Genomic DNA, 121896 nt, shown 5'->3' with positions numbered 1-121896 from the left:
TCCCCCTAAATAGCAACTGCATCAAGAACACTCATGTGTGAGTGTATTTACAAATGCAGCCCCAAAAATGTCAGACAGGATCTACACTGCATCCTCTTCTCCCCTTGCCAATCTCTTTCATTTCCCTTGGCTCCTCATCTTATCATATGACATCGAAAGGCACTTCCATATTGTTTTTGGAAATCACTAATAGGGCCAGCATCTATGAAATAGGGCCCCAGGACATGCAAACTTAATGTGACTTTGCAGGAGAGAACAGATGGCCATTAAACCATAAAAGAGGCTGAAGCTCCTCAGCTTATACAATTCTGATCCCAAGACAGGAAAGAAAACCTTTGAACAGTGTCAGAAACAAAACATCGCTGCCTTCCTTGATCTTCCATGAGATTTGGCTGAGTAGGTCTGAATGAGAACTCTGGGTCTCTAAGATAAAGACTTTAAAAGAGTCTTCTTGACCATTCTCAGCTCTTCCTAATAAGTTGTAGAGACCCAGACAGTGCTGGTTAGAAACTGAAGGATCACAGCACAAAAGGTTAAGATGGAAGAAGTACAGAAGTTTATTATGAATCAGTTTTAACCCTTTTGTGCCTCTGACAAAGTAACTTTAAAAAATTGGATTGATCAAAGGACCTCCAGGGTTTAATATTTCAAAAACACTGATAAATAGTTTACTACAGATAAATAGCTTCACCCTTTGGGTGTCTCCCAAAAGCATCTGAAAAATTTCCAGGGGTGTCTGTTTAAGCAGATGTGTAACCAGTACATCCCACCCCGCTACCTCACTGTGAAGCAATGCCCAGGAATTGGGCTACTAGAAGGGCAAAATGGACCCATTCAAATTTCCTTCCAGGTACCAGGCCCTCTTAGCCCTGGGGAACGTCCTTAGCTGATGGGGGAAATGTTGGGGATCAGGACTATGTATGTGTGGCTTGTGTTAGAAGCCATCCATAGCACACCCAAGAAATGAAAGGCCTCCATGAGGGAACTGGAACGGTCAAATTCTTGCTAATTATTAATTGGACCCTAATTTCAGAAAGCAATGCTGTTTTCAAAAATCGGACCTGACTTTAAAGAACAAAACACAAAAAAACAATAAGGAGTAGAAAATTTTATGCTAAAAAAAAAAAAAAAAAAAAAAAAAATTCCCAATGAAACAATCAGTAGCACATTGCATCTGTTAAGTGTCCCAGCTCCTTATAATGGTTATGTTTCCAATGGTTGTTTCTTTCCAAGATAATGGCATAGGTGTTACACCCCAATCTTCATGTCCACGTTCTGCAGGTTCCTCGTCTCATCAGCTGTCATAAACTGGTCTGGAGTTTCTGAGGACTCCTTGTTCACCAAATGCACCATTTCCTGAGACTTGCTGGCCTCTCCGTTGAGTCCACTTGACTTTCTGTCCTCCACAGCTCCATTGCCACTGTTGATCACTAGCTTTTTCTTCTGCCCACACCTAATAATGTAAAAAAAAAAATGTATCATATGAGGAAGAGTGCATCAGATTATCATCATTATTGAGCACCATGGTGATGATCACTGTGGTTTATGATGGTCTTAGTGTGTGTCAAGTACTGTGCTGGGTGTCTTCTCTACTTTATCTTACTAACTCTTAGCCAGCACTTCTCAAAGTGAAGTCCCTGGACCAGCAGCAAGAGCATCATCTTGGAACCTGCTAGAAATACAAATTATCAGCCCCGCCCCAAACCTACTGAATCAGAAACTTTAGGGTTACAGCCTAGGATCTGTGGTTTCACAGAGAAGCCCCGGGGGCTTCTCTGCATAGTCAAGTTTGCAAATCAGCAGGTACAACTCCAGGAAGTTTGTGTTATTATTATCCCCCACTACAACTGAAGAAACCTTTGGGGGTCAGAAAATTCACTAACTTCCCCCAAGTAACTCAACAAGTAAGAAAAGAAGATTCAAACCCTGGTCTGTCTGACTCTCAAGTTGTGATTCTCCTTCCATCATACTTTATAATGGAAATGTTTGTCTCTTTTAAGCATTTTAACAGTTTCTGCAGATTTAGATAAACCATCAACATGATGATTATTAATCATTCTGATTTGTATATTCCAGAAAGTCCCATAACTTCCTCTCCCAGTCAAGACTTTGTCAGCCTTGTCAGTGTTATTACTGAATGTACCGAGCAGAATAAAACAACATTTTTCTAGAAGTGTAAGGCCATGGTGATGTTTTCCTAACATTGGTTAACTCCCATATAACCCTGATATAGGAAGTTTAATAGCATAGGACAAATTATTCTTGTTACTTTAAGGTGTCTTAAACATTACTTAAGACTCAAATGCAAAAGAAAGTTGCTATGGAAGAGCATGACCTTGACCTTTTCCCTGGTTACTGTCCATTGCTTCACCCCATCCAGCCTGATGCAATGCTTCCTCTTTCCTGTCACACATCACTACTACACAGACTATGTTTAGAGGAAGCAAAGTTGCACAGCTTCACAACTACAAGCAAAATGGGGATGAAGGGAAGCAGATTACCTTCTGAATGCCAGATGCTTTACATGTAATTTTCTGTAATTCTTACAAGAATCTTTCAAAGCAGCTATTGTTCCCATAATACAGCAGTGGCAACTGAGGCCAAAAGGGGCTTAATAACTTGCTCGAGTTCACATAGGGAGTAAGAATGACAGAGCTGATATTCAAATTCAGGCCTTTATGACCAAAGTCTGGGCTCTGCCTGGCTCTATCAGTGCTGCCAGCCATCTGGAGATTTGGAAACAGCATGAAGTCAGAATTGTTCACTTTGCCTCTGGATATTTGGGGTAATACAGAGAAAGCCTCTATTATTCATGATCATGGACCATTCCCTGCAGGACTGCCAAGGCCATAAACTTTAATCTCTTGTTTGGGGAAATAGAAATTATACCTCTTCAACAGGAGGTAGACTCTGTCTCCTCTGGCATGAGGTTTAATGAGGGGTTGGGGGAAGGATGCTTGAACCGTGAAACAGATTCATGGGGACCGAGAATACAGATGGAGTCCAGCAGGATGCATGGTCAAGAAAAGGGCCTTGGAGGCCAGGTGTACTGGCTCATGCCAGTAGTCCCAGCACTTTGGGAGGCCATGGTGGGTGGATCACTTGAGCCCAGGAGATCGTGATCAGCCCAACATGGAAAACCCAGTTTCTATTCAAAATATAAAATAAGACAGGTGTGCCATTACGTCCCTGTAGTCCCAGCTACTTGGAAGGCTAAGGTGGGAGGATTACTTGAGCCCAGAAGGTCGAGGCTGCAGTGAGCAGTGTTTGTGCCACTGTACTCCAGCCTGGATGACAGAGTGAGACCCTGTTTCAAAAAAAGAAAAGGAGGCTCACACCTGTAATCCCAGCATTTTGGGAGGCCGAGGCAGGCAGATCACTTGAGGTCAGGAGTTTGAGACCACCTGGCCAACATGGTGAAACCTCACCTCTACTACAAAAATTCAAAAATTATCAGGGCATGGGGGCATGGTGGCACATGCCTATAAGCCCAACTACTCAGCAGACTGGGGCAGGAGAATTGCTTGAACCTGGGAGGCAGAGTTGCAGTGAGCCGAGATTGTGCTACTGCACTCCAGACTGGGTGAAAGAGTATGACTCTGTCTCAAAAAACAAAGAAGAAGAAAGGGGCTTGGGAGGCCTGGTTTTGAGACATTACTGCTGTGTGATCTGGGGCAACTCACTTAATCTCTCTAGCCTCAGTTTTGCATCAATAATACCAGGTTATTAAGTGTAGGAATATCATAGGATTGTGAAAAGCCCTTGAAACAGAGCATGCCACTAAATAAATGAGTCTATTATTTCTATCATCCTTGCTCTTATGAATGATGTGGGGTAAGGAAACTAAGGTTTGGAATAAGCACTTAGAACAGCATCTGGAGCACAGTAAGCTTTCAGGAAGTGCTATCTATGATTGTTAATATAACAAAAGCCATATGAAGTGGATTTTGCTTGTTTCTCCTGGCTGCCTCCACCTGCCTCATTATATTTACTATGAAGAGGATTTAAAAAGCTAAAGGAGAATGCTGCTTGGGTTATTTCAAATTCTCAGGTCCCTGTGTTCTTTGGAGGAAAGTTGTCTAGTTAAAGTAATTCCCATTTGCCTATCTAACGGGTGGTTGAGGGATGTAATGAAAAAATGTGAGAAAGTGATTTATGAGCATAAAAAAAATATGTGCATGGGAGTGGGTGGGGATTAATGTTGTTCATCTAAACGAAGCTGATCTTGACAGTGAATAGCGTTTGGCCTACTGAACACAGGAATATTGTGCTTGGGTTTTGGCTGGCCTGCATTTCCCTTTGGATTTATGTGTTTCTATCTGCTTGAGTTCTTTCAGGAGGGTAGGATGATTCTCATAAATAACTCATTCCAATATTCAGTGCTCTAGGCATCTAATAAGTACTTTCAAAAGACAAATTCTAATTTTTAAGTTCTTCGTAGTTATAGGAATTTAAGAAGGAACACTAGGCCTGAAGGGGCTTCAGAGACCATCCAGCCCAGCTTCTCCTTTATGTAAACTGGACACCAAGTCCAAGAAGTCAAGGGTATTGTCCAAAGCCTCACAGTTAGTTATGGTACTGCCAGAATCACAGAATCACAGCTTGGATATTCTGGGTTTCTGTTGTTGTTTTTGTTGTTGTTGCTGTTGTTTGCTTTTTGAGACAAAGCCTTGCTCTGTCACCCAGGCTGGGGTACGATGGTACCATCGTGGCTCACTACAACCTCCACCTCCTGGGTTCAAGCAATTCTCCCGCCTCAGCCTCCCGAGTAGCTGGGGTTACATACAGGTGTGTACCACCACACCTGGCTAATTTTTGTATTTTTAGTAGAGACAGGGTTTCACCACGTTAGCCAGGTTGGTCTCGAACTCCTGACCTCAAATGATCTTCCCACCTTGGCCTCCCAAAGTGCTGGGTTTACAGGTGTGAGATACCATGGCCAGCCACAGCTTAGATTTTCTGACTCTGAATATCAGAGATCCTCGTGGACCTGTGTCTTACCTTTATCTCCTCTTCCCTTAAATCTCAGGCATTAGCTGAGCACACATTGTGGAAGGAGGCAGACTGGGACCTCACCAGGAAAGGAAGGGCAGGCTGGCTGGGGTTTAGAAACCAGGTAATGTTAACTTTTATGGCATGGCAGAATTTAGCTCAAACAATTTAGGTGGGTAACTTAGCAACTGATCTCATGACTCTTCTACCTGACAATCCTTAAAGATATTTAGGGATTTATTTTGCACTGTTTTAGAGCTATGCCATCCAACATAGTAGCCACCAGCCACATGTGGCCATTTGAATTTAAACTAATTACAAGTAAATAAAATTAAAAATTCACTTCTTCAGTTGAACTAGCCACAGTTCAAGTGCTCAGTAGCCACAAGTGACTAGTAGTTATATATTGCACAGTGCAGATAAAGAACGTTTCCATAATTGCAGAAAGTTCTGTTGGATAGCACTGTTCTAGACAGCAGGACGGAGTTGGGTGAGCTCAGATTACAGGGAGCTAGACTGTAGCATAAGAGAAGGAAAACACTGGCGAGGTGAGGTGGCTCACACCTGTTATCCTAGCACTTTGGGAAGCTGAGGCGGGTGGATCATGAGGTCAAGAGTTCGAGACCAGCCTGGTCAATATGGTGAAACCCATCTCGGCATGGCGTAGTGTGCCTGTAGTCCCAGCGACATGAGAGGCTGAGGCAGAAGAATTGCTTAAACCCGGGAGGTGGAGATTGCAGTGAGCCGAGATCGCGCCACTGCATTCCAGCCTGGGTGACAGAGGGAGACTCCATCTCAAAAAAAAAAAAAAAAAAAAAAGAGAGAGAGAGAAGGAAAACATTTCTAAATTATAGTGATGCATAGAGGAGACCTACTGAGTGGAGTACAGGTGACCGCCTGCTGGGGTTTATAGAAAAGACGATTATTCCCAACAAAGTGAAGGCTGGTGCACACCTGTTATGCACAAGCAGCACAGTCAAGTCCTCACGTTTTTTTCTCCTCTTCAGACAAATCCGATAGGTGTTTATTTGTTTGTTTGTTTGAGACAGAGTCTCACTCTGTTGCCCAGACTATAGTGGCATTATTGTGGCTCACTGCTGCCTCCACCTCCTGGGTTTCAAGTGATTCTTCCACCTCAACCTCCCAAGTGGCTGAGACCACAGGCATGTGCCATTATGCCTAGCTAATTTTTGTATTTTTTTGTGGAGACAGGATTTCACCATGTTGCCCAAGCTGGTCTTGAACGCCTAGGCTCAAGTAATCCACCTACCTCAGCTGCCCAAAGTGCTAGGATGACAGGCTTGAGCCACTGCACCTGGCCCAAATAGAGTCTTTAGAGGAAAATCTTCTCTGGAGCCTCATCCAGTATCTATCAACCCAACTGACTCCTCAAATAATTATGTGCTCTCACGGAGAGGGAATAAAGTGTGATTTCCCTTGGAGAGCTGTAATTCAAGGAGTCAGGTGACATGAGGAAAGCTGTTGTGGATGATGGCAGGGGTGGAGAAAGCTAAAAAAGTAATAGAGTCCACAAGCCAGCATCTTTAAGACAACGTGACTCACAGATCACTTCATGGAAGCCCTTGGGTCCATCCTTGTATGTCAACTTCAGAGACTAACAATTTCCTACTTTCGTCTTTTAACCATAATTTATATAACAGTGCCTGGCACAGGGAATGTTCTCAATAAATACTAGCCAATTCAAATTCAAGAGGCCAATACTGTCACTGAACCTCAAAATTCTTTTAGAAAAGGGGTGATACTCCTTTAGTTTTTTATCTTCTCTTTCTCCTTGCCAGGATTGATAGTCACAGAGTCACTCAAAAGATGTTTGCTGAATACTGAGCACCCATTGGAGGCCCCATTTTCAACCAGCCTTTCTGTGATGAAAATAGGATTCTGTATCTCTCTCTCTCTTAAATGTGGCAGTCAAAGGAGAAAAGCCTCAGCCTTTGAAGGGGATTAGAAATGGGTTGACAGCTTTAGAGTCACAGAGCCCATTAAGGGGCCTGTGCAGCTGTTTACCACCCTTTAGCTGCGTGGCAAATCTGTTTTCAGTTATCAAATCAGGACATAGTAATTTATGGCATTCAAGCAGCTACTTTCCCGGTGAGATACTCGCTGTGCAGGACCCTGTGTATCCTTGTTTGCCGGTTGCCAGGGTGACGGCTGGTCTTGGGAGGAGGGAGAGGGCCGCAATGAGGCCCCTTCTCTGCTCTCTGCTGCTGACAAGACACAGGCGACGTGGGAGATACCCAGCCCCAGTGTATTGACTCCAGCTGCTCTTGGGGACGGCTTAGATGCTTTGCCCGAGGTCTCTCCCATTTAGGTCTCCCTAAATGTCGACAGCATCCGTGCCAGTGTTTCTATGGTGACATGTGCAAAGGTTATGGACTGTGTATGTGAACAGAAGTGGTGCATTCTAGGGCTTGGCAATAAAGGGCTGATTGCAAACAATAGAAAATTCATATTTAATTGAGCAAAAGTAATCCAGGGGAAAACAAGGAAGCTGAAGGGAAGTATAAAGACTCTTTGTAAAGGCTCCCCCAAGTCACATTATTTAAGTTCAACTAAAAAATGTCTTTCCGTTTCATCACAGGAGGCCTTTTAGACTTTTTTCCTCTCAGTTTTGTTCCTCATACCGTCAGCTATCATAACTACTTTTTAAAATCATGCCGTCAATGGTATAGATAGCAACATAGCTATTTGACTGTAATACGGCAGTTTTATTAACTTGTACCAGTGTAATTATTATAACAGCGCCATTTGGTTTTCTCAGATAATTAGAGGCTGTATGGGCTGCCCATGGTGTTGGAATTAGCTGTTGGTTGCCTTCCAAAAACCAGTAAGAAGGAGTCTGTAATTCTCTCTAGGTCTTCTCCCAGACTGAGGGTCATTTTTCCACCCTGTGAGGTGATCTAGGGGCACACTAAAGGTGACCTTGCTTGGAAATAAAGATTCTTTCACCTTATAAGAAACGACCTAAAGGGACATTTACAAAAGGTTTAATATTCCTATGAATTATGTCCTGAAGAAAAATGCTGTATCTTTAAAGTGCCTTGGGTAAGAAATTTAGATTTATACATTTGGAGTCCCCCTGTTAAAGTTCATTTCCTCTGCTGCTAGAATTAATACTGTTTTATACTTCACTTTAGGTAGCATTATTTCTAGAACCTGTTCAAGTCTTAAACATGTATATATACATATCACGTAAATGACTTCCAAACCTATGGGTCTTGGCTCAGGTAGGGAGAGAGAGTGGCCTTCAAGAATATAAAAACAGCCCACATGTCAGTTCCAGGGAGGTGACTGTCTTCACTTACTTTCCTGAAAAAAGTTCTCTGTTTCATAGAGCTCTTAAGAGCAAGGATTCCTGTGCTATAACCTGAATCTCTTCAACTACGGTTTCCATAAAATAGAAAGACGTATCATTACAAAACACCAATCAGAGCACAAGCCAGAGCCTGCTTTTGGGAAGGATTCCTAAAGGTTCCCTGAGCCTCAGAGAGGCTATAGGGGATGAAGAATCACTGAATCCTTATGCAATATTTGTACATTGTGAATGTATTTAATAAGTAGTTAACAAATCAATGAATGAGTATATACTTTTATGTGCCTTCCTGGTGAGATATTTCATAACTTTCATCAGATAGAGTCTGCATGAGGTTTAACCTTAAAAATAAGTTAAAATCATAAAAGATTCAACCATTACTTAAAAATGATGATCCAAACATCACAGGTGTCTCCTTTCTCTAACCTCTGGGGCAGAGAAAGATGTCTTAAGCTTCGCCATGCACATGAATCCCTGGAATCTTGTTAGGATGCAGACTGTGCCATAGGAGGTCTGGGATCAGGTCTGAGGTTCTGCATTTCCAACAACCCCCAGGGTGCCCAGGCTACTGGTTGCAGGGACTACACTCTAAGCAACAAGTATACAAAGCCCACATTTAAATGATGCCTTTTGCAAGTTGAAGGCCCCCCAGGACAGCCCCTTACCTTCTTCGACTGTTGACTGCAATGCAAACTGCAAGAATCAAAGCCAAGGCCAAGAGGGATGCCAAGATGATCAGCCATTCTGGTGTGAGTAAATTAAAAGACATGTGTAAGCTTCAGAGACACAGTTTGTAAAAACAAAAATGCACTTTACAATTGACCTAGGTCAAACAAGCACCATAGTCAGCACTGCAGGAGGGTCTAGCCAGTAGGCAAGTAATTCTGGAAGAACAATTTGCTGTTAAGTATTTGTCCAATAGCCTTCTTGCTTTAATTTTTGTTTTTAAGATAGGGTTTTGTTGCCCAGGCTGGAGTGCAATGGCACAATCTTGGCTCACTGCAACCTCTGCATCCCAGGTTTAAGTGATTCTCCTGCCTCAGCCTCCCGAGTAGCTGGGATTACAGGCACCCGCCACCACATCCAGCTAATTTTTTGTATTTTTAGTAGAGATGGGGTTTTACTATGCTGGCCAGGCTGGTCTCAAACTCCTGACCTCAGGCAATCCACCCACCTCAGCCTCCCAAAGTGCTGGGATTATAGGCGCGAGCCACCACGCCCAGCTCCTTGACTTAATCTTTTATCATCAGTCAGGATTTTCAAATCCCTCCAGGAGAACTATGTTTCTAAAAAACTACAGGATAACTTGTTGAATCTTGTAGATGCCTTTGGTATAACATTATTAAACAGATAAAAAGAAATGTATGCTTCTTTTGAAAGAAACATTGTTTTCCTGTATAAGAGCATCCACCTTACATTGTGTTAAAAAACAAAAATGGAGACATTAAAGGATGGGTTAAATAAATTAGGGCACCTCTATTGCATTATGCACTACAATATGAGGAGGAAATATTCAATGATATGGAATCCATGGTTAACCAGTAGGTAAGGTTTACTAAACACTATGTAAGGTGTAATCATGTTTTGGTATATATTTTACATTTTAAAATGATGGGAAAGATGTATATTAAAATAGTAACCATGGTATTTCTGGATGGTGAGAAAGGTAATAAGTGATTTATATTTTCATTATTTTATCTAGTTGTATTTTTCCAAATGTCTTCAGCAAGACGATTATATCACTGTGGATTAATATTCTGCACATTTTGAAATCAGGCTTTCATTGGACTAAAATATGACTTGACAACTTTACCAAATTCAGTTACAAAGTGGGTTGTATATGTGTGCAATGAACCAGGGCTTGAGAAAGAAGAGACATGGAAAGTCTCATTATCTATTTTCTTCTTGGAAATCTTGGTTTATCTCTGAGCTTCTGCTCTGCATACTTTTACCTCACCTTTTCCTGGTTTAGATGAATTTAGAGATGGGGATAGAGTCAGAAGGTGGGGAGACTGACAGGAGGGCACCATTTCTGTTCTTCCTCTCTACTCCTGCCCACCGTGGCCCTGGTCTCCAGCCCTGAGATGGCCCACCTGCACTGTCACTGGAGCTGGGAAGAATCTTGCTGCCTGATGACAGCTAAGGCTTCCCCTCTCCCTCCTCTGGGGCAGCCCACCTGTCTCTGTCTGCTCTATCTTCAGGTGTGCTTAGGCAAGCTGGGGCAAAGGAGAAAGGTGTATGCCACATTCTTCTCTTTCCCCAAGGGAGGCTCAGTTTGGAGACCTCTGAAGAGGAGAGAATTAAAAGGGTAATTTACAACCTTAGGAGAACCCTTCCCTTTAGTAATTCTCCATGACAAATCAATTTTGATTCCAAACCAAATGAAGAATTTGCAACAAATGCCTTGTCTTGATGCGCAGGAGAACCAGGTGTCCCCGCCTCCTCACTGCACATGTCACACCTTCTGAAAAGTTTATTCTGTCCACATCAGCAGGCAGTCCCTCGACAAAAAAAAAAAAAGAAAAAAAAAAAAAAAGTAGCTGGGGAACCAAAAGAAAGAAAGTTTTCACTTCATCTGATATAAATGCCTCTTGTAGCACCTCCCTGTCTGCAACCGTAAGAGGAAAATTACACGCTTCACCTTGGACCCCAGAAATAAGGGAAAATTGGATTGAGATAAAAAGGACCTAGGTATGACATGGGTCCTCTGGATGGTCATTCATTTAGGAAGAAAGCTTTCATAACTAACATGGCACTTCTCTGGGACAGGCCAGGGACAGAGCTGCACATGAGCTCAGCTAGTCTGCAGAACCCAGGAAAAGACTATTCTACCTTTTCCTACCAATAGGCTGTAGTACTCTCACTCATCCTTTAACTTGCAAAGAGGAACAATTGGATTCATACGTTGGGCATTGTGGAGAATGTGCTTTCAAATGGATCTCTTCTTCCGTGCTGGGACATTCTGAGACAGTTGCTTTCAGCGTCTTTTTCTGCCTCACAGTTTGAAACTCACCTGGAATTTGGGGTGTCCTTAAAGGACCGGAGGTTGTGTTTGCCCCACCTTCTTGACTCCCATGTGAATGTCCTAAGGGAAAAAGAAACAAACAAAAAAAAAAAATCTCTCAACCAAAATTTGAAATGCATAACCCTGAGTTCCTTGTGGAGCCACGTAAAGGGCTGCTCTCCACATTCTGAATCACTGAGAAGCCATTTATGGATTCAAGCTGCAGACGTTTATAAAGCATTACACAAAAGATATCCCCCCCCCCTCAGTTTAATTAAGGCTAAGGCTTGGTAATGTTATCCTGTATCAAGGAACATGAGAATTCTCAGCAGCACTGTTGACAGTGTTCAGGACTTTGGGGTCTAGAGCTGGCAACCTTGGGTTTCACTCTCCTTGCTGTCCCTTGCTAACTAGCCATATGTGCTGGGTCAATTTACCTTCTCCGAGTCTCCGTTTTCACACTCATAAGATGGGGATAATAGAATCCCGTTCATCATCATTTTATAGAGGTTTAAGAAAGTACACAGTATTGGTAGTTGTGTGTGGTTGTTATTTTCTATTTTTAATTTAGGACCTTGCTACTCAAAGTGTGGCCCCTGTACCATCAGCACAGGCATATCTGGGGAGATTGCTAGAAATGCAGAATCTTCCACCTCACCTCAAAGCTACCAAATCAGAATCTTCATTTTAACAAGACCCCCAGGGGATTCACATGCTCCAGAAAGCCCAAAGGGAACCTGAAAATCCCATCCAATAGCATCATGGGAGCCAACATAAACACTAAAAAATAAAGAGTTTGGGGGCAGTGGCCCTTTCTGACTATGAAAAATCACGCTGTTAGAGTCCCTGCTAATACAGATTACTGAAACGCACCTTGTTAGAAGAATCAACATTTTCTACTGCTAGAAGGCCAAATGAGGAAATGAACAAACTGCCTCAAACTGGGAGGAAGTATCGCATGCCAGACAATCCTCAAGTCAGAACTGGAGGCCGATCCAAATGAGTGAGACACAATGCTTCTAAAAGAAACTTATAAGAAGCCGGGCACAGAGGCTCACGCCTATAATCCCAGCACTTTGGGAGGCTGAAACAGGAGGATCGCTTGAGCCCAGGAGTTTGAAACCAGCCTAGGCAACACAGGGAGATCCTGTCCCTATTAAAAATAAGAATAAATAAGTAAGTACACAAACTTTTTTTAAAAAGAAACTTCTAAGACATCTTGTGGAAAGACTCATCAAAATTAAAGCTTCATGGATTTTAAACCATTCTTCCTCCTTTACTTCAAAACAAAATTCCAAGGTGTCCCACCCAAACGAACTTTTTTTTCCCTACCAAATGGAAGCCCACTGTAGAATCCTGAAGGTGATCAATGGACAAAGACAGTGTGGCCTTAAGTGAGAGCTTTCCTCAGAGTCAAACTTCAGACTGTGCACACAGAAATCTTGATCACAATGGTTATTTGGGGACAGGATGGCTCTTGTTTATGCCATGTGATGCTTTTGTTAAAACTTAAAAGGGAACAAAACAAGTTCCTACCAGACATCTGGCGGTTTCAACATCCCCCATCCTACATTGACAATGGCCTTTTACTTTACAAACCTCCAAAACACTCCAAGGTCCTTTCCCGACATGCCTTCCAGTGTCCTTGGTGGTTGGCAGGTTTTCACCTGCCCAAGTCATGGGACATTGGCCACCTAAACTGAAGATCTTTGGCCTTAAAAACTCCCCAGGAGGTAGAGTCACTCTCACCGGTTTTTTCCTGACTCACAGAAGACTTTGATATTTAAAAGTGAGGCCATTAATGGATCCTAATCTCTTTATTTTGATTTTCAAAAAAAAAAAAAAATGCTCCCAGCAAGAAAAGATCTGGGTGTATGTGCAACAAGACGAAACCTCCTGTTTGAACAATAGACACCTGCTCAGAAGCCAAACAAAAGAGACTGGCTCCCGTCCACCTGATTCTCACTTCAAGCAAAAGCCACAGAGGATGGATGTGAGACAGCAGGCCTTGCCTTGTGCTCTAGATGTCTACAAATCCAGCCAGCGTAGGACTGGCCACAATAGCAAGTCCCATAATGAGGAGCACTTGATATTCCTGTTGGGAGATGAGATGTAATCCTAGACATGTGCATAGAGATACATTCAATTGTCTTCAATGGTGAGAAAAGCAGTCTAGCACAGTCTAAGCTTCCAAACTTTAATGTGCATATAAACCACCTGGGTAGGAGGCTATAGTTAAAATGCAGATCCTAATTCAGTAGGTCTGGGTTGGCCAGGGATTCTGCATTTCCAACAAGTTCCTAGGTGATGTCCGTGCTAATGGTTAAAGAACCACACTCAGAGAGTGGCTGAGGTCTCTTGGTTTAGAGAGCATACCCTTTAATAAGAACTCCCTCCTGTTGCAGAGTACTTTCACAATTCTGGCACCCTGTCTTCCTCACAAGAACTCTAGGAAGCAACTGAGGTAGGTGATCTGATCTCCTTTTTACTAACAAGGAGACTGAGTCTGGGAAAGGTTAAGTGTCCCGCCTAAGGTCCCCAGTGAACCTGTGACTTTTGTCCCTATTTCAGAGGCATTTCTAATGAACCTCTATCTCCTAGTGCTCCTCCATAGAGGGTTATTATGGAAGCCACTATGTAACTATCCATCTTCCTATTTGTTTTCAATGTGTAAACATTTAAACCTGATTGTGAGCCTCACTCGAACTTGGGTATAAAAAGGGAGGACAATAATTGATATGGCTTAAACCATTTACATGGGGGTCACCTGGATTTGTGATGCTCAAGGGGACCACAGTAAGGCAGCACTGGCAGCACCTCCCAGTAGCCCAGTAGTAGAAGTCATTAGTAAATCTACCTCATGTCAGACTTTTGCAGTCTGGGGTAAGGTTTTCAAGGGTGTGATCGGGATCACAACAAACAGGAGTCTATTTAAGAATGCATGCCTTGGCTGGGTGTCGTAGCTCATGCCTGTAATCCCAGCACTTTGGGAGGCCGAAGTGGGTGGATCATTTAAGGTCAGGAGTTCAAAACCAGCCTGGCCACCATGGTGAAACCCCATCTCTACTAAAAATACAAAAATTAGTCCAGTGTGGTGGTGAACACCTGTAATCCCAGCTATTTGGGAGGTTGAGGCAGGAGAATCGCTTGAACCTGGGAGGCAGAGGTTGCAGCGAGCCACGATCACTCCACTGCATTCCATCTAGCCTAGAAGACAGAGTGAGATTCCATCTCAAAAAAAAAAAAAAAAAAAAAAAAAAACACAAAACAAACAACAACAAAAAAAACACAAATGCATGCCTGGCAGTAATTATGGCCATTATAGAATGCCTTCTCTAGACTGCTATGAGAAGTAACATGAGACCCCCAGGCTTGAAATGTGGCTCCATCACTCCCTGGTCCTGTCAACTCTGCCAAGTTACTTGCCCTCTCTGAGCCTCAGTCTCCTCATCTGTAACATGGGAATAATACTACTACTCACCGATGTCATCACAGAGTTTGTAGGATGATTGAATGAGTTAATACTAGATAAACTCTATGAATTTGCTGATATTGACCTATTTCTGACCCACAGTAATGGCAGTTCCATTTGGCCCAATCTAATACAGGTAAAGTGTTGAGAAAGATGCTGCTGGCACACAGTCAATTCCCAACAAATACCAGCTATGATATCATGTGCCAGGACTATGCTAAATGCTTTCTATTTATTCCACCATTTAGCCTTTGAAACAGTGTCCTGTGACAATTCTTATTATTCCAAGTTTATGAGTTGAGAAATTTTGTCTCAGACCCTTTAAGCTTCTTGCTCAGTTAATAATGCAGAGGGCTGGAGTCGAACAGAGGCCGTTTTTGCTACAAAACTCATGCTCTGAAATCACTCTGGTGTAGTGCAGTGTTAAATTGGGACACTGCCTGAATTCCTCCTGAGGCTTTCAGATGCAAGGCTTTTCTCCAGAGCAGTAGTTCTCAGAGTGCAATCCCTGTCCCAGCACTGTCAGCATTACCAAAGAACTGATGAGAAATGCAAATGCTTGGGCTCCACCCCAGACCTACTGAATCAGGAACTTTAAGGGTGGGGTCCAACATTGTGATTTAATAAGCCCTCCCTGTAATTGTGATGTATGGTAAGAAGGTTTGAGAACTACTTCTCTGGAGACACTGACTCATCATCATCAGGCTCAAGGATTGTAACAGTAAATGAAGCTGTTTTGAACTCACCATCTGATTCAGATCCATGAGTGGTATGGGAGCCCCCGCTGGGGTCGAATGCACCTTGGTCTCCTGTAACGAGCAATCGGGAAGGTCAGTACTGCAGGTTTCCACTTATATTCCCATCTGTATTTCCTTACGTTTGTGTTCTTATGCAGACTATCACAAAGTTTAGTCTTTTTAAGGTATTCCAAAAAATGATGGCAAAACGTCCTTGAATGGGTCCACAATATTAATTACTGTTCACTGCTTAATCCACTGATAAATGACCTGGAGCTTTAATCAGAATTAAGGAAACTAGGGCAGCAAAGGCTAGGAAGGATGACCACAGGAAGTTCTGTAGAAACTTGGTTTTGGTAGAAATCCAACAACTGTGATAAGGAACACGCTAACAAAAATATTGTAATATCTTTGCAGGTCTGAGGTTGAGACAAGACATTGTACATTTTAAATAAGGATAATATGAATTTGATTATGAGAAATGTAATCACTGGAAATGGGCGTACTCTGGTTTAGGGCATGAAACAAAGAGCTTCCTTGGCAGCAGGAAATTCGTATGGAATAAGAAATCTTGGAATTGAATGATGGAAAGACTCAAAGAGAAAGGTCAGCTACTTATTTTCAGAAAAAAATTGCAAATAAGTAAAAAAGGAAATGGTGAGATGGTAGCTAACATGAGTAATGTGTACTGGAATATGGATATTATGATAATTTTAAAATAGTATTTTTTAAAAGTTGAATCTGTATTTTCAACATGACTAGTTAATATAATCCTAACTGCTCAAGGAAGGATTATCGCCAGAAAGCTTTAGATTAAGACAAGGTCATGAATTGCTAAAATCTAAATCCATAAAACTCCTTCCCCACCCCCATTTTTCAAAAGTATACTGGAATCTTTTTTTTTAATCACAGGGTAACGCTCACAAAACATGGCTGCAGTTGTCCATTATGAAGGCACCTGATAAGGAATCTAGAGTAACCTAATCATCACCATTTCCTTGATAAGAGAAAGTGGAGGTGGGTGACATGTAGTCACTTGTGTAATTATATTGAAGAGACAGATTGCTTTGTTCCTTGGCCGATGGCTAAAATAAATGAAAACAACATTTGCTGAAATGCCACACCAATACTCCCACTACCAAAATCACCATCACCATCGCAATCCCATTACCATGATTATCATCATCACCATCACCACCATCACCACCACCACCACCACCACCACCACCACCACCACCACCACCACCATTGCCACCACAATTCCAAATGCTTTAGTTCTTCTTCTTTTTTTTTTTTTTTTTTTTTTTTTTTTTTTTGAGGCTGAGTCTTGCTCTGTTCCCCAGGCTGGAGTGCAGTGGCTCCATCTCGACTCACTGCAACCTCCAAATCCTGGGTTCAAGTGATTCTCACGCCTTAGTCTCCTGAGTAGCTAAGACTACAGACACCTGCCGCCATGTCCAACTAATTTTTTGTATTTTTAGAAGAGATAGGTTTCACCATGTTGGCCAGGCTGGTCTCAAACTCCTGACCCTAAGTGATCCGCCCATTTCAACAAATGCTTTAGTTCTTAACATTAAGCATAAAGACTGAGAAACATGTATAGGTATAAATGAAATTTACATGAGTGTTTTTGAAGAAAACCAAGAATGAGAATTGAGTCACTTAATTGTCTAATCCATGGAGAATTGTGGAAAATCTGTCTGTACCACTGTGAAAAGCAGAAGGAATCAGTGTCTGTGAATAGCTGAATATCAGTTTTGTAGAAAGCACTGATTCACTAACATGCTATAAGCCTTCTAGCATACTGTGACTATTAAAATTGTCATTTAAAATTTAAATTCATGGCCGGGTGTGCTGGCTCATGCCTGTAATCCCAGCACTTTCGGAGGCTGAGGTGGGTGGATCTCTTTAGGTCAGGAGTTCCAGACCAGCTTGGCCAACATGGTGAAACCTTGTTCTACTAAAAAAACAAAAATTAGCTGGGCGTAGTGGCACACATCTGTAATCTAGCTACTCAGGAGGCTGGAGCAAGAGAATTACTTGAATCCGGGAGGCAGAGACTGCAGTGAGCCGAAATTGTGCCACTGCACTCCAGCCTGAGTGACAGGACAAAACTCTGTCACACACACACACAAAAAAATTTAATTCATTAGGTTGCACAACGGGCTTTCTTTTGCCAAGAGAAATTAGGCAGCACTGTAAGATTTACTGAAGAATATTGACAGTAGTACTTGGAATTTTTAATAAGTGAGAGCAGAACAATGCTGAATAAAGAACTAAGGAGTGGAAAGGGCTTTGTCTTGCCCATATTGCTGAAGTTGGTATTTTCTTAGCTTTATTGAAGCTCGGGGTAGGCCACCCAGAGAAATGAGGCCACACATGTGGCATTCTGAATTTTCTGTCCCTGGATCACAACTGTCATCTGTTTTACTTACTGGGTTCTCATATCTATTCTTTTTCTTTTTTCAGGAGTGGGGAGAGAAGATCTCTGCTCCAAAAGTATATATCTAAAGTCTCTAATCTTGAATATGCCTTAGTGATAGTGTTAAAAAGCAATTGAAACACTAGTACTAGGAAGACAGAATCTGTTTTTAATTTCTTCACTACAGTGGGCGTTTGCAAGTTCTCCTTTCTTCAGTGTTAATTTCTTAATACAAATGGAGAAGCTAAGAAAAGCAGAAGCAGAGATGACTGCTTATTTGAGGAAGAAAAAAAAAAGACTTATTCTAGGTCCATGTCAAGCTTAATTGAATAGATTATCTTCAGTCCTCTCTTCACCATAACAATAGGAGAAACGGTCCCTATTCACTAATACTAGATTAAATCATGAAGATTTTAAGTATACATCAGAGCTAGAAGAGGTTTATCCATCACCAAAAGTAAAACTGATCAATCTATCACCAAAACAAGATAATAATTTCAGAGCAAAGATACTAGTATATAGAAATTATTCACCTGTAGGATAAAACCTTACTAAATAAGTTACATATATTAGTCAAAGTAAATGGAATTGTAATATTCAACTATTTTGACCTGCAAAAATATCAGTTTCATGTGGTTCAACTTGATATATCACAAGATAAGAAAAAGAAAGCAATTCCATCATAACAGCCAAGTTGTACACATAATACAAAAACACACACACACACATACACACAAATGGAAAAAACACTGGCAAAAGGTAGTATTCTTTTATCTAAAATAAATCCAAGTTGATTTGCACTAGAATTGATAACCAATGATGAAAGACATTTCCATATCACAAGCTAGTCCAATCCCAGACTACACAGAAAATGCCCTCTGTAATATGAAAGTATGTATTGTTTCTCTACACAGAGAAAGCAAACTAGATAATAAATGGCCAAATTACCTGATAAAGAGTGATTGACATTAGAGTTGGAATCCCCAACAGTAACGTCAGTAACTCCAAATGACCCAGTCTCAGCTGGAGTCTCTGGGATGAAGGTTCTGCTTTCCTTCAGGTCTGGGTAAGGAGAGGTGTAACCTTCCAGTAAAGTAGTTGAGGGTTCAAAATGACTTGGGCCTCTTCTTCCACCTCTGACATCATTTCTATCTGTGTGGAGGTGAAATCAATGATGAACCCACATTGTAACCACCATGTGCTTGTCTCCAGAACACACAATTGCTGCAAAAGCTTTCCACTTGTTACCCATAAGCAGGGAGGAATAGAGTGAAGTTCACCATACTATCGAACAGAATAAATATTTTTCAACGGACACCACCACCACCTGGACATCACTCAACAAAAGAGATTTTGGTTATCTTAATACCCAGAATTGGCATTTGTTGCAACATCTGCTTGGGTTATTAGGTTAGGCTTATGTCACTACAACTGTGACCTTGAAGTCGGCCAAAGTACTAGACAATCTTGAGTTCTTTCTCAATTGGATTCATTTTTGATGAAGTGGAGAAAACATACCATTGGATTGAAAGATAAAATTTTGCTGCCTGCAATTAGAATAGCAAAGGCAAGTTTTCAAAGGCCTGAGGCTACTAATTTAATTATTCTTTCATTTTCCAGAAGGGATTCCTTTCAGTCATCAGCACCATGGAGGTCCAGAGGACAAACGGCAAAACAATGTTAATGTGAGGAATATAAAGTGATATAATCAGACATTTACACCAATTATAAATCATAATGCAAAAGAACTGAAATCACAACAAACAGTCGCATGGACCACAGCACAATCAAATTTGAAATCAAGACTAAGAAACTCACTCAAAACCATACAATTACATGGAAATTGAATAACCTGCTCCTGAATGACTTTTGGGGAAATAATGAAATTAATGTAAACATCAAGAAGTTCTTTAAAACTAATAAGAAGAAAGGTGCAAGGTACCAGAATCTCTGCGACATAGCTAATGCAGTAGTAAGAGGGAAATTTATAGCACTAAATTTAAATGCCCACATCAAAAAGAATGATCTGAAGTTAACAAAAATAAATAAATAAAATAAATCATATACAAGCAATTCATTATTGTCAAAACAAATTACTAACCCTGGAGTGAAAGAAACACAACCTTTAAGATTAAGAAATGTAGTTTGCACTTAATGTACAAAGAGGTATAGGAAACAGAAAAATCAGAGAACCACCACCAGACGCACCTTTTGATTAAAAGTAACAGCATAACAGCAGCCAATGGAGGCACCTCCACCAAAGACACTGCAAAAGCACCCATAATGTATTGATTCTTATCAATTGCTGAAGCCAACTAGGTTTTAGAATTATTCCTTACTGCTTGATGTCAGAGTAGAAGTTGTTGGATGGTCTTTATCTTCTTCCAAGCCTTCGTGTGATGTAGAGAAGCTCTGAGAATTACTCTGCTCTGTTTCAATGAGGGATGAATCCAGTGTTAATTTGAAGTTATGACACAAATCCTGTTATCTGCTAGCAGGGAAGATGTAGCTATCGCAGAGTCAGACGGGTAGGCACGAAGGTTTGTGCACATCATTCTCCTCTGATAGATAGAAATATACAGAAGAATTCTATTTCCCCCCTAGTTGGTTCCAAAGACTATTTCTCAGTATAGTCAGCAAAGGTAAAGTGGCAAGGTGAAGACTGAGCCAAAACTTTGCCTACCCTGGATTGTTCTGGTGCAATTGTAGCATCATTCCCAGTCACTCAGGAAAACCAGAGAACACAGAGATGAGGAAAAAAGAATATTTGAATCTCAATGCTCCTATCAGAAATCAAGAGCATCTAACTGAGTGTCAAGAAATGTGACAGTAGGGAAGATAAACAGCATGATAGCCCGTAGTCTACTTGTAACCACAAAAAAAAAAAAAAAAAAAAAAAAAAAAAAAGAGAAGCCTATCTAGAATAGCCTGCTTGAGTAACACCGATCAAATTTATACAAGGCAATACTTAGCTACCTTGTAAAGGTCATTAAATTAAAGTTACCATTTTACTCCATTATTAAGCTTTTTTTATTTCATCTGTCTAGGGGGATTCTCATGGCTGCACCAAGGAAACGCTTGCCTGGGCAAACACAGGGCCCTCAGTGATATATCTCAATTTGAGGTTGAACCATTGCCCATATCTAAAATCACCTGGACTGTTTCAAGTTTATTTCTTTTGTGTTCTTAAGAAAGGTACTGACCTCTGAGTTGCACGTGCAAAAACTTTATGAAGCACACCCATAAGCCATGCCCACCACCAAATAAATATTACAACCAGGAGAGACAGTCACCAAATCCCAAACCCAACGTCAGAACAAAAGCCAACAGTGACATAAAATGAAAATATAAGTCTTTCTTTGGCAAGGGTCATGTATAGGCTTATTTGTATCTCCTTTGGTGCTCAACACTGTGCTATTTACATTGCTGACAATCAATACATGCTTGCTGATTTTTTTGCTTTGCCTAAAGGGCTCATATGAAGGGCTCTTCCCATTATGTGTGACAAGCAGTAAAATGGGACCTTCTTAATTCTAGATATTTTTTCGTATTATTCTAAGAAATTAGGAATGACTTTAGGCTGAGCCCTAGGACACTCCTGCACATACAGTAGAAATTAAGGCTACTAGAAGTTGACCGTTTCTTAGTGATAGAAAGAGATACTAGCAAATTTTTTTTTGTTGTTGTTCCAGGGATCCTGCCACCTTTGTTGATTGTCAATCACATGCCTTGCCTCTCCTCTAAGAAGTGATGTAATTTCTAGGATTATCTGGCCCCAAAAATGTCTTGTCACAACCATGCAAGCAATCCTATCCCTCTTCTGCATTGGCTGGAGGAAAGATGGATATTAAAAGGAAATGGCCAGTTAAAACATAGAGAAATCACTATCCTGGAAGTGGGCTTGTGTTTCACTGACATAACTACTTAGAGAATAAAAATGGAGTTGAATAGAGTCCCACATTTTTTTAAAACACAAAGTCATTGAATCTGGAAGGCACTAAGAAATGAAGGCAAAATCAGGTTGAGAGACTTCCACAAGAAATATAGACAACGAAGACAGTTTCACACACTGGGCTGAGCGGAGCCACATAGAACTAAATGCACCATTCCACCACCAAAGCTCTGCATCCTGACTAATGGGGATTAAGAGATGAAGCAGGAATACAAGTCGACAAAGGGGCTGATCATCATTATCCTTACGCGTTGTCATTGAAAGAGGTCCTGTCCTGTCCAAGTCTTCCACCAAACCTGTATTTGGATCTGCAGTAGGCTGAAGCGTTGTGCTATGACTGGAGTCCATATCTGAAGGAATCAATATTAGTGTTATCGCTTGGTTTCCCAAATCACTACAAAGGTGGTTTACGGTCTACAACAGATTTTTTAAAATATTTCACATCTGGCCAAGAGGAAAGAAAGCACATATTGACTATATCTCCAGAACTGAGATAGATTATTGTTTCTTTACAGAGTACCACAACAAGTAACTGGCCTTCCTCGAAGGGCTGAGTTATATGAAAGCTATGATTCCTGTTTGCTTTTGCTGAGTCTAGAAGCACTCTACATGAGCACATGATGGAACACCCAAATCTTGCAGGGAGACAGAAACATTGCCTTTCTTACAGAAACATGCAATCTGACACACGGAGAAAAGTCAAAGTGCACTGACTCAGGCACTATTTTATCCCCTCCCTCTTACCAACCAAAGGGGCTTTTAAAAATGGCCCTCTTCCCCCTTTAGTCTTTTTCTTTTCACAAAGTGAATGTACAAATAAACACAAAATTGCCACCTAATACCACCTAGGTGGAGTTACAGGAAGTATACAGGGGCAAGAAATAAGAAGCAGTGGATGTCACCAAATTATTCTTCCAAGAAACTCAAGTTTAAGGAGTCTTTAAAATTTAACGTGTACAATGTTGAGTAGTGCAGAAATTTCACTGAAATACTTGCAAATGTTGTTTTTAATAGTTATCACAGAGCTATTCTGCTGAAATAACAAGTCTTGAGCGACACAGAGGCCAAACAATTCATAAACCCCATCAATATTGCTGGCTCTCCAATTTAGTCAAAATCCATCCACATCACTGCCTCTGGAGAGAGCTAATCGGTTCCAGCAAAGCACCAGAATACTGGGTACCCATGTCTGCACTGCAGCCTTTCAACACTAAAATATTCAAGATCTTTGTAGGACAAAAATGTGGTGACTCTCCTATCCCAGATTTCAAACAAGAGCAAGGGCTAACCTGAATCAAAGCCACAAATGGACATTCTCCCAGAAAAAGTCCCACTTGATGATGGGCTCTAGACTCTTGTTCATCTTCCCTCTTATAAGTAGAGTCCTTCAAGAGGTACCACACCATTGTGTAGTTGAAGTCAATTGTATCGTCCTTGACATCTTCATTAACTTAATGGAATCTCTTTCTCTTCATCAGTACAGAGACTTAATATTGATTCTGAAGATCTTTGCCTGTCTTGGTTTTCCCCCATGGGTGTCCTCAGAGCTCCAGCTGCCATGTGCAAACTCATGTGTCCTGGGCCTAGCCGTTCAAACATATCTTCCTTTGTGACAAATGGATCCACTCACTTGACATATTCATTCCTTGGCTTTCCTCCCTTCATGTTTCTCCTTACATGAGTCTCCTTCTTAGAAAAACTTCCCACCCCCCACCGCCCCTCCACCTGCTTCCTTTCTCTGACTATTCAGGTTTTTAAATTTTTTTATAAATCAGGTCCAGTTCACCTTTCTGTGACACTATGGTAGGTAGAGGAGGGGTTCTCAGAATTTCTTCAGCGTTCATTATTGGCAACATTCATTTCACATCTATTACTTACTGCCTCACCCAGATATATTTTGACAGTAAGTATCTTCTTTTGCCAACTATCCTGCCAAATTCCTTACTTTCAGCTCAAGTGTTCATATTCGGATAAATATGTGTATCACTCCTACCAAGAAAACGAATTTTTGAAGAACCTCAAGTCCTTCAGGAAAGTAGACTGGTCTAAAACCAAGGGCATATTTCTAGAAAAATAGTCAACAGTCACTCAGTGGATTTCAAAAAACATAATATATAAAAATGTCAGAGGCTATTACCCATCCTTCTTCCTGCTTGATGACCTCGTCCCATGGGATGTGAGACTGGGTCGAAGAAATCAGTCCAGGAACTGTCCTCTAGGCTCAGTGTTGTCGTTCCTTGCATTGGATGGCTGGTGTGGGCTGAGGCTGTTGTGATCATGCAGTTCAAGCAATTGTCAAAGTGTTAATGGACGCTTGGTCAGGGGTACATTGATTTTATTTTTTAAAAAGACTTCATTCTCTTGACAAGACAATGCAACCATCTTCCTTGTATAGAGGGCAAGGAAGTTGCATAAACACAGAGTGCTTCAGCAGGTTTAGTTCACTCATGCTCATTTTCTTCTTAGCAATCAGCATGTGAACTGGAGGACACAAAAGCATTAGCAACTCCTGCAGCGCAGAGAGGATGAGTTACAGACATCAAAGGAAGATGAAGGAGAAGTAGTTCTGGACCCATGCCACGCTGCCACAGTCCCCTGAGAGCAGAAGTATAAGAGCCCAAGTGCATGATGTCATTCTGAGGCAACTATATTCCAGCCAAATGCACCTTAGGCTGGAAGTGATCTCAGGAAAGAAATCAGGTAACAGCTTTCCATGTGATCAACATGAAAGTCAATGCCATTTATCTCAAAAGCATGGATGGAATCCATTAGAAGCATTACCTTCTAACAATGGGACTTATGGCATAAATGACACGTAAGACAGCAGCATATGCCTTGCTTCATTCTGAGCCAATGAAGAAGTATAGGTAGAAAAGATTACAATAGCATCCTCTTAGCAACAACCACACCACATAGACAGTCACAGAATCCACTGCTCTGCCAAGAATTCATTCAGAACTTGCCATGCCCCAGAAGGACATGATGCATTATCTTCTATATTGCAAATAGAAACATGGGACTATTTCCTCACTGATACCAAGTGAGAATATGGAATTCACCTTCTCTATAAGGCAGGACACATTTCAATACTTATGTCACACAGACAAAAGAATTCTGCATGGGTGCTTGCAGAGCCAAGTTATCTGGCATCACTTAGAGATGATGATAAGAGTTGATTCCAATTTCACAATTCAAGAATAGAGAAGATGCCTTTTTAATACTGAAAAAACAAATTACCAAACAGGCATGACCAAAAAGCCAAATGACATCAGACAGGTGTCATTTTTCACATAATGTATGGCTCTATTTCTTCAAACACTGAAGTTCTGACAAAATGCTTTATCGCAAGAAAATACTTTGTGAGAAATCACATTGTAAATCTGGACCCACACTATAGAGTATATTCCTTTGCATGACAAAAGGGGGTATTTTATAAGGGCCTCTGCTACAGTCTCACTAGTTGATGCCCAAAACTCGATGTGAAAGAGACATGCTAAAGGGCATAGTCTCTGTGTTTCCTGTTCCTATTCCTAACTGGCTTGTATTTATTCCTGTTCAGGTGACTTGTCATGAGCCTTTAAGGTTTGGCTCTGTGTTAACTGCAAGATAATTTATTAAGGAACCTAACATCTTGTGACAATTCCTCCAGTGTCCTTTTGTTCAATGTCCTCAATGTCTACCATTTAACCCAAAAGGAAGTTGTCATCCAAATTTACTTGTTAAACCATCCATTACCAGCTGTCCCTGTTGTTGAATGGGAGTCTTCTCTGGGCGTTTGGAGATATCCCTCATGCCATCTGTTGCCAAACCACTGTTCCTTCTGGGTAGCTGTTTCTTCATTTGTACTACTTGGAGTTGCCTGGACTATGAGAAGAATATCAGCTGGGAGACAAAATTGTCTATTTTCCTTGCCAATAGCTGTCACGTATCTTTCTACTTTAAGGGCAGATACACATGGGGATAGAAGGTAGAAAAGAAAGGCAACAAAGAAACAGGCCACTGATATTCTAAAGGGGATATTAGAAATCAAATAATCCAAACGTTTAATTTTTCAGACGTCAAAATTGTGGTCCAAAGAGGTTTTGATTTGTTTAAAATCATAGTACTAAGTAGACCATAGTTGCTGAATTCTCATAGTTCTATGAGTTGTTATTTTTATTTTACTGTAGTATATGGCATCACATACCCTGTCTGAGAAAACCATTCAAAGAATAACCTCTTTGCTTCAGTCATTTTGAGGAAAGGAAAATACTGTACAACAACTAATGACAAGATCAGTGCATTAGGAGACTTTCTCAAATGGTGGTCCTGTAACCCATAATCACACACGTTGGAAAGCCACCAGCAGTGGATTTGCCCAGCAGGAAAGGTGTTGGGATGGCTTGGATGCTATTCCATTAACACAATATGTAGTAATGTCCACTCGGCATACAAAATTTCTAAAATCACTTTTTAACAAAATTAATTCAGTTGACAAAAACTATCCAAGCTAGTCTGAGGCATTATAGTATGTGACAGGCTTACAATTTCAACCATGGTTTTAAAAAGGACAAAGTCAACAGAATAAAATTTCATCGAGGTGCCTTCAGGAAAAGTCAGACACCAACATTTTTGTCTACGCAACTTACAGCAAATTGTTTTTAGTTTATCAAGAAAATGACAGCCTGTAAACTTGCCAAGTCACAGTATATTTTGTGACTTGTAAAAATGGCTGTATTTCATTATCTTAGAAAATGATATGTGTAATTTGGTGACAGCAATGACATTTAAAAAATAAAGCATACCATCCTCATTTTACCCTTACATTGGCCAAGCCATTCTTGGGTAACTGGTTATCCAGGGGGAGGGGAATGAAGGCCAAAATCTTTAAGTTTTACCTCCCGCTGGTTAAATCACTAATTCCCAACAATAATGAAGTTGGAAAAAACCACTGAATGTAATTACAAAAAAAGGAAAATTGACCCAAACATAGACTGCCGTGTTACTCAAAGTTTAAATAAAAGAAATAAGGAAGTGTATGTGTGTGACTGTACAGAAGGACTCTATACTCCTTCTATGACTACTTTTATAAACATAATGATTTTTTAAGTACCCATAACCCTTTATTATTTTCAGCTTAAATAGGAATGGGTTAGCAGAACATATGATTTCTATCCTAAAAGATGAAGGTTGACTTTCTTCTAGAAGTTGTGATGTTAATTTGTTAAAGCCCAGACATTACCAATCAGATCCCTTTGAGTCTCGCAAATACTCATAAGAGAATTGTTACAGTTGCTGCTGTCTTCTCTTTGTCAAGTTACATTCTGTCTGAATTTTCACCTACCCTCTAGCACTAATGTCCCAAGCACCACCTTTTGACAACAGGCTCATTATTTCCAAGTCTCTAAAGTAGCTTTCCGGTCTTTAAGTACAAACTGTCAAAATAGTTTCTAAGATATACTGTTAGGGCTCTAAGGGACTGGAACAGAATCCTATTCCAAAGAGACTTCTGCTTCCTCTGTATTTCCTTTTCTTATCAGATTTCTTTTTAAACTCAGCCCCTAAGCCTTATGCATACATCAAGTCTACTGGGGTATGAAATGGGATGTAAGGCCTGCCAGATATATTCAGTACAATGTCCAAGACTTATTAACCTCTATGCTAGCTGATACCTGAAACTTTTCTTTTGTTGTCTGAATGCACTGCTCAAGTCATAGAGTCCCAAAGCCCTTTGGTTTTTAAGTGGCTATTGCTCACATTTTCCTATTAAGTGTATTCAGGTGTGAGAATGACAGTTGAACCATCATTTTAAAAATGCTAAAAAGCTGTTTTTCAAAATAAATGCTTCTTTTATTCCAAATAAGATAAGATATTTCATCTATCTCTCGGTGGGATAAATGAAAGAAGAAAAGCATATACTTTTTATGTTTAGGGGTGAAGGGGTCCCCTATCCTCACAGTCCAGTGCAGCAACTTGAGATTGTTTTAGAAAACCTGAGAAGTTTTCATAATAGTAGAAATAACAGGAAGAGCATCAAAGCCTTCCTCAAGTTACTCTGGGCTTAAAAACAGAAAAAGATGCAGTTGTAGAATTCAAATGTAGACCATATGAGCTACCAATTTTGCTCTAAAGAGTGCAAAGGATGTCTTTCTATAGAACAGTCAGGGACGAAATACAAAAAAAAGAAATTGTATTCATAAAAGATCTTCACAGAAAACAAGGATTCCAAAGATCAATTCACTTGACAAACTTTCTTTCCAGATTCCACTGCTAAGCACCAAAGAACACGTTCTTCACCACACATTTCCAAAAACACACACAAGTCACCCAAGGAACCTTTAACACAAAAATTGTATCTAGATCTACTTTTTAAACAATGTTGGCCTTTGGGCAACCTGGTGAGTTATCATTTTCCTTCCGATTTCTAAAATTCGTGTGCAGATTTGGCAGCTTTTCAGCCTCTGAGAATAAAAGAAGTTACTGAATGAAAACAAGATGTGCCCAATGTCTAAACAAAATCTTCCCTATCTCTGCAACGTCTTCACTAACTCGTCTAACCCAGAACTGCCGATCGTCATCTTGCTTACTTGTGCTTGTTGAATGTAGGATCTCTTCTTCCTCGTGATGCTCATAGTGAATGAGGAGAGTGTGTGCTTCCTGGTTCCATTTTCCTTCATGAGCAGTGGTGCCATTTCTGTCTACATCTGCTGTGATGATGGTTAAATACACTGTGACTTGTTATCAACCAACCTTTAATGATTCTGTTCTTCCATTAAAGTGCATGCTATTTAACAATTCTATGCCAAAGTAGTACCTCTGAGCAACCACTCTCAAAAAATTTTCAGTGACAACCTAATCTGTCTCAAGAGAAAATCAATGGGCTTGGAATTTCTTTGTGTTTACTTATTAATCCACTATGATCAGTTTGTCAAAGGCAGCACCGTAAACCATTTAAACATATTCATTTTTATAATGAAGTAACATGAAATATCCTATGCCCACATGGTATAATTGATAAATGACTCCTAAATGGAACTGAGTATCCTCATGAAAGTCCGCTAAGAGTTTCTTGAAGAGATATTAACTAAATTTCCCACTGTGTCTCGATGATTGACATTTGCAGCATTACAGGCTTTGAGGGGGAAAAATAATCCTTCATTAAATAGCATAACCCATTACCAGTCATCCTTGTGGTTGTCTGAAGTGGCACTTCTGGATTTGAATGGCTTGGGTTCCACTGGGTCCAATCCTGGTTCTGTTTTGTGTGGTCAAAAACCCGTGGTGTGGTTGAAACTGTGATAATGTGATTGAAGCAATTAGAAAAATGTTATTCCTTGAGCCTTCACCACTTGCCTTGCACATAACCTTGCTTCTGTAGACTATGCAATGAATCATCTATACCTGGTTGTATAGATGGCTCCATGGAAGTGGAGGAAAAGCGAAGAGTACCTTCAGCGTAATTCAGCCATATTGGTAAGCATCTCAGTGTCATTTGCATTCTGTCACAGAATACTTGGGGTTCAGAACATGAGATCTTCCAGATAAAGCAGACAAAGAGGCTGCAGCAGTAGGAAGGACAGCTTTGAAAACACGAGCCCTCCACCGAGGATAGCCAAAGGTGCCATTTTGCCCATCCATGCAGTCTGTAGTATCCCTCTGAACTTGAAAGCTCAGGGACTTAATCACTGTGTACTCTTTGTAGATCCTCAGGGTGAAGAGGTAGATAACTGAAAGTTATACTGTGATTATCCCTTTATGTTATTTGTAATTTTGGTGGCAAAAGAAATGCCTGAGCAGCCAGAGCTTTCCTATAGTTGATTCTGAGAGAGAATATCTACCTGGAATAGCCATATGGTTTATTTCTGAATATTTATGAAACACCTATGATATTTTCATCAAATACAAAATATGTCAAGAGCAAGCCATTCATAGCCAATGAAAGAAAATAAGACACCACAGGTAACCAGCCACCATTATAGCAACACACTAGAAAGAAAGTGGCATACATCCACCAGCACCCCAATGTTGTCACCCAAGATGTTAGAGCTGGAATAGGAAATGCACCTAGCATAAGGATCACAACAAAATCTGAATCAATGTCTTTTGTGAAAAAGTTGTTTGCAAATCCATCCTAATTGTTTTAAACTTTATTCTGACACCCAAATAACACAAAACTGTTTTCAGAACTATAATACCATCAGCTCTGTTTTACAAGTTAAGAAAATCAAGTTTAGAATCATTAACCACATTCTCAATAAGCATGAAAAAGTACATATTATCAAGCAGTTATCACACCCCTCCAAGAGAAAGAGGGCATCGTGTTGAATTATGTCCATAGGTGCTCAGCAGAGAAGTAAACTGAAATTGGAAAACATGCCATAGAGATTAAAAAAATAAAAATTAAAAAAAAGTACCATGGGAAGTTTTTCCCTGAAGCCTGACATACAACTCATTTGCATATAGATCTCTTTGGGTTACCACCCAAGGGAATTTAATTTCTCCAGTATCAAGACCACGTCTTTACTAATAGGCCCACCTGCAAAGCGGGGCCACATCCTGAACACAGGAGACAGTGTAATGTAAAGCTCCAGTGTTTTCAATTATTTGGTTTCATTCTGAAATTACCAAGAAGAATTTTCTTATTCCATAGATTAAGTTCTGGAGGGGTGTCAGGTCTAAAAAAAATCACTTAAAAATTTAGACAGAAAATTCTAGTTCCTTTTGAGTATTTGTTATGTCAATGTACATACTCAGATGCCTTCAAGGCCTAAGCTATTTTTTTCCTGGACCCTTTCGTCTCTGGATGCTGTCCATGTGAGGATGAAATTCTCAGGTTTTAATGAAATGGATAGAACTTCAGTGAGTTGGTAAAGCTCATGTAGCCCCCCAAAAGTCTTTTTTCTAAGGAAAAGCAGAACTGTGATGGGGTCAGGTTCAGGATTCTTAGCTCTGTTCAGCAAAATCTTAAGTCATTACAGGTATGTGGGGAAAACTCAGTAATCCAGCAGAATATTAGGACAACCTTTGCATGTGTTTAACTTTTTAAGGACATCTTTAGAGCTCAATTTCCATCTCTTTGTTCTAAAAACATTTTATAATTGTCAAAAATTTGGATACTATTATATACCAATAGTGGTTTCACTATTTGCTTTTAATAAGTGGCAATGTCTTGTGAAAGCTAACCTGACATTTGCCCTTCCCTTTGAGGTCTTTCTATTATATTGGTGTCCAGCTCATTTGTTAAAACTCTGGATTTGTTCCTTTGACCTCAGCCACGTTTTGATTAACTAAAATAATTCTTGAGTTCTAGCTCCCATCATTTAAGCCTTAAGGGCCTTCAACTTAGGATCTTCTACAACTTTTAATTAATACCCTTCTAATCACATTCTCCTAGCCTATTGCTCCAACAGACCATGAGCTTCTGAAAGGCAAAGGATCTGGCTTTTTTCTTCTTTGTGTTTCTAGCACCTAGCACCAGTAAGTACACAATGAATATTTGTTGTACTGTTTTAATATGTCATTCTCCGTCAAAGCCTGATCATTCAAAGATATCTGTAGTAGCAGATCTCATAGATAAATAAAAAAGGAAGAACATGAAACATTAGAAATTTTGTGAGATGTTTTCCCCACTTCTCCTCAAAACATTCTATTTCTTCCTCCATAATCTCATCAAGATATAACTAACGTATGATCATAGGTTCACTCATTTTTCACATTAACTGCTTTTCAAGAGAGATACAATTAGGTATCACTCAGATTAAACAATAAGCCTTGCATAAATGGCTATACTGTAATTGATTATCCTTACTGGTACTGGCGAGAAAATCTTCATCATCATCAATGCCTGATCCAGAAAAACTGAAGTGTCTGTCTCTTTCATCTTCATTTTCTTCATTTGGCTCCCAGCCTGCTGAGATGGTATTTGAAGACGTACCTGTTGTGGTGACTTGCGTTAGTGGCTGAGCTGGATGCCAAGCAACCCACTTGCAAAGGAAGAAAATCAGGCACAGAAGGTATAATGGATTTACCAGAATTTTATAATGAAAATGCGGGAGTTGATTTGCATACCCCAAATTCTTATGTTCTGGTCTCTAAAGCTGATACATAAATCTCAAAACAATTGGCTATGATCTTTAAAACTGAATATTCTCTTTAAGAAAGCTAAAAGAACATTATGTGTGGACATAATCTCTCCAAATAAGTTTTTAAAGGCCAGTGAACCCCCCCCCCGACACTCACGCTTTCAGATGCATTTATTACAAACTCATTAAGCATATGCCATTAAAGCCAAGTCATCAAGGACAGAATGGAAAGGTTTCACATGTGCCTTTTTTGTCAAGACACCTTCAGAAAAATGTTAGAATCTACACCTGTGTCAATCATTTCATTGTGTTCACAATTTGCTAATTCATTTTTTATCTTCTCTAGCAGCAGATCAGTGTAGCCGCAAACACAGATAGAAGCTACACTGCAGTTCCCAAGAATACTTCAGCATAGAGCAAAACCGTGAAACCAATTAACATTATTAGGCCACTAAGAGAGTTAACTAGAGTGAACTGTAGTTGAGATTTTGAGAAATTTTTACTTTTTCTTTTTGAATAAAAAAGGAGATGAAAAATGTCTACTTCTCAGTGGTTACTGTAGATGTCTCCTTACTAAAAAGGGGTTTTCTACATTTTGAATGAGATTCAGGCTATCTTAGGGAAGGAGCATTTGTCTTTTCATGCAATTAGTGTCTACCCCAAGAATAGTTCCACTGATGAAGAATTTTTTATATTTTTTCGGATCTAGCTGTGCTATTTCCTTATGAAAATCAAAAGACTTTTTATGACTGTGGTAATTTTAGAATATCCATGAATAATCTTTCAGAGTCACAATTTTGCTATATCATTTTAAAAAAACTTGTCCCCTTTTCATAGTCTCTGTATTAGCCATCTCCTGGGCTATACTAATCCACAGATTAGAAAGAAGAAATCCTATTAGTGCTATACAAGCAAACCGATACCAGAGTTCACGATCCTTCTAAAGTTGTAACAAACATTTATGAGAATAGAAGGGACTTTAGGCTTTAACAACATCCCATTGGTCAATAAAAATTATTCAAGGCTGTTAGGAAAACATATGCTATGAGATAATCATAACTCATTACTAGCCATTTGTGTTGTTGTGTGAAGATGATTCTTGGACTGTGATGGTGGAAACCATCATGAAAACCAATCCTGGATTTCTTGCCTCTTGGTTGCTGTCTCAGTTGCTGTGGCACTAGTGTTCATCAAAGCTGTTGCCATCACAATTGAATTGATTGTTGAAAGGTTAATTAAAAGTTCCTAAGAAATAGCATTGAATATGCTTGTACTCTTTTACGACTCAAGAGAGTCATCTATATTTGAAACAGATAGTGAAAAGAAAGGGAAAAAGCAAAAAAGTTCCATTTTTTTTCAGAGGCCCAAGCTGGAGTCCATAGAATGTCAGAGAAGGAAGGATCTTAAATATCATCTGGTTCATGCTCCTTGTCTTAAAGATTTAAAAATTGTGAGGCCGGGCGCGGTGGCTCAAGCCTGTAATCCCAGCACTTTGGGAGGCCGAGACGGGTGGATCACGAGGTCAAGAGATCGAGACCATCCTGGTCAACATGGTGAAACCCCGTCTCTACTAAAAATACAAAAAATTAGCTGGGCATGGTGGCGTGTGCCTGTAATCCCAGCTACTCAGGAGGCTGAGGCAGGAGAATTGCCTGAACCCAGGAGGCGGAGGTTGCGGTGAGCCGAGATCGCGCCATTGCACTCCAGCCTGGGCAACAAGAGCGAAACTCCATCTCAAAAAAAAAAAAAAAAAAAAAAAAAAAAAAAAAAAAAATTGTGCTGGACAGAGCTTCTGACTTGCCTGAAGTCAGATGGCTAATTAGCAAGAGCGAGGGCTCCAGGAACGCATGAGAGCTGTCTTTGAATTTTGAAAGTCTGTATAATATAAAAGAGAGATTTAACTTTTGTCTCTGGACCCATGAGGCCAAATTAGGACCTGTAGTGAAAATTTCAGGGAGATGAATCTTCTTCCAAATGTTGGATTTAAAAAAGCAATAATCTGAACGATTCAACAATGAACTTCTTCATAAAGTATTATGTTTCCCATCATCAGGAAGATCAGTTGGCAGGAAAGTTGTGTAAGAGATTAAATTATTAGAAGTGTTGATTGAACCAGACCATTTAACATCCTTTCTAAATCTGAGAGTTTATGATCATAAAACTCAGCTCTTCAGAATCCGAGCTCCTTAATCTTCTATACAATCTTGGGCAAACAATATCATTCTCTAAGAAATTAGGATATGGTATTTCTGCCAGCAGTAGACACATAAGCCTAACAATCCAACGCACAGGGAAAGTGACATAGAATTAGAAGACTAAAAAAGATACCTTTCCACTTTTCTTCATTTAGATTCCAAATCCCTCTAACAACCTTGCCCACGGTAATTTCTTGTATCAAACTATATTTTGCAAAGCAGAACAGGACATTTTGAGACCCATTCTTCGAAAATAGAATAATCAATCAGGAAAGACAGAGATGAAGTGACCCAAATGATCTCGCTAATAAGACCAGAAGCAAGAGTAATGATTTAAAAATTTCCAGACACTGCCATTTCTAATGCACAAAAATGTACATCAGAAGCATATGAGCTAACAGCAGACAAAAAGCTGAGAACAAGTTGAAGCAGAGAGGCTGAAACCATCATCCCTAAACACAAAAGTAAGGTGATTTAGATTTTTTTTTCAGCTATCAAGAAAGCCCAAAAGCAAAAATAACCCAAGATGAAACACTGCCAAGAAGACCTGTTCCTTTACATCATTTGTCCTATGAAGATAAACATTGTCAACATTTACAAACAGCATTTTCTTTATTCTGCAATCTCACTATCCCCCATACCCACCTCTGCATGATCTTAGAATTGTGATATGGCAACCATAAGGTAACATGAGCACTATTTTTCTCATGATTATTTATAGAAGTAAAGAATATAATTTATCCAGTGTCACATAAGCCAAACAAATGTAAAGAATCATCTTTCCACGTTTATTACTTCCCTCTGCAGAAAGAATGTCTAGTTATTTTGGAATATGGCCATTACCTCCATCAATAAAAGTTAATAAATGAAGGTGTTTGTAATCTCCCATTTTTACAGACTTTGAATCAGTTTTCCCAAAGCTCCTTTATAGATACACTTTGCAGGGATACAGAACTAAGAGCCACACACCCAGGGAGCTTATTAGAGGCCTAGATTCTGATATGGAGAAACAGGTCATTTCCTACATTTTACTGTTGAGATTTTAAGTGTCCAAAGATGGGTTCAGGGCCTACACTTTGATCAGAGAAATCTGCATTTCCTTCTCTTATTATTGGTTGTAAGAATCAGATCAGCAGGAAGGAGGAAACTGCATTTTCAGACAGACTTCTTTCTAAAGGACATTTTCTCGGTGAATCACAAAGTCAATTCATTCATTTGTAGTTTTCCATAATTTCATTCATTCATTCATTCAAAACTATTAATTCATAGTTTTTCATTCCTCTGATGGAAAAATCATTCTGATCCTACATACATGTTGCCAAGAGGAAAACAAACAGGACATTTACAAATATCAATCATCCCCAGATCCACAAGCCTTTCTGACAAATAAAGTGGTACCAGACCCTATTTTCACTAAGAATGGCGAAGAAGCTTTGGCATGATAATGGATGTCCTCTCCCCTAACACTAAAAGATCTGATATTCAGGAGAGCTGATAAGCAAAAGACGAAGCAGTTTACCTGTCGTTGATGTTGTTATGAGATCCTGACTGTTAGGCTGTGAATTACCAAACCAGAACCATAGCCCGTTATTTTTCTCCTGAGCTGCTGTGTGGCTGTTTGAGTGCACAGTTCAAGTAACTGGATCAATTATGAAAATATCATTTAGTGACCTCTATGAATCTTTACTTTCAGTTCTGTCTACATGTGATGTCTGTATCTATCACTGAATAATTGGAAAAGAAAAACCTAGGCCTGGTTTTATCTTTCCAGACTCCTAATGTCTCCCGCAATCTTAGGACAACATCAGAAATGCAAATTCCACATGAGTATCAATTTCATGCTATTCATTCTTCAAATGGAACTCCCTGAATTCATGATGAAAGCAAAATCAAGCAGCAACTTAATAACCTGTGAAGGAAAGAGATTTTCAGTTTACTTGATTGGGCGACTGAGCCATGAACTGGAGGTTTTTGAAGCAGAATTTCAAGCAGTTGCTTTCATTCATTTATCTTTTGATTACCTTTGGGTTGCTAATGTGTCTTTTTCACATCTGCCTAGCATTGTACCCAGGTAGCTTGTGATGGCAACTGGCATTTCAAAGCTCCACCCACACACATCGGCCTCAAGTCAAACTTCATGCTTGAGCAGGAACTTGGCAAAGAAAACGTGTTCAAAGTGTCAAAATCAGATAAAGTTTCCTCAAGCATCCATCACTTCTGTCATTTTTATCCATCACTTCTGTCATTTTTATTCCAATTTGGTATGGGTTTCTACCAAAAAACCAGAGTTGCCAAAGTTCGTTTCTCAAATTAGAGAAAATATCATCAGTAACATTTTTGCAATATAAAGTCTCTTATTTGACTCTCAAGTTTGACTTGAGTTCAGGATGTTTCCTTATTGAAGTGGAATGGCAAAAACCATCAGGATAAATATCTAATTTAAGCCAGTTGAGATTTTAAAAAACCACTTTAAATTATGTATCCCTTTGAAAATCTATGTTGTGACCTCCCTTCTGAAAAAAGCGACCTTGCACATGTACACATTCAAAATTTTGCATATTATTTCAAACGGTTTGAGAATGCCTTATGGCCTATCATTGAATCCATGAATCCTAGGTTAAAAACTCTGACTCTATCAATATCAAATGCCAAGAGCTGGCACAATATATTCTGTCCTCTAAATTAAGCTTGTCTAACCCACAGCCTGTGAACCACATGTGGTCCAAGATGGCTTTGAATGTGGCCCAACAAAAATTCATAAACTTTCTTAAAACAGTATGAGGTTTTTTTTTTTTTGCTTTTTTTGTTGTTGTTGTTATCTCATCTCTGGTTAGTGTTGGTGCATTTTATGTGTGGCCCAGGACAATTATTCTTCCAGTGTGGCCCAATTATTCTTCCAGTGGAAGCCAAAAGATTAGACATCCTTGCTGTAAAGGACACATTAAGTCAGAACAGAGAGTAGAGAAATAGGAGCCAATTTTACCCATGAAGCCGTCAGATAAACCTGAGGATCCCTTGGAAAATCCGCAGACACCACGTTCTCACCTCAAAAACTTTATTAAAGATGTAGTTCCCACCACCCTCACCCGATAGTACACCAGGAAAAAAAATAGTACCAGAGGAAACAAACCTACAAGAACAAGATAGAAATCGGCATTATTTTTGTCTTCCTGAAAGGAGTGATACGAGGGAAAAACAGAAAAAGCTACTGCCTAGCCAGCAGAATTTCTAATTTTCCCCACCCAAATAGACCACACCAGATTTGAAAAAAAAAAAAAAAAAGAGAGAGAGAGAAAGAAGTTATTCCTTTGACACCCAGAAGACAAGGAAATACAGTGTTCCAAGGCAGGAGTCTGCTTCCTGAATTGGTTTAGGTTTCTTGATCTCAAGAGTTCCAGATCACCAATAGGAAGAGGCTGATGACACTCAAGATAAACAGCCTTCTGGAAGCCTAAAGCTACCCAGATGGTTGTTCTTACTAGCTGTCCCTATTGCCACCCACTACAGGCCCTTCCCAAAGGAATGAGCCAGCAGAGCCAAAGACAAGCGTCTTCTATGCTCTCAGCCAGTTCTCCTCTTGACCCCTGCCCTCCTGCAATGCATGAGGGAGGTTTTGCAATTACTCCCTCTCACTCTGTCCCAGTTCTCAGTGCAACAGTGATGAGGTTTTGCAAATCTTCTCACTAGACTTTGAAAATATGATTCTATTCAGGAACCTATCAGTGCTGACTTTTCCTGGCATGCCGTTATTATGCTCAGTTTTCTACCAGGTTGTTTGCTTTGGTATCTTACTTTGCAGAAAGTGATCCACTTGGAGCTGCTACTGGTCCCATTGAGTCCTATAGTACTTCAAAGACTTTCAGGTTAGCCCTGGACTCATCTGGTAGTCTCATTACTCTCTCTCTTTTTTAGCTGCTGAAAGAAACTTAACCAATTTATCTGGGAGGAAAAAGGCACAATTCATTTCTCAGCCCACATCCTAAACCACGTCTTATAGCACTGCTTTCCCTCAATTTCTAAATTAATGGTATGTAGTCTCCATGAAGTTAAGTCCATGAAATCCTAGAGCAGTGTCTGGCATACAGAAGACCTCAAATATTAATTGAATGAATAAACATCTCAGTAACCCTTGCTTCTTTTCAATATTACTTCCTAACCACGTTTATCCTTAGATCCCAAGATTCTAATAGGCCTGGTACATAGTAGGTTCTCAAAATACATTTGCTGACTAACTTAGGAAGGGAAGATACCATTCTTAAGAGATATTCCATAGGGGTTAAGAAAATGTGCTAATTGCCTTTTTAAAAATACACATGAAATACTATTTTATATAGGCTATTAGTGGCTTGAATGTTAACTTCGTCTAGTCCCCACAAGTTATGTTTTGTCAGGATTTTCTTCTTTGGTGGGAAGTGATACTTTAGGGTAGACCTATTCTGCTTCCTGCTGAGACCACTAATTATTGTGTTTGCCAACATCTGACAAAATTGCATGCCCTCATGATAAGCACCTTCGACATGGTTACTTTAAACAGACTGGGAACCCAAGAAGCAGTGACTGGCTAGCAGCACTACCTGCCTGGTTTGCAGAAGCCTCTCTCAAGAAGAGTTGCCCTTGGGACTACCAACAATGGCTGATGCGACCTCAAGAGTGTCAATAATTAAAAAAAGCATGGGCAGCTTGAAAAAACTGCTTTTTGAAAGGATTCAAAGAATTTGCAGGGAGTGATGGGAACCCCAAACCTATTTGTCTGATGCCCTCAGTCAGCGACTGACAGAAATTTAAAACGCTATTGAGCAAGTAACCTTAAATGAAATCACAGTGCTGGGGAGGTTTCCTTGGCTTCTGGGTGATGAGGAATAGGAAGGGCCCTGTCTTGAGTATTCACAAGCCAGCACATTTCTGCCACACTCTTTGAAGGCTCAAGTTCCACCCTTCAGGAGCCGTAGCCAGGAAAAGAGAAAATCCACACCATACTAGGAAAACTGCTCCAGACGCAGATGCCCTATTTGAGTTTGATTAATCCTCCACTGGAGGAACATGGCCCATCTGGAAGCCCATTTCCAAACAAACCATAGAAGAAAAGCCAAGAGGGAAACAGAAGAGGCAAGAGAAATATAAACACTTTCCAGTGGAGCTGATGCACGAGGGGCAAACGCCAAAGGAATCAAATGTAGTGTTTACATACTTCCACTCTTGCAGTCCTAAGTAATGAATTACCCCTACATGCCAAGTAAGTATTGAGATCCTTCCCCAACAGGCTGGAATACAGAACTCTCAAGTTTATTTAATTTGATCAGAAAGCTCCTCCAGATATGCTTCCTTGGACCAAAAATGAAGGAACTGTTAGTAAATCATGGTTGATAAAAATCCCTGAATATTACACTATCAAAAATATGTGTATAAATCAGATTAAAACATAACACAGTTGACCCATTTATGCCTACTCTTCCACTATTGGAACACGAAGCATGTGAGAGTTATTTATAGCCTACTGCCCAGGTCATCACCAAGGTCTGATCGCAAAAATTCAAAAAATTACAACCTCAGGCATAAATGGGTTTTGAAAAAAGTGCTAGTGGAGTAGTATGCAAACTCTATGGTCCCAACTTTATGAAAACAATCTTATCCATAGGTGGATAAGAACAAGAAGGAAACATGCAAAAATGAAAATAGTTTTCATATCAGGCTTGAATTGTCACTGTATCCCTAGGGATAAGAGAATAAGGAGGGCTCTCCCCAAAATAAGACTTCCAATACGGCACTTCTTAGGCCAAGGTAAGAAAAACAGTTACAGATGAGGGGAAAAAAAAAAAGGTAAACAGCAGTAGTCAATGCATGCAATGCACTGGCAACCACAAGAGTCCACCTCCCCTAATGGTGTCACCAACCTGCAGCTGTCTAGAGATGAGAAAATCAGCATGTGAGTGGGCAATACTCAGGAAGGTCAGAGGCATTTTGCCAAGGAAATGCTATTGGGAAGCACAGTGATTTATTCTCCTTACTGGTAGCAGGGGTTCTGTCTGTGCTGTCGGTGATCCGGGTGCCGTCCTCATCTGGGATGGGTGGTGAAGTTGAAAAGTGGTTATAAAAGACGTAACCTCCTGAAGTGCTGCTCCTTTCACTGGAGGATCCGCTGCTCACGTCGTCGTCAGTAGGGCTGCTGGGGTTGATGTCCTCAGGATTCGTTCTGTATTCTCCTTTCTTGACATAGCGGGTGCCGTCGCGGTTAACAATAGCTGGGAGAGAGAAAAGGTACTTACAGAACTTCACAGCTCATATTTTGAGTATGTGGATTAGCATTTAATGTAGCGATTTCAAAGCTATTTTCTTTTGTAATGAAAAACACCTATCTATCCAGTGGTGGAAGAGAGTGGCTGATGCGCTAAGTGCACCCTCCCATCCCCCACACACCCTGGGGATGAGGCAAGAAATAAAGAAGTACTGGAGAGTCCCATCCCCATGTTTGAATCCCAGCTTCATAGAGCTCTAGACAACTCTGAGCTTCTGTTTTCTCATTGTAAAATGGGGATTATGTGATGCATTGTAAGCAAAGTGCTCAGGACAGTATTCAAAACACAGTGGATGCCCAATAAATAATCATTCTCCCACTTGGTTCCCTACTCTGCCTTCTGAAGTACGTATAAAATGTGTTGCTATTTATTTCATCTATTCCTCCAAAAGAGGTTTGAAGTAGCAGACTAATAGCCTCAGCAGGGAAGATACATTTGCAAATTGATGACGATTTAGATTTTCTGTTTTAAGACGAAAATCTTGTCTGCTTGGGCAAATTTTGTCTGCTTGTGCAAACACCCACTTCTGGCTAGGAAATCAGCAGGTCTAAATAGAGATAGAGCCTTTGCAGACCTCTGTGAAATTCAACCTGGAAATTAACAAGCGCAGATATACATGAAGATCAACGTCTGTGGTTTCAACAAGGAAATGACTAGAATGAACCGGAGGAGAAAAAGCCTGAATACATTCATTCATTATTCCTCCCTAAAAGTATTTGCTGCTCTGAAGTCTGGGCCACTCACTATGCAAGTGTGCATTCAGATAAAATTATTTACTGCTGCATTGCATTAATGGGACTAAAGGTTCTTTTTGTCTACCTATTTAGCTTGCTCAATGGGACTTATTTATTTATTTATTTTTTTGAGATGGACTCTCACTCTGTTGCCCAGGCTTGGGTGCAGTGGTGCAATCTCAACGTGCTGCACCCTCTGCCTCCCGGGTTCAAGCAATTCCCCTGCCTCAGCCTCCCAAGTAGCTGGGACTACAGGTGCATGACACCATGCCTGGCTAGATGGGGTTTTATTCTGTTGGCCAGGCTGGTGTCAAACTCCTGACTTCAGGTGATCTGCCTGCTTCAGTCTCCCAAAGTGCTAGGAGTACAGTAGTGAGCTGCTGTGCCAAGCCTCAAGTGGAACTATTAATAATATATAAATGAAAAAGAATTAAGGTCTCAATCATCCTGGTAATCTCTGAAGATGAGGATTTGACAAGGAAATATTGTTGACCAGACTCTTACAGGTCTAGACTTCAAAAGAGAACTGTGAGCATCAAAGAAACAGGGCATTTATTAAATGTCTACTATGGGCTGGGCGTACATTAGACATACTGTCTTTTACAAATTTCGTGAAAATTCTCATAAGTTATTCCATTACACATACACAAAAACTGAGGATCAGAAAAAATACGTCATTCCTCTAAAATCTCACACATGGTGAGGAACTAGGATTTCAAACCAGGCCTGACTGAGACAGCACACCTCCTGTCATAACCGTCATGGCGTGAGGCATCCCCTTCCTACTGCAAGGCACAGGCCAGGGACAATTTCTTACCTAGCAGTGTGGGGCTGGGTTTGTGTGGCCTATGGAGATTCTTGTCCCTCTATCGCTGCCAACATCATGCCCATGCACACTGTCAGTGTCTAGCTGTGAGGAAGCAGAAATCAGACCTCGATACTGTGCAGCTTCCCAATTAATGACTCTCAAAGACAGTAACATCAGGGTTAGCAGGTTAGCCTATTTGAAAGCTCTGAGTGAGATTTCCTGATATCTAAAGTGCTGGAATTGGCCAGGCATGGTGGCTCATGTCTGTAATCCTGGCACTTTGGGAGCCCAGGAGTTAAAGACCAGCCCAAGCCACATAGTGAGACCCTTATCTCTATTTTTAAAAAGTACCAGAATATACACACCTGTGGATAATCAAATACCAGGATGATTTCAGATGGATGTGGTATAAATGATGTCAAAACACATATCAGGAAGTTTATATCCTTCATGATTTTCTTTCAATACTTCAGTTATATCAAACAGAAAATTGCTATTTGGGGCCAGATTGCCCCTACACCTGACAGTTATTAATCCCCCTTTATAAGAGAGAACATGACTCAGACCCAGAGCTTTCTGCGGCCACAAATTAAGAATATTATTTAATTTTTCTTACATTTAAATGTATTATTAATGTTGCCTTCTATTTATGATGTGATCTTGGTTTTCCATGTGCGATTTCTTTTTAAAAATGAATGTATATTAAGTAGAAAACAATGGGCTAATTAAATAAAAAATACCAAGTAAATGATAGCAGTGTACACAGAGATGCCAAAAAAAAGTGAAAGTGATTTTCAAATGACTGAAGTTTGAGGAACAATGCATGAATGTAAACCAGAAAGCAGCTTCAAGTCTTGGCAGAAAAAAGGGAAGAGACAGTGAATTAAAGACAGTGAATTAAAGACAGTGAATTAAAGCTAAGGACAGTGAATTAAAGTGTCCTTAGCCTTAGGGAAATGACTACTATTCTATATACATATATATTTCTTTGGAAATGGAGTCTCACTCTGTTGCCCAGGCTGGAGGGCAGTGGCACGATCTCAGCTCATTGCAATCTCCACCTCCGGGTTCAAGCAATTCTCCTGCCTCAGCTTCCTGAATAGCTGAGATTACAGGTGTCCATCACTATGCCTGGCTAATTTTTTTATATTCTCAGTAGAGATGGGGTTTAACCATGTTGGTCAGGCTCATCTCCTGACCTCAAGTGGTCCACCTACCTTGGCCTCCCAAAGTGCTGGGTTTACAAGTGTGAGCCACTGCGCCCGACCTAATATTCTATTCAAATAGTACCATAGAGAACACACCTGAACCCTTTCCCCAAAACAGGAAAATTTAATCAAGATTAGAAGAGATACGTACTTATGGTAATTGGTCCATCAAAGGCATTGGGCAGGTCTGTGACTGATGAACAATCTTCTCCAGGTGGAGCTATGGGGTAGAAAAAAAACAAACGTGAGAACCCTTCAAAATACGAGCAAAATCTATCTTAATTTTTATTAGTCAGTTAGAATGGAGTTTTATTATAACTTATCCCAAATAATTTTCTTTTTCCAAAGCTCTGTAAATTGGCTAGGAATTTCTTCTGTCTTTCGTGATGCATTTTCCATTTTTATTTGACTTCATAAATTTCTGGAAACTTATGAGGTTTCCAGAAATTTCCCCACCCCAGTGAATTCATTCATTAATAAATATACACTCTGTATCAGGCACTGTAAAAGCCTGGGAGTACAATTTTAAATGTGATAGACATGGCTCCTTCTCTAATGCAAATACATCAGGGAGGATTTTTTAAATTTATGATTATAAAAGTAATGCAGGAACATTGTAAAATAATTAAAAGTAATGTATGAACTATCATGAGAAAATATAATCTGAGAAATCTATAGAAATGATGAGAAAACATGGCAGACACAATAAAATGTTTATCAACATGAACAGCATGACAATCTGAAGTTTAAAATAACCAGCAAAGAATTTACTTGGTTGAAATATTAAAAACCAAATGAATCTCTAGTCTCTCATTAATGTAGTAATGTATTTTTTAATTTAGCTGATCTTTTGAAGTGCTTACTCTGCGTAGACTGCTTCTCAGCATGTTGCTTCTGAGGTTGACCACCTTTGGCCTGGATGCCCAGAAGATTTTTCAAGGTTACTGTTTTGGCATATCTCATCATGGGCATTTTTGGTTTTTTTTCTCTTGCTCGCCATTTATCCTCTACTCTTTCATCTCTTTATTTAGGAATAAAGATTTCTGCCTGAATCTTGGGCCTGCCTGATCACCCACAGATGTTACTGGTAGCCCTCTGAGCAGCCCTGTCTCAAGCAGCCTGAACACAGGCTCTGAAACTTCCACCCTGCATTCCATTCCTTGTGTCTTAAAAGCAGACTGCAAAGTAGCTGAAGCAACCTTCCATTTATGCCAAAATGCTTTATTCTGGGACTAGACCTTGTACAGAGCTCTAAAATCTCAGAAAGCTTTAAACTGGTTTTGCTGCTATAGAAATGTTAAGTCCATTTGTGCCTTACGGCTTTTATATTGTGTGTGTGTGCGTACTTAAATGTAAAATGGAAATTTATTTGCTAGGTTAGTTTCTCCCAGAATTGCTTCTGTCAAAGAGGAAGAAAGAGATGGATGGACGGGTGGATAGATGTATAGAGAGAGGGAGGAAGGAAGAGAAGCAGGCAGGCAGACAGACTACTATCACAAGTAATTTAAGTCTCCTGCTATATTATTATTATTATTATTTTTTTTTGAGACAGAGTTTTGCTCTGTTGCCAGGTGACAGGCTGGAGTGCAGTGGAGCAATCTTGGCTCACTGCAACCTCCGCCTCCCGGGTTCAAGCAATTCTTCTGCCTCAGCCTCCCAAGTAGCTGGGACTACAGGCTTGCGCCCCCAAGCCCAGCTAATTTTTGTATTTTTTTAGTAGAGACGGGGTTTCACCATGTTGGCCAGGATGGTCTCAATCTCTTGACCTCGTGATCCACCCGCCTCAGCCTCCCAAAGTCCTGCTATAATTTTTGTGTGCTTATAAAAGTGGATAAAAACAGAGCTTGAACAAAACAGGTTTTGTTTGCTTCCTAGTACCTGGGAGCATCTGTTCCCACAGATAAAGAGGATAACCTTTACCTGCCCATTTATTTGGCCTCATAGTGAAACTAATTGGCAGTTTTATACATTCAACTGGAAAACACAAAACGTTTTAGGAAAAGCCATTCTTGCAAAGCCTGTTCTAAAAGATTTCTCAGATTTCTTTAAAGAGAAATATCACCTCCTTGGAGAGGCCCTTCCTTACCATTCGATCAAAACTCCTTCATTACTCCCCCACACCTGTCACCATCACATAGCATCTTGCTCTCATTTCTTCTTCATGTTTACCACTATATAAACTTATCTTGTTCATCTGACTTGATGGCTGTTCATGGCACAGCTCTCAATCCCCACCTCCTGCTACCTGCCTCCCTCCCTAGAAATATATAAGCTCCACAGATAATAACTTTATCTGTCTTGGCCAGTACATTTCTGTGTGATGGGGACAGAGAAACATGCAATAAATATGTGTTGAATGGATGAAAAAAGAAAAAAGTACCAGTATAATTTCCCAAGGGTCTATTCTTCCAGTAAGCACACCTAAGATGTTAACCCCCAAAATGGCCTGCAAATATGTGCAGGCCAAGCATTTGGATAAACCCTAAGTGGTAATGCCATAAGAAATAATTAAAAGAAGTTACAGATATACTCTTCATTTGTTATTTTGAAGCATCTACTCAACATTTATATGCCAGACCATATAAAAAGAGAAAAGAAGATGAATATGTCTCTGTCCCTGCTTCTGAGGAATTCACAAGATCATGGGGGGCAGTAATAATTAATATTAATTTAGCTTTTTACAGTTTTCAAAAATATTTTCCAAAATTATTGCACTTGAAAATAAGGGCATGCTGCCAGCCTGGATGATTTGGGGGAGTATCTATCTTGTTACTCTTGGAAACACCAACCTATGAGATGCTTCTGACGTTTGTGTGTTGTGCATACCTGGAAACAGGCTTTAGATGATGGCTTCTTGATGTCAGGGATGGAACAATCTCCCCCAACTTCATACACAACTGCAATTAACAGTACATTGGGAATTTTCCGGGCAGCAAGTTGTAATAGAATGGGGCATGATGTCAGAAATCCTAAGACAGTTTCGTAAATTATTAGAGCATTTGTTCACATGGACACCCTTCATGCTCCAATTCACTTTAACTTGTATAAAGAACATCAAATCTGGCAAATACGTTTAGTGGATGGTGATCCAAATGTGCAATTAACACATTCATGCTCTCACATTAGAGTCCAGGGCCTCATTAGATCGCCTTTCTTTCCATTTAATGAGCTCTGTACTACTTGGAAAGCTAGACCTGCTGAGGTGTTCTTGAATCTGAGGACTTGTTAGAAATTCTCTGAGGTGGGCATTCTCATGAACCTTGGCTTCAACACACCAAAATCACCAGGAGAAACACTAATTATTCAGTCTAGCCACTAATCTCTGGGTGTCCGATGGAAAGCCACCCTCCTCAATTCTTGATACATTCTAGGTATCTCATAAATATTCTCAAATCATTGTTGAATAAGGGAGGAAATGGATAAACAAATACATGTAGATCTTCCTTGTAATTCTACCTTCAGAAGAAAATGAGGACTTGACTGAAAGCAAGCTGAATAAATGAATGAATTCAAGTCAGTTCTGTGTTCACACAGAAGTCTCCAGGCTCATATTGGGCCTTAACCACTGAGAATGAGGAAAAAAAAAAAAAAAAAAAAAAAAAATCACAAAGGCCTTTTCAAGTTCTGCCTTATTTTCATTTGTTAGCCAGAGGCTATGTTTCTAAAAATACTGCTAAAACTTTAAGCTTATGGAAGCAATCTACTAAGATCAAGCTGACTTTTGTCCCTAGAGCTGTTTTATGGGGGTATCACAGCACTGGGACAGGACCTCCTGCTAGCAGCTCTCAGGCTAAATTAGAATCAAGGATCCTTGCAATGAAATCCTTTGCACAGGGCAGTTTATCGAAATCTTTAGCTCACTTAATACCCATATCATCTGACTCTAATTTAAGACATTTAGAATTTATTTTTTCTTAAACACATTTATCCTCTTCTCCAGTTTCTTTATTTTTTTTTTTTGTCTCCTTGCTTCAACAAGATTGTTCATTTCTTTAAGAAATGTAGCCTCCAGTTTTTTTACCCCATCTGTGCCTACTGCAGTACTGAGTACATGGAGGTGATCAATAAATATTCCCTTTAAACTTAAATGAAAACTTACAAAAGTAGCCATCAATATTGAGTCAATTTGGAAAACAGAGAAAAGGAGAAACGTTACTTGTAGCTTTATTATTTAATTCATCCATGTTAGTAAGCAATACACCCCCCACTGTACCTCTCAAACCTTTCAACTGAGCTAACCCTCCAAGGAGAAAAAAACTAATCAATGCTCTTGCTCCCAACTCCAGGGATGGGCACAACCTCATGAACAAAATTAAGGATAGAAACACGTCTCAATAGCAGACTGCCTAGATGGCTCTGATGCCAGGCAATAAAAACAGTGTGAACTTCTGCCTGTTTGGGTTAGGGTTCCTTCTGGCAGGTGAGACCAACTTGTAAAACAGGTAAGACAATGTGGGTATACAACTACATAACTTATTGCATGCATTCACTCAGCAAGGCTTAGTGGGAGACGCAATAAGCAGTGCCCAGAGACTCAGGAGTGTACGGCCTCATGCCAGCCCTTTCCCACTGAGCCAACCTCTTCATCTAAAGCACAAGCTCTCCCAACGTCTTCCTCTGACCTGTTGCACCGAGATGGAGCTAGCCAGACCACATGTTGCTCTGTGTCTATTTCTCTCTTGTTTGTATGTGGTTTTCTCATTATAATATCATTAGAATGGCATGCTAGACATGGGTATGGGAAATGAGTATGTATGAGGCGTGTACTATTTAGGGTTAATTGGACTACCTTTCCTTTGGTCAAGCTCCATTTGTGTTCTTCACTCACATAACAGGGAGGAATAAACATTCTACAGTTTTCTGTTCCTCTCCATAGGTTTAGTGACCTGTAAATTTTTGTCAAAATCTACTGGCTTTACACACTCCATTTCAGCTACCAGCCCTGATACTTTGTCCTAAACTGTAGATTTCTTCTCTGGATTTCCACTCTGATCCCTACTGTTCATACAACAAAGGGTGGGTGGTATAGTAGACTAAAGCCACTGATGCAATCTAGCAATTAATTTTAATTTTTGGTTTTTTTTTATTAGTAGGTAAAATATCTCATAATTAAGTTGATGTCCTTTTTTTAGCTTAAAAATCCATGCATATTTTATATTTTACTCACTCTGTGTGTGTATATATATCATATATATCTGTGTTTGTCTCAGGCTGCTAATGTTTTAAGTCCCTTTCCACCTAATTTAACAGCCCCTTCCCACCTTTAAGGAAAACTGACACTCCAGCAAGATGTACCAAGTTTGCCTCAAGGCTTCATCTTTTCCTTCACACAACTTCAAACCTTCCATGGGAACAGAAGGCCCCGTTTAAGACGTAAGACTTTTGATAGTTGGCATCCAGAAATTTGACATTTATAATTTTGATCCTTCTCAAAAAAATCTGAAAATTTAATGCATAGAATTCTTTAACTTTGCTAGGACTTGAATTAGGCTCATAAGCAGGATTTTCTAGGTTAACAGTTGGGAGAAAGTCCCAAAGACATGGAGAAAGGCTGGCCTGGGACCCAGCATCTACATCTTAACTTCTGTTTCTTCTTCTCTGGTTCTTTCAACTGTTGGATAAGGGATATTCAAGAAGTTCAAAGGCCTACCATACACTCTCCAAGACTTTTTTCCAGTCCTCTCATATAATAAATACCTCTCAGCTAAGACATTTGACTCACACCCCAAAGCTATCATTAGATTCATGTCACTCCCTTATTCAAAACCTGTAGTGGCTTCCTATCACATTGAGAATGAATCACCCCCTGTGAGTGGGCCCTTGCTTAGCTCTCTGACTTTATTCCTTGGCATTCTCCCCTCTGAGCACTGATATTCTCATAACAGGCTGGGAGGCAATTTCCCTGACCACCTTCTCAGAAAATAAAAAAAATCCCTAGTACTAGTTAGCCTTTTATTCTGCTTTCTTTTTTATAGCACTCGTATCACTTTCTGACTTCAAGCTTGTCCGACCCACAACTTGCAGGCCACATGTGGTCCAAGATGACTTTGAACGTGGTCCAACACAAATCCATAAACTTCCTTAAAACATCACGAGATTTTTTTTGAATGATTTTTGTTTGTTTGTTTTATGGCTTATCAGCTACTGCTTGTCTTTGTGTAATTTATGTGGGGCCCAAGACAATTCTTCTTCTCCCATTGCAGCCCAGGGAAGCCAAAAGATTGGACACCCCTGAAGTGTATTTAATATTTATTTGTTTATTTGGTTCTGTTTATTTATTTTTGAGACGGAGTTTCGCTCTTGTTGCCCAGGCTAGAGTGCAATGGCGTGATCTCGGCTCACCGCAACCTCTGCCTCCCAGGGTTCAAGCGATTCTCCTGCTTCAGCCTCCCGAGTAGTTGGGATTACAGGCATGTCCCACCACACCCGGCTAATTTTTTTGTATTTTTAGGAGTGACGGGATTTCTCCATGTTGGTCAGGTCTTAAACTCCCGACCTCAGGTGATCTGCTCACTTCGGCCTCCCAAAGTGGTAGGATTAAATACAGTGCCAAGCCTGTATTTAATATTTATTTGTTTATTGTTTGCCTCCCCAATTCAGCATTTAAGCTCCATGGAGACAGGAATGTTGTCTCTGCTATACAGATATTGAGTGAGCATTTGTTACGTAAGTAGAGGCTACATCAATCCCCACTTAAGCTGAGATCCAAAGACCAGGCTCCCAAAGCCTTTCATGCCAACAGACACCCCGCCTGAGAACCAACCTGAAGCATTGAAGCAATATGTGTCATACTGGGAGGTGTTGGACGTGAGAATGTACACCCCTGTGTTGTTTGCTGCACAGATGGAGTTGGGGTGGATCCGGGGAATCACCACGTGCCCTTCTATGAACCCATACCTGCAAGAGAAAAACAAGAGGATATTGACCTGAAAGACTAAGATGGGAATTTCATAATATCCCATTGAATGACATTTAATGCCATGCAACTCTTCACTCAATTCACCCTTAGGGATATCAGATTTCAACAACCGAATTATGTGAAATCCAAAAATAACAGCACAGAGAGGGAAAGAGATCAACATGACTGATAGAAACAAAGTGATTTTATTTAGAGACCTGTAAAGAGCTTTTTTTATTTAAAAAAAATCATAAAAGGGATAATTAGTTCAATCGAAATTTGTGGTCAGCAGTGGTGAGTCTATTTGAACAAGCAGAAGGAAGCCTGAGTCACAGAAGAGAGAAATTTTGATGTGAGATTCATGCTGGCTTTGGGTCACCTTTATGTTTTCCAGAAAATACACAAAATGGTCAGCTTCCATAAACAGGAAGAGGTACTTCTTCATTTTGGTACACATATTTCAGACCTGCCTCATGTCCCATTTCCCTTTTCTCAGACATAAGTCTGCAAGCCCCCTTCCTCCATACTCCATTATCCTAAACATGAAGCCTTGTTCATATGCAAAGTACAAAGCACACTGTCTCCTGAGCATCCCAGGTATAATTCTTTTGCCAGTGGGAATAAATTAACCATCATTACAATGGGAGTCATAGCAATTAAGTAAGCAGATAGCAACGGCTCATGTAGCTCAGGAACTTTCCAGAAGCAGCACGCCCAAAGAAATGCTTAACCCCTCTCTCCCTACCAAGGTTTGTCTGGGAACTTGTTACAGCTGGAGGCCCTTTCAGATACCAGAGCCTAGCCTCTTCCAGCAGCATCCTGGTGGCTAAAAACTCACTTATTACACATTTTTAAAAAATATAAAATGCCTCAAAAAATGAGATGTGGGCTGAGAAAATGTTGTGTGCAAGGGAAGCTGTGATGCAGCAGGAGAGCAGAGAGGAGAAAGCTAAATCCAGCAGGTATTTGAAAATGTAATTCTGGCTAAAATGCACAGCATCAATGCTTTTCATCTTTCCTGCCAGTGGCAACAGCATGGAATCCATTGCCCTGCAAGACCCATGGAAATGTCTGTGAGTTTGGAGTTTCCAGGCACACAGAACTCATATCTATGTGGCAATTGTAGCTCGAATGACTAATTTCTCATCTGAACAGACAGACTGGTTTCCCCAGGGTCTCCTTAGCTTGGCAGGGGGAGCAGGCACAATTAAATGGTAATAAGTTTTCACGCACCTGAGAGTTGCTACCAATCAAAGTGGGGCAGACAAAAGAGAGTAGCTGTTAAGGTTTCATCCTAGCCCATGAGACTCTGCCATCTGTCCCATGGCAGAAAGCTGATTCATAGCTACCTGAGCGAAATTATGGAAATGATTTTTGCAATACTTAATACCAGTTATTGGTGACACGATAGATTTCTTTGGTGCAGTTTATCTTTTTCTTTTTCTAACTAAGACTCCTTGGTGAACCTACCTGCCAACTCACCCCATCACATCGTATCATCAAGTATGGATAGCACCGACATTCTAGAACAGATTGCACTCTTTGTAAGCTATTACTGAGTTTTTGCCACTTCATGTTGCCTGGCAGTTTTCTGTGTCATGCTAACTGTGAACTGGGGATATTAAAGTTTACATGTGTGTATGTGGCATGAGTAAGTCATTGATCACAGGGAACAAAGAATATTCAGCAAATCCAGGCAGCATACTTCCCATCCCTTTTAAGTTCCCAAGGAGGCCTTGGTCATTAAATCCTGTCCTGGGCTCAGGCTAAGCAGATCCAGAATTCTAGAACCTCCATGGGCAGGCTGTGTGTCCCAGGGTGTGGAACTTCTCTAAGACTCAGTTGCTTCATTCATAAAATGAGCTGATAATATTGACCAATAGTGTAGTTTGAGGATTAAGTGAGGGGTTTGGCCAGGTGGGCCGTAGGTTTCCCAGCATCTCAGTGCTTGATGATCGGCCAGTGGCAGTTGTAAGAGCTCTCCTGGTCCTCAGCATATGGGAGCATTTCTCTATTTTTCAAATATGCCTTGTTTATATTTCACAATCAAAGTTCAGTTTACTAAATTTATTTTCTTAGGCCAGTGGCCTAGTCAGGGCCATATTAAAATAATTAGCCTTGGGAATAGAATAATGGATTTGCTAATTGGCCTGTCTTCACTGCAGCCTACAGTACAGGTTCAGTAGCCACCAGAGCCTTCTCCTTTTCTCTGCTCCTTTCATCTTCTCCCAGATCGAGCTCTGAACACATAGAGACGTCTACATACATCTGCTCTTTATTTTAGAGCAGTGCTGCTCAATAGAACGTTCTACAATGATGGAAATGTTTTATAACCTGCATCATCCAATACAGTAGCCACTGGCCATTGATGGCTGAGCACTTAAAATGTAGTTAGTGACCAGGTGCAGTGGCTCACACCTGTAATACCAGCACTTTGGAAGGCCGAGGCAGGCAGATCACGAGGTCAGGAGTTCAAGACCAGTCTGGCTAATATGATAAAACCCTGTATCTACTAAAAATACAAATATTAGCCAGGCATGGTGGTGGGCACAGTGGCAGGTATCTGTAATCCCAACTACTCAGGAGGCTGAGGCAAAAGGCGGAGGTTGCAGTGAGATGAGATCATGCCACTGCATTCCAGCCTGGGCGGCAGAGCAAGACTCTGTCTCAAAAAAAAAAAAAAAAAAAAATGTAGTTAGTGCTAGTGAAGGACTCAAGTTTTAATTTTAGTATCTTAATTAATTTAAATGTAAGACAAAAGATTTCCCTTTTCTCTTTCAGCAAAGGTCTCAGCCATTGCTCGTAATGCAGGTGCATGACTCTGTAACCAACGTAGGGGGATAGAAGCACTTAACTTACACTTAATGGTTTCCGTAAACAGTTCTACAGCTTGGCTTTTCAAAAGCAGTCTGTGTGCATGTGAGTGTGTGCTGCAGAGAAAGGAAAACTGTACCACCCAAAGACGCTGCAAAAGCGCAGCTGCAGGCTGGGGTAGAAACTTCAGAGCAGTTGTAGAGATTACTCAGACCTCTTTTAGTGAAAACAAACCAAACCAAAACAACTCACCGCGACTGCCACGATGGCTTGCTCTCCTTGTGCCCTGCTTACCACAAGGCTATTGGAAATTCAACAAATAAAGTCCTGACTTCTTGTGATTATCTTGGAGCCATAGTTTGAGGAAGACTCTATGAAGCACTAAGATACCCGGTAGGAGCCTTCTCAGGCTCCCAATAATAATAAATCTTAATATAATATAGCTTAATAACTTTCATGCCTTTTTATTTACTGTCTCAAACCAGAGAAACATAGAAGAAAAACAAAAAAACAAAAATTTTTTTCAGTGAGAGCAAGAGAGAATTGCTTGAAAGTTCTGCTGTGAGCCAAGTCTGCAGGCCCAAGACTCTACCAGCCACATATTTATTTTAAACACTGTTATTTGGTTTATGTTTTCTTGTGGTTCTGACAATGATATTGCAGCTTCTTCAAAGCCACGAGAGCTCTGTGGAAGCAGGTTAGACAAGAGGATTCCAGCCGAGAGGACCCCTAATGGCTTCCTCTGGGCTCCTGCTCTATGATTCACAAAGGTGTCTTTAGCTGACTTTAAACTCTAGTTGTCATACAGGTTCCAGATTGACTTGGCCAAATTAATAGGTGGGGTTGACTCTTTAGGCCATAATCCATTCAGCTAACAGAGAGGAGCCTTCCAGTTCTAAGGACAGCTCCCTGGGCCCAGGTCACCAGTTTTCCCCAGTGGTTGGGTGCTGGTCTCTTACCTGCAGGTCTCAAACCCGATGCTCAGAGCTTTCTCCATCTGGGCCATTGTGGGCAAGGTGCTATTGAAAGCCTTGCAGAGGTCAGCTGCCTCCGTCCGAGAGATGCTGTAGCGACCATTTTTCTCCACGTGGTATACACCTTCAAAGCGGCAGGTTATATTCAAATCTGTGGGAGGAAACAGAAATGTCATATTCTTTTGCATAAATAATTTGGAGACAACTAGAAGTTTCCTTTAGGACAGACTCCTTAAAAAGCCAAACTTCTCTCGTAGCCAGAATCTTCAAAATTCACTCCAGCATCCCAAAGCACTATAGCATTAAGCTCAAACCTGAGATAAGACATGGTAAAATAGTGTCACACTTATATTCTCTCCATTGCTTGCTCTGCAACAAAGTTTTTAAAAAGTAAATGATTTAATTTTGATTATTGATGTCACACAAACTTATGGTAAACTTACAAAACAAGAAAGCAATGAAGGTAATTAAGTCCACCACTATGAAAACTATAGCAAATACTTTTCTGTATCTTATTCCAGTTTATGTACTGAATACACACATTCTCATCTGCACACACACACGTACTTTATGCATATATATGTAAAGTATGTATATACACACAGACACACATGTATATATACTCACACATATGCTTGCATAATTGAAATAGTACTGACTATACAGTTCTAGATTTCAGAGTCCTTTTTCCACTTAATCGCATGTTATGAGCATTTTTCCACAATCAAGCGGTATCTCTCCCTGGCTTACAACCTCCAAGAGTTTACGTTTGCACTCAGCATAAATGTTCTTATCATGGCTAAAACCAACATAATCTGGCTCCTGGCTTCCTCTCTAACCTCAAAGTAGCTTGCTCTGCTCTAAGCACAACACTTTTCTTAAATTCTCTCAGAACCTTTGAGCTCCTTCCCATTCTGGAACATTTGTATCTGCCTTCTTCTCTGCCTGGAATGTTCCATCCTCAAATGGTCACACAGGTGGTTCATTTTTTTTTGTCATTCAGAATTTTTTTTTTTTTTTTTTTTTTGAGACGGAATTTCGCTCTTGTTACCCAGGCTGGAGTGCAATGGCGCAATCTCGGCTCACCGCAACCTCTGCCTCCTGGGTTCAAGCAATTCTCCTGCCTCAGCCTCCCAAGTAGCTGGGACTACAGGCGTGCACCACCATGCCCAGCTAATTTTTGTATTTTTAGTAGAGACGGGGTTTCACCATGTTGACCAGAATGATCTTGATCTCTTGACCTTGTGATCCACCCACCTCGGCCTCCCAATGTCATTCAGAATTTTAACCCCACATCACCTCACTTTACAATGCTCTCCTAAACACCCTTGGCTTATCCCCAGTCTCTCCCTCACCTCATTTGGATTTTGTGTCTCCACAACAACGTGTTCATCTATTGGTGTGTGTGGTTACTGTCTTTCTCTCCCTGGAATGAAAGCACTGAGAAAGCAAGGCCGTTTACCTGCTGTGGCTGTTATCCCTAACCCCTACAACAGTGCTCAGTAGAGAGTAGATGCTCAACAAGCATTTAGTATACAAATAAATGACTCATTGGAATTTCCTCAGAAACACACTTTTCCTATATTGGCAGACCCAAAGCCTGTCGTTTGCTCCCAGAGTTAATGGCACTGAAAATGAAGCCTAACTGCTATCAACTGGGTAGAAAATTATTCAAGACGAGTACTTTAGTGAGATTCATAGACATCAATCTGAAATTTCAGTAAAGAGGTAGAAATAATCCTGTTCTACTTGATCCTGTGTAACAATCTCAAAAGACTTCAAAGGCCTGATTGAAAACTCCTAGGACTATATGATTCCCAGTCATTGAAACTATCCTGGTGAAGCTTGGTTCCTCCTGAACACTTCCTTGGGCCTCAATGACAGTCCTTCTCTAAGGAGACATGTTAACATTGTCTTGGGACAATGACCCAGGTGCTTGGCCAGGCATCACTATTTGTCGCTAGTTAAGAACCAGGTCTGGAATCAGAGAGAACTGGCATTAGCCCAGCTCAACCTCTTCCTTGCACAGGTCTAAAGGTGGGTAGAAAGGTTCTACTTATTTATCAAAAAGAAAATTGAGACTCAGGGAAGTGAGTTGCCCAAGGAAGTGAGTAAGTACTTCTAGCTAGAGCCTATAGTCTCCTTCCTGAATTCCAGTTGCTCTTTTCTATATTTCTGAGCTGACAGCAATAGGAGAGGAGACCTATTACTGCAGCATCCCTGGGTACCCAGTACCTTTGAGATTTTGTGTTACACATCATCTTCACCAGAACCCTGAGAGGTGAGTTTCATGTATGTGTGTATTATTTGTGGGTGAAGCCCAGAAAAATTAAATGACTCCCCAAAGTCACCCAGCTCTTAAGTGGCAGAGCCAGAAATCTAACTCAGACCTGTTTAACATCCAAACTCATGCTTTGAACCCCTTTCCTATGTACCCAAGTTTCCTTTTCTATCATTAGCACAACTGAAGAAAGGAGAGTGGAGCACATAAACAATTGTTAAATAACAACAAATGTAGAATCACTATTACTGAATTGTGAGGGCAACCACTGCCTTCTCCTTCCTGAGCAGGAAGCAGGTCCCAACCACTAGGAAACAATATCTAACAATGCAAAATGAGATAAGAAAACTTAAAATTCTGTATTGTCTTCCTTGATCCTGAAAATAGTAAAAGAAGAAACAAGAAATGGAACTTGAAAAGACATAAACCAATGTCTACTATTTTTCCCTTCTTTTGTTTGCATCATTAGCACCTGGGGGGAAAATAGCAACTAGGTGAAATGGAGAAAATGTGTCTTTGCTGTTCACCGTCTTTCAAGCCTAGTGGTGTTCTCTTAAGTCACTCATGCAATACTTGGCTGATGGGGCAATGCGAGCACGGAGAAGGAAATGTACAAGGCCCTTTTGCAATACTATTTGTTTTTACTGACATTTTCAACTTTGGCCCCAGTTGGCCAGCCTTAAAAAGGAAACTGTCAATCTGCATGACAGACCTTCCAGGGCCTCTCTTTGACCAGCACACAAAAGGAAAAACAAAGCATTCCAATTAGGTTCTTGAAGGTAAGGCTGCTAGAGGAGCCTCCAGTTCCAGGAGAGGCAAACTACCTGTCTGCCCCTGGCCCAGGTGGCTGCTGTCACTCTCAAGGTTAAAAATCAGCTCTGAAGCATGGACAACAATTGGAGCTAAATGGTAGTTTTTTCCTTATTACAGTCAATTCTGCCTTGCCACCTGGCAGATAGAATATGCAAATGTAAGAGGAACCAATTGAGGCTGAGATTTTTCAGTAAAATCCCTTGAGTTTCATATCCCACATATAATAGCTTATAATAGCCAATATAACTTCATCGACAATACATACATGCATTGTGTGAGTGTGTCTACATGAGGGGTCTTCAAAAAGTTCATTAAAAATATGTGTTATGAAAAAACTATACACAGATTTCAATCTTTTGCACCAAAATAAACTCACACTAACTTGCTGTGTCTGAACCACATCTAGTTTGAGGCACTAACAAGGGTAAGACATGATTGAAAAGATCCTCTCCCAGAGCAACATGAATTCTGCTAAAATTACAGCAAGAACACACATCAAATTTTTTGGTGGAGCTTAAGCAGAAGAATGGCAAAATCACTGATGCCTTATGAAAAGTTCATTAGGACAATGCCCCCCCAAAATAAGCAGCTTACAAACCGATAACTTGTTTGAAGAAGGGACAAGATGGTGTTGAAGATGAAGCCTGCAAGTGATATGCCATCCACATCAATTTGGGAGAAAAAAAAATAATCTTATTTGTGACTTAAATGAAGAGGACCAATGATTAACAGCAGAAACAATGGTAAATATCTCAACTGGCTCAGCTTACACAAATCTGACTGAAAAATGAAAGCTGAGCAAACTTTCCACTCAATGGGTGCCAAAATCATTGCACCCAGTTCAGCGGCCGCCAAGAGCTGAGCTTTCAATGGAAATATTAAACAAGTGGGATCAAGACTGTGAAGCATTTCTTTGAGAATTGTAACAGGAGTTAAAACATGGCCTTACAAGTGTGATCCTGAAGACAAAGCACAATCAAAGGAATAGCTACCAAGAGGTGGCAGTGGTCCAGTCAAATCAAGTGGACCAGTGAAAAGCCAAGGTCATAGCAGCCGTTGTTTGAGATGCTCAAGGTATTTTGTTTCTTGACTTTCTAGAAGGTCAAAGAATGATAACATCTGCTAATTATGAGAGTGTTTTCAGAAAGTTAGCCCAAGCTTTTGAAGAAAAATGTATCGAAAAGCTTCACCAGAGAGTCTTCCTCCACCATGACAATGTTCCTACTCATTCCTCTCATCAAACAAAGGCAATTTTTTGAGAATTTCTTTGGGGAAACTACTAGGCATTCACCTTACAGTCAGAATTTGACTCCTCCTGACTTTTTTTTTTTTGTTACCTAATCTTTAAAAATCTTTAAAGGGCGCCCATTTTTCTTTAGTTAACAATGTAAGAAAGACTGCATTGGCATGATTAAATTCCCAGAATCCTCAGTTCTTTAGGGGTGGACTAAATAGCTGCTAAAATAGCTTATAACAGTGTCTTGAATTTGATGGAGCTTATGTTGAGAATTAAAGTTTATATTTTAAAACTTTTATCATTTAATTTCATTTTTCCATGAACATTTTGAATTCTCCTCATACTCATGTGTGTGTATGCAAGTGAGTGTGTGGTTGTATGTGCATGTGATCAGCCAAGACAGGATGAAACAGATAATCTCAACCTTTAGCCTTCCTAGATGTGAAGGCTTAACAGGTCCTGACACATTATAGATATCTGCAAAGGTCTACTGATTAGATGAAGAAATCCTATGCAAAGTAAAAATGCTACAGCCTACTTTTAATGTCAAGAAAAAGTCCAACTCTAACCCTGATGCTATTTAGCCACTTAGGAGTTGCAAGAATGGTATCAAATACTTCGTTTCAGGTCAACTGTCCTGTAAGTGTTCACAATCCTTCTCCTTTAGACTTAAAAGGAACCAACACTTTCAACGCTGTGTGTCACCCAAATCCTGATAATTTATGAAGACATTACTTTTTTTTTTTAATTATACTTTAAGTTTTGAGGTACACGTGTAGAACGTGCAGGTTTGTTACATAGGTATACACATGCCATGGTGGTTTGCTGCACCCATCAACCCATTATCTGCATTAAGTATTTATGCTAATGCTATCCCTCTCCTAGCTCCCCAACCCCCAATAGACCCTAGTGTATGATGTTTCCCTCCCTGAGTCCATGTGTCTTCATTGTTCAACTCCCACTTAATGAGTGAGAACATGCAGTGCTTGGTTTTCTGTTCCTGTGTTAGTTTGCTGAGAATGATGGTTTCCAGCTTCATCCACATCCCTGTAAAGGACATGAACCCATCCTTTTTTATGGTTGCATAGTATTCCATGGTATATATGTGCCACATTTTCTTTATCCAGTCTATCACTGATAGGCATTTGGGTTGGTTCCAAATCATTGTTATTGTGAACAGTGCCTCAATAAACATATGTGTACATGTATCTCTATAGTAGAATGATTTATAATCCTTTGGGTGTATACCCCATAATGGGATGCTTAATCAAATGATATTTCTAGGTCGAGTTCCTTGAGGAATCACCCCACTGTCTTCCACAATGGTCGAACTAATTTGCACTCCCACCAACAGTGTAAAAGCATTCCTATTTCTCCACATTCTCTCCAGCATCTGTTGTATCCTGACTCTTTAATGATCACCATTCTAACTGACATGAGATGGTATCTCATTATGGTTTTGATTTGCATTTCTCTAATGACCAGTGATAATGAGCTTTTTTTCATATGTTTGTTGGCTGCATAAATGTCTTATGAAGACATTTCAACAGTATTCATAAGTATTGAGGTTTCCTCAATACTTATGCAAACCCAAATTATTACCCCAGAGGGTATTCATAATACCAACAGCAATAGCAGTGGCTAATAAATATTGTCCATTCATTATGTATATGTCAGGCACTCTTAAGCACTTTAGAATTATTTACTCATTTTATCCTTAAAACAACCCTACGAGGTGGGTAATATTAATATCTCTATTTTCCAGATGGACAAACTAATACACAGAGAGGGGAAGAAGTAAAGAAAAATGGCCATATTCCCAGTGAGGGAGAGTTAAGGTAAGGCTAAGGCATGAATAGCCGTGGACCACAGAACATTGCTGACAGAGCACCTATGTCTCCATGCTGCAAACCACTGCAGAGACGCAATACTCCTCAGATGTCTGTGTGTTTCTCCTGAGAAACAGAGACCTTTGTGATTCAGGATTCACTTTGACTCAAGAGGCTAATACTAAATGGTTGATTGCATCTATCAAACAAGCCTTTCCAGCTGGAAATGAATCAAGAATGTTTTCCGTTGGGCCCTCTGGTCTCCAATAAATCTCCTGTATCATGTAATGAATAAACTGTCCCAAGTCCCTCCCTCTGAATGATAAATGGGCTCAATGAAAAACACTGACTGTTTGAGGCCTCTTTTGAATTCGGAGAGGAAGCTTCCCATGTGAGAAATCCACTGGGCCTTTAGAATGCTCATGACTATAGGGCTGTGGGTGGCACAGAGGGGTCATGGAGACCAGTGTCCCAGTGTCTAGGAAACTTATTTCCCAACCCACATGGGAAGAGGTCTGCTAGAGAGCTGTGAGGAAGGCTAGATAAAGGAGCTCTGCAAGAAAGTTTATTTGTTCCATAAAGCTAGTCTCTAGTGTCAAACTTTTATGAAGGTCGGTGATTCAACCTAGTCAGGACCTGCTCAAATCTGGTTCCATTCCTGACCCTGCCACTCGCTTCAGGTGACACAGGCTGTTAGTTACTTAACCTCTCCAACATTCCACCTCCTCCTTGGTGGGATGACAATACTAACCTGTCAGGGTTTATGGGACTATTAAATGAGATAAGGTATGTCAAACACTTGATATGGTGTTTGACACTTAATAATCAAGAGCAAATGGGCATTGCATACTTATTAGGTGCCTTATGTCCTTCAGCTAATTTAATTCTCATAAAAATGCTATGAGGTAGGCACTATCGCTAAACCCATTTTAGAGGTGAGGAAACTGAAGCATAAAGTGGTAAAGTCATTTGCCCAATGTCATCCAAGTGGGAGAGTCAAGGTTCTAACCTCTGTGCTCTGCTGCCTACCACACAGGCTCCTGGTTACAGGTACTATGCATTCTCTCCTGGATAAACCCCCAACACCGTTAATCTCATCTATACTGTTCCATAAGCCTCAGATCAAGGGAAATAAACCTCTAATAAAATCATTCCGGCACATGTCAAAGCTTTGTCTAGATTGTAGAGCCTGCAGGGAATAATAGCTTCTTGGTCCACCCCAGACATTTCTGAAGTCATAGAAAATCACAACAACATCTACTGGGAAAAGAGCACTGTGTAATCTTCACCCACATTGTCATTACCTACATCTTCCCAAACTTTCCTGAGAGGTGAGTGGGCTGGTTCATGCAGTAGCTAGTACTGGAGCTGAACTGCAAGGGATTTTCAACATGGAATCCAGGAGCTGGTCTTCAAGACGTCCATGGACCTTTGAGATTATACGAAAGATTGTGTGTGTGCATGGGTGTATGGGTGTGTCTGTGTGTGTTTAGGTGGGGCAACATGTCTGGGTTTTACTGGTTCTCAAAGAAGTCTGTGACATAATCAGGTAAAAAATTACAAGAAATTATTATCTCTAAGGTCTCTTCAGTAATCAGAAATTCCAGTATTCTGGAATTTGGAACCTCCCTGTGGGCTTCGTGACAACAGAAATGGTATCTCCCTTCTTCACAATTACATCCCCAGGACCTAGTACAGGGCCCATGGTAGGCAAATGTTGAATGAAATAATGAATTAATAAATGCTCTCTTTCTGCCCCCAACCCCTGACAGGTGGCGGATTTATAGGGGACAAAAAGATCACCTATCAGGTTCCTTCCCCACATCATCTCTGAAGAATCCCCAGCTGGCCTTTCCTGAGAATCCATTATTGGACACTTAAAATGTCTTTAACTCGGAACTGCTTCCATGAACATTTGCTGTCTTCCCTAAAGCAAATGTTTCAGAGACCAAATTTTAGTTTTGTAACCAGCTTTATCTGTCTGAATGTTCAAGCCATCATCTCAGCAACAGGCATGGTACGTTCACATACCATCACAGGGCCATTTCTGAGGCCAGATCTCCTAGGGAATGTGGTAAGTACAGTAGATCCCGTATGAAGACCACTGGAAGACAACCTACAATTGTACTGTGCCCAAAGAGAGGGCACTGTCAGTTCTCCAGACCAGATGTCTCCAGATTCTGCAAAATGAGTTAATTTGTTTCTAACATAAGCCACCCAGGTGTATCTGGTCCCTATTTGTCATCTCTTCAGGAGGGATGAGGTAGAATTGGAGTTTTGGTCCCAGCTTAGGCTATATGTAAGGAGAAGTTCTTTTATCATGAAGATGAGAATAAAGCTAGGTCCTGCTACTCAATGGTGTTCTAATTCCTGCAGCTCCTGGTCCATGATAATCACGGTGAGTACTCACTGAGAGCCTAGTCTGGGTTCAAGGTATTCATCACTTTACACCTAACAATTCACTTAATTCTCCTAACAATGCTATGTGGCAGGTATTTCTATTATCCCCATTTTACATAAGAAGTAACTGATTCATTGAGAAGATGTAAGTAACTTGTGCTAGTCACTGGGGGGCCTGGATTTCAGACTGGGCGATCTGGCTGATGACTTTCCAGTGTTAAACTGCAGCTTATGCACAAGTCAGACACTGAAACTGTAGGAAGCTCACTTACCCTTCATGTGATTTTTTTTATAAAGTGTGTAGATGTGATCATGAAAAGAGAACCCCAGAGAGAAGAATTTGAGCTTATTGAATATTATTTTAAATCAGAAGTCTCCTGATTCTGGACCACAAGACAGGGGCCTTTACCAAGGTCTGGTAAGGCTTCAGTGGAATAAACTTCACTGATGGAATTTTCACTCTTTCCCCAGAGAGATTCTGAAGTCTTGACGTTGGCTGGCTTTCCCCAACAGTGGATTGACTACTTCTCTCTGATTCTACCTGTTGGTCTTCCCATCATAACCTTGGGAATTTAAAGAGTCCAAACTTGGTCATAGCCCCCAGATCTCCTGCCTTTTATAGCCTGAATGCTCTCTCTACAGGTAGGCAGGGTGCTTAGGAGAGGACTCCAGGACTCGGGATTGGCCCAGGGTTGGGTCACCAAAGACACAGACAATCCTTGTGATATTTTGAGATGTTTGCAGCCAAACTCAAAAATCTAGACTGACCAAGCTAAGGCTCCAGGTTGATATAGCTGGAGCATGGCTTTCTGGGTGGACTGCACCCAAGGTGATTGAGCTCCTGGGAGTCAGCCACATACAAACCACTTGGGCAGCCAGAAGCACTGGCAAGCTCTCCAAATTTTTCATTTTTATAGTGTTTATCATTAAAAAGCCAGGATTCTATTCTTGTCTTTTGATTTGCTAAGCTCTTGTCCAAAACCGATTGCACAACTCATAAATCTTACTGAGCTGGTTCTGATGAGAAGTAGAAAGGGAAAAGAAAAAACTTTTTGTTGTTTTAAAGCATTATTGCTAATTGGATTATCTACTTTTAAAGCCAGGAGGGATAATGGGAAGCTTCCAACCAATTTCTCTTGTGACACAGGAGAAAATAAAATTAAGAATAACTGAGCACGCAAGTTATATTTAAAAAAAACAAACAAACAGAATCTCGGGTTCATAATTGCAGATTCCCGACTCCTACACCAGTGCCCTTGCTACTGACCTATCTTTCATGAGAGGTCTGAGCAAGCTGTTCTCAATTCAGCCACAACACACTGTCTTAATAGGACATGAAGAAGTCATTTTGTTCTTCATTTGTTCAAAGTCTTCAAAGCCCAGAAGTCTTCTTTTTCTTTTTCTTTCTTTCTTTTTTTTTTTTTTTTTTGTGATTTCACCCTTTTTGCGCTGGTTTCTTCCTATGCCCAGAAGTTTTCATCTTGGAGTCTTTCTAGCTATTGTGCCTTCTGCTGCCCCCAGGCCTGCCAGTCTAGCAGGCCAGCAGCCTTCCCTCTGCCACCACATCACTCACTCCCATCTCCTGATGCCCATGTGATGGGCTCCTGGTGAAAGGGCGTATTGTTCAGCATCCACTTCTGAATGAGGCCAGAATCACACTTGGTGGCCGAATCGCCTTTGGCTGCCCAGTGCAGACCATGAGTCTTGAGTGACTCAATCTCTCCCGGAATTGCCCTGGAGGCGGATGAGGGTTTAATGAGCAGAGAAAACAGTCATGCACAATCATACCCAGAGAATTTCCTCCAGAATGTGCCCTGGGTTGCTTTCAACTGAGCTATTCATCACTTGGCACTTAGAAAGGCAAGACACCCCAACGTCTTGGTGCCTGGCTGGATCCTCTGATCTCTCTGCCTTTTTTCCATGGAACATGGAGCCTGTCACTGCAGCCAATGCTGAACCAACAGGGGCCCATCACATTGGAGAAGAATCACAAGGGTTCTCTTAGCTGTTACCCTGTCCCTTCAGCCAAGGCCACCAAATGACCAATCCATGCACAGTCTAGAAAGCTCTTGGGTTGTTTTGAGAGTTTGGAGAACAATCCTGTCCCTGCCTCTTAATGGGATGAGGATCACTTGGAGAAGGTGAGAACATGGAAGTGTTTAACCCCTCACTCCTGGTCCTGGATCCAAGAGTCTTTCTGGCAAAGGGAAGTGTTTGTCCCAGAACTGTTGCTTCACTGCACCAGAATTCTGTAACACCAGGTAGTCTTTGACAAGTGTGTCTTCAGGGAGAGAAACCACACTGCACACCCCTGTGTGTTGCCATGGTGATCAGGAAATCCTCTGGCCTCACAATCTTTGTTTTCTGCTTTTCGGAGCTTATTGATTTAGCAGATTGACTAGCACAAATCCAGGATGTGGTAAACGAAATGAAAAAGCATCTTGGGGCCCACATAGGGTTTTCTTGTTGCAAGTAGAAAATAAGGTTGATCCATTTGATTTTGTCATTGTATTTTGTTTTTCTGGGTAGTTTCAATGACTGATACACCACCTAATCAGTGTACAGCTTCTGCTACTGTCTATAGCTGGCATTTTGTGGACCTCGTTAGTTTTAGTTTAAGGGAAGACTCTCATAACAGTTAAGGTAGGCTGAGAAACTGTTACTCATAAGTAATATCTGTATTTCAGGGGTGATTAATGGGTTGCTGACATGTTGATGAGCTAGTGGCCCCCATCTGGGAGTAGGATGCACTGGTTCTAGCCTTACTTCTGTTAATTATAAGCTAATTATGTGACCTTGAATAACTCACTATAGCTCCCTAAGGCACACCTAGCATTCCTACCACCCAGGATGAAATAAAAAGTTATGAAACTTTTGGAGCTTATGGAATAAAAACGAGAGGGTTGATGTGCATACCTGGGACAGTATTAAAATGTCAGAAAGCTTCTCAAAAACTTCATATGAATTATGACACATTTGGGCTTCACCCTCAGCAGAACAGAATGAGAACAGGATTAAAGTCCATCAGGCTTTGCTAATCTGGCCACGTAGGAGTTTCCTTCACCAATTATAAAGCACAGTCACATCCAAGAGCAGCCTTGTGAGGCCGAGGACAGGTGCTATGGACCCATTTCACAGATGAAGAAACTAATGAACATAGGTTTCACAGACTCAAAGTCTTATGGAGAGTTTGATAAACCCAGATCTCAACTCAGATTTTCCAGTTCTGCTGATTTTCTCCATTCCCCTGTGGTGCTGCATTTTCAACTTGGGTTGTCAGCAGGCAAATGGGACCAGTGGCAGCGCTCAGAGAAAAGATTGGTGGTTTTCAGACTCTTCTTCCTCTCCCTGCCATGATATCTTAGGCATAACCACAATATTTTAAATGGTTAAAAATAGAGCTAATGGCCCGGGCGTGGTGGCTCATGCCTGTAATCCCAGCACTTGGGGAGGCTGAGGCGGGTGGATCACCTGAGGTCAGGAGTTCAAGACCAGCATGGCCAACATGGTGAAACCCCATCTCTACATAAAAAAAAAAAAAAAAAAAAAAAAAAAAAAAAATCAAAAAATTAAAATATGGACCTAATGGGGGCTGGAATGAGGATGGAAAGGCAGACCCAGAGACTCAATCTACCAGCTGCTCATTCTCATCCAGCACCCACCCTATCCCATCAATGGTCCTGGCACCCACCACAAGGCCCTAGGAGCCTCGGTGGAAAAGTCTGGAAAATACTGTAGTAGGTACCAATCAAAGTGATGATGGCCACCACTTAGTAAATCCTGTGATGGGCCAGGAGCTCCGAAGCATTTAGAAACCTAGAAGGGTAAGTCATCCCACGAAACAGACATGCAAACAGACACACAGAACAACTAGCATAGCTCAAAGGCTGCAGACCAAATGAAATACATTGTGCAAAAATGCTATCCGTGATTCAGCTTAGTATTCTCATTTTTGTATTTTTCCCCTCAGCATCAAGAATACAATTATCTTGCAACTTAAAGTTTTTTATAAAGATTGTCTCTAGTTCACTCTGCAGAGCAGATAGCAAAGTCCGAGTTTCCAATCCTACTCTAAGGGGACTGCGGCTGGGTAAATAGTGGAGTTGGTCAGATTTATACAATCAAACATTGCTGTAAGACTTGTTGTCCTAGAACATAGAGCCATCCAGACGGAGGGAAGCAAAAGGCCACCGCCAATTCCACCAGAGCCCAACTTCAACACATAGCTCAGGGCATCTCCAAATTTGATTTTCTTTCCTCTTGCCTATCTCTTTTAGCATCTTCTTAAGTGACAAAGACAAGATTCTGGAATGTATGGAGCTGCTACTTTGTGTCAGATTGTAGTCTATGTGCCTTAACAGATGCTATACCTTGAGAAGTCAAATTATCACCCTCATTTCACAGATGAAACAAGTGAGGCTAAGAGTACAAACCACCCAACATCCTACTATGAAAGTGGCAAGAGCCAGGAGTCAAACCCCAGGATAACACCTGGTCTCTGACACGAGTTAGCTAAGACTCAGTTTATGCTTGGGATATGTGGATTCTCACAGTAGGGCTGGAAATGCAGGTGAATGCTGGGTAAAGGATGTAGCTGTAACACTAGGCTCCAGTAGCTTCTACTGCTGAGCCCCCAGCTGGGCTTCCCAGTAATATTAACTCTAACAGAGCACCTACTGTGTGCCAGACTCTGTGCTCGGTACTTCACATGAACTATCTCGTTTCAATCCCACAATCGTCACATGACGTAAGTACAATTCCGATCATGGAAACTTTATACACAAAGAAAACTGAGGCCGAGAGAGGTGCAAGGTTGCACCAGCAGGGGGTGAGGCAGACAGATCTCTTCTTTCCTGGCTGCCAAATACAAATTCCTCTCTCCTTGCTGCACCTTGACTTTAGGAAGGTACAGGCAAGAAGCAGAGTCATGCCTCTTCTCAGATAGTTTTAACGTCTTGGGTTAGACTTTGCTAATTTCATGCAAATTTAGCTGGGGGATGGGAGCTGATTATGACTTTCTTCTCCCAGGAAGTAGCTATCAGACCAAAGGCGGGGTGGGGGGCGGGGGGGAGGATTTCATAGAGAAATCGGTCTTGCGCTGGGGTTTAAGAGGCCCAAGCCTAAACAGGGCCTCTAGGGACCACAGCAAGAGGAAAAGCTTGATGAATGGACTGGATTTCTGCCTGACTGGTATAGTCCTCTAATCTTTCTATGAAGGACATCTATTCTTCACAGGACAGATTCCATCTGGTTCACGTACTCCATAGATTGATGCTTTTTAACCCCTTTCCCCAGGCCACCACTACAATTCACACGGTGGACAATGCCAGTCACACTCCAATGGGCACTAAGTGCCTTGTAATCCCAGTGGCCTCTTCCCTGTTACTCAAAGGCGCTTATCCGAATGCAAGCAAGAGAGTGTGCATGCTTTTCTAGGAACAAACATGAGTTTGCTTCAGTTTAGAAGAAAAAAAAGTAAATCATTTCTAACCCTTGGCACCTGATAGCCAATGGCCCTTACCTACAATTTACCTCACAACCAACACTGACTTATAGGTGAATTAAGACAGAACAAGATTCATGCCTTTAAGTTATCTTGCCTTCTTTAAATATATTAGCAATGAAGTGATGCAGCTGCAAAATATTGATTTGCAACAACAGGGCATTGCAAGTGACAACGTAGAGTTCTAGATTTCCACTGATTTCAAAGTCAGAGGACTCAGACATCACCTGGTCACATGTTAATGACTCAATCTCTGTCTTTCCTCATTCTCTTTTTCTATCAGATACTAAAGTGAACACGGTGTGTGTGTGTGTGTGTGTGTGTGTGCACGCACAAGAGCGTGTACATAAGAAGCAGGGAGGGTCTCCTTTGTAGTCCAAGAACCCTGCTGCTATTCACTCTTCAGATATTTTTGAGAGCTACACAAATCTTTCCAGGCAGAAGCCCTACAGAGGGAGAAGCTGGGTTGTAGGGATATTTTGAAAATCTGGGTCAAAAGATTTGCAGGATTACTGCAGTTCCAATTGCCCTGGGAATTAATTGCTTGCAATTCACACCTCTTCCCGAGCTTTCAATCTGTGAAATCTCATCTGGAACAACAGATGCCAGTCTCAAATGCCAAGTTCCAGAGAACTCATTTCTGACGAGCTTTTAAATCCAAATCAAGCCACAGGATTTGGACCAAAATCTTTACCATTCCATGCAAAACTGAAGCAGGCCAAACATAACTTCCTTCTTTTAAGGAGCATGACCCATGCAAAGATCCAGAGGCCTGGAAATGAAGGACATTACAAATGACCCTGTGTGCAGCTGTCAAAGAAAATAAGCTCTTGGTTTTCCCTTAAATGGCCCTGAAACATGACATGAGACCACACCTTGCAAAAACCCATTATTTCACCACAGACATTGGAAAGTAGCTCTAGAACCATCAGGATGGGGACAACTGGGCCTCTTTCTATGAAATCGGTGCCTCCTAATGCACCATTAGTTCTTATAGGGCATGGTGCAAGGTGTCAATTCATAGCACCTTCCATATGATATAGCTGATATGAGCCAGATATAATATTGGGTGCTGGAGAGTCAAACATGATCTGTGCCTCCAGAGAGCTTACCTCACAGGGCTCTTTTGACATGTGGTCTGTGTGTCTAAGGTTCACTGTTATACAAACTCATGGGCGCATTTTACTTATTTATTAAGGGGCTTTGGTGGGCTCAGATAGCTAGCAAAAGGAAATACATTCCTCCTCCCCCCTCCCCACACACAGATTAAATCAGATTTGGAATTCATTTTTGCTTTCCACGGTCCACAAGTGTGGGAAGAAATTTGCCCAGGTGCCAAGGCAAGAGACTGAAGGCACAATCTGTCCCAGTATAATAAACAACTGATTACTTAGTTTTAGCAATGATACCAAATATATTTAGAAATAATCACATAATCAATTATATCATCAATCTTATTAAATCATTATTCTTTATTATTAATCTTTGCTTTAGTAGTATAGCATAAAAACATTTTAGTCTTAACAGTATAGAAACAACCTGGTGAGATATAATTAGAAACCAAAGGGACATTATGAGAAGTGATCAGGAGACGAGAGTGAGAGCCTTGTGGTAGTGCCAGCACCTGGGAAGCTGCCCATTACTTAGCAGGCAGGCCTTGTGGTAGCACCAGTGCCTCGGAAGGCGCCCGCTACTTAGCAGGCCGTGAAGGGGAGTTGCCCTTTCACTGGGGGAGTTCAGAGAACACTCTGCTCTGCCCGGCTCTTGAGGAAGGCCTGACATTAGCCAGGCCTGCCCACAGACATCCAGGGGCTTAAATGCCTCTCTGTGGTGCTGTGCTCTGATGGTCACCATCCTTGTCCACTTTCATGTTCCACTTTCCCACCTGGCTCTCCTTTTAAACTCTTAGAAGTTGTGAGAAGTAAGAATAGGGGAATCCTAAAAGCCTTTGATCTTTCTGATAAGTGTGGAGAAAAATGCTGACATATGTGCCTCCCTCCCTTACATCGGCTACCTGAAAGGGAAGGGCCCCCTGTACTGTAAGCACATGATTTGCTTGACCCTATCAATCACGTCAGATGATTCACTCTCCTTACCCTGACCCCCTGCCTTGTATACAATGAGTATTAGCATGCCGTAGCATTTGGGGCCACTGCTGGACTCCGCGCCTTGGTGGTAGTGGTCCCTCGGGCCCAGCTGAATTCTTCTCTTATCTCTGTGTGTTGGTCTTTCTTTCCTGCGATCTATCATCTCCGCACATAAAATAACACCCACTAGACCCTGCAGGGCTGGACCCTGCACATAAGGAGATGTCCTTAGAATTCAGAAGGGAAACTTAGAAGGCAAAGGCTACAACTGGATGACCTGGCTTAAGGGACAAGAGTTCCACGTGGGTCACAAGCTGGGTGGAACTGGTGTAAGTGAAGCTACATCTGTCCCTTCTGAGTTTTGACCAGAAAAATTCAAGGCAAAATCCAACCAGAGATTTACAGAGCAGCCCAGCAGAGTGCAACTGTGATGTGTCCACTCCCAAGCCTTCTGAAAGCTTACAAGGCTCTCCTGACTCCCTGACATCTATGCCATCCATTATTTCACAGTTGCTGGTAACTGGTGATTGCAGAGATTTACCCTCATTGTATTGTGAGATTGTAGTAACCATACTCCAAGTATGGCTTGGATCAGAAAGATCCAAAAAAAGACTTGGGTCCAAGTCCCGGCTTGCGCTCTTGTGGGATGTTATGCATGCTGTGTTTTCTTAACGTTTAAACCTCAGTTTCTTCACCAGTAAAGTAAAAGTAATGCCTTCCTTATTGGGTGCTTTTTGAGAATTAAATGAGGAAATGTACTTAAATCGTTTAGCAAAAGACTTGACTCTCTGCAAAGTACCTGGTACTTATCCAATATTAGCCAATCATCTCAAAGATTAAAGTGTATTAAGGCAGCTTAAATGTAAAGTGCCTCTTACTTGAACTTAATTCTTCATTAACTGGTCAGCCACTTTTGGTATCCTTGGTTACAACCACTCAAGACCTCCAGGCTTCCTGGTAATTAGGAGCTAGGAGCATAATTATCCAGATACATGGGCTCTTACTCTACATTATATGTGTTCTCTCTTGATAGACAGGATAGATTGGAGATAGGAGGGAAAGAAAGACAGAGAGAGTCTCTATAAGACACCATTCTAAGGAGGAGCCTGCCTCAAGTGTCCTAACCCATATAACCAAAGTGGGTTCCACTGGGACCAGGCCTTATTCATCTTTGTGTCCCCAGTGTCTGGCATTTAGTATGGTACACAATAAATGTTAACTTGGTTTAGTGGGAAGAGCATTAGGCTGAATGTCTAATGGCCTGGACTTTCATATCAGCCTTCCTACTGATAAACTGTGAGTACTTAGAGAAGTCACTTTACCTTCGGAGGCCTCATTTTCTTTATCAGACAAGGACGGAGTTGGATTTGAAAATCTCTAGGTCACCAGCCAACTCAGCCCTCTGCCTCTAGGAGAAGGCTATGTATCTTTCTCACTTACTTCACAAACACTCAAAGAATCCACATGACTCTCTCCTGCCTGCAGAGAAATGGCATTTCACTCTGGTGTCAAGGTGGTTATGGTATAATGAATGCATCAGACAGGGTGGACTGACCAGGAAGAAGAAACAATTGGCAAAACACGAGAGTGTTGCCAGCATCCTGCTCTCAGATTACATCAAATAAACGCCTTTCAGCACACAGATATGAGAACCTGCCCCATGGAAGCTGGAGGGAAAGAATGGTTTCAATTACAAGAAATGCAGCAGCTACTGATTCCCTTAGAGAGAAGGCTGCTACACACTGCCCCAAAGCTCCCTGCCATAAATTTCAGCATCTTGGGCAAATTAGAACCATTCTTCAGTTCTGAGACAATCCTCGCCTGAGGAGCTGCTGAGTCGCCCCCAACTGAACAATGAATAGGGAGCCGGGAGGTGCCCCCACCTGGTGCCCTGATCTTGGTGGTCTTAGAGGCCCCATTGTCCCTGGGAAGAGTTGGGAGAGGGAAGTTTCACCACTTCCTTTCCTGATGATGCCTCCCAAGAGTTCTAAATTGTTTCAAGCTCCTTAATTCTCAAAGAGCCAGAAAAATCCAGATTCTTTTTTTTTTTTTAATTACATTTTAGGTTTGGGGGTACATGTGAAGAACATGCAAGATTGTTGCATAGGTACACATATGGCAGTGTGATTTGCTGCCTTCCTCCCCTTCACCTATATCTGGCATTTCTCCCCATGCTATCCCTCCCCACCTCCCCACCCACCCCGTCCCTCCCCATTTCCCCCCAACAGACTCCAGTGTGTGATGCTCCCCTCCCTGTGTCCATGTGTTCTCATTGTTCAACACCCGCCTATGAGTGAGAACATGCGGTGTTTGATTTTCTGCTCTTGTGTCAGTTTACTGAGAATGATGGTTTCCAGGTTCATCCATGTCCCTACAAAGGACATGAACTCATCATTTTTGATGGCTGCATAATATTCCATGGTGTATATGTACCACATTTTCCCTGTCCAGTCTATCATCGATGGGCATTTGGGTTGGTTCCAGGTCTTTGCTATTGTAAACAGTGCTGCAATGAACATTCGTGTGCATGTGTCCTTATAGTAGAACGAAAATCCAGATTCTTTGGGAAAAGAGATGCCTTGAGCTTTCAAGGCTTCATTCTGGGGACAGAAGAACAGGATTAATCCCATGAAGCTGAATGGAAGCTTGAAGTGTGTGTTAAAAGGGAGAAAGGGTTCTAGCTGAACCATATAAGAGCTGAGCCATCTCAGGTGGGTTACTTCCCCTTTATGAGCCTTAATTTCTCTGCCTGTAACCTGGTTCTGATGAAATTCAGCCATTCCTTTATTCAGCTGTCATTTGCTCCCTCAAAGAGAAGTTGATGGTAGTTAGAGAAAAAATACACAAGAAGCACCAGCAGACAGTCTGGATCATAACAAATGCTTAATATGTGTCCATTTTTTCCCTTCTCCTACAGGAAGATGAAACCTTGAATAACTGGCTTCAGCCTTTCCCGCTACAAAGGGGTCTCATAGGTTCTAATTTACAATGTGTTTCCACCATTAAAAAAAATTATTTGCACTTTGATAATCTGCTCTTTCATCTCAAACAGTCCAAAATCGCACTCTCATGAAATTAAAAGCTGATGAGAAACCGACACACATGTAAATACTCCTATTAAAAGGTGCAAAAGCCTTACTCACTTCTGAGGTGTGGCTGGGAGCGGCCAGATCTTCCTTTCTGTAGAGAAGAGCATAATTAAGCAGCTAAACTCAATTAAAGGTATTTTTGGAGATGACAGAATTGATTAAAAACTATTGACACACTTTATGCATTCAGAAGCTGGCCCCTCGTTGGCAACCAAGAAGTTCCAAGCCTGGGCTTCTGGGGAGGAAGTGGGCTCTGGGGAACTCCAAACTTCTCCGAGTGAAAAGGAAGCTCCTCTGTTAAACTGCCTCTAGATAATCGGGCCTCTGGAAAGGGCCCTTCTGTACTTTGAGGCCAGAGAACAGCACTGTAAAGAAACAATTACATTTGGGAGGGAGAAAAACACCATTTCTTCCTCCAGCCCCACCACCCACTGCCGGGACCGAAGGCAGGAAGAGGCTGATCCTGCTGAGACAAGCAGCCTGGAAGATTGACTGTAATTGTGCAAGTAAAGACAAGACCTGAAGTGCTTTTCCCACTTCACTTTCACCAGCTACAGCAATAGCCCTGCTTCCTGGAACATTGCATGCTGCTTCATCTGCTCAGCAACAGTTGTTCCAGGAAGCCTGCATGCACATAGTGTCAGCTCGCCGGTGTGCCCTCCTAGCCAAATTCAATGAGAGTTGATTGGCTAATGTTTTGCCCAGAAATGGGATGAAAATCTTCCAGAGGCAGCTGGAATCATTTTCAAGTGCAGCAGGAACACACTTGGGGCAGAATGGTGAATGGCGAGGTCCCAAGTATAATCATCACAATGATCTTAATTATGCCTGTTGAATGCTTACTCCATGCCAATCGTTCTATCAAGGGTTTCATGTCTGTGATCGCATCCATCCTTACACAACCCTAAGCCATAAGTATATTACAACTCTATTTGAGAGAAGAGAATACTGAGACTCAGAAAAGTTAAGTAAACTGCTTAAGGCCACGTAATTGGTGACCAGCAGAACTGGAACCCAACTCTATCTCCGCAATCCACATGGCTTTCTGAGCTCCCAGGACACCAGAGTCAAATCTCCTAATGCATCCTTGACAGCCAGGACACCTAACTCTGTGGGCTGGAGTAAATCTTCTCGATTCCAGCCTTTGGAAGAAGATAGGAAAGCTGACTCGGGGAGACCCTGGTCCCTGCTGGCATATTTGAAGAGGAACTTGTTTCTGAATGTCTCCCAGGGCTCTGGGAAACTAGTTTTGGAGAAGAAACCAGATGAGTTTGTTCCAGAGTTTTAAACAATGCAAACAATGCAGAATACAAAAGTGGCTGTTGACTTTAGCCTTCCAAACAATACAAAGAACAGGAAGCTCAAATAGATAATCGGGCTCCTTTCCTAGACCATCAGAAACCATGCAGAAGGAAGCCTGGGGATGATTTGATGAGGCTTGCTTCTGAAGAGAGAGAGCTGCCCCAAATATGTCCCGGTGGGGAGCCACACAGAGTGCCCCTCTCAGCCCCAGCAAGAGTAGCCTGGAGTACCCATGTCTTCCTTGCCCAGCCCTTGCCCCAACTGTATTGCCTCTAGAGGAAAAAAGTTTCCTTCTTATCCCTCACATCCATCCTAAGTGGTCAGATGTTGCATATGTTCAGCTTCCCTTGGGGTGATGCCCTTGCAGGGAACTGTGGAAGAGATGATCTCTTAGATGATGCCAGCCAAGGAAGTGGGTATGGGGGATGCAGTGACTCACAGCCATGAGGAGGAAGGAGGGAGTGAGAGAAGATGTGGCCTGTGTAGTGACTCTCCTCTGCTTTTCAAGCCCTTGTTTCTTAGTCCAATAGAAACAGATAAGTTACAAGACAATAGACATAAATAGATGATAAATATAAATGGATAGAGATAATATAGATATATGACAGATTATAGAGCATAGATACTAAATGATAGATAGATAGATGATAGATAGACAAGGGTTTTTAAGAAGGTGAATTTGGAACTCACAGGCTGCATCCACCATGGTAAGCTGCACTCCCACCAAAATCACCCCAATACTGAAGTGGATACAGGGCCTTCAAAAAGCAGAATCCCAGTTTAGTGCCTCCATGCTCTGGGCACTGTGGTGGGAACCAGGAAAGATTCAGGCATTGAATAAGGCAGACAAGGTCACTGCCTCAACAGAGGTTATAGACCAATAGAGTAGATGGGCTTCTTTTTTTTAAAATTTTTAATAGAGACAGGATCTGGCTCGTCACCCAGGCTGTAGTGCAGTGGGACAATCCTAGCTCACTGTAACCTCAAACTCCTGGGCCCAAACAATCCTCCCAACTGGGACTACAGGTGTGTGCCACCATGCACAGCCAATTAAAAATACGTTTTTGTAGAGACAGGGTTTCACTATGTTGCCCAGGCTGGCTGCGAACCCCTGCCCTCAAAGCAAGTCTTCTGCCTCAGGATCCAAAAGCATTGGATTACAGGCACAAGCCACCGACAAACATTAAACAAGCTGACAACACAGCACAATAAATGTAACAGACACATGAGGTGTAGTAGGAGCTGAACCCAGTGGAAATGGAAGTCTTTCCTCTCCAAGGCCTGTTCTGTCCCCAAAGGAGATCTGTCTCTCTGAGGAAGTGCCATTGTAGCTGAGACCTGAAGGATGGGTTAGGAACCAGCTGTCCAGTCTAATGCTCAACGGAGCTCATGATCAGGAAATTCACCCTCAAAAGAAAGCATACATCATTTTGGTATAGAATCAAATGATGTAGAATCCATTTCCTTGAGATCTTTCATCATTAAATACTGAAAAGAACTGACCCCCTTCCTGCCTAAGACACAATTACATCCTTCAGGTCCATCTTTAAGCATCTCTGGATGAAGTCATCACAAATCCTTTAACTATATTTATGTGATAAAAAAAAGGAATAAGAAACAGAATCCTGAAGGCTTCCCCCCATGATGTTGGATTCATGCGCTAACTGTGTGGAGGCAGAGGACTGGACCAGAAACCCTTCCTGTTCACTTTTGGGTTTATTAAAAGGTTGAGATGCTAGATCATTAAGCTTTGGACTCAAACTATTAGGAAGGACTTCTCCTGCCTATGAAAAAGTAATAATTAATACAAAATCCAATAGTCAATTCTAGACAACTTGAAAGTAAATCAGGTCTATTGGGAGCCAATGATGTCCATGGTGACATGGACATCAGTTCTGGGGTAGAAACTAGGGTTCAAATCCTGAATCTGCTCTAATTAGCTGTGACCTCGACCTTTCATAACTTTGCAAAAGTCATTAAACTTCCTTCCTATACAGGAAGACAATAATGCCAACCACAATGTGAATATGAGGGCTGCTTTAGATAATGGAGCTGAAAACACTTCACACACATTAGTACACTCTAAGAGTGCAGTAGAAAAGGGAAATCGGCCATTTCTCTTGAGGGTCATCATCTCATAATTCAGAGAAAGAGATGTTCATCCAAGGTCGTAGTAATTATTTTTTAATGGATCACTCTAGAGCAGTGGTCCTCACGCATGGTGTAGCTGCAACAGTGCTGAGATGGGTTGCAAGTAATGAGTTTCTAATAATAAAGTACACAAGTATGCAAAAGACTGGCTGTTTCTTGTAAATTATAACAGATTTAAGGTTATTCCCTGATATGATTCTCTTTTGTAGAAAAGAGGAAAGGATAAAGTTATAGCTGTTATCATTGAGCATAAGTCACAAATCATCTAAACCTCGAACTGCAGTGTGTCCCCTGTGTGAGCACTACCCATGAGGTGTGTCTTCTCCGCAAAAGGTTGAGGGTGTGGCACAGAAACACAAACTTAGCTTTGCCCTCTTTCCTTAGCCCAAATAAAGTCTCAAACCACAACTCTAGCAAGTAGCTGGACTCCCTTGCTCATTGTTGCACACATTGCAAGAAAAATTATTCCACCTGAAGGGCAATTTTAATCAGAAACCCTGAACTTGTGCTTCAGGAGAGGTGAGACCTCAACTCTCAGCTCCAGTGGGTGGATCATGATTGGTCTAAGCCAAGATCTCCTTGCCAGTGATTGGTTAGGTGTGGGCATGTGACCCCATTCATCCAATGAGAAATAAAGAGAAGTCAACTGACTTCCCAAAAAGCCATTCCTCCAACTTAAGAAGAAATGTTTGTGAATATGCACTCTTTCTTCTGCTGCTAAATATTGATTTTTTTTTTCATAGGATGCCTGGAAACTGTGGGATTTAGTTTAGGAACATGAGGGGTGCTAAACTGCAGGAAGACACTGGGAGTGGCAGAATTGAAAGTTGGAAAAATAAATCTGGGTCCTGATAATATCATTAAGTTACTGGAGTCATTCCAGACTTCTTGCCCTGGGAGGTAATATTTTATGGGATTTGATAGTTCTGTTACTTACAGAAATATTCAGCTGGTGTGTACTGATAGGGATATACCAAAATATACACAACAGATAACAATCACACATGAGATACATCATGGTTTGATGCACAGATGGGTTATAGGTTATGTTCAATCATGATAGCTATACCTCCATCCCTGTCTCTCCTGCCCAATAAAGCCAATTCGAATAAAAGTGAGTGAGAAAGATGTTATCATCATCATTGGGGGAATAACCTTTATTCTCATTTGCAAGACATAGTTGTTTACAACCAAGCATTTGAATTAGCTAGTGCCTATACTCTATTAATTTTAAAATATTTCTATTATTACATGTGTTTGCATCTGAAGGCATCTTAAATGATGTTTTTGGTTTTGTTTGTAACCATAACTATCTCACTGCTCTGAAAGCGCCTACTCTTGTCATCTGCAAGAAGTCACCAGAAGCAAGGAGCTAAGGGAGTGAGGCCCTAGGAGCCAAATGGTTGTACATCCATATCCCAGAGTTTGTCTTATTCCTCCTGCCTGACTCCAAAAGAGGCACTCCCACGCCCTCGGACCACACCCTGTAAACCATCCCTTACATATACAATAATAAAACCCTAGCCCCAAGCTTCAGACACAAGACCAAGGAACTTTCAGTGAAATGGTTAAGATTTGACTCTAAACCAATGCTTGACACTCAAGATCCCAAAGTAAATTATGAATTTCCCCAGTAGCTTAAAATAACTTCTATGTCATATGACACTTTTTGCTTCTCTAGAATTTTTGTTTCCCTTCTCCCCAAATGTGTGCTTCTAAAATCCTGAGTCAGCTTACAAGTTCTCATGATTTTCTTCCCACCAGTGTCTATTACAGGGCAGATATGATAAACCACTTGCTTTCAGAATTTTGAGGAGTGCAATTTTTTTCTTGCTCTCTTACTCAGAAGACCCAATGGTGAGACAGTGAAAGGGCTGGTGCAGCTCTGAGAAGTCCAACAAGCAGGGTCCCCAAGGAATTGTGGGGATTCTGGAGACACAGTTACTGCTGTTTATCCAACAGGTCTTGGGAGGCTCTCCCTGATGCTTTAAATCAGATGAGATCTCTGTTATGCTCACAAGATCGAGTGCTTCTCCTTCATAGCATTACCACAAGTGTAATTAAACAAAGTCATCATTAGCTGTTTACTCTCTGTCTTCCAGATAGACTGCGAGTTCCAGGAGAGACGAGACTATGCCTCTGTTGCCTACAGTGGTATCCCCAATGCCTAGCATAGCATACATATTGGTGTTCGATAAGTGTGTGTTGAGTGAACAATTGAATCATCTGAAAACCATTGATTGTCAACTCACAAAATTGCTCAGGGAGTCTGGGCAAGGCAAAGGTCAGGTTGCTCTGGGCCTTCCGGTTTCCAAATGCTCATTAAGTCAAAAAGGATCAAAACAAATACCAAATATAGGCATGTAAGATACTGCACAGGGAACCGGTTCCAAGCACCATGAAGGGTTCGGTACAGAACAAACACCTACACCATTTCCCATTGTGCCACCAAAAAGCCCGGTACCCTATTATCTTCTGGTTTTGCATTCCAAGTCTTCTTGTCCTGATTAGATCATTCTCCTCTTGTTTAGCTAGTGTCCTCTCCTTTATCTTCTCAAAGGATAAAATGAAAAGAAAACCAAACAAGTCATAAGACCAGGGTTTTGCCACTAACTAGCGGTATGACCTTGGGAAAGTCACCTGCAGTCCTTGAAACTTCTTTATCTTTCCAATCAAACAAATGGGCTACATAATTCCTAACACACTTTCCCATTCTGACATGCCATCATCTTTGGCTTTTTTGTCATCAGCCCATAATAACTTCCCATATAGGGTCCTTTTCTCTTTCTCCTCTTCTCTCTCTTTGAACCCATATTTTGGTGCTGCTGCATGGGCCCAGCTCAGCCTGTACCTTCTAAGCTGTCCCATCAGCCCCAGCAAATCATCTGATGATTATCCCATTCCCACCTCTAGCCCTTTACTGAGTTACCCTAGCAAGGGCACTGAGAGCCACCCTGGCAGGCTGAATGCATTTTCAAGCCTCAGGAAATGGCACAACCAAGAAGCCTGAGCCAATACTGGGCCCACCTAGATAAGGAGGGGATGGCAGCTTGGAGGAGACTGCTGAGCATTCCAAAGAATACAGTTTCAATGATTGGGGTCAACCAGCAACAGGAGACATAGATAGAGACGGAAAGTTACCCCAGGTAATAATAGGACCTTGTAGTTTTATATCACGTGCTTCTGCCTACTAGCACAAAACACTTTCACACCAGCAGGCAAAGGTGGAGAGGTCTAGGTGGGGCAGAGGGATTATTATCCTCAAATGGTTCACACAGTATATTGAACCATTAGACAGATAAAGCCAATAGCCCAAGGTCAAACAATTAGGCTTTCACAGGGTGGGAATTAGAGCAGAGTGTCCTAATCTTACCCAGGGGCTATTTCTGGTAGACTTTTGATGGAGCCTTTTGTTTATACCTTGGTTCTATCTTATCTTACCTGCCCAGGTAGTTAGCTGACTTTTTCCCTTGGGGATGAGTAGTGGGAAACTTGAGTGGCCCAGAGTGAGCTAGCTGGCCAGCGGAGCTCAGAATCCAGCCTTCTTGACTTGGAGGCACCAAGCAGGACTCAGTGAGCCCAGTTCGTGGAATGCAGCTGCTGTTTGCATTTGGGAGGCACAGAAGAGCTTCTAGGGGCAGCTGAGAATGCCGAGGCTCCAGGGCTGATAAACGTTGTAATTAACGTGCACATACCACCCTTTCATCTTCAAAGGCTTTACTCGCATTAGCTAGTTATTCCTCCTGTTGCCCCCATGGGTGAGGCATCAGCTTTGTCTTCTCAGTTTGCAGATGAAGAAGCTGATGAGGAGAAGGCACCCTTTGCCAGAAAATCTGGCTTTTGTTCAAACAGAGGAGATATCTGGCTCCCAGCATCTAAGTTCATGTGGATTAATGGGAAAACAAAATGGGAATGAATCCTAACAAAAGGCTCAAGTGACTAAACTCTGCCCTCTGGGTAAGAGACGGCTTTTCTAGAAGGAGGTAGGATCTACAGTATATATGGCTAGTTAGCCAGATTCTAGAATGGCTAAACTCCCAGAGGACTCTACACACAACTATCAGAAACATAAACAAAGAAAGCCTGCTGCTCTACTACAGTGATGTCCATGTGAGGCATGGGGGTCAAATCCTTCATACTGTGCCCATGGCAGACATCAATAACGGATCACAGCACTCTCCATACCTGAGCCAAGGTTTGACTTCTTAGCACAGCATTCTAGAAAGCCTCTAGGAGTCACAGTGGGACATGTTCCATGAGCTAAAATCTGTTTGCTACTGCCACTGTATGTCTTGTTCGGAATTCGCTTAAATTGCCACTCTCCCACCTAGGCAGAGTTGCCAAAGTTCTTTCTCACTGCTGGAGGCAGCCTGCTTCTGAACTCTGTCTAGTGCTGTCTGAGACAGTGATTCATGAGAACTTCTGAGTTTCTGGGGCAGAAAAATTGAATCTTCTGCCAGTGGACAGTGCCACTGTTACTTGATTGCCTGGAATCTGTCCAACCTCCTCTCTCACTGTTCTAAACGTGAACTCTCTTATCCAAAGCGGGCTGACCCCTCCCCTGGTCCCAGTCAAGCCATTCTTATTCCTCCACTTTAAACTCCTGGCTCATGCTTTGCCCTTCCCTGGTTTTTCTGCTTTCCCCTCTCTCTGTCCATCTTCTTTTCCACATCCAACTCATCCTCAAATTCCTTCAAGCTTTCCCGTACAATCAAGATGTCTGTTTTTCCTTTCCTTCTGACACTTGGTTATGCTGTCTTGCACAATTCTTTCACCTGTTTAACTTTTCTTTCACCAAATGGTAAGCTCCCCGAGGACAGAAACTAGGTTTTCCACTTTCCTCATTTCTGTCCACAGTGCCAATACATTTTAAGGAAATTTTAAGTTGGTTAGTTTGTCACCATTTATAACTGGGGAGACAGAGGCAACCGACAAGGGAAGGACCTTGCCCACAGTCACCCTGTGACTCAGAGAGAACCTCTGCTGGTTACGAGTGGGTTCTCACTTCTCCTAGAATACTGTGTTCGTATGATTAGCTGGAGATACAGATGACTGCATCCTATCAGGAGTAACTGAGGGCATTGCACAGGATGTGAGATCTGAGCCCATCTGGGATTTTATTTTTACCCAATGGTCAGTGGATTCCAGATGAGGGTAAAGTGAGCACAACCAGAAGGAGCTGTGATCTGACCAAGGACATTCAGTGACTGACAGAATGCCAGAAATTAGCCTTACATTATAGCCTCTGACGTACTTTGACAAATTCCTAAGTCATGCAATCTCTATGATTTCCTTTTTTTCTTTTTCCTGAGCAAGAGTTTCTCTGGTTTTATGATGAAAAGAAATTCTTACTGGGGGTCCGGAAGGCTCTCAGTAGAAGCAGAAATTCACCATCTCACAGGCCTGCCTTACTCCGTGCCTTGACTGGGAAGAAGATTATATATAATATTTTGTTTTTTCTTGCTCCCACCCACCCCTCCTCCCAGATTCTCAGGCTACCGTAGTTACATAGGATACTCGCGCTCACCCTCTAAGTACAGTTTTGTCTGAATATTGTGGTTAATTTTGCAACAACATGTTGTAGAGTTTGCTTGAGGAAAGCTGGCAAGTCCAAGGTGCTCATGAAGCTGAGAGCGAAGGGAACAATTTTTGTTTTCTGCAGGGGTTTGGCTTTTTTTGTCACTTGAAGCAATGTTTTTTAAAGTACAACACAAAGAGTACAGTGTTCAGACCCTGCCAGTAATCCCAGGACTGGCTTCCTGCAGTTTCAGTTGTGTGCCTGGGACATGTTGCTAACTTCTCTGGCCAGAGCTTCTTCATCTGCTTACCTTCTGCAGGGTCTAGAGGAGTCTGCGAAGTACTAAGGGCAAAGTACTTTCTCCCTACGAGTCACACTTGCCCATTGGAGTTAGAGTGTAATTGGGTCCATATGTTTGTTTCTGGCATGGATTAATAATTCACTTCTGACATTTAATACAAATCAGGCATCAATTTTTTTTGACACTGCATTATGGTCGTTTTATGTTGTTCTTTCCATTAGGTTTTATGAGGCTTGGGTGTTAGTAAGCCCATAGAGTGGTGAATTTATAGAACATGAGGTCTGGAAAGGATTCACAAAGGATTCAACTAGAATCCAACCCTCTCATTTTACACATGGAAAAGTGGAGGTAAATAGGGGTGAAATACTTTGCTTGACAGCACATAATGTATCAGTAATAGAGAGAAGCTAAAATATAATAATCATTTCTATTCTCGGGGTACCTTCTATGAACCAAACATTTAGCTGTAGACATTATGTGCTAAGTATTGTACCAGACACTTACCAAGTAACACAGCCCAAGCGCACACCACTCTTAAGTGGCACTAGAGGAATCAGCTGGTGTGTGGGTCCTCCTGTCTGGTGCCACTGCCTTTATACCTCCTGAATGATTCTCCTCAAAGCCAGACCTCCTCATTATCGTTATACCACACCGAGCATCTGAGTATATGGAGGTGATTTTTGGTCTGGGAGGTCTTCAAACCATTGACTGAAAGAAACAATTGCCCTTTTATTCCTCTAATATGGTGACCAAAAAGCCAACAATTTTTCTCTGAGTAATGTTGAGAATATGATTTTGAGGTTTGGGATTTTTTTTATACATGAGGCCAGATTTGGAAGTAAAGGTGGGGATAAAGAGGCAGCCAGACCTATAGGAAGTCCAGATCCTCATTCTACTGGACAAAATAATGAGCTCTAAAGTTCCCCTACCTTGCCTAACATTTCAAACCTCAAGAAAAATCCTTTCAGACTGAAGAGCGTACAGAGAACAGAAATTTCAAGGGGTGGTGGGGCAGGTGGTTGAGGATTGCTACAAGCAGCAATAGAGAAAAATGAAAAAAATATTTGTATAGATGAGAAGGAATAAAAAATGATGACAAAGAATTAGACAGAACCTATAAAAATCACAAAAAAATAAGTGACGGAGATGGGTTTGCTAGCCAAGTCTAGAAATGTTATTAATTCTCAGCCATCCAAATATTTACTGAGCACCCACTATGATTGGGGAACTGTGCTGACCGCTCAGGGATATTGCAAATACGAAAATAAGTAGAGGGTTTGGGCTTTTCCCTAAGGAGCTTTTATGCTCAGTAGCAAAAGAGAACAGAGAGACATTACATGGCATCCCTTAAACTTTCTCTTTTTAAATTGAGATATGTTCATGGAATTTTTATGAATTTTCAGTGGGGAACAACAGGAGAGAGTAAATCTCTTAAAGGAGTCTCCAGGAATGCACCTGACCTCTAAGGATATTGTAAAGACAACTAGTCTTACCACAGAAGATCTACTGCAAAAACAAACTTCCTGGTAGATTTTTTTCCCCAAACTTTTATCCCCTCTGTGTGAGCAGCACTCTTGTGGGTTACCAGAGTGAGTTTTCCCCTCCCTCACTTGCAGGCTGATGCGGGCCCAGCAACTCATTGGTAGCTGCAGAGCTGACATCAGCTGGTTTCCTGCAAGATGGTGTGTAGTCAGCCCTGTTGGATTCTGGTTTTTGGACTGGACATACTCAGCAGATTCAACGTCTGTGATTGGCATATAGTAGCTACCCATTTAGAGTTCACAAAGACTGGGGCTAGGGACTTGGGCAGAAATGTCCTTTTAAGCCAAAGGCAGCAGACCAGGTGTTGTCTGCATGGAATCGTTCGTTTCACCCTGGCATCTTAATGTGCGTAATGGTAAATACTTGTGAAGAGGCTTTACTGTTATCATGCTACTATCTTGGAAAAGAAGTGGAAAACAATGTTGCCTGGTTCCATGATTGGTGTGTGGGTCTTCCTAGAAGTCACTGCAGACCTGTTTAAGTGTAAAGAGATGCACTAAAATTGAAAAAAAAAAAAAAGTTGCTGGGGATAGAATCTGGGTTGAATCCCTATTCCCAGGCAAAGACCTTGGTCCCTTCCTGTGGACTGAGCCAGATGTTCCCAAGGGGCCTTGCCTCCTCCCTTCCTGGGTGGCTTTCTCTCAGTGAGGGATATCCAGACGAAACTCTCTTGCTTGCTGATGGCATGGTCACATGTGGGATCAAATAGAAGCCTAGTCACGTGGTTTAAGCTAGGGCTGGAGAGAAGGGCTATGGCACACTTCCAGCTCTTGCCAAATTCCTTGTGCCCTGGATAGATCCAGCCGTACTCTTGACAGCCCCTTTCTCAGAGTATCCTTCCCTCCCTCATTCCTTCTAGGCAGTGGACAGAAGACCCTGGAACCAAGGGCCCTTAAGCTGAGGGCAAATATCTTGCTGCTATTTGATTGACTCATTTCCCAGTCAAAGTTTTAGAAGACGGAGACACACCACTTAGCCATCGTCACCTTTCATCCAGCTAACAAGTAATAAAGTGATCATGAACAAACAATTCAATTCACATCCCTTTCAGCCCTACCCTATCCCCAACTTTCCATCACATAGAAGAGAGTAGAGCTTCTATTCACAGACAGGAACGAATGAGTCAACTTATGCACTGGAAGAAGTTTCCATTACAACTGCTTCCTCCATTTTGCAATTCTAGCCCCTTCCTCTGACATCATGTTTAAAAGCTCTGTGGATGTTATAACCTCACCCACAACTAGATTCCCCAGTGAAGTTTTTAAAAGCAACCACAGTACTACCAGGTACAGTCATCTGGGTTTCTGGGGTGCCTCGATATCTTTATGTAGTGACAAAGAGCATGACCTCTGTAGGAAGACTTGAGTTTGAATCCCAGAGCCATCGCTTATCAGCTGTATGGCCTTGAGCAAGTTACTTAAATTATCTGTGCCTCAGTTTCCTCATATGTAAAAAACAGATAATAACAGTACCACCTTCGTGAGGCCAGTGTTTTTATTAAACAAGGCAGTAAATAGGAAACAATTAGAATGGTGCTGGCACATGGTCAACGCTCTGTAAGTGTTTTCTATTATTACTAATAGTGGTGAGGGTTCTCAGAAACGTACAACTTGTGCAAAGGCGCAAGCAGGAAAGGCATAAGAGCACTCAGAAACAGATGAACTTTCAGGCACTGCCAAAGGAGACTTGCAATGCCACCATAGGAGATGCTCAGAATGACTGGTCTACGTGAATAATCTCTTCCCCTAACCCCAGAGTTTTGCAATTAACCTTTATTTTTAAACGCTGAAGACTTGGGAAGTTTCTGGGACCTGAGTGTTGCAAATCACCTCCTTGGTGACTCAACCCCTCCCCACCCACCTGAGATCTGTCTGCCCACACTTGCACTTAGCAGGGACACTTGCCTCAGGAGGACACACCCAGGCAGCCACTGCACCCCAAACTAAGGGAGATCTGGCTCTGTGAGTTTCCATTGCTCCCCACCCCCACAACACCTACCCCCTCATTCTGTGTTTGTCTCCCTGTCTCTCAAGTCTTGCTGGGCAGACAATCTTTGGGAAGACAGAACCTACCCCAGTTATGGGTAATTTCTGACATCACAAGCTCTGTGGAGAAGGGACGTGGTTTGCTTTTGCCAAAGTGCCTCCCCATTGGATGTTAGGATTCCTTATAGATTTGCCCCTGAAGAAGCTACAGTAGTATCTGGTCAGACAACAGCTTGATAATTGCCCAAAGAGACCCACAGAGAAGGCAAGAATCTTCTGTGCAGTACTTCCACTTCTCTCCTCTGCCACCACCTTCCAGAAGCAGGCGTGGGGGCTGGAGGAGTGTGGGTTGCTCACTCAGGGATCCCAACCTCATATCAACATCTCCAAAATAACTAGAACGCTGCTGCTGGGGAGTGTTTTGCTTTGAGGCTTAAATCTGGGGTTGGTGTCACCATCTCACTGGCTCCCATTCCCTTCTCAGCCAAACTATCTAGTAACCCTGTCTTTAGACAGATGTCCCCAGCCGTCACAGCAGGCAGCCACCAAAGCCACAAACAAACAGATGGTGAGCTCACTGTTTAGGGTAGACCAAACATGAGCCCTGTGGTGGGCAGTCAACCAGCCAAGAACTCTCCTCAGCCCTGTCCCAAGCAACACAGCCGTCACCACAGTTCTCACTTACACATAAATGTATTTGCACCTTAGCCATGCTGACAGCATGCCTCCGTGTATATAGATACCATCACTTTTATATTCTAGACATTCATTGCAGTGCAACAGTTATTGGGATCTGGGCCCACAAAAGTGTGACATGATCCCTGGTATCAGGGGACTCCCCCAGTGCTACAGAAGACAGACAGGAAAAGATACATTGGAATTTGTTTTGTTGTGGCTATTTTCCCCTTTAAGGGATGTGAAAGTCTTTAGCATTCTTTGGCATCACCAATTGCCACCACACACATAGATACATGAGGCACGTACTTACAGGCACACCTGCAATGTGTATATGTCCACATCCAGCAAACACACTATACATCAATTGGTAGAGTGTTTGCATATTTGAGATCCTGACTCCCCTGGAAAATCTGGAAGGCACAATGACTGTATCCACGCCAAGCCAGACTCCAAAACCACAAACTTAGAAAGCACCCTTCTTGGTACACTCTGGCAAGTTGGGCAGTTGTGGGGAGTACACTTAAAAAAAACCTAAACCCAGTTGGGCAGTTGTGGGGGGTACACTTAAAAAAAAATTCAACCTGCTGCGTGAAAAGTGGGATTCAAATTTAAGGTAGAAGGCATCATCCTACCCTGCAATTCTAAAGAACGCCTGTGACCTTCCCATTAAAGCAGGGACACAAAGGAAATTGAGTCATCGACTTCTTGCTGTGCAAACCCCCAAAATTTCTCTCTGAGGCAGAAAAAGATCCCCTTTAAAAGCTATCCGGTCCCTGGTAGTATCTGCCACCTGCTTCAGCTCATTCTTTTGCAAGAACCACTTCCCTTTCAGGCTCTTGGGTGGAGTCAGCTAAAACGAAGGTCCTGGGGAAACACAATTGCAGTCACTATCTTGTCCCCAGCCCCAGCCCCAACCAGGAGGCAGTGGTGGGGAGGCCCAAGTGACCTCCCACCACCTCCTCTCCATCAGGGGACCCCAGCCTTGAAGCATCTGACACTGTAGGCTGATCTGCAACGTCACTTGGGTGGCCATGTGTCACCTAGAACTGCACATTGGGTTTCAGTTCAAGACCCATGTCAGCCAACTGCCTGGGGTCTCACAACCTACTACTGAGCATATGAGGAGTGGGGCTCTGGGTCAGTATAAGTGACGTGCTTGCTGGGTCAGAGTGAGAGCTTCTGTAGTGCCTCTTTTCTCGTTTTCAGGCAGAGGGCATTGCCCTAACTTGTCTCATAGACAAGCAACTACCTCTCCCTTTATTCCAAGTGTGCACATGAGAGCATGTCTAGAAGGGCAGCTGGACTCTGATAAGAGAAGTAACTTATTTTAGTTACAAATAACTTGGTTGTCATCTCTGACAGCTGTGACCAAACCTGGGGAGAGACAGGCCAGGGCAGGGCAGCCAAGAGTCCTGAGCCTGCCGAAGGTAGAGAGAGAAGCCACCCAGGCAAGGCTTCACTCATGCTAGCCACAGCGGGCAGGGAGTGTGGGAGAACCACATGCAGTTTCCAGAGTCCTCCAGACACAAAGTAACGAATCAGAGGAGCATAAGCATTGGAGTCGAACATGGGAGGATGTTAGATGATGGGGAAATCCCAACTCCCCCACTGGGTCCTAGGGGAAGTCATGCCATCTCCCCAAGCCTCGATCTCTTTATCTAGAAAATGGAATTAAGAGAGAGTGAAGGGCTGTTGGGAGGCTTAAATGAGATATCCTGTGCTACCCCCAGCTTCATGTCTAGCATACAGCCAGTGTTCACTGAGTGGTATTTCCCAGGGACTCGGGACTTAGGACCCTGCTTTACATAGGACCATATGGTACCATAGCCGAGTGTCAGGCTTTTAACACTTCAGTGCTCCTAACCATCTAGTGATGTTCCAGGAGGTGCTAGAAGCCCCAGGACAATACAGAAAATCTTTCTCAAACACCAACTTTGCTATATGGTAAAAAAGATATATATTATTATATTAAACTCAAATTGGATATATTGTAAAGTAATACATAAAATTGTAATGAGTGTGTACGGCAGTATTTAAGGCGTTAGACAAATGTTGTTACACCAGTAGACCACACCCTCCCTGCTCACTGCAGGGGGTGGGTTTGAGGCTCCCACAGTCCTCATGATAGAGATATATCAGAGACCAAATGTATAAAAAGTGCCCTGCCCTAATATCTTAACAAGTCTCAGAGAGGGGAAGTCACCAGTCCCTCTCTTTAAGGTCTTCTAAATGATCCTTGGAGTTCCCATCTCTGAGTCTATGACAATGAGTCAGGAAATAGTTCCTGAATGAATGGAAGGGAATCTGTCATAAACTAAGAATTTCATGCTGTCCAGCATCCCCTCCTGTGTGGGGCAATTTGGGGGGAAAAAAAACGGAAGATTTTCCTACTGGCTGCCAGCCTCCCACACACAGACTTGTCACCATGCCTTTGCAGGAAGTAGATGTCCAATGTGTACATGGGGAATACCTGAATTAATTGATGCCAGCCCCAACAGAGATGAAGCTTTGCCTCTTTGCTTCTTCACATGGAAAAACACAGCCAAAGATCTAACTCCCAGCAAGAGGTGGAGTCTCTAATGCTCAGAGAGAAAGGAGCAGAAAGGTGTGTGCACCTGCCCCAAGCCCCAGGGCTCTCAGGCGCTCTCCTCTTTCTCAACACCAGGCACGCAATTCCCAAGCAAAGACCCCCTCACCCACGGAGAAAAGGAGATACATGTGCATGAAGGACTCATCCTCCCTGCCATCCAGCAAGGGTCACTTTCTTCCTCCTGCACAGGACCCCTAATTCAAGATATCTGTTCCCAACTCAGAGTTTCTGGGTCCAATGCCACTTAACTACATTTGGCCATTTCTCCACTTTTGCTGTCACGGACACAGATTGAACCCCTTCCTCCTCCCAAAAGCCTTGCTCCTTTCCAAAGTTTTCTCTTGGTTGTCCAGAGCCCACCACTCCCCAGAATGGGGCAACAAGAGCTCCTTTCCTTCCCCCTTCCTCCCTATTAGTCCACCTGCCCCCATCCACCCCATGCCCAGACCCAAGCCCTCTGACAAAGTCATGTCTCCTTTCCAAGTCTCAGTTCCTGCCAAACAACTTTACAAGCACATGAAAGCAAGGGCCGGGGCAGTTATTGCTACTAGCACTTCATTGTGCTTCCTCTAAATGATGCTCCGCAAAGGGGCCGTGGAAACTCAGGGCAGGAGGGAGCCTGCCAGTCTCTGGGAGAACCCCAAGGGTTAGGACACTGCCCAATATTTGGAGGTGGGGCCCTTTAGAAGAATCAGGGAGACAGGCTGGAAGGAGTCAGGAGTCAGAATGCCCAGAGACAAAGCAGAAGATGGCACTGGTAGGTAACACACAAATAAACTTCCCTAGAGACCACAGGGAAACCACCAGGACCCTCTTCTCTGAGGCCAGACCCAGGGCTCTCCCTGATCTCCAGCTTCCCACTTCTTTCCCATTCTGACTCTTTCTGCTTTTCAAGGGCCTATTTGAGCTCTGGCTCCTTTTGGAACTTTTCCTAAGGCCTAGGGTCCACCGAAATCCTTCCCTCCCTGAAATCCTTTTCGAGTGTGTCCATCTTATATTCTAATCCAACACATTCTAAGACTAGGCTTTGGAACTCAGTGGAGCTGGGTTTTCATCCGGCTTTGCTCCTGACCATGTGAATGCCAGCAAGTCACTTAACCTCTCTAAGCATCAGTTTTCCTCCTGTCAAACAGGCCTGATAACAGGAAACTTCTTACTAGGCCATTGTGAAGGTAGAATGAGATAACACATGGAAAGGATTTGACATAATGCCTGGCACGGTGAAAATATACAGTAGATGGTAGCTAGTGTTGTATTGCTTTTTTTTTTTTTTTTTTTTTTAGACAGAGTCACATTCTGTCATCCAGGCTAAAGTGCAGTGGTATAATCTTTGCTTACTGCAACCTTCACCTCCTGGGTTCAAGCGATTCTCCTGCCTCAATGTCCCAAGTAGCTGGGACTATAGGTGTGCACCACCATGCCCTGCTAATTTTTGTAGTTTTTGTAGAAATGGGGTTTTGCCATGTTGGCCAGGCTGGTCTCGAACTCCTGACTTCTGGTGATTTGCCTGCCTTGGTCTCCCAAAGTTCCGGGATTACAGGTGTGAGTCACCATGCCTGGCTGTGTTTTTGCTGTTCTTATTATTTCAGCTTCGGTAGCATAAATCCTAGCTCCCCATATTCCCACCTAGCAATGATCTCTGCCCCACATGGAAAGGGAGATGTGTGTCAGAGACTCATCCTGCCTAGCCTCTACCTAGGGTCACTTTTTTCCTACTGCCCAAGGTATTTAGTTCAAGATACTTTATACTGAGTACTCAATCTTAAGTACCCAGGTGGGACTGTGTTTCACTTCCTCAGTAACCGCCCCCACCTCCAAGAACTGGATTAATAAATATTTGCTGAGTATAATTTGCTGCAGGCTGAGGTGTCTTGATGACCCAGCTGGCCCTTCTTAAAAGAAACATTAATTTTGGCTAGTGATAAGCAAATCGGCCTGGTAATTATCTGTACATATATAGACAAAGAAAGACAATGCTTGGAGTTGAGCTGGGCTAGAATACCTCACACGCAGCCCCTCCCCTCCACAGCCACCCACAGGCACCGACTCTGTTCAGATGTGCTATTGGAGCCCTAGCTCTGGGATTCCTGATGTTGCCGTGGTATCAACACTCCTCTCTCTGCTCTGAGGCTACCAGACAGGGAATATGAGCCACTTTACTGCTGGAATTTTCCCACACTGATTGGCAGAAGCAGGAGGTAGCAAGGACTAAGCAGCTGGTCCAGTGGTTGTCTCCCATTCTTGCTCCCTGTTCCAGGCTGAAATCTCGTGGAGACCCGCCCTAGAGCTCACTGCAGAGCTGGTTCAAGCTTCCACAGCGCTAAGGTGGCAGTGACAGTGCGGACTGTAAGCTTTGGAACAAAGCTCAGTGGGGAGTTGGGAGAACCCAGGGCTTCTTTCTGGAAAGCCTATTGCCAGCCAGTCTCTCACGTGCACTTGTGACCCCCTGTGTGACCACCTTGATAACAGCCACTCGCCCTGTCCCAGCCCCGGTTCCTACCCCGCCTAGCTCTGCCTTGCCTAGACACAGCCCGGTGGGGCTTGGCGAGCCCTTGGGCACAAGAGCCTGTTAGTCCAGACACCGACTGCGCACATCCAGGAGAACGGTTACTTTCTGCCATGTGCTCCAGCTCTAGCGACCTCACCCAAAACTGCGCGCCAGCAGCCTGCCCAGCAAACTTTGCTCTCTTTCTCTTTTCGGTTCAACCAAATGGTGCTGCCACAGACACGCTCTCCAACGGTTTAGCGCTGATCCCAGCCCTGCTTTCCCGAGCCCAGTGCACGTCGCTGGCAGCTCACTTGACTCTAGACTCCCAGGGCCAACTCAGCCCGAGGGGCTGCCCCCAGGTCGGCGCTGCGCACCCCGCACCAAAGCTTACAGCTGTCCCGGCTGCCCCGGCTGCGGAGGCACTCACCGATCTGCGCCAGGCTCAGCTGCACGAGGCAGAGTCCCCAGGCTGCGCGCCACCAAAACTTGTCCATGGTGTCCGGAGCGAACCGAGGGCGCAGGCGAGAGGAGCTGGAGGATCCCGGGGGCGCGGGGCAGGGGCCGGTGAGGAGGGCGGACCGAACCTGGCAGAGGCTGGGGTCCGCTGGGCAATGAGGCTGCCTCGGAAGTTGGCTGCAGTTTTTATTCGAGGGCTGAAAGTGACCTAAGACGGAGGGAGGGAGCGAGCGAAGGACACACCCAAGCGAGAGGGGCTGTGACTAAGCTGCCGGCAGAGGTTTAAAGAAGTAGCGTGTTCCTCGGCGGGCCCCTCTGCCCTCGCCCCGCGCTCTACTGAGGTTGTAAATCGGGCTGCAGGGGACGAGGGTGGGGGACCTGGGAGGGTAGCGGGGAGTTTGTGCCTCCGAGCCCACCGGCCCCTGAGCCCCCGGGACGCACTGGCTTTCTTCTCCCGCTGGCCCCGAGGCGTCAGGACAGAGGATGACTGAATCCTAAAACCTCGCTCCGTTGGGTTCAGCCCTTGGCCTCTCCTTTCCCGCAAAACTTCTCTTTGAATCCAGCTGGAGAGCGATCTCTGGGTTTCACAGGTAGTTGGATATCCCGGGAGAAGTTCTGGAGACGGGGCGAGGTCTTGCTCTGGGTGGCGCGGTGCCTCCCAGCCCACAGTGGAGAGTGAGGGAAGGGGAGTTGGTGAATCTTCCTAGGGGAAAGAGGGAGAACTCATTCTTTTCCCCCTGAAAAATGAGTGAAGTCCACATGGCTTGAGTGAGTTTTTGCTTCTTGTCAGAACAGCTCAGGGAAAGCTACAGGTGGCCGGTCATAGGGCTGGCATTTGGCCCGGCCAACCCATGTGTTCAAGCCAGTGGGGACGGGCACCTTTCTCTAGCCACCCACATACATGCTTATTTATCCTCCTAAATATCCTTCCATCCACTCATCCATCTATCCACCCACCTTCCCTTATGTCCTTGCAGGGCTCTCACATCCATCCATCCATCCTCCTGTCCATCCACTAACCACTTAGGTCCATCCATCATCCCATTCATCCACTACTGCAACCACACACCTTTTAATTTTTTCATACATCCAACCACCTATTCTTCTATTCATCCTTCCATACAACTTCTCACCCATTATTTCACACGTCCTTTTCACGTCTCTTCATAAACTTACAACAATCTACCATCCTCCTCTCCACCCATCCACCCACACACCTGTTTATTGATATATCCACTTTTCTCCCATCCATCCATGATCGACATATCCACCTATCATTTTATTCATTCTCTCATCCACGCATACATTTATCTATTATTTTTTTGCCCCCATTATCCTCCTTTCTGTGTGAACATTAATTCATTCTCCCCCATCTCTTCTACCCAGCAGTTTTTAAAGTGGAGATTGTAATATTATTCAAGGGAAGCCTTTTGAGATTGAAATATCATACTTTGAATGATAACTGTATATCTACCTATAATATACTATGCTTTAATATTTGGAAATCAAACGCAGTACTTATTGTTCATGTGAACTACTAAAAGTAAATCTGCATGGACTTCTTGCCTAGTGAGTTACACAGAAAGTGAAAGTGATTATCAGTGTCTGTGGCAAGACTGAAGGAACCATACCAGAACTTCTGAGGGAAGGTAAGATTTTGTTATTTATTTCAAGAAACTGAAAAGTTGAGAGAAATGCACCCAACCATCCACCTACCCATTCATTCATCAAATATGTCATGAGTGTTGCGGGATATCAAGGTAAAAAGACCTTGCCCTATTTTCAGAGGCCTCACCCTCTGGTAAGGAATCAAACTCCCAAGCTGGCCATTACTACGCAAGGCAAAATATGCTGCAAAATATGTGTGTTCAGGGTGCTACCATTCCTAGAGAAGGGAGTCATACTCTCTCCTGGAGAACACCAGGCAGTCTTCACAGGGGAGGTGATATTTGAGGCAGGTCTCAAAAGAGGAGGGGGAATTCTTCAGATGAAACTACAGGGACGAGTCATCCACTGGCAGCACTATGTAATGACAAAGAGCATGGATGGATTCAGGAGCCAGAACAGCTAGGTCCAAATGCTATCTTGGCTGCTTCTTAGTTGTATGACCTTGACTAAGGCAATTAACTTAATTTGCTCAAGTATAAAATGGGCTTAATAATAGCATCTATGTACTTTATAGATTTGGTGAGGATTAAATGACTCAAAGCTCTGCATGTATTACACATTAGATTTATGTCTACGTGTGCATGCAGTAAGCATTATAGATAAGTGTTTGCTATTGTTACTAAAAGCAAAATTGTGTTTGAGCATAGAAAAGTGAAAGAACATGGCTTGTACAGAGAATGCAGAGCAATGTGGGTTGAACATAGATAAGATGAAGGGGTCGGGGAAAGCAGCAGACACGAAGTTACAGATGTGGGGAGAACAAGGTGTAAGCTATGCCAGGGAGTTTGAACTTGAATCTGTAGGAAATAAGGAACCAATGCACATATTTAAAATTATTATTATTATGTTAAAATATGCATAACATAAAATTTGCCATTTCACCCATTTTATTATTTTATTTTATTTTTGAGACAGAGTTTTGCTCTTGTCGCCCAGGCTGGAGTACAGGGGCCAGATCTCAGCTCATCACAACCTCCACCTTCCAGGTTTTAACAAATCTCCTGTCTCGGCCACCTGAGTAGCTGAGATTAAAGGCATCCTCCCTTCCACCACGTCCGGCTAAAATTTTTGTATTTTTAATAGAGATGGGGTTCATCATGTTGGTCAGGCTGGTCTCGATCTCATGACCTCAGGGAATCCACCTGCCTCAACCTCCCAAAGTGCTGAGATTACAGGTGTGAGCCACTGTGCCTGGCCCATTTCACCCATTTTAAAGTGTATATATCAGTGGTATGCAGTACTCTTACAAGATTGTGCAACCACCACCATTGTCCAGTCCAGTGTAAATTTTTCAGGTGCAGAGATTCTGTTTGACTAAAGACTGCTCCTCTTGCATTTTCTGGAAGAGTGTTTGGGACTGAAAAATCCATATCTGAACCTAGTCCTCAGCCACTCAGAAGCTGGCAGGCCACGATGCAAAGGGCTGCCTGTCTGGAATGAAGACAGTGCCCCAGAAATCCCACCTGAAGAGCAGGTGCTTGGAAAATGCTGCCAGTCTGCAGGAAAGAGTTGCTGCTGCTGCTGTCTGTGACCAAGAGGATGCTTTATTTCTTCAAACAACTGGGGGTCGAACCAGCTCCTGGGTAAGCCTTCAGGCCCTACCCATGTGAGAAACCTGGTGGGTTCCATGGACAAGAGCACAGGACAAGGAGTGGCCTTGCTCACTTCATGCAACCTCTAGGCATTTCAGCTTCCTTTTCTTGGAGGAAGAAAAAGTGGGTAGTCACTAGGAACAATGTGTGTCTTACTGCATTTCATGGAACCTGGAGGTTCCTTAGAGAAACTTCAGAAGCAGACATAGTGGTCAGAGTAAAGGCTTAAGAGTAAGCTGTGCTTCTCTGTCCCCAGTCCCCATCCTGATTACCGAAGTTCCTTCCACCTGCATTAGTTTTATATACCAGACTATTGCATGAAATTTCATTTTGACAAAGGACTATTTTTTTTAAATACATAAAAAAACAACAAACTAGGCCATATCAAGTCCTAGTCCCATCTTCATTAGTGCAATAAACAATTCCACCAAGGCAAAGGCAGGTAGGAAGGTGCTTCACAAACTATAGAGGGGCATGCAAATTCTAGGGGTTATAATTAGGATGATTCTCCCCAGCAGGGAGTATTTTGCTTGCCTGCTTCCCGATAGTTTAGCAAGGGACTAAGGTCATTTGCCCCCATACCACAAATGACTCATTTCAAATAACTGACCTGGTGACTTACTGAGTCAGGGCCTGCCTTTGGGAATTCCTGGATCACCTCTCTGAGCTCTCCTCTCCTCCACTTTTCACTCTAAACACACCCTGCCCACACCCTGGTCACACAAACTCTTCCCAAACTCTTAGCTGCTCCATGTCTGTGGTGTGTTGCACCACCTCTCTTTCTAAGCCAAACCATGGGATGTGGGAAACTGTAAAGGAAACTTGATTGATTTGGGTTGACATGAGATCATACTATTTGAAAAGAATCCATAATGCAAACAGCAGCATTGGACCAAGAAAGCCCAGGTATGAGCATTGGCTTTCCCCCTTATCAGAGGTTGACTTAACCTCTGGGAGTTTTGGTAATCCCAGCCACAAAATGAGGGTAATCAAACCTGTCCCATAGTTGACTATGAGTAGTCAGTGAAAGAAGACATCAAGACCTTTTACTGGGGTGCCTGCTTCATGGTGGAACTCAGTGACCTCTAAGCTACCTGAGAACAGAGACACATCTATCTGGGGTGCTAGCACCTACTCAGCTCTCAGTTCCTGACATACACACTGTGCTCCATAAATAAGCATTACATAAATGCAGGAGGGACTGTTATTTTTTTCCCTCCCATCAGAGAACACAGGGGTGTTTCAGGAATCTCATGCACTAGTGGGTGGAAACACATAGACAACTTGACAGTTTCTAAATAAATGCAAGCAATGGTATCCTATTCAGGGTGATTGGTTCAGGGAGGCTTCAGTGCAGCCAGAGCATTACTCACTCTGGCAGACTAGGGTGCTTTGCTGAAATATTGGGGCCTGATGGCTTCTGACTGGTAGTAATAAATCCTGTTCCTCTCAAGCAAAGAAAAGTCAAATCTAAACCAAATGTGAGCAAGAGTGTAAAATGCAAAGCTGCGAGATCTTGGGCTGAATCATGGAATTCCAGGATTATAAATGCAACAGGTCACAGACTCTTTTAAAAGAACAATATTTAATTATTTCACAGGACTGCTTCCCAGAAAAGGAATGATCTGGCATGGGAAAGAAAAGGTGACATTTCAGTTAAACCTTAACTCTTAAAAAAATTCATCCTTAGTTCATATTCAGTGTGAATTCTGCACATACAAATGAGTCATGGTGAAAAAAGCTCTTGCGAAATAATTATTAGTAAAGTGTAAATAAACCAGTGGCTGGGAAGCAAACTTCATAAAAATAAATGACCTCCAATGACTAGTCTCAAGCTAACCAACTGTGATTACAGAGCTGAGTCTTTAGGATTAATAAGGCTCTCAAATTATGGCAAATAAAGAAATTGGTGTAGCTGCTGCACCCTGGGAGTGCCAAGGAGACAGATGCATCTAGATTTTAGATAGATCCACGTTAGCCACAAAGTGACTTTTACACAGACTTTTGGAGTTTAAAATAGTATGCAGATAGGACAAATCCTAGACTTGAATGATAATAAATTTAGAAATGTGAATATTTGAGAATGGAATTTAAATTAATGATGTGTGACTTTACGTAGCAAGCTAACTGGAAGGAAGACAAGTGAGGCAGTGTATATTTTATGCAGTATTATTTAAGGGAAATGTAATTATATTTATTTTTAACTATATTTCTTTTATGTTCATGTAGTAACTAAAATTCATGTTTATTCCTCTTCTATCCACTTCATACAAACTGGTTAAGCATTTATTGGAAGGTTTTAGAAATCTGTTTCAATGAACATTTAAGCATGATTTGTTTTGGATATATCCATGGTTGATACGTAAATGGTAACTAAAAGCCTTGTAATTGTCTGAAAATTGCATGTTCTCTGCATTCATTCACTATGTGATAACTGTGTGCTGAGAACAATTTATACATTCTTGGTTCTGTCATAATTAATCTTCACCACTCCATCACTGCCACTATTGCTGTCATCACCACTACCACAACCACCATGACTACCTTGAAGACTAACACCACCTCTGCTATCATCACCACCACCACTACTACTATCCACCATCACCACTAGAGTTATCACTACCATCTCTACAACCACCACTATCTTCAACATCATAGCTAATAGCCAGTACTTTCTACATGTCAAAACTAATGTCATTTAATTGCCACAACAATCCTATGAAAAGTTAATTTCTATTTTACAGATAAAGAAACAAAGTCTTAGAAAAGTTACAAAACTTGTTTAAGGTCACATTTTTATTTCACTTAGCAAATTTTTCCTGTCTTTAAGAGATAGGGGGATAGAAAAGTTCTGATTCTTGACATAGCAAAAATGCTAGATCAATGGAATCCTAATTCATTAGTCTTTACTAAATTTTATTCTGAATCATGGAAATAAGTTTCTTTTAAGAAGGAAGATTTCCTTTGGAAGCTTTTATTGGAATGGAGGAAATGAAAAGAGTATTACTAAGGCAGAGGATGGAGAATGTTGACTCTCCCAGTTCCCTGAAAAATTAGAATCCTAGAATAAGACAACTTTAAATGTGTAGATGCAGAGCTTGGCTATTCAATGGACAATTTTAGATTCGCATAGGATTATGCCTTGATTTCTTATATTATCATTGTGAGATGGTTGTATATTCTGACTAGAAATAGCACCATTTTCTAGTTACAGCACCTGAGAGTTTATTCAATGACAAGAATACTCAAAAGACCCTTTTTGGATTGTTGGCCCAACCCACAAGTTGTAGTTCCTTCTCTGAATATTTCATCCAGATTGTGAAAAGCAGCTTCGGCAGTCATAGTTATACCTGAGGTGGACACCTAAAGCAATCCCGACCAAGCAGAGTCTTAGATCTTGACATCTGGGATTAGAGCATGGCTGAAGGTAGAAGACATAAACTTGTAAGCTGTGGGGTAGCAACACACCTCCATGAGGACCCAGAAGCAGGGGAAGGAAGAATAACGCAGAAGCTCACAGAAATGCAGGAAATACTTCTTGAGTTCTAATACTTCTCTGGCTCCCTGTTGTAGTCCATTCTTGAAACACTTGTACCTTACAGAAGCCAATGGCAAGAATGCACTCAGGTCCTTCTAATAAATTTATTTTATTCTGTTTACATTACCACAAGCTGGTTTCTGTTCCTTGCAACCAAAAAGACTTGATGAATACAGGAGACCATCACACCATTTTACAAAAGAGTAAACAGAGGCTCAAGTGGATGGTGGATGCCCCTACCATTGGGTCTTGAATTCAGGACTTTGACTCTAAACCTCAGGTCTTCTGTTTCTGAGTTCTGTGCTCTTCTCATCACTTGTCCAAACCTACAATCCCTCCCCACATCATCCCATTCTACCCAAAGAATACAGTTATCTCTCCTTTACTGTGATAGAAACTAGACGTCCCTGATACTTTGCCTACAGTTGTACGGCAATCCAAATGAGTGGCAGGTCTTCTGAGTCCCATCTTCCCAGATCTTCTCCAGAGAGCCCGTTTCTGCCTGAACATGCCTCACAGTTTATTTTGAAAGGCAAAGCCTTTCATCTGGCAGATGGTAACAGCTGCTTCTCTTCAAAACACCCAAAGGGTAGAAATTCTGGGCTCTAATGTACAGGCATAAGACTCCTGCCAAGTCCTGACTGGGCTTAGCATCAACTCCTGTAGAAAAGGAATAGGTACAGAACATGGATGTGAGGCAAGGCCAAAACCCATTTTATTGCTAGCTACTGTTTGCCAGCCACAGAAGAATGCTGCTGCAGAAGGCATGGCATGGGTGAGAAAGAGACTTGTTGAATTGAACTTTAATGGGAAAGAATGTGGAGAGGGCGGGCGAGGGAAAGAGAAAGGAAGAGATGTTTTGAGAGCGGGCGAGGGAAAGAGAAAGGAAGAGATGTTTTGAGAGAGCATATGAAGGTGAAAGGAGACAAAAAGACACAGATGTGACTCCACGGTGATACAATGGAAAATAAGTCTTCTAATCACAGAGGACAAACCACAGATAAACAGGACCTGCCCTTTCTCTTCAGAGATTATGATCTAGATTGTGGTTGGCAGATCAGTTGCCTTCATTAGTTTAAGAAATATCTTGTAGGCACCTCTATATTCCAGGCACTACTCTAAATACCAAGAATGCAATAGCACAAAAAGACAAAGTGGTATTTTATTATTATTGAGGAAGTGGGTAGAGAGTGCAGGAAATTTTAATAATGTAGACTAGGAAGGTCTGGGTGAAGAGGTGACATTTCAGGCAAACTTGAACCAAAAAAAAAGAGTGTAGCAAATGTAAAGCCTTTGAGATGGGAGTATTCTTAGTGTATTTGAGGAACCAAAAAGGCTGATGTGGATGGAGAAGAGTGAACGAGAAAGCAAATGGTAGAAAATGAGATTGAAGAGGAGGGTAAGGCCAGCTCTTGTGCACTCTTGGAGGCCCCGGTAAGAAGTTTGGATTTTATGCCAAGTGGAATGAAATTACTTTAGTGGGTTTCCCCTAATTTTCACATCTGATCAATTAATAATGACTGCTTAGCTCACTGTGATGAGAAAGATTCTGAGGCTTTACAGTTCAATGGATAAAAGTTTATTGGTGGATTAATAACATACATCGTCGGTAGCATGAGCCAGTGGTAACACTGATGATTAATATTTGACATCTCTGATCATGATGAAAGATTAAATTGTATTTGCCAAAATAGTCTGGGTTGTGCTGCAGTAACAACATAAACAAAGTCTCACTGGTTTAACACAATCACCCAGGTGACTTCTTGCCATGCTAATCTGGCTGTGGGTACAGGAAATTCTCTAAAACCACTGTCTTCCCTGCAGTTGCTCACTGATCTTATGCTACCTCTGTCTCGTAACACAATTGCTGCAGCAGGGAAAAAGAACAGCAGAAGGCCTCATGCCGGTGATTAAACGCTTTGTCTCAGAAACAATAGATGTCAATTCTTTCCCCAACCCATTAGCTACATACAGCTAGTCACAGGATCCCACCTAAGTGCAAGGTGACTGGGGAAGGGTCATCCTTCCATTTGCCTAAAGGTAGAGAAGAACCTAATGTGAGTAAGCAGTAAAAATCTAGCATATAAATCAACTTTAGAGCAAGTCCAGTAATATTCTAAGGAAGTCTGTAATGCACTGGGTAAGGAGTAGTACATAATAAACAAATTCAGAGTGGTAACACTGACAAGTGTAGCTCAAAAAGGCTCTATAGAGAAGGGTACCTGAACCAGATCTTGATGGATTAGCAGTGTCCTGTTACTCAATCCTCACCATCCCATGCCCTATAAACGCTCCCCTTTCCCTGGCTCAATCCCATCTACCATTCTGAAAGCCACTTTAACTGGCTCTTTAGACTTATGATTTTGGATGTAAGATCACATGGTGTTGAAGACCATTATGTATTTGCTGTGGAACTTTGGGCAATGTACTCAACCTCGTTAAGTTTAAGATCCTCATTTAATGCTTGATATAATTATCATGAAAATTAACTATATAATGTAATCATGCATCTATTCAACTTATCAAAGAGTTTGGAATATAACAGGATCTAAAAAACAGTCATTGTTATTATTGACTCACTCTTCCTGAAAATTATATTTCCCCTTTGCTTTATAGATACTTCCAGAGTCATCTTTCATTTTACCTTTCAGATGAATTTATCTTTCTGTGGTTTTGGTCCAATTTCATCTACTAATAAATTGACTCAAAGAGGTAGAATGGATTAAACATATTAACATTTATGTTATGGTTACCTGATACTGGTAAGGGTTTCTGGGTAGACAGGATGGTGAAGACGGAGGCTGATAGAGACTCTGCAATTTTCAGTACAAGACTTCCAAGTTTGCTGAAGTCATTTCCATTCAGTTCGTGGAAGGGAAGAGAGTATGGTGGAGCATTGTTTGTGAGGTTTTTATGAGCTAGACCTGACAGTCGGAGCCTCACTTCCACCCTCATTCCATTGGCCAGAACCCAGTCTCATAGCCTCACCTAACTGCAAGAAAAGCTGAGAAGGTTATGTGGTCCAGCTGTGAATCCAGAGGAAAGAGAAGAACATGGAGCTCAGGAAGCTGTTGTCTTTGCTACACGTATGTCTCCAACCCTTGCTCCTCCTGTGAGTCTTTTCCCCTGTTTCTTCTCCTAATGGGGGGTTGTGCATTTGATGTCTTGGTCTGTACCCATTTCTTCACTTACTTCCTAGGTCCACTGCACCTACCATGCCACAAACAGTGATGAAAATAGAGACGTTTGGCTGAGCCTCACTCACTGAGCATGCCTCCACCTTCCAAGAGCTCCTATTTACTCTACTCTGAAATACACTGTGCAAAACATTAACATTGACCAAATCAATAAGGTCTTTTTCCAACACATTTTTTACAAATCCCAATTAGAGTGTAATTTCTCTCTATGTTTATCTATGAATAGGAAAAAGACAGACAACATGTGAGGTGGGACGATCAGTGATTTTTTTCTCAAAAAAGTGAAAGTTATATTTCTCCTTGGCTTTATAAATGGAAGGATACATATGGCACAAAAGAAGATAAAACTTTTTTTAAAAAAAAAAAACCTTTAATTTTGGAAAATTTCAATCACAAATATATACAGGTAAAGAGAAAATTATAATCAATTTCTACATAGCTATCACCCAGCTTCTACAATTACCCACTCATAGCCCATGTTATCTGTCTGTACCCTCTACTTCCTCCCCGACTGCTGGATTATTTTGAAGCAAATTCCAAATGTCACATCCACTTATCTGTAAATATTCATTATGTATCTCTAAAAGACAAGGGCTTTTAAACTCTTATCTAACAGCAATACTATTATTACATTATTGATCATTTTAAACTCTTTCTACTGGTAGTTTTGTACATATATTATAAAAATGAGTATATTACTTTTGAATTGAGAAATCTTATTCTAAAAACATATTAAGATGCAGTAAACACACGCACACACACATACACACACACACACACACACACACACACACACACACACACGCTGAATGGCTCTGACATCACCTCTAGGGAAACACCCTTGTACTGAGGGCAGTCTCTACCACATGCTAGATGGACTTGATCTGTCTGCAGTATAAGTGAAAAGGAAGACCCCCCCATTCTCATGCCAGTCCTGTGGGAAAGGGGTGCTGGGGATCTGGCCCAATCTTACATCCAGCCCACAGCACAAGTGTTGTGAGTGGTCCCTTCAGGGGACCTCTGAATGACACTGGAGAGGGTGACAAAGACGAGAAAGCAGGATTCAGGGCACTATATGGTGTCCTTCAGAGAAGGTCCTTCCGGCCCCTTGTCTGCCAGCCAGCTGATGATCCGAAGTCTGCCATCTGAGCATTTAAAGTCTTATCAGTCCCTTTTGCCTTTGGGTCAATGAGTTTAGATGCTCTTTCCTCACCAGGATATTTGACCCAGTGTCATGGGTGTGGGTGAGGGCATGAGAACTCTGAACACTCAGGAAAAACCAAGGGAAAACCCAGAAACACTCAGCTGGCTTTAGCCCCAGTTATGCCTAAGTCCAATTGTCTCAAGCAACCACTGTCCCCTGTCCCAGTCCAGATGGAGCTACCACTGGTGGTTGCTGGCACTGTCCAAGTCACTGCTCGCCCTTGATCATGAATGGAAAACGTCCTATATTCTCCCCTAGTGTTGTGAGTCAGGGGACACCCAGCACGGGTGGTCATGTCTCTACAGACCAACCAACAGCGACATTTCCATTGCCTCATCCCACAGAGAAGCCACCCCTCAACCGGTGAACAGTGCCTGCTGCCAAAAACATTGCATTCAACAGGTGTCTCCTGCTTTCTCCAGGATACAATGAATGATGGTGATTCTACCAATTTGCTAGAAGTTTTTAATCTTTCTCAACCTCCCTATTCTTTTTGTCTTCTTTTTTTTCTTTTCTTTTCTTTCTTTTTATTTATTTTTTTGTTTTGACAGGGTCTCACTCTGTCACCCATGCTGGAGAGCAGTGGTGCAATCTCGGCTCACTGCCACCTCCACCTCCTGGGTTCGAGAGATTCTCCTGCCTCATCCTCCCAAATAGATGGGACTACAGGTGTGCACCACTACACCCAGCTAATTTTTGTATTTGTAATAGAGACGGGGTTTCACCATGTTGGCCAGGCTGGTCTTGAACTCCTGACCTCAGGTGATCCACCTGCCTTAGCCTCCCAAAGTGCTGAGATTACAGGCATGAGCCACTGCGCCCGGCTAATTTCTGTTTTTCTTCCATCTTTTCTCCCTTTCTCTTTTTCCCTGTCCTCTTCACTTTCTCATTTTGCATCCTCTCCTTATTTTCCCTTCATTCCTATCTCTTGCCCTGGTTCGCCTCCTGCCAGTCACATATATGACCATTTTGGGGGTTTTTGGTTTAAATTAACTCTTTCTTCTTCACCCTGGTCTTGTTGCTGCCTGCCACCTCCTCAGCTTGGGTTTGTCCCTTTTTCTTCCCCCACCCACAGAGTGTCAGATCCTGGTGGCCTGATTCAGATCTTTTATATTAGCTTGGTGCAAAACTAATTGTGGTTTTTGTTTCCATTCTCATCACACGCAATCTGGAAACTCACTTGCAGAGCAGAGTAAATGCTCAGGGGGCAGCCCTCAGGTCACCTCTCCCCTCCCTCTGGTAAGAAGTGGCAGGCTTCTGTGGTCGCCAGCTGGAGAGGAAGGGAGAATGACAGGGAGCTGTCCCATGGGATGGGCTTGGAGGGTACAGGAAATGCTTTGCTCTCTGGGGCAGAGTCTGGGGCTATGCCTATACCATGGATTGTTTCAGAAAACCCCACCTCCAAGGGGAGAGAAGCAGAGGACAATTGAGTACTGCTTATGTCATCAGACAGGCATTGGAAGAAGGGCTTTCTCAGAACATCTCACTTACTGCTTTGCTGGAGGAATGGCTATTGCCACTTAAAGAATCTGAGGATCAGAGAGGTTAAGTGATTTGCCCACACTCACACAGCCAGGAAGCAGATGGAACCTGGTTTCACACATAAGCCCTGTTCACTGCATTGAAATGAGGACCTCTGTGGATAGAAGAGACCAACTAATCAATCACACTACCTTTTCCTGTCTTAACCCTCTGAGAAAGTCACTTACCATATAACGCCTTAGCATTTGCATCTCTCTTCCTGCCCTTTGCTCATTTACATCTTATTTCCTCTAGAAAAGTTTTTGGGGTATTGTCTTTTCCTCTCCCCTGTCCTGCCCCATGTGCTTCTCTCCCACGTCTCAGTGGTGTGACCAGCATCTTGGGCAGACTCCTGAATACCTCAGGATACAAGCTGTCTAGAGACAGAGCTTTCCTTTTCTGTGGGATGGTTATAGCAAACTGCACTCATGACTTCAGGGTCTGCTTAAAGTTTAAAGAGACTCGGAAGAGGAGGAGGATCTAACTTGGCTGCAGCCTTCTTGAAGGTCAGGCTAATATCTGCAGGTCAGATGAGGCCGAGCTGCGTTTCAGCAGGGACAAAGCTCTCTGCAAGTATGCCCCGTGACCCTGCTCCCCACCAATGAACTGGCCAGTGCACACACATACATGGGATTCTGCCAGCAGTACCTCCTACAGATAGGTTATGTGTTTCTTAACAAAATAGGGCCTCTGCAGTGTTGGAAACAACTTTAGCAAAAGAAAAAAAAATCACCTACCTCCCACTTCTTATTAAACGTTGTTATTTTTATCTGCACATTTCCTTTCAGTGTTGGGTCACAGGTAGGCCTACTTTTTTCACACTGTTGCCATCTGGGTAGACTGTCATTTTCTCCTCAGCTTCGTTTTGTTAGCCTTATATTCTATAGTGCTCTTTTTTTCAGCTTTATACTTACTTATTATTTACTGGACAAATTCGAAACTTAAAAAAAATTTTTTTACTTTAAGTTCTGGGATACATACACAGAAATTGTGGGTTAGTTACATAGGTATACATGTGCCATGGTGGTTTGCTGCACCTATCAACCCATCATGTAGATTTTAAGCCCCTTATGCCTTAGGTATTGGTCCTGATGGTGGTCCCTCTCCTCAACCCCCACCCTCGGACAGGCTCCAGTATGTGATGTTCCCTTCCCTGTGTCCATGTGTTCTCACTGTTCAACTCCCACTTATGAGTGAGAACATGCAGTGTTTGGTTTTCTGTTCCTATGTTAGTTTGTTGAGAATGATGGCTTCCGGCTTTACCCATGTCCCTGCAAAGGACATGATCTCATTCTTTTTTATGACTGTATAGTATTCCATGGTATATATGTACCCCATCTTATTTATCCAGTCTATCATTGATGGGCATTTGGGTTGGTTCCATGTCTTTGCTATTGTAAATAGTGCTGCAACAAATATACATGTGCATGTGTCTTTATAGTAGAATATAATGCTCATTTTTTAATGTAAATTCTGGAATTACTATTTTTAAATTATGTCTAGCATTCTGTTGATTGGATGTAGCATAATTTATTGATATAGTTCCATGCCGGGGTGCATTCAAGTCACTTCCTTGGATCACAGTGATATAAAACATTCTAATAGAAAATTTTACTCATGTAGCTTTTTGCTTCTGTGGCATTATTCCTTCAGAAAACTGATCAGAAATGGGATTAGCTATAAATGGTTTGATTGCAATATGGAGTTAGTATCAAGCGTGGAGTCCCAGTGGCCAGGTAAAAACCCAGGTTTGGCACTTCTAGCTGTGTGACCTTAGACAAACTAATCTTTCTAAGTTTCAATTTTCTCAAATGTAAAGCAAGGCTAATATTATACTTAATTCACAGGGTCATAGTGAGGACTTAATAAAATAATGAAATAAAATAGCACAGAAGCAGCATGCTTTACTTGGTACTATTCCTATTCTACTATGGCTACTACTAACACTATTTTTCTATTCTTTAACTCTCAGCTGGCACAACACCATGTGGCTGAAACCCAAAATGTTTCCTAGTGCCAAATGCAACTGGGTTTGCAATAATCCAACAGGTCAAATGAATTTAGAGCCACTTACACCACTAACTCCTACCATCCATTCTAGCTCAGAAACTATTCTGAACTCAGTTCTTGTGTCATCTCTTTTAAGGCTTTTTAAGGACCTTTGTAGAATCCCAGCTTTTTTAATTTTGAAAACCACATGCCAGCTCTCCCTAAGAATATGACAATATCCCTCATATCTGGCAGGAAATATAGTTACATCAGAGCAACAGACCATATAAAAGCAGTATACTAGGAGATGGGATGTGAGGTTTTACCCTCACAATTTATTCATACCCTTATTTTTATTTTTATTAAAACCTACCAATTTTGATTTCATGGTTTGAGTTAGAGTCTAGGAGTCCAATGGATAATGCCTTCCACATCCATTCCTGAATTCAGAACCAAATATTTTCCTAATTTGTTCTGAACTCTCCAAGGGGAGAGAAATAGAGGACAATTGAGTACAGCTTATGTTATTAGACAGGTACTGGAAGAAGGGCTTTCTCAGAACATCTCACTTACTGCTTTGCTGGAGGAATGGCTTTGCCACTTAAAGGATCTGAGGATCAGAGAGGTTAAGTGGTTTGCCCACACTCAAACAGCCAGGAAGCAGATGGAACCTGGCTTCACACCAAAGCCCTGTTCAGAACCAAATATTTTTCTTACTTGGTGCTGAACTTAGGAAGGGATGTGGAAGGCATTATATAGGAATCAGATAGATGGAGATCAGAATCTGAGCTTTATGGCCAAAAAACTGAAGAAAAGAATACTGCTTAAATATGTAGCCACAGGGGACTCCCTAATACTGTCCCCTGAAACGAACTTGCAGCCCACCTCATAACATTTCTAGCTTCCCCCACTTGCCACAGAGTGGACAGCAGCCCAGAATGGACCCTCATGGCTGGTGGCATATCTGAGAGGGAAAAGGAGGTACCAGGTGGAAAATGTGCAGTTTATTTCCAAACTCACCATCAACAAAGAGAATTTCCTCCTCTTTTTGTGGGGAGAAGGGAGCAAAGGATGGTCAGAGAGACCAGGAGTGTTTGCAGCTGAAATTCTTCAACATGAGACTATCAGGCCAGTGTACAACAGTTTTCTGTTGAGATCCAATATTTGATCCCATGCTGACCTGCTAGATATGATGATGACAGGTTCATTCTCACCATTTGGACCTTTGGCATTTTCTCGCAGCCATGGTTAGACCCACTCTCTTTCTTTCTCTTCTGACTTTCCTCATAACACCTGTGGAACAGTGTTGACCTAGTACCCAACATGAGGATGCAGGGGTGTGACATCTATGCTCTGGAATCATGTTTTCACACCACTTTCTTGTCATTTTATAATTTTATCCACCATTTAGTAGGATTATTTCAGCTGCCAAAAACCCCTAAAAAAATTTCAATTCAAATAGGCTTAATCAGGAAAGAAATATATTATTTTACACCATAAGAAGTACAGAAAAAACCATAGTGTGTTATTATTGACAACTCTATGATATCAGACCCAGGGGCTTTCTATTACTCTGTTCTGTCATATGCCCCGGCTTCATCCTAAGACTGGTTCCCCTTGTGGTCCTAAGATAGAAGCTGCAATTCCTGGCATCCCATCCGGGAACCACATCATCCAGAAGGAAGACCATTCCACCACATTTTAAAGTTTTTTTAAATGAAGAAATCTTTCCATAAAATTCCTTTCACACTGTACTGATCACTGCTAAACCAATCTCTAAGCAAGGAGATAGAATTACCATTATGGGAGTTACGAATACATAGGGTGGATGCCCTAACGAAACTGGGGCCCAGACAAAAAGGGGAAAAACAGATGTTGAGCAGACAGCCAGCAATATCTGTTGAGCATCACTAAGCATTTGCTTCTGTGGTTATGATTTTAAAAAACCAATCTTCTTCTTTCTCTCTTTTCTCATCTCTGAACCTCAATTTCCTCATCTGCCTTCTGCACCTTGTAAGGCTGCCATGATGATCAAGTGAGATAATGTGTATAAACTACAAAGTGCTGTGTAAACCTTGCATCTGAGGAACATGAGCTTTCCCTACCACTGCCAAGAGATAACTCACTCTAGACACTTGTGTTTGCAAAGTTGGTGTAGTTCTTCTAAGACTGGAAACCAGAAGCATCTCATCATTAAGATAGGTTCTTCTGACCTCTAAATGTAACAAAAAATGTAAATTAAAATTTAAAGTATCTTAGGTGAACATGAAAAACTGCTCAGCATCACTAATCATTAAATGAGAAATGCATATCAAAACCATAATGAGATACCACCATTAGGATGTCTACTATCAAAAAAACCTGAAACAAAACAGAAAGTAATAAGTGTTGGCAAGGATGTGGAGAAACTAGAACCCTGTGCGTTGTTGGTGGGAATATGAAATGGTGTAACCAGTATGGAAACAGTATGGAGGTTCTCAAAAGACTAAAAATAGAATTACCACATGATTTAAAAATTCCATTTCTGAGTATATCTATCTCCAAAAGAATTGGAAACAGAACCTTAAGAAGGTATTTGTATATCCATGTTCATAACAGCACTATTCACAATAGCCAAGACATGGAAGTGTCCATCAATAAATGAATGGATAAACAAAATTTGTGGTTTTGTATATTTTGTAAACAAACAGAAATGCAGACACACACACTCACACACACACACACACACACACACAATGAAATATTAGCTTTAAAAAGGAAGGAAATTCTGACACATGCTGCAACATGGATGGATTTTGAGGACATTATGCTAAAGGAAATAAGTAAATCCAAAAAGAGAAATACTGCATGAGTCTATTTACATGAGGTATCTAAAGTAGTCAAACTCATCAAAACAGAAAGTAGAATAGTGGTTTCCAGGGACTAAGGGGTGGAGGAAATGAGGCATTGTTGTTTAATGAACATAGAGTTGAAGTTTTGCAAGATGAAAAACGTCTGGAAATCGGTTGTACAACAATGTGAATACACTTAACACTACAGAACTGTACAGTTAAAATACTGAAGATGGCAAATTTTGTGTCATGTTTTTACCACAATAATTTCTTTGTAATGAAATAAAATTTAAAAAGTTTGATAACCTGCAGTGCTGGATAGTAAGTAGGGAAATAAGTATACATGTCCACCCCACAAACAGATAATGGCACTTTAAATAGGCTTTCTTTTGTGTATAGTGGTTTGGCAATATCTCTTAAAATTAAAGGTAGAGGAAGGAGGAAAATCAGAAGGGCATTATCAGAGAGGAAGTTCACAGGGCTTAAAAGAAGGGCTGTCAAATAATAGGCGCAGACAGGACCCCATGAACTGCACTGGAATCAGTGTCCAGAGACTGCCCAGCCTCTGCCCAGCAGGTGCCATTTGCAGCCAACATCAGGAAGTTTAAAGCAAACCATTCTTTGCTAGTAGAGCAAACACTGAATCTTTCCAGTACTGAGGGCCTGTATTACCTCTCTTCATAACCATCAGGTAAAGACCTCCTACCTGCCATGTGCTGTTCATCTTGGCAGGACTGCCATCTACCCATGCCCTCAGATTTTGCTAAGCCATCCCTTTACCATCCATATTAATCAGGGAAGGCTAGCTAATAAACAGACTCAACATTTTAGTTGTTAATGTAGTAGCAGAACTTTCTTTCTTTCTCATATGAGGGTCAATGCAGGTGTTCTTGGTCAAGCAGCTCTCTTGAGCAGTTTTCCTTCAAGCAGTGAGACTCGCTGATTCAGGCTTCCTTCATCTGGGAGGTTTGCCATGCCTAAGTCCTCCTCAGAGTCTTCCATTGGAACCTGTAGATTCAACCAGATAATGAGAGAGAGAGAGAGAGAGAGAGAGAGAGAGAGAGAGAGAGAGAGAGAGACAGAGAGGCACACAGAGAGAGAGAGAGAGAGAGAGAGAGAGAGAGAAAATGAAAGATTGCATGGGCCATTTTAGGGGCTAGGCTTGGAAGTGAAGTCATACATTTTCACCATCTATATTCCACCAGGAAGACCCAGTCACATGGCAGCACTTGTAGTTTTCTCGTGTGACCATAAAGAAAATGCAATAATTGTGAACACGTAACGTGTCCACCATAGTACCTTATATGGATGGACAACCATCTTTATACCAGCCTGAACACTTAAGCCCCTGAAACAGAGGGAATGCCTGGATACCTGGAGGAACATGGCGATAAACATAGCATCCCCTCTGTCTCACAGCCATACTTTGGTGGGCTTATAAAAACCATCTTGAGATGCTCCCAGCCCATCCCCAACTGCTGCTTATGCTTTATTCATTTTATCATCATAGAAATAATGAAGAACTAATTTCCACTTGGACAAAACCTACTGATCTTCTCTTGCACCCACCACAATTTTTTATGGAGACCACATTTCCCAACAATGATAAAGAACCCCTCAAACATACTACAGTGAGCAGAGATATGAATGAGAAACAGATCCCAGCATCTGCTTAGTCCTCTCCATGGAGAAATTCCCCCTAAGCCAACCTATCCAAATTCTACCTACTAGCTGGGGCACATCCCAAGACATAAGTATCATTTATTTCTTCTTCCTTTCTTTCTTTTTTTCCTTTCTTTTCTTTTGTTTTTTAAGACAGACCCTCACACTGTTACCCAGGCTGGAGTACAGCCTCAAACTTCTTGCCCCAAGTGACTCTCCCACCTCAGCCTCCCGAGTAGCTGGGACTACAGTTGCATGCTACTATGCCTAGCTAATTTTTAAATTTTCTGTAGAGGCAGGTTCTTGCTTTGTTACCCAGGCTGGTGTCAAACTCCTAGGCTCAAGTAATCCTTCAACCTCAGCCTTTCGATGTGTTGGGATTACAAACATGAGCCACAATGCCCAGCCTCAAGACAAGTACCATTTCTTCACCACTCCAACCCAAAGAGATCCCATCCCTTTCTGCCTAACTTAACACTGATTGTTTCTGTTACCATCATTTGGCATTGGGTTATCATTTGTATTGAATTCCACATCTTAAGGCAACAAATATCTTTTAAGCATGCTTTGTTCCAGACTAGGGGATTCAAAATGTAAAGAGAAACAGCCTCCCTGGAACATACAATCCCATGAAGGAGGCAGATGAGTGTGCTGCAGAGCTGGACGTTTGAGTGCCATCAGGTGTACACAAAGCATCCTGGAGACTCAGGAAGGCAGAATCCTTCTAAATGAGAGGACAATTGGTGCCTTTGAATCTGGACTTTGAAAAGTGTATAAGACCTTAACAATATAGTCTGGGGAGAGCATTCCAGGTAAAGACAAGAATGAGAGAAGGCACCAAGGTAGGACTGTGTGGGGAAATCTCAAGACAAGCAAGTTATCCTGTATGGCTGGAGATAAAGCTGGAAAGATGAGTGTATCCATTGGGATTCTTTGAGCTGTAAGTAATTAAAGTATGTCTTGACCAGGCTTAGACAATAAGGAAATGTGTTTTACACACTGGAGTCCAGAAGCAGGGGCTTTTTGGAGCAGTTCTGTCAGGGTTCCTGGTCTGTTTCTTGGTTCTTCTCTCAGTTCTTCTTTTACTTCATGGTGGCCATCCTTGTGGTTGCAAGATGTCTGATCCTGGCCAAAAGGTGTTTGCATTGAAAAAGAGAGAGGGGGAAAAAAAATAGTTTATCCTTCCCAGAAGCCCCAAGCAAACTTCTCCTCAGATCCCATTTACACAAAGTAGCTTAGGACTGTCCATTCCTGAACGCGTCACTGACTAGAGACCTACCATGAACAGTACAAAAAAACTGCCTGAGCAAGATGCAAGGTAAGGGATCATCCATGGTGATTCCTGTAAAAGTTTGGGCCAGACCATGGAAAGGTAAGGGATCATCCATGGTGATTCCTATAAAAAGCTTGGGCCAGACCGTGGAAAGCCTTGAATCCTAGACTCAAGAATCTGTGTGAAAAACAAAAGGCATGGGGGGCCATTGACTGTTTTTCAGGAGAGAAGTAAACAGAATTGAGTTCAAGGAATAGCTACTTGGATATCTTAATGAGAAATGACCAAGCAGAGGAGAGTGGATGTGGAATCACCATGGGCCCACTCCCTTCCTGTCTTCTTCTCATCAAAAGCGGCTCCCAGGGAAGGAGCTGCTACACTCACTTACACCAACTCTAAATGACTGACGAGGCATATGACGCCAGTGGGAATGGAAAGGAGAGTTTTGGTGGAAGAAACAGTCCCAGACAGGAATGACAGGGTGATTGTGGAGGGGAAAAGGAAATTTTAAAATAATTCCAAAGTTACAAATTTTGGTGACTTAAATAAGCAATCACTGCCATGAATAGAAATACGGTCATCTAGAGGAGTGAGTGAGGTGGTTTTGAATCCATAAATCAGATGCATGACTAATAGTCATGGTAATAAATATAAAATCATGCTGATAGTAGAGGAATACTAATAATGAAAAATAAAAACTAGAACAGTTACTATGTGTCAAGGACATAATAGATACTTAGTAAATAGGTGTTGCTCTGAGGTGTGTGTGTGTATTTGTATACTTACATACATAGAAGATACACATTTATTCCTTACAACAATCCGATTACCTGAGGCACAGAGTGATGGAAGTGAGTGATCTAAAGTCACATAACTCCTAAGTAGTTAAGTTAGAATAAAGTCCAGGCATCTGACTCAGGACATAATTCATTTAGTCTTTATAACAAGAGCTAACATTCATGAAGCACATACCAAGTGACAGTACATTGTATACCTTCTGTTTAATCCTTAGGAGTCAACCCTATAAAGTGCATAGCATTCTCCCTGTTTAAGAGAGGAGGGTTCTGAGGCACAGCGAGGATAAGAGACTTGCCCAGAGTCATAGGTTAAGTGGCAGGGGTGGGATTCACATTGCAGAAGACGTGGTTCAAAAACACATACTCCATGATGTCATGAAAAAGATAAATACATTCTAGAACCTCAGCATCTGTATCCCTCATCTCATCAATGAAATGTTAAACTCCCAATGCTTACACATTTTGGGCACACTGTTGATGAATGTGGGACCTAGCACATGGATGCCTGGAAGTGACAGAATTTCTAAGCCTCAGGATATCTCTGCATATAAGGAAAAACTGAAACTACAGTGAGAGGCTCCTGCCCAAATGAAGCATGAAGGTTAGGCGGGTGGGTAAGAGACCAAGCTTAAGAGCAGACATTTCTGAGTCCAAATCGTAGCCTAGCAACTCATTGCTGGGGAGCCTTAGGCAAATAGCTTAACCTTTTGTAACTTTCATTTCCCCAACTGTAAAATAGAGACAATACCAGCAGGATCTCATTCCGAATCAGATGAAGCAAATAAAACATTTAGCAAAAGCTTATTACATGGTAGCTGTGTTGCTATTATTGTTGTTGTTGTAATTTCTATAAAAGAATATGGGAGACAAATAGCCCAAGTGCCAGAACAAAAGATTCTGCTGTTTATATTTCATGATGCTCTGATCCCTCAAAACCTTCACACAGCAACTGCCTCGGCCTCCAAATCTCTTGGCAGGACTCTTCACACTGGATTAAGAAAAGCCAGCTGCTATTCCTGGATCACAGGAGGAAGTGAAAAAAGAGGAGAGGAAAGCCTGCCCACGCAAGCCCTTTTCCCTAGGCCCTTTGCAGCTCCCAGAAGCCCCAGCTCTACCACCTGCCCAGCCTCCCAGGCACTGGCTCTGGCATTGCCTATGACAGCACTCTCTGCCCGGTTACCTGGTTTGCATTGCAGAGAGTGACCAGCAGCCGTTGGCTGCTGCAGGTTCTGGCTGTTAATACCATGACCAAGAAGTAGTGTGGTTGTGAGCTCAGTGCTGGCACAGGAGATGGCTACCTCCCTCTCCCCAGAGGCAGGGGACAGGAAGGCGGGGAGAACCCAGCTATCCGTGAAGCCCTGGGCACCATAGCACAAGGTGCTGGCTACCCCAGAGAGGTTTTGGATCTTCCAGACCAAGACCCCTGGCTCCTTGGTTAGCCTTCAGCCAGATGCCAGCTTACTGGCTGGGAAGAGGCAACTTCCCCCAGCAGCCAATGCTCCCACAAGCTTCTGGAATCTGCTTGAGTCTACAAGTGCTTCGTCATGGCCATTAGAGCTGGCAAAGCCCTCAATCCTACAATCCCATTTTATAGGTAAAGAAACTGAGGCCCAGAGGGATGAAGTGACAAGTCTAACATGGCACCATGAGTCAGGGCAGGGCTGGGGCAGGAATGCTTGTACAAACAACGAGCCTAGGGTTTTTTTTTATTACTCAAAGCCACAGAGCTGCCCCCACACACATACCTAAAAAGGGCTGGATCCGGTGATCCTAAAAAGGGCTGGATCTGGTGATCCAGCTGGGGCCTGAGACCCAACTACACAGAAATCTCCTCCAAGTTCTACACACCTTTGAAAGAGGACTTGCCAAAAACAGATGATAGGCAAAAATAATGGCAAAGAAAAGTGTGTTTTGGCATGGAAAGACACTCACTCTACAGTGTTAAATAAAAAAGAAACAGATTCCCCAAGCAGCATTTATCCTATGATCCCATTTGGATAGGGGGCACACGGGCATAGAACAAAAGACTGGAAAGAACAACAGCTACTTTTAGGAAGCAGGATGGTGGGTCATTTTCATCTTTTCTCTTGTCATGCATATTTTCTAAATTTTCTACTTTGAGAGTGTTTATTTCTGAAACAACAATTTTAAAAGGTTATAAAATAAGTAGGCAAGTGCCAGGGTCCCCAGTGACCCTTACTCAGGCAGGCTTGGCTTGCCGCAGCTTCCAGGACAGACTGCACCCATTGCACAAGGCGGGGGTGTTTTCCTTTCCGGTGAAGCCTAAACAAGCTCAGACCTGTGGGCAGGCAGCCACAGCTGTGGTTTTGCTGCAGTCTGGGAACAGCAGCTCCGGTGCGGGACACTCCTGGGTCTCCAATGTGCACCAGGGAGGAAGGGCTGGATGCCAGACCCCAGTCTCACAACTGGCTCAGCTGAGAGTGTCTGGCAGGTGGGGGCAGAGGCCAAATCTGAGGTCTGAGATGCAGGCTGTGAGGAAGAGGGAGATAAAGCCTAGTTGGCCCTTTTGGGAAATCTCCCAGTCCCAGGCCACACCCTCCAGGAAACCTCCTAGTCTAGTTTTATCTTTCAGACATGCACCTCTCTCATTTTGCTGCTGCTTGCCCAATATGATCCAAAGCCCTTGAGACCAACGCACCTTTCTGGGTTATCCCATGAAGGCGATCTGCCATGTGCGAACCTCCCAACCTTCTTGCTGACTACAAGTCAGAGAAACAGGAGTCTCGTCGTTAGTGTCACAGAGCTGGGACAATGACAGAACCATTGCCCTGCGCCACATACCAAGTGAGTACTAGGCACCTGCCCCATGCTGTGGCTGGGATCTTCTATTTCCTGAAGCAACATGTCCTCCACATTGGCTGATTGATGTTGCTTCCCTAAAAGGCATCAGTATGGCAAATGCCATCATCACACATTGAAGGGGCATGTCCTGTAAGAAAGGGTTTTGCAACTTCTTCACACCGTGGTGACAAACGCAGAAGGAACTTGAGCAACGAGATCCAAGTCATCAAGAAGGAGATGGAAAGAGGAACTGAATCCTAGCTCTGCTCCTCACTAGTCTGCCGCATGAGCTGGTGATGGAAGCCCCTGAGCCTCAGTTTACTCATGCAAAAAATGAGTCTCAGCAGTACTGGCAGGATTAAGTTAATCTCAGCCTCTGCATCAGGGGTCAGCCAACTACAGCCCCCTGGTATCTGTCTTGCTGCTTGCTTTTGTATGCCCCTCAAGTACAGAACGGCTTTTTCATTTTTAAATGGCTGGAAAGAATCAAGAGGAGAGAAATATTTCACCATACATGAAATATAATTCTAACTAATTCAAATTTCAGTATCCATAATAAAGTTTGACTGGCCATGCCTGTTGATTTACATATTGCTCATGGTTGTTTGTGAACTACAGTGGCAGAGCTGAGTGGTTTTGACAGAGACCAGATGGCCCACAAAGGCCAAAATATCTACTGTTTGGCCATTTACAGAAAAAGTCCCAACCCATCATCTGATAGTCCAGCAGATAGCAGAATGTTAATAAGCACTGCTCTCCCTTCTCCTCGGGGCTTCATCACCTGTTTTTTAAGTCCTCTCTGCCAGGTACTTTTTTTGTCACATTTAAAAGAAAGGGTCTTGACAAGGAGTATCACTGCTTTGAGAGGGTGGAAGAGGAGGGAGAGCCTTCCTCATTGTGATCATCAGGCTGGAAGATGGAAGACCAAGTTGCAGAGATTACATCTTCATTCTGCCATCAACTGGTGATGTGACCTGGAGTAAGTCACTTCAGCTCTCTGAGACTCAGTTTCCCTCACCAATAATATAGGATGATAATCGCTAATGTTTACCTATCACTTACCACATGCTAGACATTGTTCCAATCACTTACATCAGTAGTTTATTTAATCATAGCAGCTCTCTGAAGTAAGTACTATCATCATACCACTTATGGGCAAAGAAAACAGACACAACAAGGTTTTGTGGGTGGGCCCTGGTTTCACAGCTAGTCAGAGATGGGATTCAAACTCAGTCTGGCTTCATCACTTGCGTGCTTAAACAACTACATTCTAGAGCCCAGCATATTTCAGAGACCTACTGGGGGATTCAACAGAGATAAGGCACTAGAATTCTTTTTAAATTTATTTTTTGAATTGATAAGTAAACTTTATGATGTACAGCATGATGTGTTGGTGTTTGCATAAATTGTGAAATGGCTAAATCAAACTAACATAGGTATTGTCTCACATACTTATTTTTGATGGTGAAAACACTTAGAATCTACTCTCTCAGAAGTTTTCAAGTATACAATATATTGCTATTAACTATAGTCACTGCGTTGTAAAATAGATCTCTTCAACTTATTCTCAGTGAAACTTTCTGTTCTTAGACCAACATTTCCCCAATCCTCTGGTAACCCCATTTTACTTTCTGTTCCTATGAGCTCAACACTTAGATTAGACATGTGTGAGGTCATATGGCATTTGTCTTTGAGTAGCCTGGTTTATTTCACTTAATATAATGTCATCCAGGTTCAGCCATGCTGTTTCAAATGAGAAGATTTTCTTCTTTTTTAAGGTTGATGTATATTTCATTACGTGTATGTTCTGCACTTTAAAAACCCATCCATACACTGATGGCTACTCAGGTTGATTCCCAACCTTGGCTATTGCGAATATTGCTGTAGTGAGCATGGGAGTGCAGACAGCTCTCACTGATTGCATTTGTTTGATATATACCCAGTGATTGGATTGCTGAATAATACGACCATTCTATTTTTAATGTTTTGAGTACTCTTCATACTGTTTTTCAGGGATCTGAACACTTTTTAGTGACCTGTCAAGGTCTGTAGCTATGTAAACTCTTTTCATATTGAATGAAGAAGAAGGATCAAGTTTTCAAATCCCTTACTAATGGTGGCATTTCCAACACTGTGGCAGCATCTGAATGGAGAGGCGACATTTTGGAGACATTAACAAGTCTTGTTCACAGGGGTTCTATTTCCTTACCATCTAGGGGTGAAACAAAACAAAACAAAACAAAACAAAACCTGCCCTCCTCTCAAAGCCAAAGCAGCATCTTATTAAGACCTATTCTTAGTCAATATTTGATGGATAAACAAGAGCCACCTTTCTCCCCATGTGGTCAGGAAGCTGGTGACACCTTCTCACCTTGGCTTTGGGTCTCCTCCCAGCCACTGCTCCCACCCCATCTTGGCGAGATGACCATCGGACAGCCAATGCTCCTCTGCCAGATGTGCTGGTCTTGGCTCTGCTCAGCCCCAAGTTTAACTGAAGCCAAATGCTTCCATCAGTTTCATTTCTACGCATTTCTGAAGTTGTGGCTAAGTTCAGCCAGCCCCCTGCATATGTCTTCTTGGAAGAAACCTGAAACAGGTTGCTCGCCCCGCCCTCCCCTCCCTGCTCCCGTCACCTGCTGGCCCTGCTCCTCCCTGTCTCTCAGGTTGGATGAGACACACCTTTCCGTGGAAGTCCTTCCTGGCTCTCCCTCCAGTCTGGTCCTCATCACTTCTTCCTTGCTTTAGCATTTGGAAAACACTTGGAAGTTAAGTGTTGGGGCAGGCTCTGTCTTGCTTTTTCATGTAATTGATCCACTTGAGAATGTCTTGCCTGAGCTATGGGCTCCTGTGTGGCTGGGAGGGCGGGGAGGTGGTACTAAGGACACAACATGCATGGGAGAGGCGTAAGAGCTCGAGCTGTGAGGTCAAAATCCCTCTATCTCATCCTACTGTGGGAACTTGAGCAAGTTACTTAACCTTTCTGAGCCTCTGTTTTCTCATGGGCAAAGTGGAGAGAGCACCTACTTTGCAGAGCTGTTGTGAAGATTCAGTGAGCAAATACACGAAATGTGCAAAAAGCCATACTAGTGCCTGGCAACTATCAAACGCTCAACAAATATGAGCTATTAGTGTTTCTCTCCCTCTCTACAAGTACCTCAGCTTCAGGTACTTCAGGAATGTGATAAAAGCTTTCTCCATGTGCTGCTGTAATGTTCTGCACCAGGACATGTCCTGGATTCACCCAGTATGTACTGAGGGCTTATTAAGTGCCAAGACATTGTGAGAATGCAAGGATCTGGATCTCACAGTCAAAAGGAGGGAGGTGAAAGACAGAAACAGATGTGTCCACTGGAACCAGGGGTTAAGAGCTCTGAGACCTGTGGGATGTGGGAAGGGATCTTCCAGCTCTGGAGAGGATGTGGTGGTGGAGTGGGCAGGGAGCAGGGAAGATGTACCAAGAGAGATAAACTTGAACTGACTCCTGAGTCATGTGCAGGCCTCAGAGGCAGGCAGGAGCAGGAACAGTGGTGGAAAAGCATGATACAGCACATCCCGTCCATGCAGCCCCCCTCCATGAGCCTCCATGAGACCCTGGCTCAGTGCCCAAGCTTAGTGCCCCAGTGCCAGCCCATGGGGGAAGGATGAATGTTCCTTTTGACATCTATTGTGAAGGCCATAGCTGTCCAGGACTGGGCTGGAGGAGGGAAACTCTGTGAATGCCACAGCTGGGAGGGAATGAAGGGAAAGGGAAAGGGAAAGTGCTGGGGGCAAGTCCCGGGCTTCTCCCTCCTAAGGCAGTTCAGAGAAACTCCACCTGGAACCTAGCCAACGTGCTACTGGCAGTCAAGAAGGCCCTGCAGGAATCAAGAGCAAGAAGGGACCATAATAGAGCCAACCTTCCCAACCCTGCTGTAGAGGGAAAGCAGCCAGCTAGAGCTGACTGAGAAGAGAGAAATTATTTCAGGGAGGTGCTGTCCTAGCAGATAAATGATAGAATTCCTTCCTGATTGTGGGGAAACCCACCACCACCTCCTTTTGCAAGAATGCGATGAGAACAGAGTAGTGGCAACTAATCAGGCCTCCTGGTTCAGAACATGCTCAGCTGCTCCAATCCTGGGACAACCACACCTTCTCCTCTTCCAGTTCTCTCTCTCACCAGAGTGAGGCTTGGAATAGGGGGTTGGGAAGCAGAAAGTCGTTCTGGAGAGGAGAAAACACTGAACTGGGAAGCAAACCCTGTGCCAATCTTGACCAGCAGTGTGAACTGCACAAGTTCCAACTCTTTCTGGGCTTCCATTTCGTTATCTGTGTAATGAGACACTTGCTTTCCCTACTGTTGGCTGGGAGGGATGAATGTGATATGAAAAGATACTGAAATGTCTTAACTGGGAATGGCTGTGTTATCTGACTTCTTCACTAAATGTGACTTCTCTGGAGGCTGCTTTGTTGGGGTCACTGTTGCTTGCCAGCACAGAGCATGCCTCCCTAGCATGTTTGGAGGTGATTCTGCCTGAAACGGTAGGTGTGGGAGGAAGTCATCTTCAGGCCTTATTGAGTCCCCCTTCCCTGCTCCAGCCTTGTGATCACCTAAAAGGCCAGAGTGAGACTTGGTCCAGAGTGACAAAAGGGACCCCTGAGGGCAAAAGCAAGGTGCCTAGGAACTCAGTGCTCACTTCCTCCATCTATTTTGACCAATGGGACAAAGAATTAAAATTACCTCTGCAGTAGCCAATTTGCCTTCTTGTCTGAGAAATCCAGTTTTGTCTGAGTTGTCAAAGTTTAGAGCCAAAAGCTATATTTCTTAGCACCCTTGGTTCCAGAGCAGCCATGGGACACAGGTGTAGCCAGAGATAAGACATTAGGTAGAGATACTGAAAAGCCTCTGAGGTTCATATAGTTTTGTCATTTGTTCTTCCCTTGTTCCTGCCTGGAATGTAGAATTGATGCCTGGAACTTTAGAAGCCATTTTGCCACCATGAGGACAAGAGCCATATGCTAAGGATGACTGAGCAAAGTCTCTGACCACCTACTTCTAGAAATATATGATCTCCCATTGTTAAGGTCACTGTTTTATGGGGGATATTAAGGGGGTAAGGGATGAGTAGAGTTTACTATTATAGACAAGCACAATTATAACCAGCATATCCTTTCTTTCAAAGATTGGGTCAGTGCCTTTCATACCTCTACACCCACATCAAAGAACTTATCCCCCAGCATTTTAAAAGCCAGTTACTTGTACGTACTCTTCTGTAAGCAGAGGGAGAGGATTCCAGATACCTGTGAATGTGGACAGTAAAACTGAGTGGAATGGAGGCAGAATAATCTCAGCAGAAAAAATAACCTAAAAGTATGACCACACTGCACCCCCCAACACACACACATACACATGTACATACACACACACACACACACACACACACACACACACACACACTGTATTTATAGAAAAAGTAAGAAAATTGGATTTGGTATCTCAAGAAGGCACAAAATCATGGTGAATTAAAGTAGGAAAGTCTGATAATCCAACCATTGTCACTGTGTGATTCTTTCATCACTCAGAGTTCCTTCCTCTCCCCGAAAGCACGACACAGCCCTAATCAGAGCTCTAAATAGAGTACCTTCCATAACCTACAATCTTTTTCCATAAAGACAGACTTCAGTGGCCCATACTTTTATA

General features: G+C 42.2%; 1 protein-coding gene and 1 long non-coding RNA gene across 16 annotated transcripts; one reads left to right on the top strand and one right to left on the bottom strand.

Annotated features, from left to right (window-relative positions):
• Positions 1–533: 533 nt before the first annotated feature.
• CD44 (CD44 molecule (IN blood group)) lies at positions 534–92341 on the bottom strand. Of its 15 annotated transcripts, none has more exons than XM_010333370.3 (17): positions 92117–92328; positions 53881–54046; positions 49973–50106; positions 43361–43429; positions 40172–40405; positions 31698–31823; positions 29069–29182; positions 28477–28596; positions 25646–25774; positions 24048–24176; positions 22159–22260; positions 20298–20387; positions 18907–19110; positions 15546–15608; positions 11337–11408; positions 8989–9067; positions 534–1453 (listed from the first exon to the last, which is right to left on the bottom strand). In XM_010333370.3, exons 1-17 carry the CDS (start codon positions 92181–92183, stop codon positions 1249–1251), a joined length of 2103 nt encoding a protein of 700 aa, XP_010331672.1. In that variant the 5' UTR covers positions 92184–92328; the 3' UTR covers positions 534–1248. The 15 variants fall into 15 exon arrangements, with proteins under 15 accessions (XP_010331672.1, XP_003920035.1, XP_074257401.1 ...); XM_003919986.4 differs by having other exon boundaries at positions 28477–28593; XM_074401300.1 differs by lacking the exon at positions 24048–24176 and having other exon boundaries at positions 92117–92326.
• A 239-nt stretch (positions 92342–92580) lies between these two features.
• On the top strand, positions 92581–94991 carry LOC141584879 (uncharacterized). Its single transcript, XR_012518150.1, has 3 exons — positions 92581–92735; positions 93716–93794; positions 94729–94991. It is a non-coding gene; the product is annotated as an uncharacterized LOC141584879 (long non-coding RNA).
• The last annotated feature ends 26905 nt before the right edge of the window (positions 94992–121896 follow it).

Source organism: Saimiri boliviensis, chromosome 6, assembly GCF_048565385.1.
Source record: "Saimiri boliviensis isolate mSaiBol1 chromosome 6, mSaiBol1.pri, whole genome shotgun sequence".
In the NCBI taxonomy this organism is placed as follows: domain Eukaryota; kingdom Metazoa; phylum Chordata; class Mammalia; order Primates; family Cebidae; genus Saimiri; species Saimiri boliviensis.
The sequence above is the reverse complement of the archived record's forward strand: the minus strand, read 5'-3'. Positions and strand labels throughout refer to the sequence as shown.

What these genes read in the sequence shown, in the direction of transcription:
- CD44 (XM_010333370.3), bottom strand. Translation starts at nt 92,183, where the DNA reads ATGGACAAGTTTTGGTGGCGCGCAGCCTGGGGACTCTGCCTCGTGCAG. An exon ending in GCTGAGCCTGGCGCAGATCG is followed by an intron (nt 54,047 to 92,116) that starts GTGAGTGCCTCC and finishes TTCCTCCCACAG; the next exon opens with ATTTGAATATAACCTGCCGC. An exon ending in ATATTGCTTCAATGCTTCAG is followed by an intron (nt 43,430 to 49,972) that starts GTTGGTTCTCAG and finishes TCTACCCCATAG; the next exon opens with CTCCACCTGGAGAAGATTGT.